The following is a 125435-nucleotide window of genomic DNA, read 5'->3' as shown; positions in this document are numbered from 1 at the left end:
AGACTGGAGGCGACAGTAACCTGCTTTCAGGACCAGGTGAAAACAGGTGGCGTAAAGTGGCAAGAGGTCCACTTCTGCCAGAACGGCCCACAGCGCAGGCCTCCGCCACTGGACAATGTGGTGCTGCTTTAGCCCTTCGAGGGTGAGCAGTGCAGCCACGGAGGTGCGAGGCAGCGGTGACTACGTGGCAGCAGAAACCTTCAAACCACCTCTCAGAGAGTGGAGGCCTGGGGGGCAAATTCACCGAGTGGGAGAGGCATTACGTGGTGTCCCGTGTGACCTCACGTGATGAATCCGCTAGGGATGACAAACATCATCTAGGGAAAACTCTGAATTAATAGGTGGAATAAGACCTTAAAATATGCATCATCACTCTTACTGTAATGGTTTTCAGAGGCCAGTGTTAAGCTGGAGAGATATGGCCAATAACTGCTGTTCACTGAGCACTTGAATTTCCACTTGCCTCATGGAAATCCCCCCAAAAACTTTACATAGTAAAGCTTATTAGTATCCTAACTTTAGTGGGGGAAGGCACGTGGGGCACTGAGCAGTTAAGTAACTTGCTCATGGCCATTCAGCCGGTAAGTGCCAGGGCTTGGATCTGCACCCAGGGCTTGTAGAGGCCAAAATTCTCGCTCTTAATCCTTAGGTTATGCTGCTTGCTTTTCAATTAATTCACTTGAGGTGAAAATCAAGTAGAAATTGACCAATCTTATCATCAATTAAAATTTTTTTATTAAAGTATAGTTGATTTATAATATTGTGTTAGTTTCTGGTGTACAGCATAGTGACTCAGTTATACATTTATATATATTCTTCTTCATTATAGATTATTACAAGCTATTGAATGCAGTGCCCTGTGCTGTACAGTAGGACTTTGTTGTTTATCTATTTTGTTTATAGTAGTTTGTATCTGCTGATCCCAAACTCCTATCTCTATCCCCCCCCTTTGGTAACCATAAGTTTGTTTTCTATGTCTGTGAGTCATCTTCTATTTTGTAAATAAGTTCATTTGTCTCATTTTTTTAGATTCCACTTGTAAGTGATATCATATGATATTTGTCTTTCTCTGTCTGACTTACTTCATTTAGTATGATAATCTCTAGATCCAAGCATGTTGCTGCAAATGGCGTTATTACATTCTTTTTATGGATGTGTAGTATTCCATTGTATACATATACTACATCTTCTTTATCCAGTCATCTGTCCATGGACATTTAGGTTGCTTCCATGTCTTGGCTATTATAAATAGTGCTACTATGAACATTGGGGTACATGTATCTTTTCAAATTAGAGTGTCCTCCAGATATATGCCAGGGATTGCTGGATGTATGGTAGCTCTATTTTTAGTTTTTTAAGTAATCTCCATACTGTTTTCCATAGTAGCTGCACCAAATTACATTCCCACCAACACTGTAGGAGGGTTCCCTTTTCTCCACACCCTTTCCAGCATTTATCATTTGTGGACTTTTTAATGATGGCCATTCTGACTGGTGTGAGGTGATACCTCATTGTAGTTTTGATTTACATTTCTCTGATAATTAGCAATATTGAGCATCTTTTTGTGTGCCATTTGTATGTCTTTATTGGAGAAACATCTGTTTAGGTCTTCTGCGCATTCTTTGGATTATTTTATCATCAATTCTTTGTTTTTATTTTGTCTCCGTTATTCATTGAGCTAAGGGGCTATGCTCCTCTCATTTATCCATCAGGTACCAATGCAGTCATTTGTCTTTTTCTTCTGGTGTTTAAGTATTTGATGGATCTTTTGACCTGATATTTTACTATATTTTTGGTTGAAAATCTCTTGAGAAATAGCTTTGGAGATAATTTCACCATCAGTTTTTGTGTCTAAGGGATATCCCTCAACCATGGTGGAAAAGTTATAAAATAACCACTTTCAAAAAGGAATTTGACTCAGACTGGTGGTACGGTAACAGGAGCAATTCAGTTTTGACGAACAGCCTCCAGGGTATTTGCCTCTTGTGATGACACTTCTTTTAGCTCTTCTTAATGGTGTCTGTTAACCAGCTTTACCTCCAATATCTTTACCACCAAAAACTGGTGGCAGTTCAGTAAACATCCCCTCTGACGTGCTGTCTTGTCTCTGAAGGAAGAAACACCGTGGGAACTTTACTACTTTTAGACGGAAAGTCTTTGGGAGTCATTTCTTGGGTCACTTCATCCTGACTGACCTCACTCCTGGATGCTGTGACTTTCATTTCTGTTTGCTGAGAGGTACCATCTTTGCTACTCTTAGTCTGGAGTTAGCTCTTGTGAATACTTCTGAAAAGATTCTTCTTGAAGCCCTAAAGGTAAGCAAATTAACCTTGAAGTGGAGAAAATCTTCATGCCTTCAAGGCTATTCAGAAATGGGTCATAGACTACAGAGGGAAGAGCTGCTGAAGCTGTAACGTGGGTGACCCTGACTGCCGGGTTTGCGCTACAAGATGACATCGGGGCACTACTGGCCTGGATTGGCTTCACCTTGGCCATCTCTTCTTCCTGAAAAGAAATTAGTGGAGAGAATGGAGTTCACCTCAGTAGAGGTAATTTCTGCAGGGGAGAATGGGCCGAGCTCGTCTTTCTGATGGGCTACAAGCACATGGCATTGCGAGCTCAGTTCTCAGCTCAGCCTTGCTCCAAACTGCTCCTGATTCCTAAGACATTTTGTCTTGGCTACTTTTTCTGAAGATTTTCTTCCTTCGGATAGTGTTTGCCAGGGAACTTGCCTGAGTTGGATCCTCTCCATAGATTTTCTGACAGCATTTGCTGGGGAGAATTCCCTGGCTCAAAGCATGTCTTTGTTCCTCTCCTGAAGGATTGCTCGCAAGGTTTTTATCCTGACTAACCGTATGCTTGAATATCTTTATCTCCAGATGGCATTATCTGACTAGACTTACATCCTATTATTTGTGATGACATTTGCTGAGAAATTTGTTCTTTATTTAAGGGTTTTTTTTTTTTTTTTTTTTGGTTTGGTAGCTTTACCCATGACAGTGACATTTCTTTGATGTTTTGTTTTGAAAGGATCTGGTGATAGGTACCAATGTGCCCAAACACATGATCTCAGGGCTATTACCCTGAAGCACCTCTTAGGTAAACCTGGCTACTTCTGAAGAGTAATCCGAACAACCCCTACCCTGGGGCTTGCCCTTATACAATGGTTTAATTTCTATGGATTTCAAGATTTTCTTAGTTTTATCATTTCTCATTGAGTCAACAAACCATTCTTCAGATTCTGCCTCTTTTGAGAGTTTTGTCTGAAACATCTTGATCTTTGGGCATTATTTATTTTTCTGTATGAACTTTCTGAACATCTGCTATTCTGGCCAATCCTATTGGTGGAAGCTTCTCTTTCTAAGGCCATCTTCTCGGTAACTATATTCTAAATGTATCCCTGGGAGTGCTTCTTTCAGACCAAAATTGTTGGGGAATTTCCCTCTGGATTTATGTCAGTTTGACTGAAATGCTCCTGAATAGACTTCTGAGGAATCATGTCTTGGTCAACCTCTTTTCTCCATGATAACTCCCATGAAGGAACTGCTTGGGAAATTGGGTCCCATTTACATTTGTTCACTGATGTGATATCAGTTGATGTCACTTGAGAAAGTGTGCCTTAGTTATCCTTAAAAAAATTATATATATAAATATATATATATTAACTTAATATGTATTTTATTTATATATATATATTTTTAAGCATTGCTTTTTGAAGAGCCATTTCTTAAATATCCTTATCCAAGGAGCTCAGGCCTCCTGGACTAATTATTTTGCAGCTAGTTTTATTCATAGAATCTTTTTATTCAGCAACTGATTTCTGAGGAGTCTCATAAACACTGGTGTTAAGCACTGACTGCGACAGTGATGAATACTGAGGAAGTTTTCTGGCTAACTTTGCTCATGAAATTGCGTGCTACTGGCCATTATTCATGAGGGTTTTCCTTGCCTGGGCTCATCTGCAGAATTTATCTCCCCTAGTGATAATTCTTGCACAGTCACCTCAGCTAGTTGCATCCATGTAGTTTGTTTTTCAGACAAATGAGCTGGAAGTAATTCATTCTGGCCCATTATGGTCTTGGAATATGTCGCCAGTGGTGACTTTTTTGGGGCAATGGGGAACAATTGCAGTCTGGCTGAAGATAAGACACGGATTTCATCATTAGGGGCAATGGTCCCTGATCAGTTTCTCCCTCTGGCATTGTATACGTGGGCTCTTCTTTTCTGGTGCCTCTTGTGGAGCAATTTTTGCCCCCAAAACCCCTATCTGTGAACTGTATTTCTCCTGATATTTTTGATTGTTCCATTTCACTTTGGCTAAACTTATCTACAAGTGGGATATTTTTAGACAATATCTTTGGATGCTGTCATTTTAGTCCTAGAGGCCATCCTTTTTGACAAAGGCAATAAATCTTTTTCTTCTTTTCTAAAAATTTCTTCTAGGAGGATAGACCCAAGAAATTCCATCTAGTGTCTGGATGACTTCTGACCATGGCTTCCAAAGGTCTGCTTTCCGGGAGCACTTCCTGGGACCTTCTTCCCTCTGGGATGTTTGGACTTGCCTTAGGTTGAAAGGCATCAGAATGGGTTTCTTCTTGACAAATAGAACTCGAATATGAAAACAGAAAGACCCAGAGAACCTTCCCTTTACTGAGACATGCAGCAAGACTCAGCTGTAAGTCATCCTGGTGGAAGTGTTGGCTCAAGCATTGAACTTTCTTCGTACAAATCATAAATTTTAATCCTGCCTGGAAAGTCACTTGCCAGTTTTTCTTTGCTGACAAGTATCTTCTTATAGCCACATTTTTAGTTGATTTAAGCCATTTCATTCTCATATTCTGCAAATATCTGTGATATCACAGCTTTTGCATTTGTCTTCCCCAAAGTCATTCTTCCTGTTCTTGTTCCAAAGACAGAAAAGGGGGATTTATCCCCCTCCACACAGGGTATTATTCAACCTCTTGAAAAATATTTACAGTCTACATAAAAATATAACAGTGGTATCACCAGGTACTAATTATTCAAAAGAGTATTTTCTTCTGTAGCTCAGGATTGGCTACATGATATGCAGGGCCCAGTGCAAAATGAAAATGCAGGCTGCCTTGTTCAAACTTTTGTACGTCAAGATGGTGACAGCAGTGCATCAAACCAAGGGTGCAGCCTTTCCAAATGTGGTTCCTGTGTGACTTTACAGGTTGCACATGCATGAAGCCAGCCCTGCTCCAGCCAGAGCTGCTGCCCTCACGGCCTTGTCTTCCCCAACCATAAGGCCAGGCCTTAGCGTGGGCAGATCAAGTCTATCAAAGGTCACACTACTACTCTCTCAAGAGTGGATAAGCACTTCCACTGGCCTTCCCCATCACTCACACACAGAAATCAATCCAATGCTGCCACATACAGGACCCCATATATGCCAGGATTAAGGAAAGTGCTCAGAACTTGGGAGCCCACTGCTACCGTAGTGGCCCCTCTTTGCTCACAGGTGTGGATGGCTAGCCCAGGTTTGAGCTGGAAATGGGCTCTCCACAGAGCCCCAGAGAGTGGGAGTCCTGACCACCATTCATAAACATTATGGTCTGAACAGGCTGCTATAGGCTAGCCCAGTAACCTAGTATCACTTAGAATGATATTTCTATGGAAAATTCTTTCTTGTTGTCAGATAAGAGAGGTGGAAATGTGTTACAGACAATAATTCAGTTTACTGTTGGGATCTGCCTTTCTAGTATTCTAGACTCTTGGTGTTTAACCACTACCCTGTACTGCCTCATGTGATACAAGAAAAAATTTTAAAGTAAACTTGAGAATTTGGTCACTGAATAGGATGAGGAGGGTGGAGGCAGGGGAAATCCACGATGGCTGCCAGGTTTCTAGCTTCAGTCGCATGACGATGGTGGTGGGTTTTCCTGCAATAAAGACACAGTGGTGGGGGAGGGTACAGCTCAGTGGTAGAGCACATGCCTAGCATGCATGAGGCCCTGGGTTCAATCCCCAGTTCCTCCATCAAAAATAAATATATAAACCTAATTACCACCCCCCCCCCCAAAAAAGCAAAAAAATAAAAAAACAAAAAGACACAGGGAAGAGCAGGTGTAGGTGTGCTAAGTGTATACTGCTTATGAAAGGGAAAGGCAGGGTGATGCCACAAGACAGGGCAGCCTTGAGCCACTGCCCCTTCCCCTCAGCCTGAAGGAAATCCAAAGATCCCAGCTCAGCCCTGGCTTTTCTGTGAGATGCTAGAGCAGAGGGTGAAACTTTCTGTATATCATCTGAGGGGCTTGAGAAGGTCTGAATTTTGGCTCTGAAAATGGCAAATCAGTACTTATTTCCAAGTTTATTTTAAAGATCTGACATCTTGTGGGAGACACTTTTAGACATTAGCAGACAATAATGTTTGGCTTAGAAGAGCAACTTTTTCTTTTTCTTCTGTCCCAGAAACAAACCTAGGTTTTTAGCTGTGTTTTAAAACCAATATTAAAATGAAGTGTACGCTGCCTGTGTGGTGGGACAAGGCCACCTTGGAGTTAGAAAGCTACTACAAATACTCCCTTAAAAGATTCCTTTCAAAGTGAAATCAGGTTTGTTGTGGGACTGGCAGTTACTGGCCAGGGGCTAGTGTCCACTCCCCTAGCCTACCAGGATACAGGGACACTCTCAGTCCACCCAGGACACAGAATAGGCCCAAGAACTTAGAATCACTTCTTACTTTCTAATGATGCTTCAGCTGAAATTGTGTAACATCATGTTTTCCTTTAAGATTACAAAATTGGGTATTAAATATAAAACGGACATGGAAACCCAACAGTGTCGTAATATCAGTGAAAATGCGGGCTGTTTCAAAATACAACTGAAAATCATTTTAATACTGTGCTGTTCTCTTCCATCTTTCCAGATGATCCTGGCACAGGGTTATTTGGCTGGTGCGTCATGTTATGAGTTCAGCTGTGTCAAGTAAACTCTTGTGGGATAAAGCCAGCTGACTCAGCGGGCATCTGAGGAAGACAGCGTCCAGGACGGCAAGGGAAACTTCATTATCAAAGAGCCATTGAGTGATAGCAAGAAATCAATGGAGGCCCACAAGGTAAATTCATCTTAATTTTGTGTTTTCATATGAGCAGAAATGAGAGAAAATGCCTAAATCATTTGCAGCAGTGAGTGACAACAGAGGTGAATAGAAACATGTGAATACTCCTTAAGACAACCCCTCCCATCCCTAGGGAAACTGCCATGATGACCCACTGCCACTGATACTCTTTTATTTAATTCCTTCTGGCATGCCAGGGTGGAGAATAGACTAAGCACCTGCTGTTCCACATTTTAACATAGAAGGCTTAACGTACTAATTTTCTATCACTGTGTAACAAACGACCACAGACTAGTAGCTTTAAACAACACCTATTTGTTATCTCACAGTAAAATCCAGGCATGAATCAACTGGGGTCTCTGTTCAAGGTCTCACAAGCTGAAATCAAGGTGTTGGCTGGGGCCACAATCTTATCTGAGGCTCAAGGTCATCCTTCAAGCTCATTGGTTGTTAGCAGAATTCACTCCCTGCCTCAGTAGAAATGGGGTGTTTCCCCAGGACCCTACCTTTCCAGCAGTGCTCCCTTCCAGAAGGCTCAAATTCTTCAGACCTCCAGTTCCTGCTCCCAAATCATTACTTCCCACCCTCATTTTAAAATGATTCCGTTGAAACACATGCCATCCATCAGAACAACTCTCTACTTCTGATGATTCTTAATATTAATGTGGTTGTGTCTCCTAACATATTTCATTGACTGTTTCAATTTGGATTTCTGCATTGCTGTACGTCTTCTGTAACTGTCCAAAGGTCTCTAAGAAAATAGAGTTCAAAACTAAAACTGTGAGTGATACATGGCACTAGTGCCCTTGAAAATGAAGGGTTAAAGAAGAGTGTCTGACTACAAAGCAAAAACTGTGTCTTTCTCAATTGTTCTTTTCATTTCTTTTATCCACTAATTGTACAGGATTCTGTTGGAGGACCTTGCACTCACACTTACTTGAGTGCCATTTTTTTTCTTTTGAGGGAAAGATTTATTTATTTAACCTCTTGTCTAGTGTCTCACTGCTCTCTCCAGAGTGCTCAGATGTACCAACCCATGGCCTGCTTTAGGTCTCTCAATATTGTTTTCCACTAACAAGATCTGAAACAGGTCTCTTCAAAAAGGAGAAGATTCCTTCCTGTGTGCAGGAGAGCAGAAGATGGATCTGAGATGTGTTGTTATCAGAGGTCAAGGATGCTTTCAGGAGCCCCTGGGTAGAGGAGTCAGCCTGGAAAGAGAGGCTCTTGGTGACCCCGTGATGACACTGGGTCTCAATGAGAAACCAGCTCTGTAATTAATCAGAGCTCTTGGAGCCCGTGGAAAACCATATGTTCATGCTGACAATCAGAATAAACAATGAGTGTATAGAGCAGCACTTCCCAAACTTCAATGTGCATCCAGATCACCTGGGGAGCATGCTAAATGTCACCAGTCCTGATTTGTCAGGTTCGGGTGGGATCCGAGATTCTGCATTTCCAACAGTTTTCTCCATCATGCCCAAGCTGCCAGTCCAAAGACCACACTTTGAGTAGTCAAATGCTAGAGCAGAGTTTCTCAGCCTTAGCATTATTGACATTTTTTGTTGTAGTGAGCTGTCTTGCATGTCGTAAGACGTTAGTAGCACTCGTGGCCACTACTCAATAGAATGGCAGCAGTACACACACATACCCCAGTTGGAAAACCAAAAATGTCTCCAGACGCTGCCAAATGTCCCCTACAAGTGGGGTGACCCACAGTCCTAGTATACCTGGGACTAGGGGGTTTCCCAGGACACAGACTTTCAGTGCTAAAATCAGGAAAGTCCTGGGCAAACTTGGACCACTCATTGGTCACCCCACCTGGGAGAAAACAGTGCCTCCATCTGAGGACCACTGTGCTAGAGGAAGGTTGACTCTTCTACCATGGGTTAGGTAGCCATGTTCTTTTATAAAAAATGATGGGGGTACACCAGAAATTGATACAATATTGTAAGCTGACTACACTTCAGTTAAAAAAAATAAAATTATAGAGTGAAAGAAAAAAAATGGTGGGGTGGGGCTGGGAAGAACAAACCATTTATTGGCAAAGAAATATGAAATACTGTGATTTGTATAATTTATTCCTCATTTATTTCAGATAGTTACTATGATAATGGAAAGGCAATTTGTTTTGTTTTCTACCTGAGATGCAAGAATATTTTATGCAAAAAAATTTTTTAAAAAGATTAGACTTACTGGTTCTTCTAAGTTAATAATTCATGACCACTATTAGAGCATCACAGAGAAGACATCTATGGCTTGATCCATAAATAAATGGCATATATTAAATAAAATCCTTACGTAAATAGCATATAATAAGATAATATACCTGAAGTATATACTGGTAACCATATTTGGTTTCAGAAAAATATTAATTTTTGAAAGGGGCTCAAAGGATCTTGTGTGGAAATATATTTGTTCCAACTGATGCATTAGATATTTTTAAAATCTGATTTTTTAAAACTAGTAACATCTAAGGTATTCCCTGCAATCTAAAATGGAATTGTCTTTAAGGATTTTCTTTTCTTCATTGACACGGACTGTCAGTAAGTATGATTTACATGTAAACATATGAATATGGAGGGACAAGTAGGCTGATGCGAGCCTCTGTGCCCATGGCCCTGTGGCTGAGCTGACCTGTGGATTTCCCAGTACCCACCCTGGGATGTGTGTGTGCCCAACGCGGAGCTCCTCCTCCCTACCTGGTGACACCTTTCATACTTCTGCTGAATCTCATACTCTTCCTGCTTCAGCATTTCTGCCATTTTGGTTTCTTTGAGGCTATTATCATATTCTTGCTGCAGCTGGATCTTCTCTTGCCTTTCCTGGGGTGATGTGACAGAGTGGAATCAGGGCAGCCCCCGGAAGCACGGACCCCTCCCTGGGATAGACCACAGGCCCCGGGCCCTTCAGGCCTCCTGGGTTTGCTCCTATAACTCACTAGCTTTAGCGGGCTGGTAGCTCCCAACCCACCACTCCACAACTCCTCTGAGTTCCATCTTTAGCCCCCAGGCTCCCTGCACTTCAGGACCTACGCCATCCTCACAAGTGGAGTAAACCAAGAGACTCCCCAGGCCAGCTCCAGAATCCTGCCTTGGACTTTAGATTATTTACTCTAGGAAAGCTGGAAAGCCCTCCCCAAGCCAACCCAGCACACACACCCACCTTTTCTTTCGCTTTCGCTGTTTTCCTGTAATGATAAAGCCAGTGAGCCAGGTACTCGATGGGGTCACTGGGCTGAATCTTTGCCACCTCTGCCAGCGCCTGGGCCAGGCAATTCCCAAAACACCTCTTCAGGTATTCAGTTTCCATCCTGGTGGGCTTGGGAAACATCAAAACAGGGTCACACTACTTTACAAATCTAATGGGACTTTAAACATAGACACATTCTGACCAGTGCAGATTCACTTTAGGATAAATATGAGATGTTTCCAGAGCCCACCCTCCCCCAAAGAACCAGTAAATACATGTGTACTTGCCAATAGCTCTTACATTCAAATGGACTTTTTTTCTAAAGCTCTCCAGCTGTCCTAGGTCAGAAACTAGGTCCTGGGGATTATCAGGCCTGAGAGGAGCTTGGTGGATTGGTGTTTAAGAGTGGCTGAGGCCTCCACTTACCCACACATTTCTATCCTTTAGTAGGGAGGAAGTGACTGAGCAGGCAGGAGGTCCTGAGAGGGGCTTTGAGCACCCAGCAAACTGTGCTATTGTGAGGCTGGAGGTTCAGTCATCTATGACATAGATAAAACAGGCTTATATATCTCACAGGGAACCACTGAGAAGCCCTGAGGAGGGAAAATGCCAGGCATTGTAGCTACTTACTGCTGGCCAGGGGCTCTGCCAGCACTTGACATGACATTCCACTCTTTACTGCTTAAGCAAGAAACTGCTTTAGGTTGAGTTGAGCCCCTGATTTACCCTTAATCAGATATTATGACCTGGAGGGAATGAAGCTTCAGTTAGACCATAAATTAGGAGTGGAGGTGTAGTGCAGCAGTAGGAACGCAGGCTCCTGGATCAGACAGACCAAGGTCCAGTCCTGTCTGCCATTTATTAGCTGTGTGGCCTTAAACAAGTTACCCAGTCTCTCTGAGCCTAGGTTTTCTGATCTGTGGAACAGAGCAACAAAAGTGTGTATCTCACAAATGTTAGGATTAAAAGAGATAATAAATACAGGTAAAGTACACATCCTGGCACGTACTAAGTGTTTAATAAATATTAGCTATTACAGGGGAAGATTGTGGCATGAAATGGCCTAGCCCCCCATCTGTTCTTGACCATCTCCATATTCCTGAAGTTTACATACCTTAACTCCAAAAGAGCTAATAATAAAGTGAATAATAAAGGCTTAGATCCAACATTAACATTTTCCGGAGGTATTTTTCAGTTTAAGGAGGGAAAGATAAATAGACAGATTAGATAGAAAGGGACCCAAAAAAATTCCTAGCTCTTTCCACTTCAAAGGTCTAGAAGCAAAAACACCTCAGAGCAATGAACACACAGAATTTGCTTTTAAATAGCCTTCACCACTTAAAAGGAATCAGGGTTCCTTGGAGAAATGACTAATTCCAAGGTCAGGGCAGGAAGAGGCCAATAAACCTGGAACATTTTATTGACCCAGAAAGTAAGAAAATGCTTAAAAAGTAAAATGGTTGGGGACACAGGAGCCAGCTTGAGGGGGCTGTTACTAGCCAAATCTGGGGCAATTTGGCCACCAAAATTAATAATGACTGTAAGGATTATAACCAATTGAACAAAATAAGAACCCATGAGTCCATATAAGAATAAATAAATGAAAGGGAAAGAAGGCAAGTTCTTTCTTAAAGTAAAATGCCAATTAATAAATGTGGAAAGAATAATGGACTTAAAAAATAACTTTGTAATCACATGATAGTATAAAACAGTTATAAATGAACCCTAAAACTTGGTGAATAGTTAACAGAGAATACGATATTCATGTATTCCCAAAGTTTCTCCCACAAATTATTAATTCCAAAAGGAAATACAGAAACTTTACACTGGTGAAACCCAACACAACCAAGTGATCAAAGTAAACATCGCCAATAAAGGGACAAAATAATGTCACATGTCTCCTGATGTGATGCACTTCTTAGTGGGTCATAATACATTTCTCTGGATTCCTGCCCCAGGTGAAAAACTGTAATCTGATTGAGGAAACATCAAAGTCAAATTGAGAGAGTCTGCAACTCTTAAAAATGACAAGATCATGAAAGATAAAAAAAGATAAGGCACCATTCCAGATCAGAGGAGCCTAAACAGTCCTAACTCCAGGCAAAATTGATCCTGGATTGGATCTAGATCAGAAAATAGAATTCTATAAAGGATGTTGTTGGGAAAACTGAATGTGAATTGTAGATTACATAGTAGAACTGCATCAAGGTGAAACTTCCTGGGTTTGGTGATTGAAATTTGACTAACAAAATGTCCTTGTCCTTAGGGGATACACAGTGTGGTAGGGCTGAATAATGGCTCCCACAGCTGTCCACGTCCTAATACATGGAACCCATGAAATATGTTACCTTCTATGGCAAAGGGGACTTTGCAGATGTGATTAAATTACAGTTTTGATTTGGGAAGATGATGCTGGATTATCCAGGTAGGCACAATGTAATCACAAGGGTCCTTATAAGAAGGAAACAGTAAGATCAGATAGGGTAGAAGGAGATGTGCTGATGGAAGCAGAGGGAGAAAAGGGGATGGGATTCAGGGTCATGAGCCAAGGAGCACAAGTGGCCTCTAGAAGCTGGAAAGACAAGGAAAAGGATTCTTCCTAAACCCTCCAGAAGGAATTAGTCCTGCTGACACTTTGGTTTTAGCCCTGAAAGACTCATTGGATTTCAGATTTCGAAAAGTGTCCGACAATAAATGTGTGTTTAAACTCACTAAGTTTGGGGTAGTGATGGAGGATGGGGATGGGGAGGTGTGGTGGTGACTTCTGCCAATCTGTGACCCATCTGAACCAATGCACCTGAATAAAGTATCTTCTACACCCCTTCTACTCAGCGAGTGGTCCACGATCAGCAGCAGTGCATCATCTGGAAATGCAGATTCTCTGGTCCCACCCCAGACCTACAGATTGAGCATAAGCATTGTAACAAAATCCCCAGGTGATACACAGTTACAGGTCTGCTTGTCTTTATCATCATAGAACTGCCCTTCCCAGAGGGCAGAATCACCAACTCTGTATTCCCAGGAAGCCTCTTCACTGCCTGGTGTTGGGTGGCCGCCACGCCACACTGCAGTAGGTGTGGCAGACCCTTTTTGGAGAAAGCATCTTCTCTAAACGGCTCGTTTTCAATAATGATCTCAACAAAATCTGTTGACCTGGCCGTTATTAAGACTTGGTGTGAAAACAGTAGAGCCAGAAAAACAGAGCCACCATGTGAGGTCTGGAGAGGGAGGAGCCAAAGGGATCAGTTTTACAGCCTACTCCCCACCATCTCAGGCCGCACTCACCAATGAGGAGGGGGCTGTTTTTCAGAGCTTCCCAGAGCTGCTCTGAGGGTCTGCTTATCCTGGTCCTCCTTGCTCATGGCCTTGTATTCAGGAGGTGGGGTGGTAAGTATAGAGATTGTCTTTATTCGTACTATATGTCTAGTGCTGGGCACATAGTAGATGCTCAGCAAATATTTCTTGATTTAATTAGGAAGAGCTCTGATGCTTGTGGGCTCATGCTCCCTTCCCTCCGGCAGTGCCCACGCTGGCACTAATTACCTTAACCAACGTTTAGTGAGCATCTCCTGCCCAGCACTGACCCACACATAAATTAACAGAGAAAACGGGAGATGCCAGCTGAATACCGTGCACAAATGACTAGGCCAGGGAAGACTGCAAATGGCTCGGGCTTGACAAGAGGGTGGGAGGCTTCTTGGAGGTGGGGGCACCTGTGCTCATTTTGAAAGAAATGCCAACTACAGAATGTCAGTGTTGCTGGCCATCTGGCTCTACGGGGATTGAGTTACTAGCCACTGCGGTTAATTGAGTCATTAACACACCCTGAAAGGAATTCAGGGTGGAGATCATGAATGAGGCTCTGGGAAAACTGACAGAAAAGGCCTTCAGATAGTTAGATATTTTCAGGAGAAATTTTTATAAACTCAATTTTTTCATCTTCCCATACTTAGAAAAGCTCTAAAATCATTAACTAGGATACCTGTGCCTAGTGACTAGCAGGAACCTTCTACCAAGATATGTATTTGATTGTGGGTAATCCTGCTCCAAAATCACATATATGCTGACCTCCCAGCTTACCTCTTCCAAAATAAAGCAGCTGTCTCCAGGGCTATAGTTCTCAGTTAAGTCCCCAAATAAAACTGAACGGAGAGCTCTCACACTGTGCACTCCCCCGCACCCCTCAGTGGGCAGGACCCAAGCAGAGGTCCCCAACAAGTGCAAAGATGCTAAGTCGGGAAAATACCAGGTCACCATGTAGGACAGTCTCCTCTGACTCAAGGCTGCGGAGGCTTCACCCACAGGCAGCCTTTGCAGTACCTCTCACCCCAGGCCAGCCCTCTGCCCTTTTTCTCTCCTAGTGTGCACACGCCTGCCAGCCCCGCTCCACTTATCTTTTGGGTTGCCCCTTCCTCACAGCCTCTAGGTTGCACGTCTCTATTCACCTACCCTGGTGGTCCCTGCTCCAGCGGGCACCCTGCACACTTCGCGCGCCCCCTCTTCTCTGCTGAATCTTTTCTGTCTTCCGACCTCTGCTCAGCGAAACTCGCGCGCCCCTTCTTTGCAGGGGGCAGGCTCCCATACCTGGGGCATGCGCGCTCGTTGCCTAGCGACCGGACGCGACTCGTGATAGGCGCATGCGTCCGGCGCGCGCACCTAGGGCGCAGGTGCGGTTTGGGAAGACCGGTTCCTGGTGCTGGGCTGCGTTCCGGCGGGGAGAGGCGGTTTTGGCCGTTGGACCTCGGAGTGGTGTAGGACTCAGGCGACGATGCCCAGGCTCCCCAAGCCGAGAGAAGGTTAGTTCAGCGCCTGGCTCCTCTTCCCCCTCGGTGAGCGGCGCCGCGTCTGGCGGAGAGGGCCGGGGAGGCGGACTCCGGGTAGAAAGCAAACGAAGGGCCCGGAATCCAGGGTTGCCAGATAAAATACGGGATACTCAGTTAAGTTTAAATTTGAGAGATACAAGGAATCACTTTTTAGTACAGGTATAGTATAATACAATCATTTGTGGTTTATCTGAAATTTAAATTTAACTGGGCATCCATATTTTTATTTAGAAAATTGTGGCAACCCTGCCTTTCGCACTCTGGCTGGCTAGCTTTCTCCCAAGCATGAGCGGGAACCTCTATTTCTTGATTTGTTTGTTTGTTTTTCTGCGAATGAAGAGCTATTTTATTTTTTCTCCCTCTCGCTCTTTTAATAGACTTTATTCTTTTAGGGCAATTTCAGGAACCTCTATTTCTTGTGATAGCTTCTCCAGGCCTGAGGCAGCTGTTTCTGTGGGTAGGGGTTTTCTTACGTTGAGCCAAGATGCCTGTCGGTGAAAAATAATATTCCTTACCAGTAGGCTTTTGAGATGGGTTTTGTCGCCAGTTCATGGGCAGGAAAAAAGCCAAGCGAGGTTAATGAGTTTCACCTGGGTTCCGCGTTTCACCTGGGTTCCTCTCATAATGCGATGCTATGCGCGTAGATCTGAGACCAGTCCTGAATCTGAAGTTTCTCCCTTACCGACCACGGACCTCTTGTAGTAGTCTTTCTGGGGCAGCAACAGCAGCAAGGAACCTGTTCTCTTTTTAAATGTTACTCTGCTTCAAATGACATTGAGCTATCAATGTAGTTATTTTTGAGTTTCGAATATTATCCCATGGAAGAAATACAACAAAGATACTGTGTTCCATACTCAGTTGTAATCATTCTGTTCTCTGTGTGGTTAAGACACCAGTGTCAGCTTGATAAGGGAAATTAGGTTCATTTGTGCCAGTTTTTAGAGTTTGCTTTTATGACTACATTTATATATACACACACACATTCCTTTCCCCACTGCTGTTGCTAATACAAAAGATGGCATAGTATATGCAATTTCTGCGTCTTGCTTTTTTTTTCCCCCCACTTCACATTATGTCCTAGAGCTCACTCTCTATTTTGGAGATCTTCCTCATTCTCTCTTATAGCCACACATTAATCCATTTTGTTGCTGTAGCTCATCAGTCCTTTAATGATAAACATTTGGATGGGACCCCAATTTAGCTCTTCTAAGTAATGGTGCAGAGTAACTGTGCATATATCACTTCAGATTTTTGCAAGATAGGATCCTAGAAGTGAGACTGATGGGTCAAATTGTAAATGCATATGTAACTTTCTAGATTTTTCCAAATTCTTCTCCATGGAGTTATACCATTTTGTACTCTACCACCATCGTATGAGAAAGAGCACTATTAGGGGTCTGAGGATGAAACTCAGGAGGTCATTGTTCATGAAGTTTTATGCAGAATGTTGGGTGCATTTGTCCAGGGACAGGTCTAGACACACTGGCATTCTTTCCACTATCATTGCTCATGCTGACATGTAATAAGTACTCAATCTATATTGGTTGAATAGTGAATACATTCAACAAACATTGTGTTAAAAAAACTGATCACAAGATGATTCATTTTGTCAAAGCACCTGAGATAGAGTGGCTGCTGCATCTCTTTCTCTCTCTCTCTTTTTTTCTTTTTCTTTCTCTCTCTCTCTCATCTAAGATTACTTCTGTCCATGTTCATAACTGAATAGACTAGGACATTACTGGGAGAATGGAAAGACTCATTCACTCACCACCATGGGGAGCCAGCTGTGTCAGCATTGTGATTGAAACACACTCCTTGAGGAGCTAGAGGAACTTACCTTCCAGTGGGAGAACGGACATGTGCATACACAGATAATGCTCTGTTAGTGTGACAGGTTCTGTGTGTGAGCTGCTTAGGGAACGGGGAACATCTTTGCGTTGCCTAGGAGACAGTTGTATTAGCCAGAGCAGTGGGGAATGAGAGATGCTTGATGTCTTGCAGGTGAGGAGATATTTTCCAGGCTGAAACTGAGGGGGTAATCATGTGCAAAAGTCATGGAGATGGAAATGTGCAAGGTGTGATCAGCAGAATGGCAGGATGCTGTGTGTAGTTAGAGCCCAGAGTACATAGGAGGCAGAAGGGATATCTGGAGGTGAGCCTGGGAAAAAAAGTGGGGCCAGAGCCTGAGGGGCTTCATGAGCAGTTCTTTTGAAGTTTTGTATTCTTTGGCCATGAGATTCATGGACTTGTTGTTGCTGTTCAGGTGGACTGTCATGGTGTTTTCTAAAAATGACTCATTGCTCAGGAGGGCATCTTAGTAAATCATTTAGGGTAATGACTCTGGAATTAGAAGTTGAGTATGAATTTCATTTCACCATGTGCCACTTGTGTGATCCTGGGCTGACCACTTAATCCTCTGTGCTTGGGCATCCTCATCTGAGGGACTGATGATACCATTTCAACTATGTTGTAAGGATTAAGTGAAACATGCATGGCTTGCCATATAGTCATCTCACAGTCGATCATGACAGTCTCCATTTTCTGATTCTTGGAACTGAGGGTCCTTCAAGATTTGGGAACTGCCTTAGTTGTAGCAACTTCTGTGGAGACTTTTTGGAAACTGCTAGAAGTTTCCTGGAGCCAGCTGTCTTATGCCATCCTTGATGGGAGGTGCCCATGACTAGTGACAGGAGGTAATGCTTTGCTGGCTTCATTGCACTCTACTTTGTGCCTTAATTGAAAATTTCCTGCACTAATACAAAACGTTCATCTTTTAGAAGTTTTTGTTTAGCAGTTAGAAATGGAGTCGGCGTATCTTCAAAAGAATCTTGGGACATGTCTAACTCTGGGTCTTGCAGAAGTGGCAAGGATGCGCCCAGTGGATCCAATAGAATACTTAGCATTGTGGATATACAAGTATAAGGAAAACTTGACCATGGAACAACTGGTATGTGTGGATCTTCTTTTATAAAATTAGAAGAGTAAAATAATTGGTCCAGCCTCTTTACTTTCTAAAAAAATTTCCGTATTATCATTTCTTTCTAGTATAAAAATAGTATGCTTATTATACAAAACTTGGACAACATGAAAAAGTAGAAAAAAGAGAACAATATCCAAAGAAGACCTCTGTTTAGATTTTTAGGTATTTTCTTCTAGGCTTTTTTTCTACACATTTGTCTGGAGATTTTTTTTTCTACATAATTGTGATCATATTCAATGTGTAATTTAATTTCATGCTTTTTGTTTAAATGAAATACACGTTTCTCCAGATTATTATTACAGTTTCCAAATGGAAAGACTATAATCTGTTTAATCCTTTCCCTTTCATTAGAGATGAAGATGCTTTCAAGATTGTTTTTACAAATGGTTTTAGCTCTAATTAGTCACTTAATGTTTTTTAAACAATGCTAGAGACAAGAGGAAATGGCCCAGTTGGAGCGTGAAAGAGAACTAGCTTTGATGGAGCAGGAAATTATGGAGAAGCTTAAAGCAGAGGAGCTCCTGTTTCAGCAGGTGAGACCAGAGAGCTCAGCAGTGGCTGAAATTGGTGGTGTCAGCCTCAGGGTGGTGCAACGTAAATGCTGAGAAACTCCTCATCTCTGATTGCTTAGATGTGGCTTTCTTATGTCTTGTATCTTCATCTTTATGTCTGTATGTGGCTTCTTTGCTGGAGGAGAAGCAGCAGTGAGTGGGGGATCTCAAAGAGTGTGCTGTCACAGAAGCCAATGGGACAGCATTTTCAGTGAGACCTGAGTGGTCAACCATGTCTATTACTGGTCAAGTGAGAACAGAACTGCCAAGTGCTCATTTAAGGCTGCTGGTGACCTTGGGAGCGGTGTGTGTGGGGTGGGTTAAAGCAGGGGAGATGGAGATGGTGAGTATAGGTAATGCTTTCAAGGAGATTTTCAGAGAAGGAGTTTGTTTTGTTTTGTTTTGTTTTTTAAGGAATAGAGTGGAGAGGGAGTGGCTGATGTAAAGAAATGGTGGGAATGATTCCTAGAGTCAACTTTCCATGGAGACAAGAGGAAACTGGATCTGGAACATAGGTTAGGCAAGTGGAAGGGCTCTTCTTTGATTAGGGAGAGAGGAGAGCAGGGAGTAGGTGGTGTGTTGGTTTTGTGGCACAAAGTTGAAAGCAGTTTTGGTGTGACTGTTTCTTTTTTAAGTAGGAACTGTGATTATCCACCAAGAATGAGGTGGTGAGGTAGGAGGTGCGGGGAGAGTGGTGAAAGTTTGAAAAGGTGCCTTTGGAGAAGCAGGGTTGACCAGCGAAACTTAGCATCATTTGGTAGCACTGAGTTCCCTGAGACCAGTCATTCATAATGGGGCCTTTTGGTGTGAGTATGTGATTTTCTCCACTTAGGCCTAGATATCTGAGTAAAGATACGGAGGAGGCAGACCTTTTGACTGAAGTAGGTTTGGGTTTGCAGGACTGGGGAGCTAAAGATGTCGGTATGAGAATGGTTGAAGAGATAGGTCCTGGAGTATAAACCATGTAGGGGAAAGTTCTGGAGTGGCTTCTGGACTAATTTAATTTATGGAGAGCTTCTAAACCAAGTTTAAGTCACCCCTAGGTACCGTGTGGTACCTAACTCTAGAGCCTCAATTCCAGTTTACTCATTGTAAAAAGGAAGGAAGCCTACTGTTTGGGAGTGTGGATAAAAAGGAAAATATAGACATGAAAAATAGCTTCTCCATCTCACCTCCCATCCTGCATACTGGGCTAGAATATTCTGGGCACTTTAGATGGATACGCTGTGGAAGCCTTTGCTGCTTCTGAGTCTTCATTTTGCAGTCATTTGGCTTATTTTTGTGGGGAAGTTGCAGGGTTTTGAGTTGGATGTCAAACGACCATCCAGGTGGGTGAGCATCTGCTGCAGGAGCCCCGACTATGAGTTAGGATCTGCCCTGCCTCATCCAGCTCCTGGAGCGAGCATCGGTCCCGTGTCTCTCAGAATAAGGGGAACTTTTCAGCAGTTCTCCTTCCCCAGGGATAATTAGATCACAGGTTTGGAGATACTTAGCTTTCTGTGACTCATCTTCTTTATCTTGCTTAAATAAAATTTGGTAATACTAGAAACCAAACATTTTTCTAGCTGTATCAATGTGAAACCATCCCTTGTGCATCAGACCCTAAGCATCGTATTGGGGGTGGAAGATAAGTGATATTCTGCAGAAGATGTGATAGCCAGTTAAAGAAGTAGATTGGTGGGCAGAAATAGATGAGAGGAGGAGAAGGGGCGTGTGGAGAGATGGACCAGCTGAGAAGAACCTAAAAGAGAGCGAGGCCGAGATGAAGCAAAACAGAGGGGCCTCTCCATGCCCCCTGAGTCAAGTAGCTGGAGGGTCAGGAGTCTGCTCACCTGCCTGTTGGTTGTGAGAGCAGGTGTCCTCATAGTACTGCTGACTTGGAAGTCCTTGAAATTTTAAGCACTCTCCAGCAAGCCTGGGTCCTTGTGAACTGGGAATCATCTTTATTGCTGTTTTCTACTGAAGAGCTTATTTTGGAAGTAAAAGCTTTTTTATTTGAATATTTTCTAATGGTTTTACTCATGTGTGAAGAAAGCAATTGGCTTTCAAACATTTCCTGAAAATGTTAAGAAACGTTCTGTTGACGAATGTGGATGGTGTTTAACAACTGCACTTTGCATTATTGTTGAGAGATTAGAATTATTTCCTCCACCACTGTCTGAAAGTTGATTGAATAATATGTTCTTGCATTTCTGCTACCTAACCCATCACTTTTATCTTCCCTGGGATAATATAGGAATATAAAGAAATTACCTTTAACAGCCCTTTGTGAATAATTAGTAATCATTGTTTATTATCTCTATTTGTAAAAACTATTATTTTTTAAAATGCATTTTAAAACTACATTTTAAAATGCTCTTAGTGGAATGAGCTTATATTAGCTTGTTTATAGGGGGTGGCACTGGACTGACGGTGAGAAATTATAGCTTAGCAAACTCTTTCTTAAAGATATTTTATGATTTGCCGGTCAAGAGGCAAAACTAAGGCTATTATATATTATGTAGATAGAGCAAGAGAGAAAACAAATTTCTACAGATGTTTTATTGATGAAGTAAAAATTTGAAAAAAATAATATGAATACTATTTTTTCTTTGTAATATAGGCTTTCTGCTGAGAAGAATTACATTCCTTTTTTAAAGATAACATTTCACTTAGTTGGAGTTCAAAGATAATGTTTCCTATCATCAAAACTGATAGAAAATGTTTATCTGTTAATGCTGATCTGTAGTGAGATTTTATGTATTTCATCTTTGAAAATATCTTTTCACACAGATAACTCCTACCAAATATTGGTATCAGTTCATGTGCATATAATTTTGAGCATATTTATCTCTTGGAAAGCATTTGTAGAATTCTGTTAGATTTTTCTCTTGATACTTGTCTTTCAGCATATCATTATCTTTTAGATTAATCACTTCCAGTTGAAGGTATGTAAAAGCTTCTCAGTTACACAGTTAAATGGATTTCGAAACGTGGAAGTTTCCTTTTCACTTACATCAAACCCTAAAAACACTCGGAGCTTGGAAAATTTATCTGCCACAAATTGGTGTGGGAATGGAGATCTAGTTTCTTGTTTTGGTTTTTGACAGCATGGGAAGTGTATAAAGCAGCTTGACATTGGGATTCAGACAGTGTTAGTTGTTGTTGAAATGACAGTTTTTTTTGTTTCCTACAGTGTAAGTTTTACGTATAAGTGCCATTTTGCCTTATACTTTTTGATTGACTTGATTAAAAATCATTAAGTCTGCAGCAGAAGCTAATATCCAAAGCTATTTAATGTTTGATAATTGTGGTTGAAAATGGTTCTTCTCATTCAGAAAAACATCAGTCTTGGCCCTCAGTTCAAAAATTCATAATAAAATATTACCTTTGTTAAGCCCTGGAAATATTGGGTGGTAGGGCAAGTCAAGATATATTCAGCTTCTATTTCTGACAAAAATTCACAGAATTGATGATGTTAAATTCATAAGGGTAAATGAAGGTCCCTGTTGACACTGTTACTGAACTGAACTCAGGTCTGCTTGCCCAACGTGCAGCAAAGCCAAATGTACTGACACTGGACTGTGGTGAAGGAAAGTACAGTGTTCATTGCAGGGTGTCTAGCAAGGGAGTGGGAGACAAGCCCCACTACAACTTGGTCTTTGAGTGAGGGGTTTTCTTTAGGGGGAAGAGCCAAGAGTCTAGGATTATTCATCATCTTGTGACCTTTCTTAATCGTGGTTCTGGGGTCAGGATGTCCCCGGTTTACAATTCTCTGGCTAGGCGGGCCTTGACTGAGGGGTCTGTTAGCTCATCTTGCCCTGGAGAAACAACCCGAGTGTCTATGTTAATGGTGCTATGTTTTAGTACATTAACGATGTTACTGACAACAGCAGTCTTAGTCTTCTGACTGGTTGATTAGTGTTCAGTTAGCACAGGATTGAGGTCCATGGGGACAAGAAATGGAATCAAGTTTTAGATAGATGAGTCGTAGGCTCAGTGAGGGAGCTTGGTGTTAGGGGGATCGGTTTCAGCACTCCTGGCTCAGTAGCACGATGCAGTCAAATGTTTTCTACAGAGTAGCTGCTGTTGAATCATACAATGAAAACTTCTAGGCTTTAAACTATATTTTCACCAGTTTTGTAAATTTGTCCAACTAAGCCTTTTTCTGTTCCATACATACATTCATTACCATTGGTCGTGACATGTCTTAGCAGATGTCACATGTGGTTGTACTGAATTAATGTTTCTCAGTGTCTTTGAAAATATTCTTGCCTGTAGTTGTCCCATGAAGACTGTTCATAGTGATTGATTTTTCAGTCAATTCAAACTCAGCATCGACTCCTTTGATAAACAACAACTGAGCAGTGTTGGGAACATTTGTTTACTCATCAAGAAAACCAGCCAATGGAAATCACTCAAAACCATTTGCCTTGTTTTTAATTGACTATTGATGTTGCTCCCGGTGTCATCAACTCTCTGAGCATCTGTTCTCACCAAAGGGCTAATAATCTTAAATATGTTTATTTTTCTTGGGACACTGAAATCAAACATGTTTTAATTAAAACACCATTGATAAATGTATTTCTTTGCTTGGTTAACAAATGAGCCACTTGGAAACTTAGTTTTGTTGCAACCTCAGTTTCATTTTTAATTTTTTTTTTAAAGAAATTCTGCTCTGATTAAATAATTCTGAAGATTTCTGACCTTTACTTTCATGTGAGTTAAGAATATTGTGATGAGTGCTTATTCTGATGATGTTGATATCTAATGTATTTTTTTAGTACAGTGTCATTACGTGAGAAACACCATCCTTCGCCATTTAATTTGATAATAAAATAATCCTGCACTCCACTGTGTCTTAAAAGGGTGGCATTCAAAATCTACTTTTACTTGTCTTGATGTGATGGGTAATGCACTGGGAAAAAAAAAGTCCCAGTGTACTGATACTGTGGCACTCGGAACATTGTTATAATGGTGTCACTGTGATTTGTAGCCTGCTGAGAAACAGTGCGAGGCAATGAGAGCACCACCTATAGTCTGCTGCAGCTACTCAGCTCTGCTGGGTGGGGCAGAAGCAGTCACAGACGGTAACTAAGTGAGCATGGCAGTGCTTCAATAAAGCTTTATTTGTAGACACTGAAATTTGAATTGCATATCATTTTCATGTGTCATGAAATACTATTTTTTGGATATATTTCAACCATTTAAAAATGTATAACAACCACTCCTTGCTTGTGGGCTGTACAAAGATAGGCGTTGGCTCAGGCTTGGCCTGTAGGATTTTGTCTGCTGACCTCTGTCCTGGCATGGCTAGGGTGTATGTTGAATTGGGACCAAATAGGTTGTTGATCATCTCTGGTGTCAGGTAATATTTTCTCATCTTCTATTCTACAGCCAAGATTTGGCTACTTGAAGATCCATCTACGCTTAAAGAGATTTTATATGAGAAAAATATCACTGCAGTCCCATTTGTAGCTTCAAGAAGAATAGAGAAACTGACTTGATTTTAGACAAATAGTGCTTTTCCAAAATTAGCGATTAAGGAAGCTTCCTTTTTTGTTTTATGCTTCAGGAAATATTTGTAAAAGCTAATGTGTTGGGTGGGTGTGGCCATTTATTTTTGTAAGTTTCTAAAATTTAGGTGGGCATAAACTTGATATCCTGGGAGATTTCAGACTAATAGAGTGAATTCCTTGTGAATGATCTGACTCTAATACAGATTATTTATTTTTGAATATTCAGCAACAGCTGGCATTCCAGCTGGAGTTGGAAACGCAAGAAAAAGAGAGACAGAAAATAGAAGAACTGCAGAGAGTGCAACAAGAGTTGGAGAAGGTGATTTGAGGCTTCATGAACGTCTGTTTTATTTAAGGCCTCTTAGACTCCTTGGACTGTTTCTTCCAGCTGTCACAGCTTGGGGTTCGTAGTCTAAAACCTGCCACACGTCATTTGTGTGCCTTATATAACCTTTTCCATTCTCAGTTTACCTTTTGAAAAATAGGAATAACAGTATATAATAACCAATGTCTCATTGGACTGTTGTATGGATCAAATAAGATTGTGTGTATGGAGCTGCTCTGTGAGCAGTAGAGCTCTCTAATACTGATATTGTCAACGTTTTAGTCAAGAGATAGTTGTTCCTAATTATGGTAGCTGATACTGAAGGTTTAGGTCTTTGTACAATTGGGGGTATTCTGATTTCTGAGACAATAGTATGTCTCTTTTCTTCATCTTAGATATTCTATCAGTAATAATTTACATTTAATATATGTGGGTTCTTCATGTCTTTCTTCAAATTAACTATTCAGTAACTTATGTCAAAAAAGTCCATCTCCATTGACTGTGTCTCTCTTATGTCAAGCCTCCAGTTTGGCCAGTGTTTCCTTGTATCCGAAAAGGATGTGTCTTACAGGCCAAACTTTTGCGTGACTGAATTATACTTTTCAACTGAATATTCTATATTGTATATGCTTACAGCTAATGTGTTACTCAAATGTTACTCCTTTATTTATTCCATAATTAAAAACAGAAGCAGATTTTATAGCATAGATTTATTAATGGCTTGGATGAGAGCATAATTATTTAAAGCAAATTTTAAAAGTTGGGGGAACCCTCCTACACTGTTAGTGGGAATGTAAATTGGTGCAGCCACTATGGAGAACAGTATGAAAGTTTCTAAAAAAGCTAAAAATAGAGTTACCATGTGATCTGACAATCCCACTTTTGGGCATATATCTGGAAGAGATGAAAACACTAACTTGAAAAAACACACGCACCCTAACTTTCATAGCAGCACTATTCACAATAGCCAAGTCACAAAAACAACCTAAATGTCCATTGACATATGACTGGATTAAAAGGTGTGGTATATGTGTATGTATATGTGTACACACACACACACACACACACACACACACACACACACACACACAGGAATATTACTCAGCCATAAAAAATGAAACGTTGCCATTTGCAACATGGATCCACCTAGAGGGTGGAGCCACAATAACTTTAATAATCCATATTCCTACTGGCTTATCATCCCACTCCTTTCTCCTGCAAAGTACTACTGCCTGACCCCGTGCTCAGAGACAAATTCAGTAATGTCTTTTAGTCCTGGCCTTCTTGTGGTTTCAAAGACAAGACTTAAACTATCATTTGAAAAAAAAAATTGAAAAGATCCTGGATTGAGGAAAAGGATTGTATACTTGAACTGTGAAGGGCTCTGGTAGAGTTGGATCTTTCAGACCTTTGGGAGCGAGAGCATCAATGCTACCAGGGCTCTCGCCCCTGGTGCTCTCTCTCACTGTGGCCTTGTTTGCTGCACGTGGGTGAGGATCATGGTCTTGTAATGTTGTGGCTCCTACCATCTGAGAGGAGTGGATTCCTTTTTGGGAGTTTCAGTTAAGAATCTTGGGGAAGGATTGTGGCTGGCTTAGTTTGTGTCAAGTATCCATCTGTTGGCTGAAGGGGGACAGAATCCTATGAGAACACGGACTTTCCCACCAGAGCCATGTGGTTGTGGGATGAAACATACCTAAGAGAGGGGAGTGATCTTGAGAAAATAGTACCACATACGTCCCAAATAATCAGGGTGACTGTCTGTGTGGTCATGAGATCGCTTATCTTTGGACAGCCTGAAATGAATCAGCCCAGGAACAGTTAGGTCAGCCTGCTGCCTTACAATGAAGAGATAGAGGCCCCAGCAAGGTTTGGCTTGGTTAGAAGAAGATTTTCACGTTCAGAAGGAGGTCTCCCATGAGCTCAGGATTATAGAGGGCATTGCCCAGGTACCACAGAGAGGATTCATGCATTGGATAGTGACTCGGCCAGATTAATTCCTTCTAAAATATCTACTTCTTTGCTGTGTATAAAGTTCTACTTAATTGCAAGTTCTTTTTAAAATCTCTTATTCTAAGGGTTCATTAAAATTTTTGCTTTTTCCCCACTTTTCACATTTGCTAGTAATTTGGCTACAGGTTTAATGTTTCAGCTCATTTCATTTTTTAAGAAATTCTATTTAACTATAGGCAAAGTGTGATAGTTCTCTATTAACAGAGTATTAAATGAGATTGCAGTTTTGTATGAAGTGTATTCAGATCACTGCTTTAAGAGTGACAATGTTTTTGCTGTTAAATTGATCATAACATAGAAGTAAAAATGCTTGAAAATTAAATATGGAATCAAAATGAAAAGTATATTCAGAGTATTTTTCTTCATTTTTATATGTTATAGATGAGAATGAGCTCGGAAAATACAGTGAGGGGCGAAGATACTTCAAATGGAGAGGTGAGGAGAAAAATTATTCTACTTTATGGAACATGAATAAGTGTCCTGAAACGTAAAGCTTGGTTTTGATGCATTTGTGGCTACATTTTCAGTCAGGAGATTTTCAAAACTGATAGTCCAGATGCGTGTTCTAGTAATAGCGAGTCACAGATATGATGTACCTTAGAGCAGAAACTCAAAGTGGGTCAAACCAGGGCGTTCAGTTTGTTGCTTTTATTTTTAAAAAACAGAATATTGTGAGATTAATGACCACATGATTACTGACAATGATATGTTTTAAATTTCTGAGTGTATTCTTTTTAACACATTTTGGCGTTTATTCCTGGAATTTTCTTGTCATTAGCAGGTATTGCTTCATCCCATTAATTGACAATGTTGAATTTTAATGCTGTAATTTAGAAATGTCTTATCAAAACTGAAAGAAACTTAATGCATTAATTTCAAAGTCATTTAAAGTGAATATGACTTCTATGACTGTAGGATGTAGCCGACTCAGGCAGAACGCTAGCTGAGATTAGTGATCGATATGGCGCACCTAACTTGAGCAGAGTGGAAGAACTCGATGAGCCGATGCTGTCTGATGTAAGTAGTCTGAGGAAGGTGTTTTGTGAAAAGCAGCTTTTTTTTTTTTTTAACTTTGGGAAAGCCTAGTACATCTGAGGCCAGGGTTGATTGGCAAGGGGGCCTTTTGCTTCACAGAAAGAAAGCCAGTTCCCTGGGTGCTGACATATTCCTGATTGGCCTTCTGCCCTTTTGTGCAGTGTGCTGTTGGCCCCAAGGGGGTGCGTGGGCACATGTCTGGCTCCGCACACGTGTGTGGGCACTGATGGGGACGTTGCTGGGAGTTAATGTTGAAGTAGTAATGTGTCCTCTTGCGCAGAGGGGGATATATATATTTTGCAGTGAAGTTTTGAAAATTTCAGTATCTCTTCAAAATATGTATTTAAAATCATGTGGTGAAGTAAACAATCAGTAACTTAAATTTTGGGGGCCAACATTTTGGTTCTCAGTAAGCAAACCCTGGAGCCAAATAAATATCCTTACGAGAGTGCATGCTTTTACAGCATATAAGCACATTTGCTTATTTAATAAACATACAATATTTTCTGTGTGCCAAACATTGTGCCCAGTGCTGTTATGAGTGAAGCAGGTAGTTTTTGACCTTGTCTAGGGGAGAAACAGACAACTGGACAAGCAAGTAATAGTCACTGTTAGAGTGATAAGGTAATTCATTGTCCAAACCAATATGCTTTGAGAGTGAAAGAGGGAGCTGTTGACAGTTGAGCCAGATCAGCAGGTGTAAGCTGGGACTGCCCTGGCAGAGGGTGCATTTGGTCACCTTAATCGTCAGTGTGCACTGACAAAGTGGGACAGCCGCCCAGCTGAGGAACCTTGGTCAGGGCAGGCTTCCCGAAGGAAATCAGCTTTGGCGCTCAGTGGTGGGGTGGAAGGCTGAGAGTGCAGAAAGTGTGAGGACGCAGCTTGGGGAGAATAGAGAGTGGGAGGCCAGGAGGGATGGAGACAGCCGGGGCCAGACTGCGAAAGGACTTGTCATTGTGCTCAGATGTTTATATTTCGTCCTAAATGCAGTGGAGGCCCGTATGATCAGAACTGCATTTTAGGAAGGCCATCTGGCTGTAGCATGTAGAAGAGAATGGAGTAATAGATTTGAGGAGGCCCGCTACTAGATTTCTCTCTAGATTTTTACTCTTTGTAGTAATCTAGAGAGAAATGACACTGGTGGCCTGAAGGAGTAAATGGTATTTTTAAGAGCTGTTCAGAAAGTGGAGCTGGAAGGACTTGGTGCTCATCAGTCAGTGGATACACTTTTATTAGATGTCTGCTGTGTTTTGGTACATGCAAGAAGCTAGAAAATACCAATGAACAAAACAGACTGGGTTCCTGCCCTTTGGGGGTCGATGGGCCAGTGGGGGAGGTGCTCTGAGAGGACAGAGCAGAGAAACCTGACCTGGCCTGGATGAGTCTTCTCCAGGAAGTGACGTATAAGGAATTAGCCTGACTATAGCTCAGTGGTAGAGCACATGCTTAGCATGCACAAGATCCTGGGTTCAATCCCCAGCACCTCCATTAAAATAAATAAGTAAATAAATAAAACCTAATTATCTCCCCCCAAAACAAAAACAAAAACAAAAACAAAAACAAACAAGGAGTTAACATGAGACAGGCCCAGCGGACGGAGAGAGCAAGATGCCTTCAAGGAACTGGAAGAGTCCAGTACCATGGCTGGGGCCCGCGGAGCTAGGAGAATGGTGTGATTTGAAGCTGGAGAGGTGGATAAAGACCAGATCACACTGGGTTCTGTATGTCTTGTTAGGGTTTTGGACTGAAGTGCAGTAAGAGTCATCGAAAAGGTTTATGTAAGGATTAAATATGTGTTTTTAGAAGGTGGAGAGAGGATTTGAATGGGCAGGAGTGGAACCGGGGTTATTACAGTCATCCAGATGCAAGTTGTCCAGGGAGCAGGCAGCAGAAATGGGGAGAGCTGAGTGGATCCGATGTTGGCTGGGAGGATAAGGGAGAGAAAGAAATCAAGGATGAAGCCCCTTGGGCAGCTGGACTCTTCACCATTTTTTGAGCTTTACCATTCGTTCAATTGAACATATGAAGAGGAAGTAGGTTTTGTGAAAATAATGGCTTTGGTTGTGGACATGCTGAGTTTCAGGTGACTTCTGAGGTTTGCAGGTGAAAATGGCCAAAGATCAGTTGATGTAAGATACAGGTCTGGAGGACAGGAGAGAGGTCCAGGCAGGAGATATGAATCCAGCAGTCACTGGCATATATGCTAAGTGGAGCTAAGGAGGGAGTAAGGTACCCAGGAGAGCAGGCAGAATGTGAAGTGGGGCGCTCAGGGCAAAACCATGGGAAATCTCAACATTTAAGGGGTGAGTACGGGACCCCAGCAACAAAGATAGGGATAACAATAAGAGAGACTAGCAAAAGAAGTAGAATGAAGGATGGGTTAATAAATACATTGAGAACACAATTAAATTATTATCTTGAATTTGGATTTTATTTGAAATAATCTGAAACTATCAAAAAAACTTCGCTTACATAGTCATGTAGAAATTACATAAACTAATTTTCTGTGGCTTGTACATTTTCACAATTTAATTTTATTAAAGCATATTCACTTTTTATTTTGTTTTTAGGTTGCATTAAACATTGATCAAGATTTGTAGGATCAACCAACCTAAGAACAATAAATTTTTCTTCTTGTTTCAAGTTTCAGAATATGAGGTCCCCAGTTGTATTTTTTTTCCTCCAAACCTGAACTCTATCGTTTTCCTTCCAAAGACAGCTTATAAATGGGCTTCCAAGGTGGCCTTAAGATACTGTTTTGGATTCCCCAATGCCACTGGTTATTTATATATTCCATTGGGAGAACAGGAGAGAGAGTATCCCAGAGCAACCAAAAGGGGCAAACGGGAGAGGAGCTGAAAAGAGTAAGTGCGTCTGTGTGAGAACAGGATTGCCTGAGCTGAAGGACTAGTCCGGGAGGCTGTCACTGTGCAGGGCTCAGGAATATCCAACATGCTTTAGATACAGTGTTTCCTCCTGGGAGTGAACAGCAAAGATTTCCCCAGTTTGCTGGGAAGTGGTGCTTTGTGGTATCACTTAATCCGTGCTTATTGATGGGGCTGGAATGGGGAGGGATGCCAAGTTCCCAGGTACAGAGAAGCATCATTTCTTCTGGAAAAAATCAGTGGGCAAAAGTACTGTGCTGCTGTTCAAGAAATCACTGGATATAGGCCATGCATAGTGCTTCCTTGAATGGGCGCTGGGTGGTCAGTGGACCCTGACTACACTCTCAGCCCCTTGGAGGTTTCAGGTCTAGCCTTGAGCTTTAGGAAGAACCTTGATTCCTTTATAAAATTCTTCCAAAGCTGAATTTATGCTATGAGTCCTTTCTGTTCTTCTGGAAGGGTATAGATGTGGAAACATAAATCCGGGGAGAGGCTTCTTTAAAAAAGAATTCTGTTTTTGATTGTAACGTACTTTTCCTGAGGCAGTGAGAGCAGAACAGCCTTGTTGCTTAAATGGGAAAAGAAAAAGGGGAAAAATAATGGGAAAAATATTGATTGCATTAAAAAGAAATGTTATCTTATATCAGTTCTGTACTTTTTTGAGAAAAAATGTCCCAGGTTCCCTGGAGCGATGACCTCTGTGTTAGTCAGGCTACCGGACCCTGGGTCCCCTTCACAGATGCCCTGCATTCACTCCACCCAGGCAGGAGTGTCTAAGGTAGCATAGAGTGTCCTTTGAGGCCTCAGCCTATGCAGGCACCATCGTGGAGGGCTCGGTGTGGAATGGAAGGACAGGCTCAGAGGGCATCTGGGGCTCAGCACAGCCCATGCCAGCCTCCAAAGGGTGCAGTCTGGTGCTGGGATTCGACGGCAACAATCTTGGTGTTAGCCAACACTCAAAAGTCTTAGTCAGAGTGAATCATTGTGGTTCTGTGGCAGGGGCTAGTTTTGTTTGAAGAGCTCCCAGCCAGAGCTGGGCGTTAAGAGGGAGGGAGAATGGGATAAGAAAGGGGATGAAACAGACTCAACCTCGGGGGAGAGGGCCCTAACGGAGATTCAGCTGGTGATCAGGGTGCCAGGCAAACGGGCCAGTGTAAGGGAAGAGGCTCCTGTCCCCATAGGGAGGTGACTCGCAGGTAGAGCAGATGCCTGTTGCCCGTGGGGCCTGGGGCCAGGCTGTCGTCTGTGGGCAGGCAACTATGCCAGTGACGGCAGGACTTATTTTAGACCCACCCGAAGGATGGGGTGGGGATGGTTCCTGTTCTTGCCAACTTTTCTGTTGCTAGGTGACATCTTAGGCTTGGTTGAGTATTCTAGACTTTCCTACTGATCTGGGCTCATGGAACGCAAGGATAACAAGAGGAGGAGGAAATGGATGAAAGAATGGAGAGATAAAGGATCTAAACAGAAGTAATTAAACTAGACTTTCTCATCGCAAAAGCTGAGGTAGAACAGGCCATCAAAAATACAGGTGCACTAAATAGACACTTTGGCTGAATCTTGAACGACCGAGTGTTGTCTTTTATTGCCGTACGTTCACTGTCTTGACAAGTGTTTTATGTATTTTGTCCTGGTTTCAGTTGTTTCACATGTGAGGGTAAGTCCTGTCCCTTTTAGACCATTTGGCTTGAAGCCAAAGATCAAATACTGTAGACTTTTTCTGATGAAAAAGTGTTCCTTTGCTATAGTCAACTTCCCCAATTAAGTTTAATGTGATTGTTTTCTGAGAAAAATTTTGGGGATACTGGAGGGACCTAATTAATGACTAGTCTCTCTTATGCTGTTGGAAGCCAGACAGAGGGGCCAAATACGAGTCAAAGAATCAGCTTTACAGGTGCTAAGACTTCATCAGAGAGTGCACTTTGAACAGACACCGGGCCAGAACCAGATGTTTTATTCCTACCGGCTGATCTGAGGAAAGCAGGGAAGTGCAGTTCCCTCCGGTGTCAGGTGGAGAGCCCAGCCGGCCTTGCTTCTCCAATGCGAGACTGAAGCACAGAGCGGCTGTGGTCAGTTCTCATCGCTGAGACATTCAGGAGCAAGGGCTGGAAGGCCTGGCTGAACATGGGGCCTTTACCCCAGACCAACTCATCCTTCTCCTAGGAGAAGCCAGAGAGGAGGGTGCAGAAATAGCCCGGCTTCCTCTTCTGCCATTCCATTCTTTCTGGAAAATGATGCCATATCAGTCTTGTTTTGGCTGAAATAATCGAAAACCCTGACTCAGCTGGCTTAATGGATCAAATGATTTATTGTCTCCCATGAGAAGTGCAGGGGATGGGCAGGCCACAGACACGGAAGATGAGGGTGCCAGCTCCACCCGCTCTTGGCTCTGTCTTTCTCTTCCCTTGGTTTCATCTTGAGGTTACTCCAGGTATGGCTGCAGTGAATAATTCCGGGTGTTATATTCAGACACAACAGCAGCTTGTGGAAAACACGGGGAGAGTCTTCCTGGGTGTTATTTCTGTTCCTAGAACCTCCTCAGCAGACGTCTTTTCTGTGACTATGATTGCATGATATGCCTGTTATGTCCAGTTTTATTTCCAACAAGGATTAAGTAGTCATCACCCAAAGTCCTTATACTAATCTCTTAATGATTCATTGGTTTATAGATTCATTCATTCTCAATCCATGTCAAAGACATCACTAGTTACAGGGCTGAGTCAGGGTGAGGCAAGTGAGGTGAAGTTTCAGTACTGGCCCTGCAGTTACACGACCCTGAGGATGAGTGCCTCTGAAAGTTTGCTCCTAGGCACCCTGCCCTGCCCTGCAGTGACTGTGGGAAGTAGGAATAAGACATGACTGTTGCCCTTACAGAGCTTCTTGTGTAGTTGCAAAGCATAAGTTGTGTGTACACATAATTTGAGGCGTTGTGTATGAAGAACTAATAACTGGCACAAATAGGAGGTAAGAATTTAGAGGGAGGTGTGACTTAAGCAAGAACCTTAAAGGAGAGGTAAGTCTTGAACACGTGAAACTCATTAGGGTGTGACGGCAACTAGCCTGGAGGGACTGTTAGGGACCAGATCCTGGAGAATCTGGATGCCAGCCTCGAGACACGGGAGGGCCCATGATGGCTTCTGAGGACTTTTTACAGTTTTCATTAAGGATGTTGAGGTGAAATTCAGATCTGGTGGCTAAGGGTGTGAGTTTTGGTAAAGAAGGGAAAAAGATGTAGAGCTATTCTTTGGAGAAATTTGGTGATGAAAAGGAGGTGGCTTGAGAAGTTTACAAGGTTGAGCAGGGATTCTTTCTGTGGCGGGGAAACAAGGTTTTGTTTGTGTTTTGGCAATAGGAATGTTGCTGAGTTGAGGGGTAGAGGCAGAAGGTGTGGTTCAGGAGGGTTAGAGCAGGGTTCCAGAAGAATTGAGCATGGGACAAAATGACAGAGGGAGGAAAGCACTTTTAGAATTACTTTCTTCTCTCCTCTAGGAGGAGGAAATACAGAGAGAGACATTTTGAGTGAAGGTGAACATTTGGGATAGTAGTGTTTGTAGAATGTGCAATGTGTGCCTCTGATCCTCTTGGTAGAGGAGGAGAGAAGGACCGAGGTTGGTCAGGTACTTGAGTGAGGATGAATTTTAAAATATCTGCTGGGAGAATGGATGAAAAAAATGATTGCTGGACAACTCTGTGGGCCCACTTGAAGTTGATTCATTTTAAGAACACTAGGAATGCCTACTCTGCCTGTTTCCTCATCTGTGTAATAAGTAAAATAATGGTGCCTACCTCTTACGGTTGTTATGAAGATTAAATAACTTAATTCACATAAAGCTTTTACAGCAGTGCCTAGCACTTAGTAAGCACTCAGTAAGTAGTGAAGTTTTTACTGCTACTATTACGTTATTGCGTGCTAAGTACTATGCTAAGTAAGTGGAGACCTCGTTAGAGTTCTTAAATCATATTCTCCAGTAGCCCGTAACAAGCTCAGAGATGGAAGAGCCAGTGGGTAATGGAGGTGCCCTAGAGCTGAGGGTTGGTAGACCGTCACGAGGCCACCGGGTCTGGAGGCCAGAGAGAGCAGCAGTGGAGTGTGTGGCTCCCAGGCTCACTCTCAGCTGGGTGGCAGCACTGTGGCTCTGGGGAAGGAGGTGAGTGGCATTTTCAGTGTGGATTCTCGGCCAGGAGCAGGGCAGGAGGGGTGGGGGTAGTCAAGGAAGGAGAGGAGACAGCAAAGGATGTAGCTCATGGCAGAGGGTTTTGCAAAGATTTGGCCCCACTAGGTAGTCAGTGTTTAGGAAGGACTCTGGCCCTGCCACATAGCTTGACTGGAAATTAGGAGAAAGATCAGTGCCCAGAGTCTGGGCTAAACACACACTGTAAGGACTGGGGCAAGACAGGCGGGGGCTTGTGCGTGGCTGGGAAGGGGTCGGGCATGAAGTTGCTGATGGAGGGAGAAGGGGCCTAACACTGAGCACTTCTTAATGCCAAAGGCTCTACTGGGGGTTTCCAGGAGTGTTGATAGGAGCCTGTGTTTGAATTTGTAGAGAAATGAAGTTTCAGAAGGCTGCTGTTCAGAGCTGTTCTCTCGTGTGTTGGAGCCGGCCTTCCTGCCCAGTTGTGTTCGACATATTTTAACTTCTGAGTGTATTTGGGTCTGCTGAGAGCATTAAAAAAACAGCATTAAAAAAATCTGAAGCAGAGGTTGACTTTGTTTTCCTAGAAGCTCTCTCCCCTCCTCACCTCTTCAGTGTCTAGGTGGCTGCATTACTTAAGTCTAGTGCCCAGTTTATAACGTGGGAGCCATCCTTGACCCTTTTGTGGTTATTACAGTCCTAGTCCCATCCAGTGGGCAGGATACTCACTCCTCTTTCTCTCATGTCCTGAAGCCACCGGTGATAGGTTTCTTAGGTTGTCACTTTCCTGGTGTCATGTCCCCAGTCCCTCATCAGTATAAAAAAGATTTGCTCGTTTAACACATTATTCAGAATCGTGTGCCAGCTACCTCCAGATTAAGGATTACAAAGGCTTATCCCAGTTATAATCAACGGCCTCTCACCCTTTACCTGATTTCCTTACTTCAGCAAAGTCTCCCTTAGTTCGCTCCCTTCTGAGGACGTAGCTAGTCTCCGACTGCACAGACTGGTGTGAGCGGTGCTCAGTGCCACTGAGGAGCAAGGGCATAGGCAGGTAGGTAAATAGTGATGCAAGCTCCAAATGACCTGCTGGGTAGCTGGTGCCGTGAACTTTTTACATGGAGAGAAGTCACTTAGAGCTTCATGGCAATGAGAGATCAAAACAAAACACGCAAAAACCAAAGAGCAAAGGTACAGAATTGATTGTGGGTGGGCAGGAGGAGAAGTGAAGGTGGGAATGCCCGCAGGATGCCTGAGGAACAGCAGAGCTGTGCAGGGATGCAGTAGGAGGAAAGTTCAGGAAAGTTGATCTGCACCAGATTGTGAAGCACATTGAAGTCCAGGCTAAGAAGTAGAGGCAGTATCTACTGGCGGTGGGCATGGAAATGAGAAGTGTGCATTGACAAACTCTGCTGGGAACGGGGGATAGGAAAGTGGTGTTATGTTGCAGAGAGATGCTTTAAGATGTTTAATGGGTGGTATTTAGGATGGTTTTGGCTGAGGACGCTATTGTCATAGTCTAGGCTTCAGGTAATGAAGGTGGGAGCCTGGGCTGTGGTAGTGGAAGTTCATTCAGTGGACATTGATTTTGTACCCACTCTGTGCCAGAAACTGTTCCAGGTTCTCATGGGGAACATATGTGCCGGGCATGGTTCCTTCTCTCAAGTCATTCACAGTTTAGTAGGGGATGCAAAGAAAACACGTGATGGGTGTGGAACATTTTATAAGTGAAATTGGAAGCTGACTGTATGGATGTGAAGGCCACAGCAAGAGCCTGGGACCTAGAGCAGTGGTGGGGCCGCTGAAGGCTTAGAGATACGCAGGTCCGGGGAGGGAGGGACCCCTGGCAGCTGGGTGTGTAGCAGAGTGTAAGGGAGAGGCTGAGCCTCTGCTGGCTGCTCTCACTGCCCCAGAGAGTGGGCTGGCGGGGATACCATTGTTTGGGGAGACGCTAGAATTGACATGATTGATACATTTTTCAGGATACCGGTGGCTGAGCCATGTAGTTAATGTATATAAGATAATAACTTCATTCCACAGTGTCATCTAAGTTTAAAATATGCACGTATAGGCCACTGAAAACACAAATAAAAACAAAAGCTCAAGCTTTAAAAATTTTGTGAAATTTAATTAAACCAAGAAATCAGATATTAATAATACGTTGGGTCAAGTTTGTTTCTAATTGTTTTAAATTGTAATTATTTCTGCTACCACTAGATGTCACAAAGATTCAGTTTTTGAAAGCCCTAGCTCTTGAAGCTATGGGATTGAAAGATTTTTTTTGTACAGAAATAAGGTTTTCTGGTATTCACAAATGTGATGAAATACTATTTAAAATTTTTTAATTATTATTGTGAAATACTCCAAATATGTACAAGAGTACACAGAATATTATAAGCGATATCTTTTACCCCAACCTAGATTTAACAGATACTAGCTTTTTAATCGTATATTTGACAGTTCAAAAAAGACGAAAATCTTACAGCTGACGTTCTCTTTGTCCTCCTTCATCTCATGCCTCTCGTTTCTTGCCCACAGATAACCATATCTGGAGATCAGTAGATACACTCCCCCGGTATACATCCCTCATGTTTTCATACACATGCTTGCTTACTTATTCAAAAATAGCATTGATTTTGGGGGGTGAGGTTTTAACTTAGTGTGAAATGGTATCCTACTGTAGTTGTCATTCTGCAATTTGCTGTTTTTCATTCAGCATTATATTTTGAAGATTTATCTCTGCTGATTCATGTATATCTACTTCATTTGTCTCCACTGTATAATGCACCACTGTACCCATTCTTCCATTGGCAGCTGTTTAGACTGCTTTAAATGCTTTATTTGTATACATACATCTCTGTGTGTATCTCTGTGCAGGTGTGTACCTTTGAGGAAATCTGATTGTCTATACACTGTCCCTTGATGCTCAGTGGTACTCTGTCCTGTAAACCAAGGTCTGTCCCTGGTATTCTGACAATGTCCTCTTGAAACAGGTGAGAACTAGTGTGTGAGAGCAGCTCTGGCACAGTGGTTCTGATCTTGAGCGTGCGTCAGAATCTGCTGGGAGCCGCTTAGAGTGAGTGCACCAGGTAAGGCAGTACGTCCTGGCTGGGGCTGGAAAATTTGCATCTTGTAACAAGCTCCCAGGTGGTGGCGCTGCAGCTGCTCAGGCATCACATGTTGGAAAAGGGGAGTTGAGGCCCCCTGTGTGCTTCCTGGTGCCCCTTCTCAAGCTTCTGGACGTTGCTAAATTCCTTTCCACAGTGGCCATGTGAGTTTACTAGACAGTCCTACCGGCAGGATGTGGACTTCCTGTTGTGCCGTTTCCTTTCCTGTAGTTGGCAATGTCACACCTCAACATTTTTGCCCATCACAGGAGTGTAATGGGGTAGCTCCTTTGTTGTTTAATATACATTTTCTCTGATTATTAGTCTGGTTACAGATCTTTTCATGTTTATTGGACTGTGGATTTGCTTTTCTGGGAACTGCCTGTTCGTAATATTTGCTTATATTTGTTACTGATTTGTTTGTCTTTTTCTTATTGACTTTCTTTGTTGATTGTATGTGTTGGGAAATCTCTCAGATGGTGGGTTGCCTTTTAACTTGGTTTATGGTTTTACTGTTTGGCAAAAATGTTTTATTTTAGTTACACGTGCCCTTTTTTCATTCATGTTTTGTGCTTTTTTTGTCTTTTGTTTAACAAATTAATGCTTTCTGAGAAGATATTCAGTCTGATTTAAGGATTATCTTTAAAAATTATTTTCATTTATTTTCGATTTTTCAAATTAATTTCCTTCAGGTATAGTCAGTAATCAAACCGACAATTTAAAAATCAGATTATAGACCTGCAGATCATCATACTAAGTGAAGAAAGCCAGAAAGAGAAAGAAAAATACCATATGATGTCATTTATATGTGGAAGCTAAAAAAAACGACACAAATGAACTTACTTGCAAAATAGGAACAGACTCACAGACATAGAAAGCAAACTTATGGTTACTAGGGGGGAAAGAGGGTGAAAAGGGATAAATTGGGAATTCAAGACTTGCAGATACTACTATGTATAAAATAGGTAAACAACAAGTTTCTACTGTATAACACAGGGAACTATATTCAATATCTTGTAATAACATATAATGAAAAAAATATGAAAAGGAATATATGTATGTATATGTATGACTGAAACATTATGCTGTACACCAGAAATTGACACAACGTTGTAAACTGACTCTACTTCAATAAAAAAAATTCAGGTTAAAGCATAATTTTATCAGTTGTATTGAATAACAAAAACAATTCTAGTTCATAATATGTTCACTGATGATATTGCTGAAATGATATTTTAAGTGCCAAAAATGAACCTGTTGCAGTTTAAACATCTCAGCCTGCTATAATTTTCTTTCTTCTTTTTTTTAATAGAGGTTCTGGGGATCAAACCCAGGATCTTGTGCATGCTAAGCATGCGCCCTATCCCTGAGATATACCCTCCCCCCTATGATTGTAACTTTCTTCCTCTACAATTTTTCTTTATTGAAGAAGATATTGAATATGATTCCCTGTGCTATGTAGAAGAAACTTACTGCTTATTTTATATATAGTAGTTAGTATCTGCAAATTTTGAACTCTCAATTTATCTCTTCTCACTCCCTTCCCCCTCCTAATAACTGTAAGTTTGTTTTCTATGTCTGTGAGCCTGTTTCTGTTTTGTAAATAAGTTTATTTGTGTCTTTTTTTTTCAGATTCCACATACAAGTGATATCATATGGTATTTGTCTTTGTCTGACTTACTTCACTTACTATGATGTTCTCTAGGTTCATCCATGTTGCTGCAAATTTCATTACTTCTTTCTTTTTTATGGCTGAGTAGTAGTCCAGTGTGTGTGTATGTGTGTATGTGTATACATGCACACATCTTCTTTATCCATTCATCTATTGATGAACACTTTGGTTGCTTCTGTGTCTTGGCTATTGTATATAGTGCTGCTATGAATGTTGAGGTGCATGTTTCTTTTCAAATTTTTCTCTGTAATTTTTGACTCTAAAATGTTGTAACTCCCTGTTTAGTTGTTTGGGATGGTGATTTATGTAGTGGAGAAACTGTATTCCGGGAAAAAGGCGACTTGACTTCTGTCTCTGCCATACCCTTTAGCTGTATTGTGAAACCATAGGTCGGCGATTTAACACCATTAAGTGAGTGCAGACTGAGGTCAGATGGTTCTCTGTCAATCCATACACATCCCAGACTACCTACCAGTGTTGTTGAGTTCATGATGAATTGACTAAGAGGGAAAGAAGTACATGATATTTTAAATTCCTATAAATTCAGTAGGGCCAGTTGAGACCACCTTCAGTTTTTAAAATAAAACTGATTTATAATAACTGGCTATGGCCATCATGATTTTATTACAAAATGGAAGTTATGTGCGTGCAAACCATCTTTAGGGGTATGCTGACAGAGGTCTAGATACATCCTGGCTGTCTTCTTAGTTTAGAGTTGAGAGATGATGGCTGATTTCTTGAAGCCATGTATAGTATATTTAACATTCATACTGATTGCTATGAATTGATTCACAGATTTGACTCAGTTTTTTTTTTTTTTTAACTTTAAAAGTACTAAGTCGTTCTACAGCAAACTTATTATTGGCTGAGTAGAGGATTCCATGAAAGCACTCGCAATTTGGAATAGATTCCCCGGCTGACAGTAATAACAATTGGACTTTTGTAATCCACCCCTTCCTTCCTTCCACCAAGGTTACGCTGGCCAGTCATACGCTGTGCTTCCATCCCACCCAACTTCCTGCTTTTTCCTCTGAAATGACTGGCTAATTTTAAGCACACCCACGTTGGCTCCATCTTCACTTCAGTTGGATATTTACCTTAGTGCGTTTGCTTTTGTAAAATGAGTAGTGTTTACTTAGTGATAACATCCTTCAGAATATTGCTTTTTTTAAATACAGAATCACATATTTATAGAAATCCTTGTAGAAATTGCTTTATCAGGTTACGGGATTATTTTCATATTTTCTATCTGCAAAGAATGTTTACTTTAAATTTTCTGGAGGCTCATTTAATGCATGCTGACCTGTTGAGTAAGACCTGAGGAATGCATATAAAAGGCAACACTAATATTTGCAGGATGCGAGACTGGACCAGGTCACTGAGAGTGCCCAGTCCTCCCCAGGGTACCAGCGCTCAGTCACCTCCTGGCAGTGTCTAACTCATCCTGGGAACACACAGTGTTTGTGTTTATTGTCATTGTTTCTCTACGTTGGCATCCCGTGTATTCACCCGGGTCAGTCACTTGGAAGTCATCCTTGAAGCTCCCACTCTTCTGCTTCCTACATCCAGTGAGGTATCAAATCCCACTTCTGCTTTCTGATTATGCCATGTAATCTCTCTACCTCTGGGGTAGTGTCCCTCTCTAGTCCAGTCCCCACAGTGGACAGTAGCAGCAGCTGGCAAAATGGTTTCTGTGAAAGTCTACATCTGGTCACATGCCCCACCATGCATATCTTTTGCTTAAAACCCTTCATTGACTTCCCTTTGTCATCAAGAAAGAGTCTAAACTCCCTGTAGGACCCACAGAGCCCTTCATAATCTGACCTCTGCCACCACCTCTAGTCTTCTCTCTGGCAGGTCCCCAGCCCACACTCCACACCTCAGCCTCACTGAACCACTGGAAATATTATGAAGGTTTCATTCAGTAAATGCTCTTCCCATGACCTTGAACATTTTCTCCTAGTGTCACCAGGAATATCTGTCTGTCCTTACAATGGAGGGCTGACCCTATTCCTGGCATACAGTAGGTGTTTAGTTCATATTCAGAGAATGAATGTGTGGCATGTGAGTGTGGGAGGGTGGTGGATACATGGATCCCTGTGCTGCTGTGGTGGAGCCTGTCCTGGTCATGCTGCCCCACGACCTTCCTGCTTGCACAGCCGCTGCTGAGACAGCTCCCGAGTAGGGCATGTTACCTCCTGTCCACGTCTTGCCCCCATCACCATCTGGCTTGCAAGAGAGCCAACAGCTCACCTGGCCCTCTGGGGTAAGCCCAGACTCAGGGTGATTGTTCCCGCTAAGGCCAGGGGCTGGGCTCCTTCTAGGGACCGGCCTTATTAGGCTCCCGAGCTGCCTTTTACTCCTCTGGAAATCTTGCTCCTTGGTTGTCAGTTACAGATTGTGTGGTCTTCAGCCTGGGACTTTAACTTCTCAAAGATTTTTCTTCTCTAATGAAGACTCAAATAGATAATTTTTAATGTTAAAGGTGGTGACTTTTTTTCTGTGGCTTAACAACCCCTGAGTGGTGGTGGTGGTGGTGGTTTCATTTTCTGCTGTGTTGTCAGCTTCTTGATGGCAAGAATCATGCTGAATTTGTTTGCTGTTTGTATCTCCAAATACTAATGCAGTGTCTGGGACATATTAGGTGCTCAGTAAATAATTCAATAAACAACATAAATGAAGACAGAAGTGAATGAGCCAAGATAAATATTTAGGTTTTAAAAAAAAATTTTAGAACACTTTTAGATTTATAGAATTATTACAGAGATAGCACAGAGTTTCTGCTTCCCCTGTTATTAACAACTTACATGGTTATTGGATCTCTTTCTTGAGCTCTTCCCTCTGTGATCTTTCTCTGGGCCTCCTCTTTTTGGTCCTTTGTCCAGAAAGCTGGGTTTCAGTTACTGCCTGCCCGCCACACGCTTTGTATGGCTATGCCTGCATCTGAGGCCAAGTGGCAGAAGGTATATGGAGGGAAAAACCAATAGGGATTCGTCCCACTTTCTTGGAATCACAGCTTCTCCAGTCAGAGAGAGAGTTTCCACTCCCTAAGAATTTTGGATGCCTGCAGACCCTCACTGCCAATTTCATCACCACAGAATTGTCTGGGGGCTGAGGCTGAAGAGAATGAGGGAAAGAAAAAGAAGTAAAAGGGATTTCCCTTCACACTCTCAAACTTAAGAGTTCCCTTTCCTGCTCTTGAGTCAAGAAGTGGGCCTCTCCTGGAGCTTTCTCTGTGTGTGTCCCCGTACCCACTTCTGAGTTTTGTGCTGCCTTGGGTCCGGAGCACAGGGGGCGGGGGTAACTTTACTCCCTTTGCAGTGGTACTTTGAATTTTGGTCTTCTTCCCCTATTTTCCGACTACTGTTTACTTCTCAGAGTCCCCAAATAGCTACTCCATGCATTCTGTCTAGATTTTGTAGCTGCATTCAGTGGGGGAGACAGTGTAGATTTTGCTTATGGTATTTATTCCATCTCATCTGGAACTAGAATTTCACATGTTTAACTCTTAAATTTTTATATAAGTAATACATGCAGGGGACTATAACTATATAGACATACAGATATATTTCCTTCAAGAGAAAATAAACCAACATATTAATTATACTCATCAATCTGTGAATGAGTTAATATAATATATTATTTTTCTTTTCTGTATTTTCTTTTTCTTTAAAATGGTGCCATTTTAATTTTCTTGTATCTATACTTCTTTTTTGGGGCAGAAAAGGTTTTATTTATTAATTTACTTAATTTTTTAATTGCAGTACCGTCAGTTACCATGTGTCAGTTTCTGGTGTACAGCACAATGTTCCAGTCATGCATATAAATACATATATTTGTTTTCATATTCTTTTTCATTAAAGGTTATTACAAGATATTGAATATAGTTCTCTGTGCTATATAGAAGAAATTTTTTAAATCTATTTTTATATACAGTGGCTAACATTTATAAATCACAAACTCCCAAATTTATTCCTTCCCACCCCCTTTTCCTGGTAAACGTAAGATTGTTTACTATGTCTGTGAGTCTGTTCCTGTTTTGTAGATGAATTCATAGTATCCTTTTTTCCCTGTTTTTTTTTTTTAGATTCCACATATGAGTGATATCATATGGTATTTTTCTTTCTCTTTGCTTACTTCACTTAGAATGACGATCTCCAGATCCATTCGTGTTGCTGCAAATGGCATTATTTTATTATTTTTAATGGCTGAATAGTATTCCATTGTATAAATACAACTTCTTTATACAGTCATCTGTCAGTGGACATTTAGGTTGTTTCCATCATTTTAATTAGTGGATTGAAAAAAAAGTGGATTGAACCCAGGACCTTGTGCATGCTAAGCATACACTCTACCACTGAGCTATAACCTCTCCTTCTTTTCTGTATTTTTAACATTTTCCCCACAGTTACTATAAATTACCCCAGAATAAAACCGAATGTTTTCCTTTTTTTTTTTTTTTAAAGAAGCCCAATATAATTGAACATTGTAGTTAGGAGCTCCCACTGCCATTTAATATGAAACATTTTACTTTTATTTCTATATGAGAAACCAGCCTAAGAAAGCCCAGAAATTTGGGAGAGTTAGCATTGCTTTCCAGTTTTAAGAACATCTTGCTCATGCCAGTATCATACACTATTTTGATCACTGTAGCTTTGTAGTGAGTTTTGAAATTGTGAAGCATATCCTCCAACTTCATTTTTCTTTTCTAAGATTGTTTTGGCTATTTGAGATCCTTTTCAATTCCATATTAATTTTAAGATAAGCTTTTATATTTCTGCAAAAGAGGCCTCTGGGATTTAGACAGAGATTGCACTGAATCTGTAGATTAGTTTGAGTAGTATTGCCATCCTAACAATATTGTCTTCCAGTCCATGAATATGGGATGTCTTTCCATTTACTTAGGATTTCTTTATTTCACCAATTTTTGGTAGTTTCCAGTGTATAAATCTTGAACAGCCTCAATTTTTTTCTAAGTATTTTATTCTTTCTGATGCTATTGTAAATGGAACTATTCTCTTAATCTTCTTTTCACATTGTTCATTGGTAGTATAGAGAAATACAACTGATTTTTATGTGTTGATTATGTACTGCCAAACTTTGCTGAATTAATTTATAAACTCTATTAGTGTACTGTTGTGTGAATTCCTTAGGATTTTCTGTATACAAAATTATATTATCTGCAAAATAGAGATGGTTTTACTTCTTCTGCTCCAATTTTGGTGCCTTTTATTTCTTTTTCTTGCCCATTTGCTCTGGCTAGAAATTCCAGTACAGTGTTGAATAGCAGTCGTGAAAATGGGTATCCTTGTCTTGTTCCTGAACTTAGGGGGAAAGCTTTCAGTTATTCACCACTGAGTATAATGTGAGCTGCAGCTTTTCCATAAATGCCCTTTATTTTGTTGAGGAAGTTCTCTTCCAGTCTAAGTTTGTTTAGTATTTTTATCATGCAAGAGATTTGGATATCTCAAATGCTTTTTCTACATCAGATGAGATGATTGTGGTGTTTTTTTCTCCTCTGTTCTGTCACTGTAGTGTGTTACATTGACTTCCTATTTTTAACCACCTTTTGCATTGCTGGGATAAATCCCCTTTGGTCATGATGTATAATTCTCTTAATATATTGCTGGAATTTGTTTGCTAGTATTTTGTTGCGTGCTCTTTCATCTATATTCATAAGGGATATTGGTCTGTAGTTTTCTCCTCTGATGGCTTTGTCTAGCTTTGGTGTCAGTGTATTGATAACCAGATAGAATGAGTTAGAAAGTGTTGTCTCCTCTTTTATTTTTTGGAAGAGTTTGAGAAGAATTGGTGTTAATTATTTTTTAATTAAGTATTTTGAGGGAATTCACCAGTGAAATCATCTGGTTCTGGGCTTTTCTTTGTTGGAAGGTTTTTGATTGGTGATTCAATCTCTTGATTTGTTGTTTTCAGATTTTTCATTTCTTTTTTGAGTCAGTTTTTGTAGTTCGTATGTTTCTAGAAATTTGTTCATTTTATCTAGGTTTTCCAGTTGGCTTACACTTGTTCATGGTATACTCTTATAATCATTATTTCTGTAGGTCTGCACTAATGTCACTAACTTTATTTCTGCTTTGAATAATTTAAGTCTTCTCTCTTTGGTATCTTTTAGTCCATTGAGCTAAATGTTGATCAATTTTGTTGATTTTTCAAAGAATCAACTTTTCCTTTTGTTGATTCTGTTTTGTTTACCTGTTGTTTCCTTTATCTCTGTTCTAATCTCTATTATGTTTTTCCTCTGCTAGCTTTAGGTTTAATATGTTCTTTTTTCCCTAGGTTTTTGAGATGTATAATTACATTATTGGTTTAGGATATTTAAAAAAATATAAACATTTTTGGCTATAAATTATACTCTGAGCACTGGTTTTGTTGCAGAACATAAATTTTGTAATGTTAATTTTCCTTCATATTGATGTATTTTCTAATTTCACTTGTAATTTCTTTTTGATTCATCTTTATCCAAGATTATGCAGGTTAATTTTCATGGTTTTGTGAATTTTCTAGTTTTCCTTCTGTTACTGATTTCTGTCTTCATTCCATTGTGGTCAAAGAAGGTACTTTGTATGATTTAAATCTTTTCAAATTTAATTGAGAGTTTTGTCGCCTAATATATGGTCTATCTGAGAGAATGTTCCCTGTGCACTTGAGAATAATCTACATTCTGTTTTGGGGTGGAATTTTCCATATACATCAGTTAGGTCTAGTTGGTCCATAGTGTTGTTCAAGTCCTCTGTTTCCTTATTGAGCTTCTGTATAGTTATTTTATTCATTGTTGAAAATAGAATATGGAAATCTCCACTATTTCTGCCATCAGTTCTATCAGTTTTTGCTTTATGTGTTATGGTGGTCTGTTGTTAGGTGTGTATATGTTTACACTGGTAATGTCTTCTCAGTGGATTTATCTTTTTATCAGCATATAAAGTCCTTGGTATTTTATAACAATTTTTGACTTAAATTCTATTGTCTCATACTAGGTTAGCCATCCTAGCTCTCTTCTGGTTATTATTTGTATAGAATATCTTTTTCCATCCTTTCACTTTCAATCTATTTGTATATTTGAATCTAAAATAAGTCTCTTGTAATCAGTATATAGTTGAATCATGTTTTATTTTTAATACATTCTGCCTTTTTTAATTGGAGAGTTTAACTCATTTACATTAAAAATAATTACAAATGAGAAAGTACTTCTTCCATTTTGCTATTTGTTTTCTATATATCTTTTTGTTCCTCTGCTTCTTCATTTTTGCCCTTTTTGTGATTGATTCTTTTTTCTTGTTGTACCATTTTGATTCTTGTTTCTTTTTCTGTCTATGTTTTATGGGTTTTTTCCCTTAATGCTTACCTTAGTGGATTACAGTTAACATCTTAAGTTCATAGCAATCAAGTTTGAATTAAAACCAACATAGTTTCAATAGTATATATACAAAGACAGTGTTCCTTTATAACTCTGTCTTCCCTATCATGTAATTATTGTCACCAATTGCAACTTTATTCATACTTTTTCCATTAACAAAGATTTATATAATTATTTTATACATTTATCTTTTAGATAAAAAAGAGGAGTTATGAAATAAAAAAATAATACTGCCTTTTATATTTACCTATGTACTCATGTGTGTACCATTGTTTCTTTCTTCATGCAGCTTTGAGTTACTGTCTAGTGTGCTTTCATTTCAGCCTGAAGGCTTCCCTTTAGCATTCCTTAGAGGGCATGTCTACTGGGATAAAATCCTCCAGTTTTTATTTATCTGTAAATGTCTTTATTTTCCCTTCACTTTTCAAGGGTAATTTTGCTGGATATAGAATTCTTGGTTGGGAGGGGTTTTTTTCTTTCAATACTTTAAATATGTTACCTCATTGCTTTCTGGTTTCCACAGTTTCTGAAAAGAAATTGGCTGTTAATATCATAGTCAATTTCTTATGTGTCAAGAGGTGCTTCTCTCGCTGCTTTCAAGAACATCTCTCTGTTTTTCAGAAGTTTGACTATATGTGTCAGGATGGATCTCTTTAGTTTTAGCTTGCTTGGAGTTTGTTGAGCATCTTGAATTTGTAAATTTATGTCTTTCATCAAATTTGTGAAGTTTTTAGGCATTAATTCTTCAAGTGTTTTTTTTTGCCCTTTTCTCTCTCTCCTATGCCTGTGAGATTCCCTTATGCACATATTGTTAAACTTCATGGTATCCCACATGCTTCTTTGGCTCTGTTCATTTTTCTCTTATTCTTTCCTATTTCTGTTCCTCAAACTGAATAATCTCAGTTGGCCCCTCTTCATATTTACTGATTCTTTTGTCTGCCTGAATCTGCTATTGAACCCCCCCTAATGAAATTTTCATTTCTGTTGTTACACTTTTCAGCTCCAGAATTCCTAGTTGGTTCACTTTTATAATGTTGATCACTTTATTGATATTCTCTATTTGGTGAGACACCATTCTGGCTTCCTTTAATTTTTTGTCCATGGTATCGTTTGTATCTTCAAGAATATATTAAAAAGTTGATTTTAAGTCTTTGTCTAGTAAGTGCAATGCATGGGGTTCCTCAGGGACAGTTTCTATTAGTTTCTTTTTTCCCCTTTGCATATGGGTTGTGTATTTTTTGTTTGTTTGTTTCTTTGCATGCCTGGTAACTTTTTGTATAAAAATGGACATTTTGAATATTATAATGTGGCAACTCTGGAAATAAGATATTCCCCTCTCCCTGACATTTGCTGTTGCCATTTGTTGTGGGCCATTGTTTGTTTGTTTAATACTTTTCTGAACTATTTTTGTGTTCTGTACTTTTGTGGTGTATGCCGGTGAAGTCTGTGTTCTGTTAGCTTAGTGGTTATCTAGTGTTTTGACAAAGTTTCCTTAAATACCTGGAGCCAAGAAAAGAAAAAAAATACTCTCCCAGTCTTTGCAGATTGCATCTGTGTTTGGGCAGTCTTCAGTGCTTAGCTAGGCCTTCTGCAACTCTGCCTTACCTTTGACTTCCTGTTTTCAGGAGCCTGAAGTTCAGCCACAGATGAGAACTCAGGGTCTCCTCAGGCCTGTTCTGAGGATCTGTCTGGCTCTGGTCATGTGCTTGACCTTGTTGATTTCCTGGTATACATGGTAGCTTTAAAAATCCCTTATTCTCCCAATGTCTCTTTCCCCAACCTCTCCCTTTCCAGGCTTTTGGTCTATTCTTGCTTGTCCCAAGTGTCACCCTTTGCTTCAGTTTGCTGTGGCCAACATTTTGCCTTGAAATACTTTCTGCAAATGCCATCTGTGAAGCTGCCTTTTCTTGTCAGGTGGAACCTCCCATTTTATTGCCTCTCTGCAGGGCTACTTACTGCTCTGAATCCCAGCTCCTGACTTGCCTAGCTTCCCAGCCCTCTACTTCCCTACGCAGGTTTCCCCACCCCTCAGGCAGAGTCTGGGCAGTGTACCAACTCTAACAAATGCTGTGGCTTCTTGGGTGCTGAAATCCTCCCACCCCCACCCCAGAGCCTCCCTATTTCCCTGCTGCCTTTTAAAATCTTGTAATTCCTTTGGGGTCTAGCTCAGGTTCTGCTTTTTCCATGAATTCTTTCCACATTTCTTTCTTCCTTTGCAGAATAGCTGTTGTTTATGGGGTGCTTATTTGGACGTTTTACTGAATGAAGCTCACATAATGCTGAAATTACCTAAAAGTCAAAAAATGTACAATCTGAATCAATTTTTTAAATTGAAGTATAGCTTATTGGCAGTGTTATATTGGTTTCAGGAGTACAACATAATGATTTAGTATTTTTATAGATTATATTCCATTTAAAATTATTATAAAATATTGGCTATATTCTCTGTGCTGTACGTTACATCCTTATGTCTTATTTATTTTATTCCTAGTAGTTGGTGCCTCTTAATCCCCTTCTCCTTTCTTGCCTCTCCTCCCATTCCTTCCTCTTCCCAGTGGTAACCACTAGTTTGTTCTTTGTATCTATGACTCTGTTTCTGTTTTGTTATATTTATTCATTTGTTTTATTTTTTAGATTCCACGTATAAATGAAAACATAGAGTCTTTGTCTTTCTTTCTCTGACTTCCTTCACTAAGCATGACACCCTCCAGGTCCAACTATGTTGTTGCAAATGGCAAAATTTTATTCTTTTTTATAGCTGAGTAATATTCCAATATATATATATATGCACTACATCTTCTTTATCCCTTTACCTGTTGATGAACAGTTAGATTGGGTCCATATCTTGCTATTGTAAATAATGCTGCTGTGATCATTGCGGGTGCATGTATCTTTTCAAATTAGTGTTTTCATATTCTTGGATATATACCCAGGAGTGGAATTGCTGGATCATATGGTAGTTCTATTTTTAGTTTTTTGAGGAACTTCCATACTGTTATTCATAGTGGCTGTACCAATTTATATTCCCATTGGCAGTGTACTAGAGTTCCCTTTTCTCCACATCCTTGCCAACATTTATTATTTGTTGTCTTTTTGAGGATAGCCATTCTGACACATGTGAAGTGATATTGTGGTTTTGATTTGCATTTCCCTGATGGTTAATAATTTTGAGCATCTTTTCATATCCCTGTTGGCCATCTATATGTCTTCTTTAGAGAAATGTCTGTTTAGGTCTTCTGCTCAATTTTTAATCAGGTTGTTTGTTGTAAGAGCTCTTTATATATTTTGGGTATTAATCTTTTATTGGACATACCATTTGCAGATGTTTTCTCCCATTCAATATGTCTTTTCATTTTGTAAATGGTTTCCTTTACTGTGCCAAAGCTTTTAAGTTTAGTTAGGTCTTATTTGTTCATTTTTGGTTTTGTTTCCCTTCCCTGAGGAGACAGATCCAAAACACATTGCTGAGACGTATGTCAAAGAGTGTACTGCCTGTGGTTTCTTCTAGGAGTTTTATAGTTTCTAGTCTTACATTCAGGTCTTTAATGCGTTTTGAGTTAATTTTTGTATATGGTGTGAGAAACTGTTCTAATTTCATTCTTTTACATGTAGCTGTGTTAATACAATCCCTTTCAGAATACCTATGACATTCTTCACAGAACTAGAAGAAACAATCCTAAAATTTGTATGGGACCACAAAAGACCCCGAAAGCCAATGCAGTCTTGAGAAAAAAGTACAGAGCTAGAAGTATCATGCAACCTGATTTCAGACTATACTACAAAGCTATAGTAATCAAAACAGTATGCTACTGGCACAAAAAACCAGACATAGATCAGTGGAACAGAAGGGAGAGCCCAGAAGTAAACCCACACACATATGATCGATTAATCTATGACGAAGGAGGCAAAACTATAGAATGAAGAAGACACAGCCTCTTCAGTACGTGGTGTTAAATTAATTTTGTCTTTCTTTCATGTATAAGTTGTTTGTATTCCAGGATGACATATGTAGGAAAGTTTATGCTTAATTTCAATTAATGAGGGCAGAAGAAGCAAATCTTCCATATGGTTATTATTATGCCATTTAAGTTAGAGGTGTTTTTCGCTGAAGTTTAGAAATGTTTGCACTTAAACAGCGTTTAAGAGGTAGATGCACACTCTACTTCTGCATCCAGAGTTTTAGGTCATCAAACTGCCCTCTCCTGCCTGTGGCATAGCCCACAGACATGGCAGTGCAGGGGTGGGCAAAGGGTCCCCTCGACCAGCTGCTCTCCACCAGTTCTGCTGCCTTCAGATGTGTGTTATGTGAGATAAGGTGCCCCCACGCTCCTTCCTGAAACTGATCAGTGTGGCTGACATATGCTGTTCACTGGAGGCATGGTCTTCCCCTGGGTAGTTTACGTGAGAGATTCATCAGGGGGGAGTCTAACTGAAAGTGGTATTTTCAAAGCCCCATTTCTTCAGAGGCTTGTCAGCAGAGCTTCAGAGTTAAAGGCTGCATGGAAGCGAGACCAACTGTAGGCCTTTGATGCGTTGGATTGGACTTAGGTAATCAGTGGGGCTGGGTGGAGGGACATTAGGACAATTCATGCGTAAGGGAAAATGGGACAGCCTGTGTGTAGGGGAGTTTATGCTGGCAAATTAGGGCCGCGTAGTCCTTGTAGGTTCAGCTCTCCAAATAGTTGCATTTGTTGCCAAGATCGGCTGTTTCTCTCTGAAGCAGGCAGATTGATGCCCCTATTTTAACTCTTGGCTGAAGTGCTATGTTTTTATCTACCCTGGGTAAAATTTATTACAAAAGGAAAATCTTTGGTCTGGTTCAGCATTACCAGGACCTTGCATTTGTCTTCTTACAAAAGCATACCTGTGATTAGTATCTTCTCTGCAGCACGGTGGTGATATGAAATAATGAAAGAAGTTGAAAGTATCCAGCCATTGGGGAGTGAATGATTAAATAATTGATAGTAGATCCTTATTGTGGAGGTACTATGCAAGTTCTAAATATGAGGTCTGCCTATATGTTGAGGTGTAAAAAGAGGACATAGTATATTGTGGGGGGAAAAGCAAAATGCAAATAACATATACGGTGATCTGTTTGTTTCAGAAGCAAATCATGTATATGTACATAGAAGGTGCTTAGGTGATAGTGTATTAAACTCTTACTGTGATCTGACTTAGTCCTCACAACCATGCTGTGAGGTAGCCGATTATTTAACCCACTTTAAAGGTGAGGAAACAACGAGGTTAAGAGGATGCATAGTAGGTTAGAGGGAAAACAGGACTGCAGCCCTGAAACCTGCGCTGCCATCCACCATGTTCTGTGCGCTTCTTGTTAACATTTATCTGCTGAAAGATTATATGGTGACCTGGTATTTAGCAGAGATGTCATATGTGACTCATATAAGATGGGTAATCAACTAGATGCCTTCCAGACCCTTCCCTCACTCTGAATCTGTGTTCAGGCTGCAGAAGCCCCTTGCACATCTTTCTGAAAGTGTCTCTTCTCTGTCCAAGACTCCCACCCCCACCCCCACCCTCTCCTCCTGCCTCTTCACCCCGTGATGCTGTTACTCATTTTGAAATTCAGAGGGCAGTTAGGCTGCTTTGTTTTCTGACTTCTTGCTCACTCTCGGAGCCTTGATGAGTACTTGCTACTTCATCTTGCTCTTAAAGCCAAGTTAAAACAGAATGGCTTAGTTGTAACTGAACTGCTAGGGTAACCAAGGTCTACAGTTCACATTAAACATTAGCTCACATTGCCTCCAGGTTTGAAACTGTTGTATCCAGAAGAAATTGACAAAGGCACTGTGATGTTGAAATATTTTAAATGTAAACAGGAGGATTCCTGTGTGTTGACAGGGACAGGGCTATGTTGTCTAAAATCCCTATTTGATTCCTCATCTTGCCATCCCTTCCCAGTGGCCTTTTCCTCTTTGAATTTTCAGCACTCTTGTGCCTGAGCATTCCAGTTCACTCTGTGAAATGCCTCTGGTTTAATATGTATATGTGTAATCTCTTACTTGATCCCAGAAGAGGTCACTTTAATACAGTTTTAAGTCCTTGGAGGAATAGTGCTGCCACTCTTAACTGGTTGGAAAACTCAAGATTTTGAGCACCAGAAAAAAAAATTTAAGTGTTCATCTTATTAGTACAGAAGGCATTTGGTTGCCAGAATTGTTACTTGGAGTTACTGCATCCTCCCTTTTGCTTCCCTCAGTCCAACTTTTGATGCGTGAGGTTTTAGTTGAGTACTTTTTACCGTGTTCTAATGGAAACCAGTTTCTCCACCCATTCTCATTCTCTGTGATCTCAATTCCCTATTGTTCCTTGGACCTGAGGATGCAGCTAGATTTTAGAGTGGGAGAGGGTGAAGTGAGCAATGCTGTAGTTTAGTGCCAGAATTGGTTCAAGATACAATCCTGTCTGCTTCTTTTCTCAGTCAAAGCAAAAATAATGCTGGAGTCACATGAGCAGGGTGTTTATCAAGTGTATAGGGCTGAATGTGTAGGTGTTTGACTTATCGTATGGAAGCTTTGGGAAACTGGACTCTGAGCATCTCCCCATCATGAATCTGCCTCTCAAGAGTCCTTTTCCAAAAATCATTGTTCTCTGTAACCCATCCAGATACTTTTTTAACATCTTGCTTGTTAACATGACTGCCAGCGTCTTAGAGAAGTTGACAGTTTACATGATTTCTATGAGCAAAAAAATGTGGGCTCAAAAGCTTTTCCTCTAAATGAATCTGTTGTGTAACATCCAAGCTGACTCAGAGTACAGGTGCATGCTCTTGCTCTGAGGAGGCAGAAGGAGGGAAGAGCCCAATTGAGACGAGGTGTAGGGGAGGAGGCAGGGCAGCCACGAGCAAAGGCCACCCTGTGTTGCAAGCTTAGCCTAAACCATATCTCCGGGAAGGAGTTTCCTGCTTCCTCTTTGGTTCCCTGAGCAAGCATGGACCCTCACCCTCCAGCGTGGGGTGTTGGCCTTGGAGCGCTGTGGTGATGAGCTGCAGAGCTAAAGCAGAGTCCCAGGGGGGCTTCAGTCCTGCGGACTCCACACAGCCTTCTGTACCACACACTGGCCACACACTCAGGGCCTGGGGATCGGAGCTAAGGACTGAAGTTCCTCAAGGTAAGAAGACCCCCCCCCCCACTCCCAGGAAATGGACTCCTCCAATTTTCTCACATGATTATCCAGGCACTTTCACTTTTCCATATATAGGACTCACTCAAGAGCAAGCTCCGACCAGTCGGAGGGAGTGACCAATCCGTCTCCAGTCCCTCCCTTCCCACCCATCCTCACCTTCCTCTCACGTGCTCGCGGGCTCTTGGGCAGAAGTGAGCCCTGTGATTCTGCCAAAGACCAGCCCGTTGGGTTTAAAGGAGAAGGGAAAAAAAACCAAACTCAGGCAAAGTCCCAGCATTAAAGTTGTTACCTCGAAGAGGCCGAGTGGAGCTGTGTGAAGAGATGAACGGACCGGTGGATGGCCTGTACGGCCATTCTCTCGCTGAAGAAGGAGCCTTCATGTTCACATCGGAATCTGTAGGAGAGGGACACCCGGGTGAGTAGGTTGTCCTGGGCCCATGGCGACCTGTACCAGGGGTGTCCCCACTCCTCATGGCCTGAAAAACAGTTTTGTGTCAGTTACTGTTACAAGGGATCTTGGGAGGAACAATATGAAGTATTTTTAAAATTCTATTAATTTGTAATTTTGTAAAACAGTCACCCATTAAGCAAATAATAAGTTGTATGTTAATGAAGCCAGGGGTCTTTGCGGCAGCCCATGCCCCACTTTGCGGCGGGGCTGCGACAAGGAACACACGGTTCGTCGGACAGACATACTGTGCATAGAAAATGGCTCATCAGATATAAACTTTATATAGAAAGTTTTTTTTTTTTTTGAGTAAAACTCTAATCTATTATCAATGAGCAGCTTAAGTCAACAATGTTCCCTCAAACAAGACTACGAGTCACTAAGTTTTGCAGGAAAAGCATGTGCAGTTTAGAAGTGAACGGCAGTGCATTCTAACAGGTGATGAGAGAGAGAGCTCTCTAGGTCCTGGAAGAAAATCCAGCCATTTCTTTGGTCCCTGAAAGGTAGGTGGACTGCTGTGTGGGGAAACGAGAGGCAGCTGTGAAGACCACAGTTGGAGCCTCCAGTTTCTAGGAGAGTGGTTCTCAGACGTCAGGGTGCATCAGCGTCACCAGCGGGCTTGTTAAAACAGAGTGCCGGGCCCCACCCCCAGAGACTCTGACCTAGTGGGTCTTGGGTAAGGCTCAAGAACTTGCGTCTTAGTAAGTTCCCAGGAGATGCAGATACCGCCAGTGTGGGAGCCACACTTTGAGAACTGCTAGTCTAGGAGAACCCTAGCGGCCAGGCACACGGATTTATGTGTGTAAGCAGTTATATAAAATTCTTTGGATCATGTGAAGTTTCTGGTAACTCATCACCAAGGCTAACCTTTTTTCGATCTTCCTTATCCTTGTTCCTTCCCAAGGAGATTTAACTTCCATGCCATGTAACACAGCTTTAGACATCTCAAAACACTGCTCCTTCCACATGCCTCAGCCCCTGGTTCTCAGCTGAGGGAAGGTTTTGCCCCTTTCCCCACCAAGGGCATTTTATACTGTCTGGAAACACTTTTGGTTGTCACGGCTATACAAGGGGTGGGGGGAGTAGGGTGATACTGGCATTTAGTGGGTAGAAGCCAGGCGTGCTTCTAAAACATCCTGAATGCACAAGACCATCCCCCACAACAAAGAATTTTCTGGCCCCAAGTGTCAATATTGCTGTTGAGAAACCTTGGCTTAAATTGAGCTTTGTATGTGACTTAGCTCAATTCAATGTAAGTAGCATCTTTCACCGTGCGTAACTTGTGATGTTTCTAGGTTTACTGTACTCATCATCTCAGACCCATTGCTACATCTGACATGTTCTGGACAGCTTTATGGCTTGTGAAGGCCACACATAGATTAGGAGACAGCCTTATATAGGATCTCTGCCTGGAGGAAGTGGGTGCTTTGTCACTCAGTGTCCCGCGGCCCAGTCATACACACAGCAGTGTGCTTGGTGGACAGAGAACCAAAGTTCCAGTCAATCAGTTGGCTGTTTTGTCTACTTAATGACAGCCCTCCAATTTGTCTGATTCTCCTTTCAGTTGCCACTGTAAATTAACTGTCTATGTAAGACCATTTCCTTGGTGACTTTCTGCTTCTCATTTTCCAGGGCTGAATTCTTCTCCATCAGAAAGATAAAATTAATACTTCTTTTTCAACTTCCAAGAAAAAAGCTCTTGGCTATCTTAAGGCTACTAAGTGATACTGATAGAAATTTTAAAAGCCTGGAGAAACAGTTCAGGAAGGACCCTCTGAGGCATTGTCTTAGTCTGTGGAACTATCTTGATACCCTTGCTCAGCTCTGGCTTTATTCCTAATATCCCTTATCTAGTTTCCCTGTGTGCCTTGGGAACATGTGGCCTGTGTCCTTTAAACAAGCAGAGTCATCCATGGTCAGCATTTGGGTGGCTTCCAGGAGTCCTGGTGGCCAGGGATAAAGTGGGTGTTTGAGCAGCAGGAGGCCTTCGTTGGTAGAGGGTGCAGAGGCATGGATGGGCTCAGACAAATCTCGGTTTATAACCAGGATCTGCCACTGGCAGGAGACAGAAGTCATCGTTAGATTAACTAATATTGTAATTACAGAACTTAGTATGCACTTTCAAGCACACAAGCACTTGATTATGGATCTGCATTCTTAATTTAAAAACTTAAAAAAAAAATCTAGAGGGACACAGGGAAACTTTTGGAGGTGATGGATGTTTATTACCTTGGTGGTGGTAATGGTAACACAAGTATGTACAGATATCCAAACGCACCAAATTGTGTGTATTAATTATATGCAGATTTTTATGTATCTATACCTCAGTAAAACTGGAAAAAACTTATTAATCTATTAAAAGCAGAGTCTGTTGGTATTTTGAACATTAAATGAGATGTATTATGTGTAAATAAATGTCACTTTTATTCTGGATTTGTGAACATTGGCAGTTCACACAACCCCAAAGCAGGAGTGCGTTTTTCCAGTGTCTATGTGCTCGTCCAGCCTATGAGGAGTCTTTCAGGTTAAGAGTAGAAGAATGAGATCAGATGCCACCTTGATTGAGGAGGTCAAACCCAGCTGTTAGAACGTCTGGCCTTCAGGAGGCTGAGTGACCGCGGGGAGGATGTGAGAGCTGCTTGTGAAAGTGTTCTGCGCAGCAGCAGCGACGCACAGAGGCACTCTCACGGAATTCTTAGGGGTGGCGCCACGGAACTGGGTGTGGTGTTTTCTGCATGGTGTCTTGTGGAACCTGCAGTACCGTGCACCTGTCTGTCCCATCGTATTTTACCTCTTGGCATCTAATCTTACCGACATCATTAGTAGTTTAACTTTGGTTTCTCGGTCATTTCTCCATGTTAGAATTAAAGGGAATATGCTGAGGGATGATACACGTTTTTTAAAAAAACTTTTAAAAAACATTTTTGGGGGGGTGTTTTTTGTTTTTTGTGGGGGTAATTAGGTTTGTTTTAATGGAGGTACTGAGGATTGAACCTAGGACCTTGTGCATGTTAAGCACATACTCTACCACTGAGCTATACCCTCCCCCTGAAATGCTGTTTTAGTTAGAAGGATTTGTGCAGGTGTGCACATGCGTGCTTGCCTGTGAGTTGCTTCAGACTCTTATAACTGGTTTTGGAATATATTTCTTTTTTTAGGGAATTCTATGACTATAATATATATCGTCCAAGATTAAGGCAGAAGTGGGAAGAAATAAAAATGTCAATTATTTTATGATTTCTTATATTTAAAAAGTGTCCTTGTAGATAGATTAGATACATAAACTGACAAAATATCTCATGATTTTAACATTTCAGTTTGTTAGGCTTAATATTCCCGTGACTCTTCCACTCTTACATTCTTGTCTAGATAAGATCTGTGACCAGATCAGTGACGCGGTGCTGGATGCCCACCTCAAGCAGGACCCCAATGCCAAGGTGGCCTGCGGTAAGACACGCCTGATCCCCCCCGCTGGAGACCTCAATGGGCTGAGCTTGAAACCTCTGCCTGTGTTGAATACCTCGGCACAGCAGAGAGTCGGGGACTCCAGAGCCAGGAGGGCCCCACAGGTGATAGGTCTAGCCCCTCACTTGGCTGAGGGACTGTCTTGAGTGACACCGAATCAGAGCCTTGGCCAAGATCATGGGTTAAGGGACCCAGCATGGAGACCAGAGCCTCGCTCTCCTCACTGTCAGCCCCCTGTCCTCCCCGCTGCACAGACCCACCTTTCCCTCACCAGTGCCAGCCTAGCTCCTGTACTGAGCAGTGTAGGGATGCGTGTCCCTGAGGGTGGGCTTTGCCCTCACCTCTTTGTAAGTAGCCTCCCTTGATTCTTTGTTTGGGACCTCATTCCCTAGAGCCTGCAGTGGAGGTTTAGCAACGAGGGGGCGGGCGAGGTCTTGCGTGTGTAGGCTGCGTTCTCTATGATAACTCTACAACTGCTGCCTCACTTTAATCCGCACTGCTGCCCTAGGATTATCTCCCTCTAACCGCTGAGGCTGAATAAGTAGTTCACCATCACACACGTAGTAAGCCCCCAGATGAAAACGCGGGCGTGACCAGTTCTTTCCAAGGCACAGCTCTCCAGGCAGCATTTGAAGATAGCAGTTGTGCTGAGATGTACTCTTTTTATTAGCATCATTCTCTTCTCTCTGGAGTCCTTTCCTTGCATGGCTCCTCACGAGCCTCCCTGTTGGTGCCTTGAGAGGTCGAGGCGTGGCGCTTCCCTCTGCCGGCCCGCGGCCCTTTGCTGACTGGTCCCCTTCCCCCGCAGAGACGGTGTGCAAGACGGGCATGGTGCTGCTGTGCGGGGAGATCGCGTCCGCGGCCGTGGTGGACTACCAGCGGGTGGTGAGAGACACTGTCAGGCACATCGGCTACGACGACTCTGCCAAGGGTGAGGGCAGGCCCGCTGGTCCCTGCTGAGAGCGCCGGGGCTGAGTCCCACCTGAGGCTCTCCGTCCTTGGGAGGAGCAGATACCACCAGGCGGGAAACCACTCCCAGGCCCGCCTGCCAGGGTCCAGGGCTCGCAGCCTCTGCCAGCTCTCTGGCAGCCCCTGTCCATCTGTTGCTGACTCTGGTCTCGTTCAAGGTCCTGCCTTCTCGGAGCTTTGGAAGAGGAAGAAGCTCCGAGTGAAAGGAGCTGCCCCCTGGCAGGGCTGGGGGGGGACATGTCGTCTGCCAGGTGCTGGGGCTGGTCTCTGTGTGTGTCTTCCTACCTGACTGTCAGAGAAACTCTGCTCTACTTCTCACGCAGTTGAGGCAGTTGAGGCTCAGAGATGTGCATGATTTGTAGAAGGTGACACCGTCAGTGTGTGGCTGTCCGGGTTGGGACTCCTGTGCTTTATACCAAACTATACTGCTTCGCATTCTAGACAGAGAAGAAGATGACTCAATCCAGGACTGGTACTGATAGCAGGTGGAGGGTACAGCCTGGCCCAGGATAGCTCCAGTGCCAGGCAGTGTGGGGGCCTAAAACCCAGGGAAGGGGCACAGGCAGGATTTGAGGAGGAGCCCTGAGATCAGGTCGGGGTGACAGCTGGAGAGAACAGGGGGCCCTGGAGCAGAGTCCTATATCTAAGACCAGGCAGGCAAGAAGGGGCCGAGCATGGAGGGGCATCAGAGGGTGCGGTACAAGGGCCAGATGCTGGGGCCGGTGTACGCTGACAGTCCAGTCGCTGGTTGGTTAGGGTGACATGTGGCATCTCTGTGGATCAGGGCGGGCTGGGAGAGGGCCCCTCTCTGCATGAGGGCAGGGACACACTGAAGCTTGGTGCAGCCACCTTCTGGCTTGCCCAGAGGACTCACTGGAGCACAGGACAGTTTTGAAGGTTTATCAGGAATCACTGGGAGGAGAACCAATGAGGACAGGCTGATTCTCCCGGTCAGCACACGGGGGTATTCACAGAGGAAGCACATTGACCCGGAGCAGCAACTTCCTGACATGTTACCGTGTGGAGCCTTCACCTTGTTCTACTGGGAAAAGCCAACTTGTTTAGACCTTATTCAGGAGCCAACCTTGTTCTGTGTTAATTAGCAGGGAAATTTCCCTGGAGGTATAATGTGCCCTAGAAGGGGAGAAGCGAGAGTGAGCCCAGCTCTGCCGTTGGCTGCGTCTCGTGGGCTGAGTGCATCGGTGTGGACGCACCGAGTGGACCAGCAGGTGGACTGGGTAACAGGGCCCCGAGCTAACCACTCCCCGCTGCTCTCTGCCGGAGGGGTTGCACTCACCGCCCTTTCCCAGTCCTGTTCGTCTCCCCTTAGTCCCCTGAACTCTGTTTTCCCAAGTCACTTGGAGCCTTTAATTAATTTTCAGCACTGAGAAGATTTATTTTTAGATGGGGTGATTAGGTAAAACGAGAGTTTGGTGAGTCCTTGCAGCTAGCTCCCTAGAGAAACCTCCCTGGGAACAGGAGGCTGCAAAGGACACTGCCTAGCAGGGGTGCTGCCTAGTAGGGGCACGGCCTGGCGCTAATAACTGATGCAGTTCCATGGGGTGCCCTGGGGCAAGTCTGTGGCAGAGTGTGTGGTGAGGATCTAGGGGTGGGGGGTCCCAGGACATTTACTGAGAGCTGATCAGATTTGTGGAGGAGGAATGCGAGTCAGACTGGGAGCATTCTGGGCAGAGACCTGTGGAGGTGGGCAAAGAGGCTGTGTTTGAGGCTCACTGAAGGCTGAGGTGCTCGGCTGGGATGGCCCCGCTGGGGCCAAGCGATTTCCAGTTTACTTCATTTGGCAGTAAGTCCCCACTTGAAGCATGTACATAAACGATAGATTGGATCTGGGATTTTTTTGTGGTTTTGTTTGTTTGTTTTAGTAAGCCCATTCAGGCAGTGTGGGTAGGAAAACAAGACTGGAGAGAGGGTAACAGCTTGTTGCTGATACTTGACCTTGTGGTGGGGCCCCTGTGCTGTTTAGCAATTCCTTCACACCCGTCCTGTAGCTGAGCCCAGCAAGGACAAGTGGAGCTCCCTCCCGGGGCTCCTTGGCCTGAGCTGCTGCTGGCCAGGACTGCCGCGTCCCAGTCCCAGTCCCAGTCCCCAGCTCGCTGCCCCCCGCCTGGGGGGCCGGCCTCCATCTCTGTGTCTGAGCTTGGGGGATGGGCCAGCAGGGCCTTGGCCTCAAAGGGTGTGGCATTTCCATTCTGCTCCAGGCCCCCGTGTACATCTCAGGGTCGGGGACTCCAGCTGTGAGCGTGTCTCTGGATAGTTCACGTGCACCGTATTGTTGGGTATATTTAATGCTCGGATTCAGCAAACACCAGGGCTTCCGATTGGCAGTGTTGGAAGGGCCCTGGTGTTTACTCAGTGCAGCGATTTTCAACCTGGGTCCTGGGAGGTGCCTCTGGGACAGGCTAAGGGGGTATGACCCGAGTCACCCGCCTGCTCTTCAGCCAGAGCAGCTGGAGCTGTTACCTGGTTTTAATATTGCAGTTCTGCATCAGGTATAATTTAATAGAGTGAAACGCGCAGTGAAGGGCTTTTTTGACTAAAGAGTTCCCTGTGATGGAGCAGGAAGGGTACTGGCCTTCCCCATCCTGGGCCTCAATTCTGGGCCCTGACAGATGGCAGCTGATTGGAGACCACCCATTGTGACACTAAATGCCCTGTCAGGAGCCACGCAGTCTCCCTGGAAGTTCGCAGCCTCCCCCCGCCTGCTGGGGCGAGACCCCACTCAGGCCCGCTCTCCTTCTTCCCAGGCTTTGACTTCAAGACCTGCAATGTGCTGGTGGCTCTGGAGCAGCAGTCCCCGGATATCGCCCAGTGTGTCCATCTGGACAGAAACGAGGAGAATGTTGGTGCCGGAGATCAGGTCACTAACCACTGAGCATGGGCTCTGCGTCAGGAGGGCTGTGCGGTGTGCTCTGTGTTGAGGGGCTGGTTGGGGAGGTTCACGTGTAATGGATTATCTGCACTGCAGGGTAGACACCCCCCCCCCCACGTGCCTGGATGAGTCAGACACCCCTGCTTCAGGGCAGTGACTTAAGGGCATGGCAGGTGAGGGACACCCGACGTGGCCTTGCCTCCCCTCCTGGGGTGTTGGGGTCAGGGACCACATGTTCCCCTCCACGAGTGCCCAGGACACAGGTTGTGTGGGCCAGTGGAGTTTTAGGTTTGAGGCAGATTGTCGCCTGTTGTCTGAGGCGGGTCGTTGCTGCAGGGGCTGATGTTCGGTTACGCCACAGATGAGACAGAGGAGTGCATGCCGCTCACCATCATCCTGGCGCACAGACTCAACGCCCGCATGGCTGAGCTGCGGCGCTCAGGGGTGCTGCCCTGGCTGCGGCCCGACTCCAAGACACAGGTGAGCCCCTCCCTGCCGCACCCCCGCCACGTGGCTCCAGATGCACACTTTAAACACCCCCTTCCTCTTGGTTCTGCTTGTTGAGATCACACTATTCAGCCTGAGCACTCAAAAAAAAAAATGGTTGATTCTGAAAAGAACTTTTTATTTGAAAACCCTTTGGCTGCAGATATTTTCTTCCCTGCTCCCCAACAGCTTATTATGAAAAACTTCAAAAATACAAAAAAATGTGAAGAACAACTCTAGATTTTTTTTTAACCTTCTTAGCATATGTTGACTCTGGTAATAGGATTCCCCAGTTCCTGCCACAGGCCTCCTCCTTAACTGGTGTCAGACTCTCAGCCACCGCCCCCACGTCTTTGAGCAAAGCCTGAGCGCCCCATAAGTGAGGACTGTCTGCAGCTCACGCTGGTCCTTTAGCTTTGTTTCTCATAAAAAGGCTCTGCCTCTGCTGATTCTGTCTCTCTGTCCCCAGAGGCCCTGACCTCTGTGCCCCCTGCAGTGTTGAAATCCTCACTGAAGTCAGTATTTGAAAGCCAGTGGTGATGCAAGTGTTAGCACATGTGGAGGCCCCCCGTCCGGCTTCACTCTCCACATCCTGTTTAACTCCGATGGCCCCTTTCTTCGGGGCTTCCTCCCCTGGCTGCTTGTCTACACCCAGCAGGTCCTTGGCACTTGCTCTTCTGCACCCTCTGTCCTTCTCTCTCTGCACGCTCAGCTCCCAAATCTAACACCTGCAGATCTGGCTGAATCAGCAGCCCCATTCCTCATTCACCTTGTGAATACGTGGCCCTGAGAGCTCTACCCGACTGAAGGCACTGCGATGGGGCCACCAGTCCCCGGCCTGCTCAGCACCCTGTCTCCGCTCTGCCTGAGCCTTGTATTTTCCATCCAGAGCATCCCTTCTGCTCCAGCCTGTTTCCCAGGCCAGGGCCAGGACCAGTGCTATGTCCTCCCACAGGTTCTCCGTGCCCGAAAACTTCTGTTAATTCCCTTTGGGCTTCACTTTTAATGTCATAATATCTGCTCAGCATCTTCTGCACCTTTCTGCTTCCTCCTGAGTTGTTATTCTGGTATTTAAAGCCTTTTACGGTCTTCCAGCTTTACCTCCTTCTGCTCCCACCCCCAGCCTTTGCTTGATCAATATCCTTTCACCCATGTTCCCCTCGTTTCTCAGAGCTTTGCCCCTGTGCTCCCACCCTTTGCCTTCCTCAGAACATTTCTCTGGTCCCTACGTGTCCATCAGTGGCCAGGGTAGTTCCCACCTCCTCGTGGTCTTCCCTGACCACCCCCAGATGGGGCCTCCTCTTGCCCCTGCACTTAGAACTTGGCACATGTGGTTTCACGCTCAGCGCAGTGCATGGGACTCTGTCCCATTTCTCCAGCTGCACAGAGGTGCGTCCTTCTCACCCCACGTGTAGGCCACACAAGGCAGAGTTTGCATATTGACTATACCTGGGGTACAGCAGTGCCTTTACGGCCCATAGGAAACCCTTCCTTGGGACTTCGGGTGTTATCCACGTGACCCCCGAGCTGGGAAGTGTGATCATGGGCATCCCTCAGGTGTTCTCTGAGGTTGTGGGCAGGAGAGCTAAAATGTGCAGTTCGTGATGCCCCCAAAAGAGGAGCCTGCCCTCCCGGCCCTGTCCCAGAGCTGTGTTCTGATGAGAAGCGGGGTGGAGAGCCACAGAAAATAAGACCCTTGATCAGGGACAGAAGCTAGTAAATGGGGTGATTCAACTTTTTTTTCCCTGCCTGAGACTAGGACGGGAGGCTCCACCTATCCACCTGTCGGACCAGCTGAAATAGAAAAGGCCTCCTGTGTTTGCTTAGTAACAGAAGGTTTCTGAGGGCAGCAAAGGGAGTGAAGAGGGGGTGGGCTCTTCCAGTCTTTCCCTTCCTGCAAGGAGATGCTGAATTCTCTTACCAATGCTGCTTTGAACACCAAAGAGTCTGCCTGACTCCTCTGCCACAGGCAGGCCCTGAGCCAGCAGCATCGGAGAAGGTGTGGGTGCGGGTCTGGGTCTGCTGATGGAGTCTCCCAGGGCCCCTCGGCCAGCCTTCAGGCAGCCAGCCCACTCCACAAGGCTGCCGCGCTGGGAGGGGCGCCCGGCCAGGAGCAACTGCTGGACCTCCTCCTCTGTACCTTATTGGTAAAGGGTTTCCGTCATCTAACCAGAGTGTTGATTGTGAACAGGATGAGTCTCTCCACCTGAACAAATTTTTGCTGCTGATACTGAGAGCTGAGTGGCAGTACGGGTGGCTATTTTTGTATGTGGTCAGAGTTGTGTTCTCCACGGTGTACTTTTCCCCACATCTTGCTGATGTGATGAGATAAGAGCCATGCTTGGAGCCCTTTGCTCTGCCGCAGTTCTGCCTGGGGCCTACGGCAGAGCAGGGGAGCCGGGAGCCCTGGAGCAGTGGAGAGATGGGCCCCAGCAGCTCCTTGGGATGTGAGCCTTCTCCTGGGGCCAGAGGCAGCAGGCCTGGTTCTAGAGCCGGCCAGAGGGCTTCCCCACCGGGACCCCCCACCCCCCCAGCTCCAGCTCCGTCTCTTCAGGCCCACTGTGTGCGCCGCCCGGCATTTGAGGGCTGCTCTCAGCGCACAAATGTCGGTGTGCGTCTGCCCATCCTGCTAGGGTCAGGCATCATGTGGTCAGGGCTGTCTCTCTTCCTTCTTCCAGATCCCATCCTGTTGCTCTTTGGACCAGGCAGGGCGTAGAGAACGAGTTTGATACAAGTCCAGTGTTTGACGGATATCTGAGGTGCCTTCGGGCAGGCAGAGACCTTGCTGCAAGCATAGCCCCAGGGAGGCACTGTTTGCTGCCCTGTGGTCCCATCAAGGCCCTTGAGAGTAGGGAGCAGTCTTGTGCCTGCCAACCAGTGTGCCCCCCAGGGCCATCTGGCATAGCTGTATTCCTGCAGGCCCCACACACCCATAGCCCCTCTGGGCACTGCTCTTGTGGGTTCACGCTGCTTTGGCAGCAAGGGGCCTGGGGCTCCAGCACTGAGGGTCTTGAGTAACAGCTTTCTGCTGGACAGGGCACCAGCTACCAGGCCACGCAGCTCCAGGTCAGAGCCTGCTGGGTGATCTTGACCAAAGTATTTATGTTCTGGAACCTCAGCTTTCTTGTCTTTAAAATGGAGCTAGTAACAGTTTCTCAAGCTTTTGGCGTGGCTTCTAGCCTGCAGTGCAAGCTCAGGCAATGCTAGCTTCCTTTTCTCTTTTCCCAATCTCATCAGCCATCCTCACCATCTCCTTCCCTCACTCTGTGAGCCCCGGGTGCCCAGGCTGCTCTCCTCAGTTAACAACCAGATCAGGCGCTCCCTGCTGTGTCAGTGAAGGACAGGGTGCAGAAGTGTTTTGTCTGTGCTGCTCAGGGAGTGACACCAGCTTTTGGAGCAGACGGAAGCAGTGTTTGGTTCTCAGGCTTTTCACTGACTCATCTATGACTTCGGATAAGTTGTTGCACTTCTCAGAGCCTGGTTTTTCTCAGTTGTAAAGTGGAGACAAGAATGCCCATCTTGCTGGGATGGCTAAAATCTTCATTGGTAATGCCTAGAATAGGCACGGAACTGACCCGTGCTGGTGGGAGTGAGTCTCGGCTCTGTCCCTGTGGCCTGCCTTGCGAGGCTGCTGCAGGAAGGCAGGATCCTTCCCTCCATGTGCTCTCTGCTTTTCCTTTCTCTTGCCCAAACTCCCAGAGGCTGGCACCCCAGAACTTGCTGCTTCCTCTAGCTCAGTCATCCAGGCTGAGTCCCTCTCACCCCATCCCTGTAGCTGGCTGACAAGTCCCCTGCTTCCTGAGCTCCTCCACTGAGGGGCCTGGGTGGCGGGCGTGTGGCCTGTGGACACCTGTGTTCCTTAGCAGGAACTGGGATGTCGCGACCCTGGGCCATGGGGCTTCAGAGCAGGGCTATGGCCACGGGGACATTTGCTGGCACATAGCCCTCTGAGACAGAAGAAGTGGAGTCTAGTAGGTCACAAACAGAGAGGAAGCTCTGTCACATCTGAGTCTCCAGGCAGCACAGATCATGGTCACAGTTGGGAATAGCTTACGCCTCGTGCCCGGTCATCTCACAGCACCAGGCAGTTACTCAAATATAAGAATGTGTCAAATTAAGTTTCCTGAAGGCCCTTTCAGGACAAGAGCCCCGCTTTGGCTCCTGGGAGCCCCGCCTGCCTCCTGGGTATCTGTGCCAGCAGCGATGTGTCCTCAGCTCAGGGCAGGGCCTCACGATGTCTCCTCCTGCCCTTCCAACCGCCAGGTGACAGTGCAGTACACTCAGGACCACGGTGCGGTCATTCCCCTGCGCATCCACACCATCGTCATCTCTGTGCAGCACGACGAAGATATAACGCTGCAGGACATGCGCAGGGCCCTGAAGGAGCAGGTGATCAAGGCCGTGGTGCCGGCCCAGTACCTGGACGAGGACACCATCTACCACCTGCAGCCCAGTGGGCGGTTTGTCATCGGCGGCCCCCAGGTGTGTCCTTGTCTCTGAATGAGGCTCTGACTCATCTCCCCTCGACCCCCACCCAGGGTTACTTAGCTCCCTGAGCACAAAGGCCACAGGAGGTGATAGCTTTATGTGGCTCAGCCAGGTCTGGCCCTGGATAAAATGTGAAGTCAGCTCACCCTTCCACAGGCTTTGAAATTGTTGTTTTCTTATTTCTGGTGTCTGCCCCCTGCTGGACGAGGCTGGACTAGAGGCTTGTGCAGGTTTCCTGGCAGGAAGAGTCAGTGCCTGCCCGCTGCTGGGGGGAGCTTGGTCCTGGCCCTCTGTGCAGCCTGCTGTGCATCCTTCAGGAGGAACGGGGCCCATGTCCTCAGAAGGCTCCCACTTGGTGCTGCCTAGCCCTTGCACGCCAGATGTCTCAGACTTGCCGCCCGACATGTCCAGGCTGCCAGCGCCCTGCTGAGTGCTCACCACCACCACAGGCACCACCTTGCCTGGGTGGCCCTGCCAGGTCTTTGCCACCCGTTACCTCCAGCTCTTGTGGGCACCAGGGTGGGGCTGTGTTTTAGATGGGGACATGGGCTGCCCCTTCCTCCTGTGCTGCAGGAGTGAGCAAACGGAGAGTGCCATAGCCCTTCCGAGAGGCTGCTGACCGCTGCCAGGGGGCCTCTGCTCCAGACGTGTTGTCACAGAGCAGAGCCCCTGTAATGGGTCCTGTGACCAAAGGTAGCGCAGAAACAGGGTGAAAAGAAGGTAAAGCCTGTGGTATTTCCTTGCAGGACTTCTCAGAGCCTAGGCACGCTGGGGTGAACTGTGGGTATCTAAGTGGGGGCGGGGTATAGTACGCAGACTTTCCTCACATCATTTAACATAGACACCCCCCCCAACACACACACACTTTGTTGACTGGTGTTGCACAGAGCAGACCCTCGAGGAAACGGTCAACTTGAAGTTTGCCGGGTGTCACCAGCCGGCACCACAGCCCAGGTGTGTTTGTCACAGTGCAGTTTCCTCCTGCACTTGGATTTTTCCATTATGATTGACTTCTAAAAACCGAGGAGTGGGATGTGACCCTAGGGGCCCATCTTTTGCACTCTCTGCTGAGGCTCTGACAGGAGGCTGACTTCTGTGACTGGTCAGCCACTGAAGTGGGATTAGAGCCCAGGGCTTCTGGCTGAGTTCAGGCCAAGGGGTCTTTGGAGAATGCCCTCTGGCAGCTTCAGGGACCCTTTCTAAGTTGCGGTGCGGCGGCTACCGCAGTGCTTCAGCCACCCCTCCCATCTCCTCCCTCCACGTCTTCCCTGCCCTCTGCAGGGGGATGCGGGCGTCACTGGTCGCAAGATCATCGTGGACACCTACGGCGGCTGGGGGGCGCACGGCGGGGGCGCCTTCTCTGGGAAGGACTACACCAAGGTGGACCGCTCGGCGGCGTATGCTGCCCGATGGGTGGCCAAGTCCCTGGTGAAAGCGGGGCTCTGCCGGAGGGTGCTTGTGCAGGTGGGTCACACCCCACCCCATTGGAACCCCCACCTCTGCCCTGAGTACTGACACACTGGACTGAGGGTAAGGCCACACACTTTGCCAGAGGACATGCCTCTGTGTGTGTGTCATGTTGGGCGCTGTGGCCAGTACCCTGCAAACCTGGGAGAGGGAAAAACATAAAACAGTTACCTTCAGGGAGAGGGGCACGTGCTGAAACTGCCCACCGTGAAGATGGTGGGGTTTCTAGGTGGACAGGGTGGAGGGAGCGTGTTGGGCAGGACATGCATGGTCTCAGCAGCCCCTCCCTGAGGACGAGAGGGTCTCTGCAAGGGGCCCGTCCCTGACCCTGGGCTCTTCTGGAAGGTTTCCTATGCCATTGGTGTAGCCGAGCCACTGTCCATCTCCATCTTCACCTACGGAACCTCTCAGAAGACAGAGCGAGAGCTGCTGGACGTGGTGAACAAGAACTTTGACCTTCGGCCTGGCGTCATCGTCAGGTAACCCCCACCCCCCACCACTGTTAGGACCCTCCTCCCTCACCCAGTGCTCAGCTCAGTGGAGAGAGAAACAGAAAGGAGGGTGTTCAGCCTCCCCAAAGCAGGAGGGGCCTCAAGCCCTTGGCCCAGTACAGCGCACACCCCAGATGCAGGATGTCTGGTTTTCAGGACAAAGGAGGCTGCATCAGGTCCCTGCTGGCTCGGCAGACACTGACTCCAGGGGGGCCATCTGTGAGCAGGTCGGGGATCTTAGGAAAATAATGACAAGGCCGGATGGCTGGGAACTGAATCAGCAAGTCTAGTTCCAACTGCTCTTGTTTCTAATGTCACCCCTGCTACCTGGATCTTGGCAGAGCTGATACTGATCTGGGCCAGGTCAGCGGGGTGGAGAGTAGCCCAGAGTTCAGATACTGGTTCCCAGGTGCGTCTGCTTGGCCAGGCTGCCACTGAACCTCTGAGCCTGTTTCCTTAGGGCCAGTGGCAGTCACCTCATATTATGTAGTGTAGCGTAGACAGGACCTTACAGGGATTGCTCTATGAGTGGTTAACACTCCACACACAGACTGTCACAATCTGTTAGTTACTCCTGTGCTCAAAATTTGGAGAAACCCTGCTCCCTTTCCACTTAAAATGACCCTTTCTTCTGCTGAACATGCAGGGATTTGGATTTGAAGAAGCCCATCTACCAGAAGACCGCATGCTATGGCCATTTCGGGAGAAGCGAGTTCCCGTGGGAAGTTCCCAAAAAGCTTGTGTTTTAGTGCTGGTGGGAGCCGGGCCTGGCCTCACCCTGGAGACACCTGGGGGAAGACAGAGCCACATTTCTCTACCCCAGGTGCTGACCACCCTCCCAGGGGTTACCTTCCCCACCCCCTGCTCCCTCCAGGACAAAGCCAGACCCTTCTGACAGCAGGAGGAGGGGACCTCCTGGTGCTGGGGCTCAGATCTCATGAGGACAGTCACGATATCCCCTACTTTTCCCTAAGACCAAGGCGACGTGAATTTAGTGAAAAACCACCCCTGTCAGGAGGAAATCTCCTCACTCACCTCCCCCACAGCCTGGACTCTGACAGGCTCCTCCCTCCGTGGCGTGTTCCGAGGGCAGCAATCTCACTGGCCCCAGGGCTCCACGTGCACCTGGGCGTGCAGCCCAGCAGTCAGTGTCCTAATCCCAGGCCTTCCCAGCGGGCCTCTCAAACCAGCCTTCTGGCAGGGATGAGAGCAGAGGCTGACACTGAGCATCGACAGTGTGCAAGGGACTGAACTAATCAGTGTTCTCATTTCTTCTTCACTGCAACACGATGAGATGACACCTTGTGTCCTCCACGTTTATAGATGGGGAAACCGAGGCACAGACCATCTTGGTCACTTTCCCAGGGTCCCAGAGCTGCGTGGGTCAGGGCCTCAATGTAAACCTGGAGCTTCGGCTCTGGAGCCTGTCTGCCATGTCCCCCATCCCCATCCTTCCCAACCTCATGCCAGAAGCAGGTCTGAACAAGAACACAGCAGGTGGAGATCAGGCTGTGACCTCTGTCCTGAAGACCTGAGGGTGCTGGGAGCTAGGGGATTAGCCCTTCGACTCTTGGTGAGCCCTGGGCAGTGATCTGCAGAGTCAGGGCAGAGCCAAAGGGGTGTTTCGTTTGCCTCATTTGTTTTCAGAAGACAGTTCAGGCTGAGCTAGGGTTTGGAATTGAGAGGCAAGCATGTAATCCCAGCCCCTGACTGCTAGGGGACATGCGGGGCTGGGCTTGTGGACCCCTGCGGTGAGGGTCCAAGTCCAGTCCTGTGCCGTCAGGCTTCCTAGAGCCGGAGAAGCAGCTTGTCCCTTAAACAGGGGGTGGAACCCTGTGTCCTTCATGTCTTTCCCTCTCTCTGGCCCGTTTGAAATCCCTGCTGTCTGAGTGCTGTTGGAATAAGTGAGTGAGCCCCTCCGATCCCCTTTCCAGAGAGGACAGTCCTACACGCGAATATGGAATGTGAAATGGTGGCTTAAGTGGCAGGGCTTGACTCTCGGTGATGGACGAATGAGCTGAGATGTCATGAGGAGATTTCTGCCTTTGCCAGGCGGCTTCTGGAGGGCAGGTCTACCCCTGCGGTCCTGGGTGGTCCTCGGCACACCAGGATCTTGGAAGCTGCACAGTCCCCTGCCTTTCCATCCGTGGCCGGAACCACTTACCCGCTCCCCCACGATGGGCCCCATCCTCCGCCTGGGCTCTGATAGCTGCGTCGGTACCTTCTCCCCAGCTCCCTGGACGCAGGCTCAGGTAGGAGCCTCTGTGGGCCCCAGCAGAACGCTGCGGGGACAGGGCTTCTTTCCAGGACACACGGTGCTGGATCTGCCAGGACACACAGCCCGGGAAGCCTCGTCTGGGCAACAGCCTACAGGGGGACTCTAGGCTTTCTCTTCCCATCCAGGGAAATGCATCTGTTCATGGCAGAAAAAGAGGCCCCAGTTACCATAAAAACCTAGAGTTGGTGTGTGATATGGAAGCTCTGATCTCTCTGGATGGGCTCAGAATGCTAGGCTTGGACAGGACCTGTGAGACAATTTCCTAGAAGCCTCGCGGCGCTCCCGGTGCCCAGGAAGTCTCAAGTTCCCCCTGGGAGAGGGAGACTCAAGTTTGCGGGTGGCTGAGCTCCTCTTACTTGGGCCATGTTCAAAGTGAAAATTCAGAACTTTATACTTTCCCCACCCCCTAGAAAAACAAGCTTTTGTGGGGACAACACCGTTTTTGTGAAACTAGAGTATTTGTTACTAATTCCTGCTAAACCAGTGAATAAAACTCCAGGAGCAAATACTCTATGCTTAGTTTTTGTCCGCAGTGCTCTAGAAACCGCCCCTCCAAATCACATTACCCGATCCCCCGCCCCCAGCGAGTGGGTGTCCTGCCCTCGGGGTTTCCCAGCCTGGGGCCCTCCTTTGCTGTCCCCGTGGGGCTTGGCCAGCACTGCTGAAGGTCTCATTAGCCAGCTCCTGTGTCGTCCTTGTATAGCTGTATTCATTCTGCGCCACACCGCACAGGGTAGGGAAACCCACGTTACACATGGCGAGCGGCTCCTGGGCCTTCAGGGGTGCCCCCTCGATTGCCAGGCATTTATGCCCCCCATCCTCACCTGCTCTGCGTTGGGGTGAAAGGCTTGAAATGGGAAACTTAGAAGAAATTTTTGCCTGGGACAAATTCCCCAGAGTAGATGTGACCTGGGCACAGTGTAAGAAGCAGTGACACAGCAGCCAGGATAAGGAAACAACCTAAGTGCCCACCAGTAAGTAGATAAAGAAGATGAGTTGTGTATACACAGCGGAACATCATTCACGAGCAAGAAGGGCGTCCTGCCGTTTGCGTGGATGAGGGCGTTATGCTAAGTGAGGTAAGTCAGAGACAGACACTGTGATGTCACCTACATGTGGAATCTACAGAAGCCTACCTGATAAGAGTAGAGTGGTAGTTTTCAGGGGGTTAGTGGGGGTGGGGTGGGGAAGGTGAGTGGATCGGGGAACGTGGAGATGTTAAAGGATACAACAGAGAAAAATCAGTTCTGAGGATCTGTTGTACAGCATGGTGATCGTAGTGATTATAGGTACTGCATTATGTACTTGAAGGTTGCTAGGAGAGCAGATCTTTTTTTTATTGACTTAACAGTTGATTTACAATGTTGTGTTTCTGGTGTACGGCATAGTGATTCAGTTATATATATTCTTTTTCATATTTTTCATTATAGATTATTACAAAATATTGTATATAATTCCCTGTGCTATACCGTAGGAACTTGTTTATTTCATGTGTAGTAGTTTGTATCTGCTATTCCCAAACTCCTAATTTATCCCTCTCCCCACCTTTCCCCTTTGGTAACTGTAAGTTTGTTTTCTATGTCTGGGAGTCTGTTTCTGTTTTGTAAGTAAGTTCATTTGTATCATTTTTTTTAGATTCCCTGTATAACTGATATATGATATTTGTCTTTCCTTGTCTGACTTTATGTAGAAAGACTATCTTCAGGTCCATCCACATTGCTGCAAATGGCACTATTTTATTCCTTTTTTATGGCTGAGTATATTCCATTGTGTATGTATACCACATCTTCTTTACCCAGTCATCTGTTAGTGGACATTTATGTTGTTTCCATGTCTTGGCTATTGTATATAGTGCTGCTATGAACATTGGGGTGCATATATCTTTTCGAATAAGAGTTTTCTCTGGATATATGCCTCAGAGTGGGACTGCTGGATCATATGGTAACTCTACTTTTTTTTTTTTTTCCATTGAATTAAGACAGCAGATCTTAAATGTTCTCAACACAAAGAAGAAATGGCAAGTACGTGATGCGATGGTGGTAATCATTTTGCTGTGTATTAGGTGTGTCAAATCAACACTTTATACACCTTAAACTTATACAATGTGTCAGTTATATCTCAGTAAAGCTGTGGGAGGAAAAGCAGTGAGTCAGACACCTGGTTCCTGGGCTTTGAGGTCTGCTGCCTTCTTACCGTGACATCTTCACGAAAGAGGTTTTGGAGAAATAAGGAAGAGGTGCTGTGTTCTGAGTTTGGTTTGTATCAGCCCTCCATGCAGAAAAATGTGGGTAGGAAAGTAATTCAGCGGAAGACGAAACCAACCAGAGGGAAGAGGAGAGTTTACAACCTCAGAAATCTGCATCAGAGGTGGCACTGGATGTCCCCTACCATATGGGTGGTCGTCACAGACCCATTTGATGTGACTGTCATAGGACAGTGTGCAACTCAATAGGCAGAAGGGAAATAACCCACCAAACCTGATTCATAAAAAAAAAATTATTATGCATTACAGGAAAAAACACAAAGGTGAAAGATAAATGACAGAATGGAAAATATTTGCATTGTCAAATTTAATGAACTACAGATCAGTAAAAAAGCAGCCAAAGCCCCAGGGGTAAAGGGACAGAGTTACAAGGACAGGAATAAACAGAGGTAATTAAACACATGGAAGAAACCACGAGAAATGAAAGTTGCTCACCTGCACACATTTCAAGAAATCAAACCTTTAAAAAATGCAAAATTGTAATTTGGCAAACAGATGGCTGGGGGGAAGGAGGAGAGAATGTTCTTAAAATCCAGGGCTGGCAAAGACGTAAGGAAGCGGGGATTCCCAAATACGGCTGGTGTGACTTGGTACAAGCTTTCTGGGGGGAACGTTGGTTATTTTTTCTTGAAATTTAAATGTCATGTTTGTCTGGTCTGACCCTTGGGTCAGAAGTGCCATCAGATAGGGAGGGGGTGCTTGGCTCCCAGACCTTTGAGTCAGGTGGCCACGCCCTGGCCTGAGGAGGGCAGGACAAGGTCCGTGTGGGCGGGACGGATCTGGGTTGGAGGTGGGGGGCGGGTCTCCGGAAGCCCATGTCAGTTCTTGGCCACCTAAGAGTAGGGCTCCCCTCCTGTTGCCCAGGTGGAGGGGCCACTTCTGGGGTGCTTGGGGAGCTCACACAGGATAATCCTGGGACACGGGCTGGCAGGAGCCGCATCCCCCACAAGTCAGGGCTGCAACTGCTGAGGCAATCCTGGGTGCCTGGGAGGACTACTCAGATCCCCAGGTTACAGAGGAGGAAACTGAGGAGCCCCAGGCAGTGAAGGGCAGATCCTGCCCCGGACAGGATGGGAACCACGTGTGCACTGGCACGATTCCCCTTCACTTCACTGGGGGAAATGGCTGGGGCATACACCCACCCAGCACTGGGCCTGGTCCTGCTGCTCCAGGTGTAGTGTGAGGGAGGCTGGAGGGGTGCGAGGACCAGGGTCCGGTCTGTGCTTTGCTCTGACTGCTGTGTGTTCTCCAGCAGGAGGGGCGGCCCTGGGCCCGATTAGGAGGAGTAGGGGACCCCCCACCACAACCACTGTGCCCACCTCCCTCCTCTTGACAGGAGGTTGGATCAGGTGAGGTAAAGGCCTCTTGGTATTTGTAGGTGACCCAAGGCTGGATGAGCTGCTTTATTCTCATCCTTGGGCTGAGGGGTCGCCTAAGACAGTCTCAGGGGGCGGACCCAGGCCAGGTCGACCCCTTCCCTTCCCCTCCAGGGCTGCTCCATCCTCCCGAGAGGCACTGCGGGCCCCTCCACCTCCCTGCGGGAAACTTGGGAAACTCGGAAAGGCTGCTCTGGACATTCTCCCAAGGAAAGGAGGGGAGGGGAGGAGAGGAAGGGAAAAAGGGAAGGGAAAAAGGAAAGACAGGACGCAAGGGAGGAAAGAAAGGAATATCACCTTGTAATTAGCTCTCGGATTTTGGCATCAAAACATTCCAAGTGTCTGAGCCTTAAGATATTTTCATTTGTTTCAATCTCATTTCTGTTTCTCTGTTCTCATGTTTCATTTTTCCATTTCTAACTTTCTGAGCTGCGTGTAGGTTCCAGGGCCTTCTAGATCCAGAATTTCCTCCTGAAAGAGTTCTAAGATTTCAACATGGTTGTTTTTGCTTCGTTTTTTTCACCTGTTTCTAGTTTCACTGACAGGCAAATACAGCAAATAATCTCTGTTGTTTGTACTTTTCAAAAATTGCTGAGGTTTTTACAGTAGTTCAAAATGGTGAATTTTAATGTTATGTGGTCACCTGATGTTATCAGCATGTAGGTTTGCATTTGTTTCAATTTGTTGAATATTTTATATTATATAACATACATTTATGTTTTAAATTCTATAGTTGTTATTACTATGGACAGTAATTTTAAGCTTTCCTTAGGGAAGCTGCAGACAAGAGAGGATAATAATGTGTGGATGCTAAAGAATAGCAAACGGTGGCTTCCTCTCTCCCTCCCTCCCATCCTTCTTCCCTGCCTTCTTAATAAAGAACCAGAAAATATGAAAAAGAACTAGTCAGAGAAGAACACAGTAACTGAAATGAAACACACTAGAAGGGCTTAATAACAGACTAGGTGATACAGAAGAACACACACGCAATCTGGAAGATAGAATAATGGAAGTCACCCAGTCAGAACAGGAAAAAGAAAGATTTTAAGAAACGAGGGTAGTTTAAGGGGCCTCCTGAACAACATCGAGTGCACCAGCATTTGCAATATAGGAGTCCCGGAAGGAGAAGATTGAAAGGGGTGGAAGATGTATTTGATGGAATTATGTCTGAAAATTTCCCGAAGCTGAAAAGGGAATAGATTTCCAGGAACAGAAAGCACAGAGGGTCCCAAACCAGATAAACCAAAACAGACCCACACTGAAATATATCAAGGTAATTAAAAAGTTAGAGAATTTTAAAGTCAGCAAGAGAAAAACAAAGAGTCACATACAAAGGAACCCCCATAAGGCTATCAGCTGATTTTTCAGTGGAAACTTTGTGGGCCAAAAGGGAACTCTTACAATTCAGTATCAAAAAGCCACAAACAACCTGATTAAAAAATAGGCAAAAGACCTAAACAGACATTTTCCTAAAGACAGGAAGATGGCCAACAGTCACATGAAAAGCTGCTCAAACTCGCTAAGCATTAGGGGAAATGCAAATCAAAACTAGAGTGGGATGTCACCTTGCACCTGTCATAATGGCTGTGATCAAAAAGAGAATAAATGTTGGCAAGGATGTGGAGAAAAGGGAACCCTAGCACACTGCTGGTGGGAATGTAAATTGGTGCAGTCACTGTGGAAACAGTATGGAGGTTCCTCAAAAAATTAAAAACAGAACCACCGTATGATCCAGCAATTCCATTCCTGCATGTTTATCTGAAGAAAGCAAAACCACTACTTGAAAAGATACATCCACCCTAATGTTCTTAGCTGCATTATTTATAGTAGCCAAGATATGGAAGCAACTTAAGTGTCCATCAACAGATGGATGGATAAAGATCTGGTATATATATTCAGTGGAATACTACTCAGCCATAAAAAAGAATGGAATTTTGCCATTTGCAACAACATGAAATGGACCTGGAGAGTATTATGCTAAGTGAAGTCAGAGAAAGACAAATACTGTGTGTTACCACTTATATTTGGAATCTTAAAAAGAAACGAACAGAACAAAAAGGAAAGAGTCTTACAGATATAGAGAACAAACTAGTGGTTACCATAGGAGAGAGAGAAGGGGGAGGGCCAAGATGTGAGTAGGGGACTAAGAGGTAAAAACTATTATGTTTAAAATAAACAGGTGACAAGGGAATATTGTACAGCAGAGGGAATATTTTCCCAATATTTTGTAATAACTTTAAGTGAAGTACAGTCTATAAAAATACTGAATCGCTATGTTGTACACCCAAAACTAATACAATATTGTAAATCAACTATAATTTTCAAGAAACAGCTTCTAGTTATGGGTCACACATCTGACGATCCAGACGGGAGCCTTTGTCAAGGACCACCTGCTCCCTGAGCCCTGGGCACCTGTTTTTCTCCCCCAGTTCTCACCTCCTTGACTGCCAGTCTTTCCCCACCCCTCCCTTTCCTCCACACCACCCTGAATCCACACAGGGAGTCCATGGTGGGAGGATGTTCTCTCCCGCCCCTACCTCCAGGAAGCCCACGTGGGTCCTGGGCTGACTTCTCACGAAGGGGTCGTCCTCCCTCTCCTCCCTGCACCCTCTTCCAGAAAAGGGAAATTGCCACCTCCTGGCTTCATGACCCTCCACGTGACACTGCTAGCGCAAATCCTGAGTCACCTAAGTCAGCCAGTGTAAGAACTCACCTTTGTTCAGATGTATTTTTGAATTATCTGTATTTTTTAGTCTAAAGAACCTTTTTACATGAGTACTTTTTTCTCAGATTGCATTTCAGTAGTATTATGAACAAATGTCTGGATAGTATTTAGTAAATAGTGGTTTTAAAAATTAGCCCCATATTTTAATTTCTAGAAAATATAACGAGTTAAATTTAAGTTGGTGACACAATTCAGTATTTCTTAACTATTCTCTGGGAGGAGTTCAAGCACCAGAGACATTAGAAGTACCAGAACACTTTCTGCCGATGCTTCTGCGTTACTCAGCAGGCAGAGAGCAGTGGAAGTGATGTCATGGTCTCCATAAATGGTAGTTGATTCAAGAATGGCTGGGCCATGCTGCTTGTATGGAGGACAGGTGTGTGGAATGCGGGGGCCAGGGGGGCTTCTGCCCTGTGGCCGTCAGGGCCCTGGCCAGAGCTGGACTGATCTCAGTTACTCAGGGCCACAGAAGGCAGGCCCAGGCTGGGATCCTCAGCTGTTCTACCTCCCCAGGCATCTGGGGGCCCGTGGGCACCTTCAGTCTTTTCATCTAGAATGAAGAGCCTGCCCCAGTGGCACCACCCGCTGTACGCTGCACCTGCTGGGGTCTTGGGCAGCCTGTGCCACCTCTCAAGAGGCTGCAGCCTTAGGACTGGAGGTTGGGGTGTGAGTTACTGTGCCCAGCCCTCCTGGCTGAGCCAGGATTGAGCATGTCCAGAGCTGGATGTGGATTATGGTCAAAGAGCAGGGCTGGAGCTTCTGGGTGATATGGTGAACAGTCCTGGGACCTGAGGCTTGGATAGGGTCCACCTTGCAGAGTGACAGTTGAGGAGGAGCCTGTCCAGGGCCTAAGCCATGGCCGTGGGCATTGTGGCCAAAGAATGCGCTGGATCTTTGGGGAAACCGTGCCTAAGATGCCCTGGGATCAGATGGGAAAAGGCTTGAACCAGGGTCTAGAACCTGCAGGCTGTGCCACCTCTGGTAAGTTATGGAGCCTCACTGAGCCTCAGTTTCCTTGTCTGTTATCAGGGAGTAAATATGGACTCCGTCTTTCAGGGAGCCTGGGAGGGATGTGATATGGTTGTAAAGGTACCCAACAGGTGCTCAGGAAGTCACAGTGGTTCATGTCAGCCTTCTCTGGGGCACTGTGCCAGCCTCTGTGAACAAATACGGATGGGACAATTAGCAGGGAGAGCCCTGACAAAGGAAGGGGCACACAGGTGAAGACTGTATCAGACTAGATCGGGGGAAGCAGGGGACAGTCGTAATGGATACAGCCAGGGGAGTCAGAGGATTAAGTCTGTCCTATCATGGCACCTCATACAAAGTACTCCATGAAGGTGGAATGAATCAACAGAGAGGGTGATACGTGACATCCTCTGCTCATCACCTCATTTGACTGCAGTTCTTCATGCAGCCACCAGAGGGCAGAGCTGACCCATACATTCTCTGTGAGGCAGCGCGAGTTCCACTGGGGATAGCGAGTGTCAGGGTCCAGGGATGGCCATCCCTCTCCACAGGCACAGAAGCCGCTCACAGTCCATGAGGGGTCAGAACCCCTTTCTCAACATTCCATCTCTCTGCAACAGGACAGTCTGACTGAGGCAAATGTTTCTGCATCAGTCTGAGCAGATTTCTCACGGCTTTGGTGTGCCTGTGCGCCGCCTCATCCCAGGGAGTGCCCCCCTCTCTCCTTAACACAGTACTGTTCTCCGAGGGGAAGGATTATGCACGTGAATGCTGTCTCACTCAGTGCTTGTAACCTGTGTCAGCTAGGAGCTGTCTTTATGCCCATTTTACAGGTGTAAAAGCTGAGCCCTACTGAAGGGCCACGATTATCAGTGAGGAGCAGAGGGCCCCACCGAGCGTGGAGTGGAATTCTGTTTGTTGGTGCAGCCTCTGTGCACCTGGGGTGATAATGGCTGGTGCCTTGATGAGAGAGGGGGAGGCAGGCCGGGCACCTCTAGGGCAGGGAGAAGTCTAGCTGGTATCAGGCTCGCTGGGCTGGGAACAGTTGTCTTTGACGCTAAAATACTCCTCTTGTTGGGGGAGGGTTGCAGGCTTGGAAACTAGTCATTGGGTGGGAACTCGCAGGAGCCTTCTGCTTGCAGACACCAACCCAAGGCCCTGCCCTGGCACAGCCTCTCACTTCCTGGGGCTCTGTAATCCCTTGTTCGGAACTGACCTGCCCACCTTGACCACAGTGGGCTTGTAGGTGAGCCTGGGCCCCGTGACACCTGCACCTAGGCCCCCAGCGCACTCTGTGGCTCCTGGGCATGGGGGAGCTCAGAGGTAGCCTCAGGGGCCACAGCCTGGCCAGGTGGCAACCCCCCTTGCAGCACTGGTGACCCCTCCCTAGGGAACTGACCACTACACACACAAACACACACACACACGACATACTTCATACATTCAGACAGTCCCGTATTAACACAGAGACACACTGGATGGAGACACACCTGGACAAGCACAGCCCAGGACGGTACTGCTGAGCTGCCTGGACGAGGCTCTCTGGTGGAAGCAGACATGGCTAGTGGCCAGTGTCCCTGCAGTGATCACCTGCCATAGTTGCACTCTTGAAGGCCCTGCCCTCTCTGAAAGTCCCTGCAGGCCTGGCTCCTGGCCTTGGGCAGTAGGGGTTCCATGGCCCAGTGTGTGCCCTCTGGTCCTGGGTTGCCGTGTGGCCATGTCACTTAGAAGAGTCCCAGCTCTAGCAGAGGTGAGGCTGTGTGGGGTTTGCAGAGGGCTGAGTTCCTCCGGCTCAGGCCATATACAAAGCACCAATTCAGTTTTTAATATTTGTACTCATAGTCCTAATTTTTGTATTAACACCATCTCCCAGAAAACCAAGATGCGTTTGGCCAAAGTTGTTTTAGATCTGTGTTGATTTGAGGCTGGAGTCTTTATTTGTTCACAGTCCATTTCTCCTATATCAGTGAATAACTCCAGCACCCATCCCATCAATCCTCTGTGTGAGGGGACTGAAGGCAGAAATAACACCAGGGGGTAGTTTCAAAAGAAGATCCTAGAGTTAGGAATGATACAGATGCCAGGGGAGCCCTCCTGGCCCCCCCGCAGACGGCGTGCATTGGGCTGGCGTGTGGGGAGCTGGTGCCTGCCACCCTGTAGATGTGGGACACTCTCAGCAAGGATCAAAGTCACCCTACCAAGAGCTCCACCTGAATTGTCATCTTTCATCCTCTCTTTGATCCAGTGAGGGGGAAGAGCCCATAGCCCACCACCCATCCCTGGGAGGGAGCAGAGTGGACGCTGCCCAGACCTCCTCCTCTGCTCCATTCTGAAAACGTTAAGCTGAAAACTCCAGAGAACATCTTCTTTTCTTGGACAGTCAGATCTCTTAGAAAATGAAACCCAAACCACAGCCAATTCTTAGGCCTGCATCCTGGCTTGAGGGAACATTGTTCCAACATCCCAGGACGCTGGGGACCAGCATCACAAGCCTTTAGTGGGAGAGGCTTTGAGCCCTTCCAAAGTGCTTTCAAGAGTCTAGGAAGAATGTATTGTACTCCTGCTATAATCTGAGGTTAATTAAATACAGGAGGACTTCCAGAAGGGCATTGCTCACAAGGGAACAGCACGCATCCAGGCCATAGGACCCGGAAGATCAAGCCTCTTTAGAGAGCTCTGTGGAAACCCAAGAAGCTGACTCACAGTGTTCCGGAACCAGGCTCCCTGGTGAGGTGGGAGGAAGCCGAGGCTGACCAGGTGGTTCACGAGTGTGCCAGGCTGTAGGCTTGGATGTTTCCGAGGATGGTGGGGGCCCCAGAAGAATGTAGTGGGGGGCGGTGTGGGGAGATTCATGATGGGAAATTCCAGTATGGACACGAGGCTGGATTCAGCCAGATCAGAGGCGGCTGGTGGTTCCATGAAGCGGGGAGAAAAGAGAGTCCCATGCCATCCTGAGCCTGGAATTCCTCCAGGGGCACAGCTATGACTGTTAAGGGCATGTGCTAATGTGCGTGTCTGATTCTGAAGGCCAAGGCCTCCTTGGTCCTGGGATGCTTGGGGTGAAGCTAAGGGGCTGTCCACAAAGAAGCTGCCAGCTCATTGAAAGTTCCCTTCGGTCACAGTGGAGGTGGCAGACAGTTTCTCTCACAGGATCCCTCAGGCTGGGATCCCGGTGCAGCCCTGCCTGCTTCTCTGCCGGGGGTGAATAGAGGCAGAACCCCTGCCTGCTTGCTGTTAACCCCTCCCTGCCCCTGCCGTTGCCTGTCCTGCCCCGTGGACTGAGCTCGGCTCTGCCTCCGCTAGAGCCCGAGCCCTGGCTGGTGCCTCCTCTCTGGGCTTTGCACGTGTGGTTTCCACAGTGTCTGGAGCCCACTGTCCCAGAGAAAGGGGCAGTTAGACTCTGTGAGAACCTCTGCCCGTGGTCCACGTCCCTGCTTTGATGGACTCTCATCCCCACTCCGGCCACACTTGGTCACTTCCTTTGCTCTGTCCTGCTGTGTCTTACCTGGCTGCCCCCTCCACCACTTCCCTGGCTCCTGGATGTTCCCTGTTGGCTTTGGGGAGAGCTGGGGTTTGTTTTCAATACCAGCCTCATTTATGCCCATACACCCCATGCTTCACCCCTGCTCAGCGGCCATACAGATGCCAAGAAGGCTTTCCGTCTGTATCTGAGCCCCAGATCATCAAGGCTGACAGTGTGGTCCCAAACTAAACCCATAAGTTGACAGCAAGCCAAAGAAGGTCTCTCCTGCCTCACCCAAAGCCTCTGCCTGACCAGGTCCCCACAGGGAGGATTGCCAGATAAAGTATGAGATGCCCACTTATATCTGAACTTCAGATAAACAGTAATTTTTTAGTATAAATTATGTCCCAAATACTGCATACTTACATGATAAAATTATTTGTTTCCTTGTGCACTGTTGGTGGGATTGTAAAGTGGTAAACTGGTCTAGCCACTGTGGGAAACAGTATGGAGTTTCCTCAGACATTTAAATCTAGAACTACCATACAACTCAGCCATCCCATACAGCCAAAGGAAACGAAAACAGGTTATCAAAGAGATATCTGCACTCCCATGTTTGTTACAGCTTTATTCACAATAGTCAAGTATGGAAATAACCTAGGTGTCCATGGATACGTGAATGGTTAAAGAAGATGCAGTGTACACACACTATGAGAAGAAAGATCCTGACATTTGCTACCACATGGGTGGACCTTGGGGACATTATGCTAAGTGAGATAAGTCAGAAAGAGAAAGCCAAATATTGTATAATATCCACCCCCCTTTTTTTTGTGTGGCAGAAAAGGCAATCAGAACACTCCAGACAGGAGAAAAATGATCAAAGACAGACACAGAAAGCACCCCTCAGTTCTGTGAACTCGGAGCATCCTCTTGGAAGTTGCAGAAGGGCGTGGGGGAACACGGGATGAAGGAGGAGGTAAGGCCGGGTAACTAGTCATTTCATTAGGATTTTTATGACACACTTTTATATATTGGCATTAAGCTCTTGTGAATGACTTAAATAAGTTAAACGGGTGGCTTAAATGATGAAATAAAATATCCCATGATAGTCTTTTACTTTTTAATAAAAATAATATCTGAACCAGTGCTAAATTTTTTATTGCTTGCGACTTTCATTTTTTTAATTTTTTAATGTATTTTTATTGAAGTATAGTCAGTTTACAATGTTGTGTCCATTTCTGGTGTACAGCATAATCCTTCAGTCATATAGAAACATACAGATATTCGTTTTCATATTCTTTTCTTTTTTTTAACATTTTTAAAACATTTTTTATTGATTTATAATCATTTTACAATGTTGTGTCAAATTCCAGTGTAGAGCACAATTTTTCAGTTATACACATACTACAAGATACTGAATATAGTCCCCTGTGCTTACGTGGTTATATTGAGGTTACACTGGAAATCACCTTTGTAGGAAATATAAATTAAGAGTATTAGGGTGATGGAGTATCATGTTGGCAACCTACTCTCACAGGTTCAGGAAAAAATTTGTACTGCTCATGCATGTTTCCTGTAGGTTTGATATTGCTTCAAAATAATAATGTTTAAAAAGGAAACCATGGCTCAGAAAGTTGTATAACCTGACCAAGGCCACGTGGAGAGTGAGTGGCAGCAGCAGATTGCAAGTCAGATGTGTCTGACTCCGAGGTCCACGCCCTCCCCCACCAACCACGTCCCTGGACATCCAGACTGCCTCCCCTCAGACCCTTCAAAATCTGCTGAAGACCTCTGTTCCTGTTCCTCTGCCCACAGAACGGTGCTCCCTCCAAGCCGAGTTGAGGTCCTAATGCTGGACGGGCTCCCCACTTGCCCCAGCCCCGTGCTGGCCCTGGCTCCCCTCTCCTGTGCCTGGCAGAGTTGCAGGGCATGTGACAGTGGGCATCAGGGCAGCTGAAAGCACTCAGGGCTCCAGACAGGCTCTGACGGGCGCCCAGCTCCTGGGAGAGGGCTTCCGCTAGCTGAGCCCCACTCTCCCTGAGCATCTCAGGATGTTTCAAATCACTCAAAAGTAAGCATGGCGATTTTTCTCCTGTCTCGGTTCCCCACTGTTAGCATCCCTCTGTTAGAGATTCCGACCTCAGCAACTGGCTTGGGTAGATCTCATCAATTAAGACTTCACACATTATCCCGCTACTTAAGAAATCATACCTGCAGGTTATCAGACGTTGCCATGGCCAAAGACGGAAACTGCTGGCCTCCTGTGATCTTCCAGCCCTGCCCTGATCTCCCCACCACTAAGCCCGCCACGGCAGAGGAATGGGGAACCTGCAAAGGGTTAACTCATGTCTGTGAACCATGTGCCCATCAACTCAGCTGCAGTCTCCAGAAGCAGGAGCTGGGAGGCTCAGTGGTGAGCCACTCCTCATGACAGATAGTTTGTTCAACTCATCATGACCACCCCTTGGCTTGAGACAAGACCTCTGCACCATCTGGAGCCACAGGGACCCTTCCAGGAGCCAGAGAGGCTCTGGAGCTGGAATGGCCCCAGGAGACACCCCTGTATGTCACTGATCTGCCTCTTTGCTCCCCTAAGGAAAGAGTCCAGCCCTAGTGTATTCTCTCCTGCTGGTGGGAATTTGTGGGATGGTGATTCTGGGGCTGGGAACGTGTCAGCAGCCGGGACCAAGGCGGGCCGGGGCCCAGGAGGGAGGGGGCTCCCTTTGCCTCGTGCCTTCATCGGTTCCTGATTAAGGGCTCTCATCCTTCACTGTTGGGGGAACTGGATCCTCAGCTCCACCAAGGAAATGTCCCTTCTTACCAACCTGGGGTTTCTCTCTAGTGGGTTTCCTAAGTGCCCCTCTAGCCTGAGTGCCCCGTAAGGACATGTGCTGGGTAAACAAGACGGCAGCTTCCTGCCTGGCCCTCCCGGAGTAGAGGCCCTTGTGACAGGAGCCTCTCTGGGCAGAGAGAAATCTGGGGAGCCTGCATCAGTATAAATGCTGTCTCTCTCCACCCGGATCTGGAGGCAGAGATCCACATAGGCTCTGTTTGTCTGGGTGAGTTGAGCCCCGTCCCCTGGGTCTTCCCCAGGGCTTCAGGCTGTGTGAACCAGCCCAGCAGTCACAGGCTTAACTAAGGGTCAGGCTGGAAAAGAGGGGGCCTCCCAATGGACCAGGGAGTTCCACAGAATCTGAACTACAGGTGCAGAAGAGATGCGCTTGCAAATGTCCTCGTACTTTACTGTGCTCCTGGGCCAGGTCCGTTACCCCCAGGGACTCGGCAGGGCCTGCCTGCAGGGTGGGGGGCAAGGGGAGACAGGGATGCCCCAGCAGGGAGGAGGGCACTCCCCATCACTGACCAATGTGGGATGGCCAAGCCGTGGGCCCTGGTCATCTCTGCTCAGCCTCGGGATCATCGTTCTCCAGAACTCAAAAGGAGGGTCGCTGAGAGTATGAGGGAGGGAGGGACCACATGCTTCCTCCCAACAGACCGGGAGGGACAGGGCAGGATTGCCTCCAGGGCAGAAGTTTCAGCTGAGGCCAAGAGAGGTGAAGTGAGTTCCCTGTGGTCACACAGCGAGGAACAGAGACTCCCTTAGAACCCAGGTTCTCTGACTCTGCAGAGCTCTTTTCAACTCCCCACCTGCCCGGGTACCACAGCACCTCCAGCCCAAGGGATGGGGCAGGAGACCATGTGAGGTACCAGATGATGCTGACAGTTTCCAAGGATAGTTTGGGTCTTTCCAGAGCTCCTGTCTGTCCCTGCCCTGGCCCGCAGGCTCTGTCATATGCCTGAATCATGACAAAGCACAGCGAGGGAAGACCTTCGCAAACGCTTCAGATGGTTGACGGCCCTTCCTTCCCGCAGGACGAGCACCTGGAGCAGGAGCCATGCTGCTGTGCTCTTTGGCCTTCGCCCTCATCTCGGTGGTGGCTTCTGGCCTCGAGTGCGAGGTGAAGGAGGTCTGTAGCGGGAGCCCGGGCATCCCCGGCACCCCTGGATCCCACGGCCTGCCAGGAAGGGACGGGAGAGACGGTATCAAAGGAGACCCCGGACCTCCAGGTGCTGAGTGGGCGCTGAGAGGCTGTGACCTGTTGTCAGGAGGACCTTCTGTCCGGGGTGCTGGGCTGGGTCCGAGGGTCAGCTGGATGGCGGGTGTTCCCTGGGGAGTTTCCTTAGACTGAGCAGCCCTGGAGGGTCTATCCTCAAGGTGCCCAGGGAGTGACAGGTGAGTCAGCCTGGCTGTTAATGGAGATCCAGTCACATCAGCCCTAACCCAGTTGTGGGCGACAGATACCGTACATCCACATCCCCTTCACTCTGCAGGCCCTGCGGGCCCCCCTGGGGGAACACCAGGCCTCCCCGGGCGTGATGGGATGATTGGAGCCCCTGGCCCTGCTGGAGAGCGTGGAGAGAAGGGAGCGCCTGGTGAGAGGGGCCCCCCAGGTGAGCGGGATGAAGCAAATGGACAGAGGCGACATGGACACCGTGTTCAGGTGGTCAGCCACATGAGGGGTGATGGGGATCAGACAGAACTGTGCAGGTCCCCCAAAGGGCATGTTGCTTGACCAAAATAAGAGAAGATGAAGTTGAGAAGAGAAATCAGAGGTGCCTGGGTAGTGGACCACACACAGCACAGGGACTGACTGGTGGGTATCAGAAGCGCTGACGGCTGACAGGGACACGCAGGGTGTCGGGTGGGGGACACGGGGCAGCACTTCCTAGGGCTGCACCACTAGGGGAGTTCTGAAGGCTAGAAGGGGCTTCTGTGGACGGAGGATCCAAACAGATGATGTAATTGGGAACCCCACATACAGAGGGGGGCTCTGAAGCTCTGAGTAGTAATTAAGGTGAATCAGGAGAGTGCAGAGGGAACCACATTTGCCCTTGGTGGAGGGTGGGGTAGGGAGCCTTGTCCAGAAACCAGAAAACCCCGCAGAAGCTGGCAGCCAGAGCCATGAAGCGACGTGGGTGGAAAGAAGAATAGGGAGGGGGCTGAGCAAGTCCAAGGCTGTGTCCAAGGACAAGTGTGTAGGGAGCATGGAAACATACTCCAGCCATCTGGACTCTGATGCCATGGAGCCTGGGTGGGTGTGGACAATGGGGGCAGAAAGCCATGCCTGCACCTGGCCTCACACCTGCTGGGCAGCAGGCGGGGGTGTTGCTGGCCTGGCCCTCATCTCGGGTGGGCATCTCTCTACAGGGTTTCCAGCTTATCTAGATGAGGAACTCCAAAGCACTCTCCATGACCTCAGACATCAAATCCTGCAGGCAATGGGCGGTAAGGGGGCCCCCTGGGGCCTTATGGGGTTGGGGGGGTCTCCCATAAATTCCCTCATCCTCGGCACCAGGCCTCCAAATCTAGACACTTGACAAACAAGTGGGGGCATGGAGGTCCTTCCTCAGATGTTCTTGAATAGTCCAGAGGAGGCAGGAGACACGGGTCAGCTCCCTGTGTCCTGGGGAAGCAAGTCCCTGCTGTCGCCACCTATCCTGCTTCCTATTGAATCCCAGGAAATTGCACAGATTCTGGCACATGATAGACATTCAATAAGTAATTGTTAAATGGATGAGTGAACTATGAGAGCACAGAGGGGAATCCAGAAGGGCTAGGATTGGAAGAGGGAGAGAAGACAGAGAAAGGCAGAGGATGGAGAGGTTGGAGAGAGCCCGAGGGCAGAGAGCATAACGGGAAGGAAAAGTACCTGGAGAAAGAGGTCTGTGAGCTGACCTGGATTCCCCTGCTCTCAGTCCTCAGTTTGCAGGGGTCCGTGCTGGCAGTGGGAGAGAAAGTCTTTTCCACCAATGGGCAGTCGGTCAACTTTGATGCCATTAGAGAGCTGTGTGCCAGAGTAGGTGGGCACATTGCTGTCCCGAGGAGTCCAGAGGAGAATGAGGCCATCGCAAGCATCGTGAAGAAGCACAACACTTACGCTTACCTGGGCCTGGCTGAGGGCCCCACCCCAGGAGACTTCCACTACCTGGACGGAGACCCCGTGAATTACACTGAGTGGTACCCAGGGGAGCCCAGGGGGCGGGGCAAAGAGAAGTGTGTGGAGATGTACACAGATGGACAGTGGAATGACAAGAACTGCCAGCAGTACCGACTGGCCATCTGCGAGTTTTGAGCAGGCGACAAGGCCATAGGGTAGAGGGTCCTGCCTGGCCTGTCAGCCTTCCTCCTGAGGATCCATCTGATTTTTGAGATGCTGTAACTTCTTTGTGGCTCTCCGAGTTGGAGGCATCCTTGGCCACTCCACTTCCCTGTGGGCTCTGGGTCCTCCCCTACGATCATTAATTCAGCCCAACGCTCTGACTCTCCCCCAAGCCCCTTCTTGGCACTGCACTCGAGTCAGCTGCTCTAACTCAGCCTTTTGGCAAGAGGTGGAGGCTTCTTTCTCTTTTTGTCCAATTCCTTCATTTCTAGATGGCAGCAGTGAGGTCCTGGGATGGATGTGTCTTCCTAAATCACACAGAGGGTTCCTGCTTGCAGGCCCCCTCCACTCTTTCTCTGCAGCCCACTGCCTGCCCAGCCTGATCAAGAGTTCACAGTTCTGATCAAGCATGTTGAGAGATGGGTGGACTTCTGGGAAATTCCACATGTGTGGCGCTAAGGACACATTTGGAATTATCTGGCAGCTTGGGGGCACATCTGGTCAGGCTCTCCATGAGGTCTGAGGGCCAGATGGTGCCCCAGCCTGGTGGAGGCCAGCCCACCCCTAGTGATTGGCATGCATTTTCCACTTCCTTGAGTGTTGCAGTGCCAGCTCAACTCCCCAGACATAAAGCAGCCAGCCTACACATCTAGGGAAGATCGCATCCCCCACCTCAGATGTTACCCATGAGCATCTCCCCGCCACTTCAGACCCCAGTGAGGTGTTCACACCACTCACCACTCCACTATTTATTGAACATACTATATAACCAAACACCTTGATAAGCAATTCTAATATATCTTATAAAATATTACTTAATCTTCACACAGTACCGTGGGATGAGCATTATTTCCCCCAATTTTTATACGAGGACACTGAACTCAGAGAATTTAAATGTTCTGAGTTTTATGATGTGGAGCAAGGGGCAGAGGCTGGTTTCACGCACCCATCTACCTGGACCTGAAGCTTGTGCTCATAACCACCCCACCCTCTCACTGCACAGAGATGATTTAAGTGTAATAAATCATGAGTGTGTTAACATGAGTTTCCGTTGCTTTGTTTCCAAGAAACAGCACATTTCTGTGTTTTTTTTTATAAATCAACTTAACTCTGGCCCTAAGCCTCCATTTACCTGAAAAATGGAAAGTTCAATCTCAAGTTAAGCTTGCTTTGTTGAGTGGAAGGGGCAGCCTGCTCCCACCTCAGGTGGTACTTTATCAGATGATTTTTTGGCAGTTTCCTTTAGGCTGTTAACATCAAAAAGGTGTCAAGTGGGGGGTGAGTCATTTCCTATTCCTCAGTATTGGCATCTATTTAAAGCCCACAAGTGAGAATAAGAGACTCCAAGTGCCTCATCTTTTAATGATTCCAGGGACCTCATCATGGAACTTCTAAGGACAGAGCTGTTCAACGTGAGTGGTTTAGTAATTCCCATTCTGTTGGTCAGTATAAGGAAGACTAAAGAGTGGAAAGCGAGCTCACCTACCTTGGGTGACATCTGTACTTTCACAGTGGAGTTTATCCCTTCCTCTCCTCTCCCTGTGGGATGGGGGAGGGGACTGTCCTACCCCCCTCCTAATCTTTGCAAGTAGGGATGCCCAGATTACTTTGCCTTCCCCGATCAAGTGACCTAAGGCATGAGTGGGGGGGGTCTCCTGTTCTAAAATTGCCGAAGTACTGAACCAGCAGAGGGCCTGATCCTGCTGAGGTGTGGGGAGTTGAAGAGGGGGAGAATAGACCTGTGAGCAGGGTGTTCTGGGGCAATGTGGATTTCCACCACTTGGATGGAGTTCCCAGGGGCTGTCAATGTCAATGTCAATGTTATGGAAGTTAGTCAGGGTTTAAACCCTACTCATGAGCAGTTTGCTCCTTGGAGCATAGGGGCTTAAAGAGCCAGAGACTATGAATTGAAATGTTCATTGATATCATATTGAGGGCAGAGAACATGCAGCTTGAGGTTCATATAGAGTCACTTGTCTGAAGGACAAGCTCATGAGAGGAGCTGTCATCTGTAATCAGTCATACAGAGGGGTCCAACAACCAGTTAGGATGGGTTCAGAAGCAGCAGTGTCTCAACTGACATATGGAGCCTTCTGTGAACAGATATTGCCACCCTGGGCACCATCATTCTTCTACCTCCCACACATGCAAAGAAATAAGAGAGAAGGCTACTGCCCACACTTCACTTCAAGAAACCACCACCCTTTGGCCATGGTGGTGATGAATAAGAGGTGAAACAGATTTTAACAACAAAATGGGGACAATAATCATTTGTTCAGACTATATTTTAAGTCAATCCTAGAAAGTTTGCATTTCAAGGGTCTAGGAAGAGTTTGTAAGAAGAATTTTGAGACCACATATTAGTTTTGAGGAAAAGATGAGCTTCAAGCTTCAAGATTGTACATATCTGCATTAAGAGTCTTAAACTGTTATATATTTAGTGAGTTACATGGATTCAGTTTTTGATGTTGAACCATCCTTGCATTCCTGCGATATACCCCACTTGGTCTAATGGCTGATACTCTCATCACACTTACTATGTGTCGGGTACGATTCTTGGATTAAGTATTGTAATCCTCATTAACCTTGTTATGTAGATGCCATTATTATGCCAAATTTACAAATAAGAATATCGAGGCACAGAGGTTAAAGTGATTTTCCAAATTTCATACAGCCAGTTCATGGCAGAAGTGGGCTATGAATAGGAAGTCAGATTCCAGGGACTGTGCTATTAACTATTGATGCATGGCTGGACCTTAGTAGCTATTTTTTACTTCAAGCTTCCCAGAGAGTTCACATTTGCTCCATATCATTTAATTATTCAAATATTAGCAGCTACCAGGGACATAGCCTTCCCACATTTAAAGCTGCTCCTCCCTTAGTGTCTACTCATGGTCACACAGCCAAGTCAAATATTGAAGGGATAGTGTGAGGTGCTGCAAAGTACCATGGCATAAGGTGTGGATAGATATATCCTATGATAATGAGAGGTAAAAAATTGGGCACAATAATTCAAAATACCATGGTCATATTTGCCAATTTTTTTTTTTTTGCAAAAAAACAGGTTTTTTTTTAACTTTACTAATAGCTCTAGAGTTATTTCCTTATTCTGGTTCATTAATTTCACTGTTTAATTTTTAATTTTTTATTCTTAATTATAATGTTTTTTAAAAAAAAATCTGTGGTTGTAGAGTCAACAGTCTTTATAGGCTGGTTTTTAAGACTTCTGTCATTCAGCTTTCACTCTGTGTATTTCTTCCTGTGTTTGATGGTTTTTACAAGGTGAACTCAAATTTACCTGGTCTCCCTCTGAGAAGTCCTGAGGTGCCTGGGTTAAGGGTAAGGCCCTCCACTGATTTTATGTCCCTATGGAACACTAGGTTGTGATGAGCTGGGACACTTGAAAGACAATATTCCATCTTGGCATCAATGGCAAAATTCAGGAATAATAGTCATAACAAAATAATACTAAGAAGCATAAACTCAAACCCCAGACCTGTGAGGGGACAGACTTGTGGATATGCATCCTCACGGGAGGATTTTTTTCCCACCAGAGTCAAGTATCTCTTATTGTCCCTTTGCTGACAGTGCACATCCCTCCCTCCTCCTGCCCTCCCCTCCCCCTTCCTTCCAAAGCTACCCTTCCTCTAAGTCTGTAGTAAATATAGGGTCCTGGTTTTATGTAAATCTCTCAATGTCAAATTTCCACCTTTCTGGGAAGTCTGCTCGTTTGCTCTGTGGTTTGAGTGTTCTTTGTCCTGTGAGACTATGGGCCCTTCAAGGTTGTGACAACACTATCAGGAAACACAGCCTCGAGAGGGGTCTTCTTCACAACGGGCCCCTCTCAGTGCCTGGCAGTCTCCTTTAAAACAGGAATCTGGGAGGGTTGCTGAACAGGGCATGGTGACTTGAGTGCACAAGGGCCGATGACCCTTGAGGAACCGAAGGACTGATCACAAGGCAGAGTCAAAGGGAAGTGGCCCAGTCCGCGCTCCCCACCAGGGAAAAAGCAAACCTCTAGAGTTTGTTTGGTGAGACTAAGTGTTTCACAGAGTAGGGGGAAGTCTGGGGGAAGGCAGGAATCAAATGTTACGTCAGGGACCCGAAAAAGCCACTTGATCAGGCTCTGGAGATAAGAAGTGGACACTCCTGGAAACCCCGGTGGGGAGGAGCCGTGGACTGATCCGGCATCTGCCCCGCTCGGGGTCTCTGCTTCCCTCCTCGTTCTCTCAATGGATCCTCCCCGTGTGCCAGCCCTGGGTTGCACCCTGGAGACGAGGAGGTGAATCAAATGTAGCTCCTGCCCTGGAAAAGTAAAAGCATGGGAGAGTGGGCACAGATGTGAGCTCCAGCTGGAGGGGAGTCAGGAGGGCCGCTCTGAGGATGTGATGCTGGAGGCGTCCTTTGTTCCATAAATGTTTATTGAACATTGAGTCCCTTCCAGGCCCTCTTCTAGGTGGGGACACTACAGCTGGGGAATAAGACCTCTGTTCTGATGAAGTTCCTCTTCTAAAGGAGTGGCATGGTCAACAAATATGCAACCAGAGAAATAAAACAACTTTACCCAGAGATGCGTTATAGGCATAATTAAATTATATAGATATTTAAAACAGCGAACTACAACTCTGATACAGTGGTCAGGGAAAGCCCTTTCTCCAGAGATCATATTTAGGCTGAAATGTGAATGACAACAATTCTGCAAAGATGGAGGGAAGTGTCACAGGCTGGAACAGCTAGTGCAAATGCCCACATTCAACTTTGAATTTAAATTATCTACAAATCCTTCTTCCCCATGTGCCTAGCCCTGTAACACGCCCAGAGGGGACATTTGACAAATGTTCTGAGTGAGAAGGGAGGAATGAGGCAACTCAGGTCTTTAACCCCTACCTCCCCCCTCCAATAAACTAAATACAAATGGAGGGGTGAACTAGATAGAGCAACTAATACAGAGGTGTGTGCCGGTGGCGGGGGAGGGGGGCATGAACATGAGCATGTGTTTGATTGAATGTCTATTCATGTCTCTTCTAAAAGTAAGTATATAGAGGGAACTAGCCTCTGAGATTCTGATCTGTGATCTGAGGCTCTGATTCTGGAAGGTCAGAGTTGCTAAGCTGTTGAGACGGATGCCGGGGGATCAGTAGGAGGAAGAGTTTGGAGTGTTGCAGGAGAAAACGGCCCAGCGCTCCGCTGGAGACCCCACCAGCAGCCCTGGAGAACTGCCCAGGATATGGCAGTTCTAAGGATGGTTGTTGATTAAGCTAGGGTTGAAGGCCAGTCCAGCACTGTCCCTGGTCACCAGACTAATTGGGGCAAATGACACTGGGGCACCTGCCGGAGGCCTAGGCTGGAGCACCAGCTTCCCTGTGGCAGCCTCCGTGCTCTGAGGAAGTCACTTTTGGAGGGCGGAGGTGGAGGCCTGTGCTGAGCGTCTGGCCCCTTGACCTGATCCCGGTGAGTTGCAGGCAGGGGCTTTGGTGGGGTGGTCAAGCCTGCTGAGGGCCTCTGTCTCTCTCGGACCTGGGGCCTTGGGCCCTTCCTGGATTGCCTTGAGCACCTGCAAGCTGAAGGGTGGTCTTTTCAGCCAAAGGGAAGAAAGAAAGTGAAGTGTGAATGCCAGCAGCATGCTTAGCCCTGGCTTTGGCCTCAGGCATAATCAGGGGAGGTGAAAAAAGTTAGAAAGATAGAAAGAGGAAAGGTGGAGAAGACTATGATGGAGAAAATCGCCTTCCAATTACTACGTCTCACAGAGTCCTGGAGGAAGGGAAGGGCCAAGAGGGCTGACAGGCCAGGGTAGGCAAGGGAAGATGCAGTAGTTATACTGCAAAGGCCGGAGACGTTGGGATTAGAGGCCAGAGAGAAGCAGAGGGAGACGTCCATGGGGACTTCTGGAAGGGGCCTGCCTGAATGAAGGCTGGATGGGAATCTGATGGCTGGACGGTGGTGCAGAGCTGGAGAGGCATCTGGGAAGCAGGCAGAGCATCCTGCCAGGAGAAGAAGCCTGAGTGGACCCCCCTGGGCCCAGGGTGAACAGAAACTTTAGGAGCCTGGGTTGTGGCTGGAAAAATGGCCTCTCCATGGAAAACCTCAAACCAAGGGAAAGAGGCAAATCTCAGTCTCAGCTGGCTGGGATCAGTAACCAAAGAAGGTTCCATTCTCAGGGTCAGAACCATACATCAGGGCACTCTGGGTCCTGAATCCCAGCAAGTGCCTGTCACAAAGTAAAGTGTTTATTATACAGGGTGATTGACAGGCTGTTGGGGAAACAGCTGTGGTTCTGAGGGCAGCTGGGACCCTGGAGTGCAAAACAGAGATGTTTATGTGAAATGAGACAATGGATGTAGTAAAACAGGGCCCACAGGAGAAATGGACCTTGTGGGACCTTTAGTCACCGGTTATAGTTTGAGTCTAGCTTTAGGGACCATAGGAAGGGGAAGAAGAGGGAAACTGAGGCTCCCTTGACCCTCAAGAAAGAAAGTTGGGAAAAAGAGCAGCCAAAGCTCACACAAGCACTCTGCTCTCTTTGCCTTTGTGCCAGACCTTCAGGAACAGGGCTTGTGCGTCACCTCCAGACCCTGTGGCCCCTCGTGCATGGGCCTGCCTCGCCCACTAAGCCTTCCATCCATAGGGCATGAGAGCCCCAGGGAGAACGGGCCCCTATTATTATTACACTTGCGTCTACCTTCGCTTTAGCACTAACGGTCACGCTTTTTACTTGTCTGTTTCCCTAGTAGCCTGGCGGCAGTCAGAGCCAGGGGTCGCGGTATTCCCCCCTGTGTCTGTGGCCCCACGCACCGGGTCCAGCACATCAGAGGTGGTAGCAAATGCTGACTACATGAAATGAGATGGATTTATTTTCCTTGACTTTCTCCACTCTAGAGTAAGGATCATGTTCCTGTTTTCGTCACTTCCTGTACTTCTGTGTGTGGTGACAGCATCCAGCTCAGAAACAAAAACCTGTGAGGATGCCCAGAAGACCTGTTCAGTGGTTGCTTGTGGCATCCCGGTCACCAACGGCACGCCTGGCAGAGATGGGCGAGACGGACCCAAGGGAGAAAAGGGAGAGCCAGGTACAGGACAGGCTGCTCTGACCTCCTAACTCTCTTACCCTAACAGGAGACTGCTCTGTCTACGGGAACTAGCAGAGACATGAGAAGGCTCACCTTTCATTATGGTGGTTGATGCTTCACTCAGAATAGTCCCCGTGACAGGTCATCCCCTCCAAGACAAAGGCACTTCTCTGGCTCCCCAGCATCCCTTATTTCCACACAGGAATGAGTGACATGTGATTGTCCCTAGAAAAGGGGTGTCTTGCATGCTCAGGGAGCTGGCCCTCAGGGCAGGGCATCCCCTGGGCATGCAAGAGGCCCTTTCTGCTTTGGACCACTGCTAGTTCACGAGCGGTTTCTTGGGGTCAGTGTGCATCGAGTATGAGCTGCTGGAGAAAGAGAATGAGAGACAGTCAGTGGGTCACATTTCCTTCCTCTTCCAACAGGGCAAGGGCTCAGAGGCTTGCAGGGTCCTCCAGGGAAAATGGGGCCTCCAGGAAAGGTAGGGAGTCCTGGGCCTCTGGGACCAAAGGGCTCCAAAGGAGATCGTGGAGACAGTTCAGGTAAGGAGCTGACCCCAGTGTGTGGTGTGGGCTGAGGAGACCCAGGGCCCTGGGAACTCCAGGGCCAGGAGGGAGGGGCCTCTTCTCTGCTGTCACACTGAAAGATGCTTGGCTCTGCTTCCTGACCCATCACCTTCATTCCTCTCAGTTCCCTGGGGCCTGGGGGGATTCCCACCGGTGCTTGGGTATGAACATCCAAACCCTGCCTGCCACCCCCTCAGCAGGCCCCTGTAGGAGATGCGCCCTGGCCCTTCTTCAGCTGAAACAGTCCAGCGTGTGGTTCCAGGCTGCAAGGGAGGAAGCAGATCCTCTCTGCTGTTGGTTTATGTCTGTTGTCACAAGCATAGCATGAAAAGGATTGGCCACATAGGGCCCCTGGGTAACCCGGGACATCAAAGCAACTTAGTTCAGAGTGAAATAAATTCAATACCAACAAACCAAAAATGAGGACTTCTTACTAATATCTGTCCATTGGCCCATCAAAATAATAGAAGTATTGAAGAGTTTGCCTGGAATAAGAAAGTATGATATGTAACTGAATCGCTATGCTATATACCAAAGACTGACATAACGTTGTAAATCAACTACAATTCAAAAAAAGAAATTTTTCTAAAAGGAGAATAATTTGTTGGGCCTTTTCTTATAAGCAATTATAGTATTGCAATATTTAAGCAGCATGTGAATAACACAGAGCTATGGTTTACAAGTTGTTATTATTATTAATTATTATTATTATTTCCAGAGTTATAGCTTACAATAGTTACTAAGTATATCTGGGAAGGCAGGAATACAGTTTTTTTTTTCTTTTGCTTCTTTTTGTTTTCATATTTTTCTGGAATAAGCATGCTTTTTAGTAAGCAAATCTTTTTTTTTTTTTTTTCAAAATACTCTGCTCTCCAATTTAGGGTCTTCTTCTCAATAAATACCTGTCTCCCTTTTGCTTTGTAGTTGCTGAGGCTAAGCTGGCTAACTTAGAGGGACAGCTAAGGAGCCTGAGATCAGAACTGGATCACATCAAAAAGTGTAAGCCTTTCTTCTGCTCCAGCCCAACGTATTCTGGGCTCTTACCTTTTTCTCCAGAGTGCTCTAGGTTTTGGGGAGGGTGGCATGAACTAACATTTATGACCATTTATTATATCCCAGGGCTAGGTTGGCATTTTCTCATAATAGGGTTTCATTCCATCCTCTTGCCTATTTGGGGGTATCACACCTATTTTATTTACAGTTAAGAAAAAAAAATAGGTCTGGGAATCTAGATAATTCATTCAATAGCATACAGCTAGGAAGGGGCTGAGGGAGGGTTGCGTGGAGGTCTGCTGCCTCTGGAACCTTTGTGCCTTCCTCAGCACCCTCTGTTCTCAGAGGGCCGTCCGTGCCTCTTTCTTACCCTGGTGCCCAAGCCTGGCAGCAGGGCCCAAGCACGTTTCCCTGCGTCCTCTGTATTGGGACAGTTTTTAACAGGTATTTGTCATAAGGATGGGCTATCCCGGGATAGCCCCGGCTTGCGGCCAGGGACTTGTTCTACACTGGAGGAAGGCTTTCTTCATAGGATCTGGCCAGAGGTGGTGGAGCACAGGGCCCCACCTCGGACTCATGAGTTCCCAGAGAAGGGCATCTTCATCTACTATCCTGGGCTGGTCTCCAAGCCAAGTCAACCTCCCCTACCCTTTGTGATTTCAGTGCAAGTCTTTTCCTTGGGCCAGAATCCTGGGAAGAAGCTCTATGTGACCAACGGCAAAAAGATGCCTTTTTCCCAAGTGAAGGCTCTATGCGCCGGGTTTCAGGCCACCGTGGCCACCCCCAGGAATGCTGAGGAGAACAAAGCCATCCAGGACGTGGCCCAAGACAGTGCCTTTCTGGGCATCACAGATGAGGTGACAGAAGGCCAGTTTGCATACGTAACAGGAGGGCGGATAACCTACAGCAACTGGAAGAGTAATGAGCCGAATGACCATGGCTCGGGGGAGGACTGCGTGGTTCTCCTCAGTGACGGGCTCTGGAATGACATCTCCTGCTCTGCCTCCTTCTTGGCTGTCTGTGAACTCCCAGCCTGAAGAGGCAGGTTCCTCCGCCCCCTGCTTGGTTCCCTGCTGAGCTCTCTGCTGCTCTGAAAGAGAATTCAGTGCCTGTTTTCCCTTGCCCGGTGTTGACTCATTCCTTCATGGGGATTGGAAAAAAAATGAAGGGGATGTATTTGATTGTGGGATGAGGAAGTGAAAAGAGGCTGACTGTGGGACATGAGGGTTTCTGGTCCAGTCCGTGGGAAAGGACACCCTCTGTCCTGTCCGAGGGCACAGCACTGGATCAGAGTCAACCATAGAAAGAGCAGATTTTAGTGAGGACACCGCAGCCCACCAGATGGACCCACGGAGGACCACATCTGTGTCAGCAGACAGTAGACCTCAGCCTCCAAGAGATCCAGTTCCTATTTCTCTGAGTTGCCACTACTTGATGCCGAAGTCTCCTTCCCATAGCTAGCCCAGCCCTGTCTACGAGATGAGTGTTGTTTTCAGTTGTCCATGAGCTACACCAGAAAACCTTTCACCACCAGACTGTGACACCGGGCAATATCCTACGTGGGTACTAGTTAATAGTCCTAGGAAACCCTCCCCAGCCTGCCCAAGTGGCTGTGGCCTGCCTGTGGCCAGTAGAGCAATCTTGAGGACAAAGGGCAGGCTTCCTGCATCCTTTTAGGAGACTGATTTGATATTGCGGCACATGCCAGCATCACGGGAGGAGGCAAATGGTCAGGCAGGTTGTGTCCTTCTCCACAGGGCAACTTCGGTCTTAGACCCTCCATGTTCAGCATCCACCTCCTTCTGTGACATCCTCATCCCACTACAGGCCAGTGGGTCCATTATTAGTAGACACAAGAGGGAAAACCTCCCTAAGGTGAGTTTCACTCTCTGTGGGTCAAATTCTGCAGCACCATCCAGTCAGCAAATAAAACCTCCCTTCTGAGCAGAGTTCTGATGCTGTCTTGGCCCACGATCAAGCTCATGACCATGGAGGCTCTTCCACAACCTCAGGGTGGGTGGATTTGAGATTATGTACAGCCTGTGCAGCAAACTGGGGGCAGGGAATGAGTTCCAGCTCCAACTGTATGCCAATCACAGAAGGAGACGAAAATATTTCATGAATGGGCTAAGGGCCACATTAACTTAATGAAATATTTTTGTTAAATTCATTTTCCATTTTATTTTTCTTTGCATCTGAACTACCAGAGAGAGCACCTCATACTCGGTAAGTGCTTGATGCGTATTTGGTGAACGGGCACACCGTAGCGTCACCAAATGGATGAGTGGGTCAGATACCGAGAGGTGACTACAGGGTAGCGTTCCCTCTGAGGGGCACTTCTTCAGCAAGACCATCAGGGGAGGGGTGAGTGTTGGGCTGGATGTCCTGAAGACATTGGGGCTGGCAGGATGAGGGGTCAGTACCCAGGTCCGTGGCCTCCAGCCCACCCGGACTGTCACATCACTCCGTTTTCAATCTCTTCAATCTGAAGTTCTTCAGGCACTACCCTGGGGGTGACGTAGAGCAGAACACTTCACTATTTTCACTCCAAATCCAGACTGCTGGCCAAAGGAGTGGGAAACTGCCTAAGATTTAGAGGCACAGAAGAAACCTAGGTAATGGAGGTTATGGCAAATAGAAAAAAGGAAAGAGCAGAAAGTTTTAGAAGGAAAGAAGATACACACAAGACAACCCAGAACAAGAGAATCATCGTCATCAGGCGTGAAAGTTACGCCTGAGTTTTTCCATTGGCAAGACAACAATGAGCAAGTGGACAGGTCATTCTTTCTCAGTCGACGTAAGGGGGCGGTGGGGACCATGTCTACCCTGAGATGAATGTCTCTTTTGCTTATACTGTGTGTAAGGGATAGTGTCTTTAGCTATTAGACTGTAGATGATTCGGTCACGTACTTCACATGGATTATCTCCCAGTGAGTGCTGGCTGCCCTCTCAGTCAGGGAAGTGTAGTAAACATCTGCGGACGAGCTCACATTCTTCCATTTCCCTTTCAGACTTCTTCTTCGAGTTCCTTTCATGGTGCTCCCTCCCTACATCCCTCAGTCCCCAGAGCCTCACATTCCTGCTCTGAGAACTTTCTGTGCCACCCCAGACCCTGTGAGCCATCCCCGCTGAAGATCCTTGCTGATCCTGCCTCCTCCTTGCCCACCTCCCCTGATGCGCAGATTTCCCCACAGGCTCTTGGGCGGGCGGGGCTGGTTCTCCCCCCTCAGTCTAGCACCCGATCATCTTTTCAGAGCTCCTCTCTCTGCGTGTGTCCCCCAGCTGGCCAGCATTCTTCCCTCAACTACAATGGAGACAACCACCTACCTGTGTTCCCTTCCCAGTTCTCATCAGCAAGCAGCGGGGCCCCATGTGAGTTAGCTCAAGAGAAGGCGGGGTTCATCTAAAGATGCTGGAATCTCAGGAGAGTCCAAAGATAGAAACTGTCGTTCCTCCAGGTGCCCCAGGACCTGGAACAGGAGGGAAATTCTGGATTCAAGATGACTGTTCAGATCATCCCTCTCGCTCTCTCAAGGGCTGAAGGCAGGCAGTTTCCTTTACTAAGGGACGTATGATGATTGACATCTCTTGCATAGGGGATCGAATGAAGCCAGGTGCCCCAAGGACAGACCATAGGGACCTCAGGCAGCACACTCCCGTTGTTCAGGACTCTGAGCGACCTGTTGAGCCCCATTGTTCTGATGGAATAGAAGTCTGTGTCATATTTCCTGGGCTGCTTTTTGGCCCAGGGAGCTGGCAGACGGAACTGAGCTGCCGTCTTCCTTTGCTGCCTCTTGCAAAGGGTAAGAACCTGATGGTTCTGCCTCAGAGCATTCCTGGGGAAGGAAGCTGGTGTTCAGACCTCTCTGGAGGCTGGGCCCTGACTCTGGAGTCATGCCTGGGGGAGAACAAGGCCTGGGTCTCTGTGTGCCATGTAAACGCTAAAGGAGAGGTGGCTTGGTGGGTGGGAAGTTCAGGATTTGAGCTGCGGTGTGAGGTCAGCTCCCTGCCTGCTGCGCTGAGTGGTGTGCTGGCTCCTTCGACCTGTCTCCCTCTCTGTAAATTGGTCTGGGACGGCTTCTCCCTTTTAAAACTAGATGATCAGCGATCACACACAGACTCACAGCTGCAGGGCCTACTTCCGGAGCAAAGCTGCAGGGTCTGGGAATTGTCTTCCATTTTGGTTACCTGTCAATTTTGTCCAAACTCATTGTGGTCTGAACACTTGTCACCAGTTCCTCAGGTCCATACAAAGCCAGTCTGAGTGAGTTGGAATCTGCTCTGGAGATGGGGACTTGGAGTTTAAATTATGTCTGTAAGTCATCTACCTCCTGTGAGAGGCTAGATACCGCCCATGGGATTGCAATACGCTTCCTGTGCTGGAGCGGGTCCAGAAATCAACTACCAAAGCTTGCGACACGCAAGGCCCCGGCTCCGGCCTGGGTTCTGGATTCTGGAATGGCGGGGCCTTGTTCCCGCAGGATAGTCTTCCTTCAGAATCTTACAGCTCTGCTGTTCTCACTTTTAGCTGCGCCCGAGCCAGAGGACAGGGCCTTGGGGACCAGCCGAAGGTCTAGCATTCACACTCCTCACATCCCCCTCCTGCACCAGCACCAGGGTCACCGTCTGCTCATTATCGTCAAGGTTGTTTGCTCATTATTGTGTAATGGAACTGTGCTTTAGAACCTGCCAGGAATCAGGGATTTTTTTTTTTTCTCATAAACCAGGAAAGGATCAAATATTATCAGGCCTGGGCTGGTGATGTCAGGAAGCGGACTTTGAAAAGCAGTGTTGTCCTAGTAACCCTGCGTGGTCGTTGGGGTGCTGGGAAGAGAGGAGGAGCTCAGGGCAGCACCTGGGAAGGGGTGCTCCCAACCTGGTGGCAGCCTGTATGGGGAGGAGACATTGTCTCCAACTCTGGACTCGTGGTTTGTCCAGGCAAATACAAGTGTCATGCTCAAAAGAGCTGAAATGCAGGTAAGCACTGGTTAGCGAAACAAACGCCTCGGGCTAGGCTAGCCACCAGCAGCCCCCCGCCTAGCCTGCCCTGTGCTGCATTTCGCAGCAGTGACCAGCACAGTGGCCTGGAATGGCCGGCAGAGTCAGAGGCGCTAAGCTCCTCTCTGGACCCAGTGAACCAAGATCTCAGAAATCTGTTACCTTCGTGAGGCCCTGAGGGAACACAGGTGTTTGGCCAGTTTTGGAAACCACTTCCCCCCAAAATACAGTCACCATAGCTGCTTTCTGCCTGCCTCTCACGTTTGCAGGAGGGCCTCAAACCAGGAAGCCTGGCTTCTTCATTCCCTGTGGGTCCTACTTAAGTCTATATTGTCAGACCCTAAATAATCTCCTTCAGCTCATCAGTGCCCCAGGGGTAAAAAGCGACTGCTGCCCGAAATCTTTTCCTACCCATTTCCAGGGTCTTCCTGTGACTCCAGGGGTGGGTCTGGGCCTGAACAGCTGTAGGGGCTGTCAGAGATGGTGAGACCCTGGGCAGGTGAGACTGAGTGGGGCATCACGTGTAAATGGACTTGGGGAGATCTGCACACATTTTTGTGTACACGCGAGCGTGTGGGTGTCTGTACAAAAACCCAACAGATCCAGTGCTTGAAATTCCCAGCATCCTGTTGTTAGAGGCTCAGCCTCCCCGCTCCCCCCAGCCTGTGTCCAGCCCCTCTCTGCACACCCCTCACTGAGAAGCATTGGTTCCGGGTGGTTCCAGGGGCTCTGAGAGAGGTGGGTGGGTGCTTGGTTATGGACAAAAGTGTCCACAAGTGGCTGTGAGCTGTGTCCTGGGACCCAAGGCCTCAACAGAGATTTTCTGGGTGCTGATATGATCCTCCACCCCTGCCAGTTCTTGGATTGTAAGTCACCCTTATCCTCCCACCCCAAAGTCTTTATCTGACCACTGCACCAAGGTTGGCCCAACCCCAGTCACCATTACAAGGTCCTATGTTACTTTCTCATTAGCAGTTATCGTCACCAGTTGTAGTCATCTTGACCATTTACCTCTTTGCGTTATGTCAGTGTAGAAAGGCAATTAAGGAGCAGACGGCCTGGATTCAAACCCTGGCTCTACCGCTTTGCAGTTGTGTGACCCTGGGCAAGTCACATACACTCCCTGTGCTTTAGTTCCCTTCTTGGTAAAATTGGGGTAATAGTGGCCACCTCAGGGTTGTCAGGAGGGATAAATGAACTGATACAAATGAGGCACTAGGGCTAAGCCCTGGCCTCCTGGAAATGCCGTGCAAGCATGAGTTCCCATTGCTGTTGTGATCATTACAAAACGCTGTCATTCACCTCCGAAGTCCCAGGGCCTAGAAAAGGACTGGGAATATACACTCACTCAATAATGCACATTCAATAATCGTTGAAGAAATAGATGAATGAATGGATGAATGACTGAATCTAAGTCCTCCCCCGAAATGTGTGACCCGACTCCCTTCTCTGGAGCTTGACTCAGCTCCAAGCCAGATCCAAGACCAAAGCAGCCAAACCTATCTTGGAACACGGCTCTGGGCACCTCCTCCTTTCGTGGGTAACTGGGTTTAGGAGCTTTGTTCCCCAGGAGCTGCGGCCTCATGCTGCCCTCTGCTGGTTGTCTCTGAGACAGGGCCCGCAAACTCAGAGATCACCTGGGGAGCCAGGTGAGAGATGGGGCCCCATGAACCCCTTGTCTGTGACTGCAGATGATCCTCTTTCCTCCCCTCCTTCTTTTCCCTGGTTGACCCACTCACTTGGAATGCCTGTGCCTAAAAGCTTCTACTCTACAGGGCCAGATCCAGGTACCCTCTCCCAGTGGGTGACCACACCCAGGATCCAGCACCCAGGATCCAGCACCCGTGATCCAGGCGGCCCTCACTGTCCAGCAAGGCTGCAGTATTGGTGGAATTCTCTGCTCCCTGTCTGTGTGTCTGTCTCATTTCCAAGCCTAGACTGTGATCTCTTCAGGGCAGGACCTGGGTGCCCCCACCCCCTCCGTTGTACCGCTCCCCCTTCAGATCTCTGTGTCAAGGGCAGTTTCAGAATCCTCCTGGGGACAGAACTACACCGCTGTCCCTGCCTGGGCTCCAGTGGCGGCTGGAAATGTGGCCTTCTCCCTGGGTTCCCTCTGTGGACTTTCTGGGTGTCTCTCTGAAGTCCAATCAAGATGAAGCCCCAGGCTTTTTTTTTGTTCCTCTCTCAGCATCATGAGGAAGAGATTCTGGACTTTTCTGTGAATTGAGCTCCTTTGGAGAACACCGTGTAAGTGTTTACTTGTGATTCTTGTGATGGCCCCACATCTTCTCAAAAGCACGGAGGAGTTCAGACTGTAACTTAGGAGACCTGCTCTGGGACCCACTAGGGCACCAGCAGGGCACCAGCACACGGGGATGTTGGGGATCTCCTGCAGGTCTCAAGTGGAGATGGCATAGCTGTCCCACCAGCTGGCGGTCTATGCTGCAACTCTGTCCTTGAGCTTCCTGGAGGCCTCGCCGGTGGAAGCACCAGGATTCTTGCAAAGGACCCAGAAGGTGCCTTCACCTGGTTCACCGATGAAGCTCAGGGCCTCCCCCTTGTTGGGGTCCCTCAGGTCCTACAGAGCTGTGTCCTCTTAAGCCAAGAATGGCAAACACTAGCACATAAGCTGCCCTTCTTCTGCCCCAGTTCGGTGGTGTGTCTATAGCTAATTAACTGCCTCCTAATCTGGAAGCCTTTTAACCCTGCAGTTATTACCAAGGGATCTGAGCTAGTGTGTTGGAAAGAACTCGTTGAGCAACGCTGCCTGGTGCTCCCGAGAAGTCCAGCTTCCTGCTCACTTAAGAACCTGTGGCCTGGGTGATCCCAGAAGTAGAGTCAGATGCCCTGTGCACCTGTGACCCTCTTCCCCGGAGGGCTCGCCCTGCCTGGATGCGCTGGCCCTTCCCCGTGCTCTGGGAGCAGCTCCCAGGGGATCACCTCCCCTTGCAGTGATGAGGTCTGGCTCCCAAGCACACCAACAGCAGGAATCAGAAAAGGAGGTGTGCATTTTGGATTCACTACATGACAGGGGTTTGGGGAGTCCAGAGGTGGAAGCACCCACTGGGCCTGAGGGAGGCCGGATGGATGAGCCAGAGATGGCTTAACACCACGCTCACTGTTATGTGGTCATTCGCGACTAAAGCACTGAGGTTATGGATTAAATTCCAGATCAGAGAAAAAGCAGTACCACTGTACTCCTCGCTGGCCAGGGAGCCATAAACCACCGGAGCCCCCAGGCAAGAGGTGTCAGATCTGACCCCAGGCCGGGAAGTGACAGTGAGGGAGGGCTGAGGAGAGATGCCAAGTTCCCTTCATCCTCACCTTGTTTCATTATGACCAGTGCCTAAAAGGAGATGAATGTGTCGCCTTAAAGTTCTTTCCGTCTTTTCCACGTCTGTGGCTACAGCTCCTTTCTTATCGCTACTGCTCTGTTGGTGTTTTGTCTTTCTCTTTTTCTTTTTCTTATATATTCTTATCAGGATACATGTTTCTAATTTGCCCTTTAGAAAGTCTGCTTTCTGAGTTAATTTATCATTTCTCTGATTTTGTTTTTTATATTTCATTAATTTCATGTTTCTATTTGTTTTGCCCTTTATTTTTTGTTGTTTTAAAAAGAGGAACACTCAGTTCAATCATTTTAAGTTCATGCTTTTATGTTTTTTTTTAATAACGAAAGGAAAGTATAGGGTTGGGTGGTAGCTCAGTGGTAGAGTGTGTTTGTGCTTAACATGCACAAGGTCCTGGGTTCAATCCCCAGTATCTCCATTAAAATATATAAACATAATTACGTCCCCCCACCTCCCACAAAATAAATAAAAATAGTAATAAAAATAGTTTTTTTTAAAAAAGGAAAGTATATTTTCATCTGAGTAGAGTTTTACCTCCGGTCTGTAGAGTTTTGGATACTTATCACTGTTTAAGTTTCTTTAATTACTACTAAGATTGTGCTTTTTTTTTTTTTCCTGTTTCAATACTTTTATGAAATTTTCCTTTTATGAATTTTCTCTTCTCATTCTTACTTATTCCATTTTTTCTACTTAGATATTAATTTTCTTATTGATTTATCTGTTACATACTCTGTAAGTAAATCAGACGTTTTAATTTTATATTGTCTTTTACTTTTTGGCAGAGATGATTTATATATTTTTATGTAGACACATCTATATTACTGTTTGGGTTTTCTTCTCTGATACCATTCTTAGCTCTTTTCCCTTCTAAGACTATATAAATCATTACCGACATTTTCTTCTAATTTTGATTTTTATATATAACTAAAAGAATCTGATTTTTTCTTTTACATGCTTAACCGTTTAGTTATTAATTGAACAATTCATTATTTTCCTACAGTTTTGGCATTCTGTCTTTATCTTTTACCATGCATATACATTTTTTGTATATTTTATACGTGAACACTTGGCCCGTTTTTGGACTTAGTGGCTTTTTTTACATTGTTTTTTCTATTCTTGTGTCTGTAATACACTATTGTAATTAAGTTAGCCTTCTAAAATCCTTTAAAGTAAAATGACCAAGTCCGTTTGCTTTATGTTTTTAAATTAATTTTTATGTGTGTTCTGGGATGTTTATTCTTTCATAAGAGCTTTGGAATCATTTGATGAAGTTCTTACAGCCTCAATCACTCTTTTGGGGGATTGGGTCTTTGGAGAATTCACATCTCTCTCATCCTCTTTCTACTCTTGGATTCTCTGTAGCCAGGGGACCAGGCGTCCCAGGCTTGGTTTTCCTCCCATTCCTGCCCTGGTCCATCCCTCTGGTCACAGAGAACATTTGCTCACCCTGAAGTTGTCATCTGACCTTTCAGCCCTGGTCTGGCCCCAGCCAGTTACACCTGAAACAAAGTTTTCAGGGAATTAATAAATGTGCAGAAAGGCTGGCAGTGGGTCACAGTGCTATTTCCTCAGATCAAGGAGCCTGGAAACATCTTGAAACCACTTCATTCAGGCCTACAAACAGACTTACAAGTAGGAATTAAGGATTTTATTCACTCAATTCTGACACTTACGTCATTAAATATGTCTCCTTACTAAGTAAATATGAAAAGTACCATTTTGCTCAGGCCGGGCCCTCTTGAGTCCCCACGTACCTCAAACTTGTTTCTGCCGGGCAGTCTCAGAGAGACTGCACTGCTTATGTAAATGAAGGTCAAATATGTTAATGTTCAAAATGCATCCAGTAAGGATGGGCTACATTTGCTGCGGTAACCCTCAAATCTTACTCAAAATCCAAGTGGATCCAGGTGATCCCCAAGGGCAGCTCTTTTCTAGGCATTTGCTCAGGTTTCCGGAACCCTGGACTGTGCAACCTTCTAACCACCAATGCTCCTGTGCTCACCAGGGCAGCAGAGAAGAAGGCATTCCAGAAATGTCCACTGGCCCTTACCCGCTTCCACCCAGAAGCAACGTGTCACAGGGTAATGCCCGCCTTCATGAGGCCTCTCTTATTGAAATATTAGTGGAAAACAATACAATCCACCAAAAGACACCGGCTATTAGCTAGACAGAGGCCTAACAGTCAGAGACAATTAGGTTGAACAAAAATGAGTGTCCTGGTCTCTGAGCATCTTGGTACTTGCACAAGAAGATGGCACTCCTCTAGTCTCCTGGTTCAAAGGTTTTATAATCCATCCACTCTTTCCAAATCTTCCCATCGAGCCCACTGCTGGGACACAGTTCTACAGCTTATCTCTAATGGGAGGAAATGTGGGGCTGTAGCATGTGGGCGGGCATGACCAGCTGTTTCCATCTGTGTGTCCAATGCCTGAATGACTATTTGGCATATAAATTAATGTTTTATTTTTCCTGATAGATACCTGGTTTCTTTGCTCTACTATATAAAACATAAGTAATCCCAAAAGATCCAGCACAGCATTAAACTTCAGTTAAGGACATCTGAATGGTAAGTATGATTGAGAATCCTCTGAACTGAAGCGACTCAGATGTCAGTGTTTTATATCAGGGGAATTCAGAACAAAGACAGGATCCTAGAAAAGTAAACATCAGAGGGCTTCCCACAGGCTGCTCAGTGTTTGGTGACAGAAGGGTTGAGAACCAGGAGGCAACTTGAGAATACACTATAAAGCAGGGGCTTCCCTCTGAAACTGCTGTGGTTGTTCCCCCTCTGGACATAGAAGGATCCCAGCGTGTTCCCATGTTACCTGGGACTGTGACAGTCATAACATCTCTTAAGAATGTACAGTCACACAGATCTGGCTTCATTGGGCACCTTGGCTACTAAACGAGGGACCATGGCTACTATGGTTGGGGTGGGGTTAATGTTGCTTAAGATCTGTGTGGACTTTTGCCCATGAGTGATGGTGTAGGAGAGATCTCTGTGCTCAAGAATGGGGAAGGATCTGCATTTTCTAAAACACTTGCCTCAATTCTTGCTTTACTTGGGCTCTGTCTGCAGATTCCAAATGATCCTCCTTGCTTGTTCCCTGTGCTGGAAAGCAAACCAGACCCCCATGGCTAATGGTGCAGGTTGTTATGAAGCTTCTTCCTAGGCTCTGGGGACTCTGCATTCCTGGCCTTGAACATCACAAGAGATTTTTTTTTCCTTCTTACAGAGTCACATGGTTCTGCCACTCTGTCCTCCCTTCTCATCAAGAAATAGGCTTGGCTTACATATTGGGATGAGTAGTGATCACTTTTAGAGCATCTGCCCAGACCACCATGACCACCATGACCTCGCATGGATCCCAGCAGCCATATTGTACTGCATGGTCCCACCTGCCCCCAGGTTTAGTTGATTGGACCAGGGGTGGGCATCCGAGGCAGGGAGATGCATCTCCACATAGTTTTGCATTGGTATTAAGCAAGTGTTTCTGATCTCTGTGACACATGATTCCCTATGCTTGTCGAGAGACCTGGCAGCAGAGGAAGTTGGTGAGCAAAGGAGGAAGAGAGGGGAGGATGGGCAGAGAGGGGCAGAAGTTAGGGAGGTGGCACAACGTTGCCTGTGGGCTCCCCCACCCCCAGCCCAGTCCTTCTTGTGTCAATTCAGATTCTCTGTCCTTAGGAAATGCTTTCCCTTTGGCTTAACTAAATCCAGTTGTTTTTCTTACTTGCAATGAAAACATGCCTTTCTAAGCTCCCTTGATAAGGGTGCCCACGCATGGCCATTGTACCGGGAAACTGTTTGCTCATTATTGTGTAACTGCTTATATTTCAGGAGCTGTCAGGAACTGGGTTTTTTTCCAGTAACAGGAGAAAGGTCTTAGCCGGGGGCTGAGCTGCTGCTGTTGAGAGGTGTGGCTTTTGTTTTCAGATGTGCTGTTGTATATATGAAATGTCCTGCAAGAGTGCTGGGAGGAGAGGTAGGGCCTTGGGGGCCCCGTTCGGAAAGGGCCAGAGAGGTCAGTCCTCCTGGTCCCTGGGGACAGAGGAAAGCGTGGTTGGTTTCCTGCCTAGGGGAGGGGTATTCGTTGCCCCCTCCCATGAGCCTGTGGTTCATCCAGGCATCACTTGCAATTTCTTTTCTTTTTTTTTTTTTTTTTTTTGTATTTTGAAGTTGGGTTTTCACCATTTTATTTTCTGTGAGCCAGCTGGCCTCCAGTAGTTGTAATAAGGAAACAAATCCACAGCTCTGGATATTTGAGGGGCCGATCCCTGAGTCAGCACCTCGGGGACTGGAGCCCCGGTGCCGTGGCCTCAAGGTTGCCCCTCTGTGAAGCCTTTCTCCCGGCTCCTCCCAACTTTTGGAGCCTGAGCCCCCCTCGAACGCCTCCCGCGACCCCCTAGCAGGAAACCCGGCCTCCAGCCGCCGCCCGCAAACCCATTCCAACTTCTTAAGGCACAAGTGCCATTTAAAGCATTTTTGCAGTAGTGTGTCGGTAGAATCAACTATATAGAGGCCTTTGGCCTGAAAATTTATGGGCCAAAATATCAGCGTTGGAGTCAGATGACCTTTTTTCATGAGTAAGCAGTAACACCGACACTACCTTTGCAAGTTCCCCTCCTCTCTGCATCTTGGTTTCCATGTCTGTAAAATGAGGAGGATTCGACTAGATTATCTCTGAGGCAGAGTAAGGGGAGAATATCCCTGGAACTGCCAAGCAGGAGGAGGTTTGGGGCTGAATCTGGACACGGCTGGACACTGCTGTGCCTGAGATTTCAGAAGGGATTAGAATTACGCAGATGGCACTCCCTCCCACGAGCCAAGGGCAGTCACACCGACATGGACAGAGAGCGATGCTGGGCAGTCAAAGGTGAGGGGGACTCTCCTGGGTGTCAGGCCACTCAATCTGGCCAGAGGGGCAGCTGTCTTCCTGCCAGGTTGTCCCTCTCTACTGTGCAGCTTCCTAGGCTCAGGGCTGGAAGCCAGAGGCAGCCACTGAGACCTCCGAGCCCCGGGGCTACAGTTTGCACTGGCCAGAGGAGTCTGGGGTTCAGGGAGAGGTACTGAATGGGGATCTACACAGGGGACCAGCAGTAGAAGGAATGTGAAGCCGTAGGACAGAATGAACTCACGCGTGGAGTGAGTGTAAGGAGAGAAGGGATAGGAGAGTTGAGTCTGCAGTGCTCCACTGTACAGTAGTCCAGAAAAGGAAGGATGCACAAAAGAGACTGACACCGGGCAGCCAGAAGGATCAGAAAATAGCAAGGGAGAGTGGTTGTCCTGGAAACCAAGGAGAGGAAAAGTGAAAGAGGAGACGATGATCAGCTGGATCGAATGGTGCTGATAGTTGGAGGAGGATGGGGCGGAGAAGGCGACCCTGAATTTTGTGACGGGGAGACCCAGTTTTATCCCTCGCACCTAGGAAAGCGTGCTGGCCCCTCCTTCCTCTGCTAGATCTTCCTGGTGTGAAGCCAGTTTCGTATTTTATTCTGAGGGATGTGCTCCCTAGAAGCGCTACCTTCTGGCCTCCTCCCATGGCTGAGTGGAGAAGCCCTGGCCAGCAGAGGGTCACCTTTTTATTGGGACGTCGGCAGCACACAGCGCTGGGCCCTGCCCGGCCCTCCCCGGGCTCAGAACTCGCAGACCACCAGGCGCCGCTCCCCGCACGCCTTGTCGTTCCACTTGCCGTTGGGAAAGATCTCCACGCAGTTCTCGGCGCCGCCGTTGTTGTTGGGCTCCCCTGGGGCCCAGTTGGAATAGACCAGGGGCTCCCCCGTTGGGTAGGTGAACTTGCCCTCTGTCTTGCTGTCGGTCATGCTCAGGAAAGCGGCCTTGTTCTGAGCGGTGACCAGCTGGCTTAAGGCCTCGTTCTCGGCCGCAGAGCGTGGGGATGCCATCTGTCCCCCGGCCTGTGTGCACACCTGCTGTGCATCCTGAAACGTTTTTTCAAAGCCTCCCGTCTTGAAGATCTTCTCCCCGACACTTTGGCCATTGGGGAAGAGCTCCGCTAGAAGAGGAGATTCAGGTTAGGGTTGCGGCAGCAGCTAGACCTCCGAGCTCTGACGGGAGCCCCTCGTCCTGTGATGCCCCGCCCCCGCCAGCCTCCCACCCAGGTATTGGGGCACCAGACAGGACGAAAGCGAGGCACTTGGTTGAGGAGCAGCCCCAGCTCCATGTTACACCTTGTGAGCTGTGCTGTGGTCTCGAGATACAGATGAGGACACCGGAACTCAGGGAGGTTATGTAAGAGGCCCAAAGTCCCGCAACTGTCGAAAGTCGAGTTAAGATCAAACCTTGTTTGATGTGACACCAGTGCTTAGACGGGAACTTTCTAGTTCACCCCATGTTGTATGCCAGAATCAGTTTTTCAGTGACTGTGTAGAACTGGAATGACTCTGAGCAGGGAAATGACACCGTGCAGCTGGGGCAGTGCCAGAGAGTATGGAAAACACCATGCAGGGGGCTCGCTCCCACCCCTGCATGATGGCTGGGCACCTGGGGTTGTCAGAGAGGGCTCTGTGCTGCGTGAAGGGGTGAGGGAAGAGGAGAGGAGCGGGTGGGACATCTGAGCACAGCGGTGTGCTGGTCTCCACACCAGGAGCAGCTCAGTGTTGGCCTCTTGATGTGCTTGTGGGTGACGTCCCGGCCAGCCAGCCTCCTGGACTGCGGGGCAGGGGATGAAGGCATCTGAGAGGTGTGAGTGGGAGTAGGGGCAGGGGTGGAATCGGCGCTGGAGAGAGCCCTGTATGGGAGTCAGAAGGCCACGTGCTCAGCCCCACCCTGGCAAAGACAGTCCCAGTGGGCAGGGGAAAGTCACTTCCCTTTTCAGGGTTTCCCATTCCTCATTTCTAAAGTGGGGATACACTTTATAGAAGCATCACCTGTATGGCATGTCAAGCATCTCTTTTTATTCCATCCCATCCCCATCCCTCTGCCTCCAGGCTCATGCCCAGGGCTCCCAAAAGGACTCAGTGGACTGATTAGGAGCCCAGGCTGCACCCTGACCCACTGCCCTTCTCCTCTGGACTTGGAGGCCAGATTCTCATGGGGTCAGGATGGCACCCAGAGCAGCCCTGGACAAGGTCAGTGCAAGTTCACATGCCACGGTTGGGTTTATGTCCCGTGCAGCTGGGTGGGTATGCATGTGCATGTATGAATATGTCCGTGTACCCATCTGAAGGTACACGGGTGGACTTACGGTCCGTCTGGATGGGTGTGTGTATTTGTGTGTACGTACATGTGCGTGTGCTCATGTATGCAGATGGTGTGGAGTGAGCGATGGTATTTAAGTACACACACGTGTGGCAGGTGCATATGCCCAGGTTCTCCTTTGTTTGCATCAGTGTGTATATGAGCAAGTGCCTATGTATGCAACTATGTTTATGGAAGGAGGAGTACGTAGCAGACGCTTGAGACTCTCGTCCTTCCTACTTAGGTACTCAGTCGGCTTGAGCACTTAGGAGCCAACGCTACGTCTCACCCCATCAGGCCCCTTTGTTCTCTGTTCCTTCAGAAAACTCCTTTTTTTGGGTCAGTGAGGTTTGATGAATGATGTGGACTCAAAGCTGGTGTCAGGGAGAGCAGAGAAGGAGGAGGGACAGTTGAGGACCGAGGTGGAGTCCCAGAGGCCCAGGGCACTCAGACATGTGCTCCTGGAAACCTCTGACTCCTTAGGATTCCAGGTCTAGGGAAGAATCTCTGCGTTAAACACACAGTGGAGTGCAGGAAGAGCCCAGGGCTGGCTGGAAATCGGAGGCAGCCTGCCCTGCCAGACCCAGGGGCATCTTTAGGGGGAGATACTTGGTGTCTACACCAAGATCCGGCCCCCACTAGTCTTGAACCCCAAGAGTGGAATGCCAGTCCCTGCTCTCAGGACAGTGTCAGGATTCTCCGCTGCCTTGGGCTATACACCTGGACCCACAGAGGGAAGAAACGCATCCTGGTTTGGGTGTCCCTTTGTCTATCAAAGGGACCTGCCCAGGGTAGGAGGATGAAGGTCTGCTGAGCTGGTGACCTGGATCGCATCCTCCTCCTTCTCCCTCGCATCTGCTTGCAGCCCCTGGAGCATGTGGCTGCCCTGCTCTTTCCCAGCCCTGTCCTAGCCCCACTCCCTGCCCCAGTTCCAGGTCCAGTCCTAAACATGTTCCCAGCTAAGTCCAGTTCTATACCCAAGCCCAGCCAGCTCCAAGCCAAGGCCCAGATCCAGTGTGAGGCCTACCCTTGGTGCCTGGCTCAGGTTCGGCTCTAGGAACTCACCTTTCTTATACTGAGAGAAGGCGTTCTGGAGGTATGTGACCTGTCCCTGTAAGGTCTCCACCTGCTGCCTCAGAGCAGTGATGCCTGCAGGAGAGAGAGGCCGAGTGAAGACTGGTCCAGCACAGCCTGGGATCGGCTCAGAGCCCGGGCCCCAAGGGAAGGATTCTCAGGTGCAGGCAAGTATTGGGGGTGGGGGTCAGGAGCTGAGATGGACCTCTAGGAAGCCCACATCTGCTGACACAGCTGGCCCCTGCTGCCCACGGGCTTTCCTATGGTTCCACTGTGAACAGACTGTCTGCTGAGCAGGTCCCTACACCTCACTGACCCTGAACCAGAGGACATTTTAACGCCTTATTCAAGGGCTCTGACAACACTTCCTTCTTGAGGGGAGAGGAATACACGTCAAGTGCTTCCCATCCACTGGGTTATTTGAAGCTCAAGGTTATCCAGTGAACTGGGAAGAGTGGCGCGCTTGTCCCACAGATCAGGTGGAAAAATTGCTCAGGTTGCCTACCAGCGAGTAACAGAGGCTCAGATTAGAGCCCACTTCGCCTTCCGGTTTGTCAGCCTATTTTCCTGTCCACCCCTCACCTGGAATGAATGGGGACATCCGAGAGGAGGGGCTGTCCCAAGTTGAAGAGGGCCTCCTCCCCCCCAACTGCACCCTAAGTGGGGCTCCCAGAGCGAGGGGAGGCATTCTCACCTGGGAGCCCACTCTCTCCCTTTGCACCAGGAGCACCTCTGTCCCCCTTCAGTCCTGGGGGGCCTCTGGCACCTGCAGGTCCCTGTGGACCCATGGCTCCAGCAGGCCCTGGGATCAGAGAAAAAGAGTTGGGTGAGTTCTATGCACACTTTCCAGCATTTTCACCCTCCCAGTTCAAGGACTGTCTTATCGCCCAGTAATACACCCTCCCCATACACATATGTCCCTCTGTTCCCACAACCCAGCCAGGCATCCTCTCTAGACATTGTCCCCATCCCCCAACAACCCACCTTCCCTGCGTGGAGACTATCCCTGCTGCTCACACCACCCTCTCCCTAGATACGGACAGTTCCTGGTGCCTAGCACTGGACATCACCCAGTAACACTAGCTCTGACTTGGTGGTGGTGGTGGTGGACACAGAAGAACTGATACCCAGCCCCACTTCCATCACTCACCTGCTGCCCCAGCATTTCCAGGGGCTCCATGCTCTCCAGGGGCACCTCTCTCCCCTTTAAGACCTGCAGGGCCTCTTGTCCCCGTGAAGCCCTGCATGCCTGGGGCACCCACGTCTCCTGAGGAAGGAACAAATTGGGATGAACATGCCTGAGAGTGCGTTCAGCTTGTATCATTTCCTCAGTAGTGGAGCTTTTCACCCACCAGCTCCAGGTCAGAGAGCAAATGGAGAGACAGTCCTTACTGCCTGGCTTCTTCCCAGGAGGGTGACGGGAAATACGGTCAGTGTGGAAATGTGGGCTGAGGGGCCCTGGCCAGGCCTGCCCAGTGCCGACAGTCTGGCCTTTTCCTCTGCACTCATTTTAGGCCCCTCCACAGATGTCACTGTCATCACCACCTTCTCCCTCCCAGACCCGCCACATACCAACCACCTACCTTTGGGACCAGTCTCTCCTTTGGGGCCTGGTATGCCTGGAGGTCCGGTGTTCCCCTGCCTCCCTGAGGGACCCTCTCTTCCAGCTGGACCAGGCAGGCCTGGAGGTCCTGGAGGCCCTGGGGAAAAGGACCAGTCCAATCAGTGACACTAAATCTCCTTGAAGGTGGGAGTGCATAAAAGATGAGGACAAGAACAGAAGTCAGACAGGCAGCAACATCCTAAAGATGTTGAAACAACCTGAAACAACCCCGTGCTGCCTCCAGATTGGCCTTCTTTCTTCTTCCTGCAGTGGAATCTGCACATGCCTACTGGCATGTCCTGGCGGCGGCAGCACCACCGCCTGCAGACATCTGCATTCCACGCCCAGTGGCTCACCACATAGTCCAGTGTCTCCCTTTGGTCCAGGTTCTCCAGCAGAGCCATTGTCCCCTTTGGGCCCAACTGGGCCAGCTGGTCCGGGCATCCCCACTCGCCCTACAGCTCCTGGTAAACCTGTAGCAGCAGGAGAAATGAGCGTAAACCCGGCCCCAGGCCCAGGAGAAGCCAGCTGCCTGCAGGGTCAGGCCCCTGGCATTCATTCCTTCAAGGGTACGTAGGGTGTAGACATGCCACCTCCAGAGTGCTGGTCCAGGTTTGGGCATCTGCATCCTCACTTTAAAGGTGAAGAAACAGGCTTGCTAGAGATGGAGGCAGATCCAAACCATGTCTGTCTTTTCATGTTGTGCGCCTTCCCCTGCCCCAAGACCACAGTATCTACAAGGGCCGTCTGTCAACATTTACCCTTGATCGTGGACTCCTTGCCTTACCCTTTCCAGAATGAAAGTTTATATCAGAAATGATGCCTGCGCATGTAATACAGACTGGAAAAACCACAAGAATGGCATACACAGAAATGTTGACTGTTCTTTCTAAGTGGCACAGTTAAGGTAATTTTAATTTTCTTTTTGTCTTTAGTGATCACCTATTATTTTTGTATTGGAAAAATGATCAAACATTTTTAAAAAGATATGTTACCTCAAGACAGGCTGCCTAAGCCTGAACTTATCCAAGATTTGCTCCCAAAAGACTAAAAGGAGACATGGCTATCAATTTAAGAAATTTACCCTCAATTCTGTAGCTTAGTTATTCTTTTTTTTTAATTGAGATAAAATTCATAAAATACAAAATTAACCTTTTAAAAGTATACAATTCAGTGGCATTTAGCACAATCACAACATTGTGCAACTACCACCTCTATTTAGTTCAAAAATATTCCATAGAAAACCCCATATGCCTGTGAATCACTCGCTCCCTGCCTCCTCCCAGGCCCTGGCTAAGGCGATGCTGCCTTCTGTCTCTATTACCTATTCTGGATAGTTTCTATTAATACATACAATATATGACCTTCCGTGTCTGACTTTTTCTAACTTGGAGTGATGTTCTTGAGGTTCATCCAGTTTGCAACGTGTCCCAGTGCTTTATTCCTTTGTCTGGCTGAGTAACGTTCTACTGTATGAACACAGCACGTTTCATTTAGCTGTGCATCAGTGGATGGACCCTTGGGTTGTTTCCATCTTTTGGCTGTTGTGAATAAAGCATTCATGTGCAAAAAGGAAAGAAATGCCACCCGTCAGGTGCTGCGAACTTGTTCATTCACTTATTTGTTCATTTCCTCATTATTTCATTTACATGTTCCCTGAGAAGCTATCTGTGGGACATCACTGTATGCTGAGCACTGGGCAGGATGTAAATGCTTGCACCAGGTCTTGGTCTGCAAGGGATTTGTAACGGTTTAAATTATGAGGCCTGGGTAACAAGTGGGGAAGACAATTCATGAGATATCTCTCATCCTATCACAGTACCCTCACCACTGGTACACATACACTGCATGCGCGCGTGCACAAACACACACACACACACACACACACACACACACACACACACTGAGGAAATGGGATTTCAAGGCTGAAGAGAATTTAGAGAGGATTGGAGAGGAGGGGTGACATTTCACCTTTGGAAACCGTTCTCCCAGGCAAGAGGGGTCAGGGATAAGAATTTGCTAGTGGCGGGAGACTGGTGCATTTGATGGGTAACTGACAGGCTCTGTGCTGGGCACTGTGTCCTGCTTTTAGTTACAAGCCTCACTGTGAATGAAATGGGAACACAGTGGATGGGCCCTGCATCCCAGATCCACAGTGCACTGTACTCAGGCAGAGACGCCCTGACCCCAGGCTGAGCCTCTCTTGGGCTCCACCCCGGCAGATGGGCCAAGGGGAAAAAGCCACTCCTTAGAAGGGAGCATTAGAGGTTGCCCATCCTTGGTGCACAAACCACGGGGGCCATGAGAGCACTGGGGTTGGGGAAGGGACACCCCTTTTTGCAGCAAGCACTGTGCCTCCCAAAGCCCTCATTTTGCATCCTAGCACCCCCCAAAGAACTAGTTCTTCACTGCCATCTGAAACAAAGCTTTATGGCCCAGCAACTTGGCTGGTCTTAAATGGACTAAAATCCCTCCTCTCCTGGCATCAGTCATTCATTCTGCAAGTCTTCCCTGAGCTCCTACTGGGCATCAGGCCCCGTCCTAAATGCTGGGATGTGGTCATGAAAGAAACAGACAGAAAGTCAAACACCTTCCTCATGGAGCTTAAACTCAACTTCATAAAACAGATAAGTATTAAAATGCGTGACATTTATTTACTAGACTATAACTTCAGAATAAGTGCTGCCGAGGGAAAATAAAGCATAAAGAGTATTGGCGGGGGGAGGGTGTCTTCTAAATAGGATGATCGGAAAAGGACTCACTGAGAAGGCGGGCTGTGAGGAGGGCACAGAGGACTGAATACCTGGGGGAAAGCCATCCCCCTGGGAAGGAGACGACCATCCCCAAGTGTTCCACAGCAGAACAGCAAGCATTTCTGGGTTGGTTACAATTCCAATGCCCACCCCTTCCCACCAGGATGAGCCCACGGTCCCAGCTCTACCTGGATCCCCCTTCTCGCCCCGGGGGCCCTCTCTCCCATCCCGTCCATCACGACCAGGCAGGCCATTCTCCATGGGGCTACACATGACCAGGGTGCAGGCGTTGGTCGCTGCTCTCTGGGAATAGGTCTTCATTTCTGCTCCCAGTGACCCTGGGGGCCGTGTGAGCAGGATCAGCGCGGAGAGAGGGAGGAGAAGCATGTCCTAGGCAGGTGAACAGAAAGAAAGAGGACATGCTCTTGGTCCTAGGATGGGGATTGGGGCTTGGCCCAGCTCCTGGAAGTCAGGAGATGCACTGCCCCTTCCTCCTCTCCCCTCCTCTGGGGCCAACAGCAGCAGGGCTCTTAAAGCAGTTTAGGGACAAAGGTGGGCATAGCTCTGGCCTAGGAGTGTATGTGTTAACCAGTGGGAACACTGACATGGGTTGACAGCAGCATCCAGCTATTCTCAGATGCTCGGTGACATCCCTTCTCGTCCCTTCCCTTGGGCACTGCCATGGGCACTGTGGCTAGAATGTAGAATTCCTCACTGAGGCCATCTGCCACATCAGGAAGGATTCACTGAGTGCCCTTGGGCAGGGCACCTTCTCTGGACCTCTTTCTCTCTATATGTACCATTCAGGTGGTTGGCTTAGGTCTGACAAGGCAAACTTGTTTCTTCTCACTGCCTTGGATGGACAAATACCGGTGGCCTGCAGTGCTGGTCTGAAAAGGAGCCAGAATCCTGACTGCTTGATGACGTCTGTCCTGAGCACCAGATGGGTGCACGGCTGCATGTTGGCCAGGTGACTTGCCATTCCTGGGCTAGACACCGTCTCCAGGAGGAAAGTCCCGGAGAGAACACAGGTGAAAATTCTCAGAGATACTAAGTTGGCGGCTGGAGCGACCCTGGGATGCCTAGAGTCCTGCCCAGACCTCCTGAAAGGACTGGGAACAGGGGCCTCATGGGGGAAGGGGGACGTGTGAGACGGGAGCCGGCAGGGGAAGGCTGGTTTGGGGGGTGGGACAGAGCAGATGTCCAATGGAGCATCCAGTGCCCATCTGAAAGGAACTTAGGAACCAAGTGAGATCAGGGTGGGTCAGGGGCTGGGTCACCCCCAGTGCTGGGCTTCTTTTCTGTCTCAGAGAGAAACTGTAAAGCTTTGAGCATGGAAAGAGCTCGTGGGAGTGGCAGAGGCTGAGAAGAGAGCCTGGGGGACCTGTGCAAAGGAGAGGGGGTCACCAGGCAGGCCGAGGGACTGGTAGGGGAGGGGCTTGCCGGCCAGAGAAGTGCCTCCTTCTCCAGCTGCCGGCGATTCCGGGCTGTGGCCCACCCCTGTTTTGCACTAGCTGCTTTCCCTTTTGGATCCCCCGCTTCCTCGGGCATCCTGGGGTCTCTAGAAACACCCAGGCGAGCTGGCCGGCCAGCAGCGGCTGTGCTTGTTGGAGCAGAAGCTCAGCCATGAGTGCTGATGGACCCGGGCCAGGCCGGGACATTGTCCCCGGGTCTGCAGCTGCCTCAGTGCTGCGGCCCTGAGCCCAAATCTGGGGAAGAGTGAAAAGCAACAGGCATTCTGCCCAACAGCCCAAGATGGTGCGGAAGGCGCCACCACCCATGGGAGCAGGAAGGGGACTTGGAGAGCGCTAGCTCACATGTTTTCAGACCAAGGAGTCAGACAAGGCATCTCAACTGGGGCGGCAGAGGGAGTGGGCAGAGCCCCAGTCCCCTCACGCAATGTTCGGTTTATAACAAGCTTTCAGCCTAAGATTTTACTGGGAAAGAAAGAAAATCAGTGGTTGGAAAATCAGTGACCTAGTCCAGAAGGTATTTTCTTTTAAGTAACGATTTAAGGCTAAGAAAGAAGCATGTTTATCCATGTCCCACAGGCAGTTGGTACCAGGATGGGCTTAGAACCCAGACCTGTGAGTGAACACCTGGTCTGTTTCTCCTCTACTTCCCTTCTTTCTGAAGAAATCAGGGATGGAGAGGAACCAAGAGGAAGATGAACTGCATTTTCCACTGGGGCTTCCAGACAGCGGCATTCGAGGTCTGGTTGGGTGTTGTATCCAACTCACCCACCCTCTTACAGCCCAGAAAACAAATCTCCCACTGAGCAGAAGGAGCAGAAGAGTGCTCCTTATGACCCCACGATGCCCCTCACCTCCCACCCCAGCAGCTCCTAGACCAGAACAGCTACATGGATCCCACCTTCCCCAACACCAACAGGCTAAATCAGCCAGTGTAGGCAGGGAGATAGTCACCAGACACTGGGAAAACAAAATGAGAGGCAAGGACAGAGACACTCACGGTTGCTTCCTCTGGGGCTCCAGAAACTCCAGGCAAATTACAGTTTCCCGGGCAGGGACTGCTGGCTATTTATGCCTGCCCTGCAACCCGAGCCTCTCCCAGAAAGAGAGTTCTGATTTCCTGAGAACGCTCTTCAAGAAGTAGGGCAGTTTCTTCCTTGTTGACTCACGCAGTCCCACCCCTACCTGGGTTCTGGACACCTGCCACCGACGTTCGTAACATTGTCCACACATCACCTTAGAGTCTGTCGGGCACCCTATGTACATGATCTCATCTGCACCTCCCTGCAGCCCTGTGAATTAAGTAGTAAGATCAGTGTCTGTATTTTACAGATGTCCAGGAATCCAAGGTCCAGAGAAGACCAGCAAGTTGCACAAGGACTTTCAGTTATTGCAAAAGCAACCTGCATCTGCAGATTCCACGAGCCGGCACCTGCTTTGCCCACTTCTCGTCCCGCTTCACCTCAACATCACTGCCCAGATATGAAGAAAGAGCTCCTTGGCACATCTGAGCAGGGGCAGGGCAGCTGAGAGAGCTGCCACCTGGCAGGGTCACTCTTTTGCTTTCTGCTCTAAATCTAGGAGCACCCCCCACCTGCCTTTGTAGGATGGCCTTCCCTAACTTCCTTGCCCAAATCTCTCCACCTTTTTAGCTGGTGTTTGCCCGTTACATGGCTCTTGTGGCCAGTTTGGACCCCTGATACACTGTTGTCACCGTCCCCGAGGAAACGCTAACTTCCAGTGACTGTGAAGTAGTGGCCCACCCTACTCCTGTTGCTGTCACCTCTGCTTGCTTCTGGATCCCTGTGACTTTATCTCTTCCATCAACGCTTACCCTAGGTCTCTACACCCACAGCCCCATGTCTCCAGTCCTCTCCTTTGGCCACCCCAGTGGAGGTCCTGGCTTGCTCCTGGCTTTTGATTCTCCTTGTGGCACCTCCTTGTATGTTGTAGAATCTCTAATGCCAGGTTTCCTCATTTGGTAGGGAAAGACCTTTCTTTTCACATATTACAATTTTTTGAAGTAGGATCCCACAGTAGAGCACCTGGGCTCCTAATACTTGAGCTCTTTCAAGGTTAACCCACAGCCCTCTCTGTTCTAGGCTGTTCATGTGCCCCCTGGACATCCGGGCCAGCATGGAGGCTGAACTGAACCCTTGCTCTCCTCTCCCCACAAAGCCTGATTGTCAAGGCTTAGCCTGCTGCCTAAACAAACTTTCCTTATTTATGGAGACTTTTATTAAAGGAGCCCTATGTTTCATCTCTTCCTGCAAGCTGGCTTCTATTAACTGCCACCTCCTAGACTGTCAAATGCATCCCTCACAAGGCCCTTGGACCCCATTATAACCCAGAGTAAGGTGTTTCCTTTGTCTGACTCCACATTCCAACAGAGTCTAGGTCTATTTATGATCCAGCCCAGACATTCATGTTACAGTGATAACCTTTGCTTTGCTGTTACACCAACACAGGTGAGAAGAATCAGATTTTAAAAATGGTGATCACAATGGCTTTCACGCAGACCATCCCTGGACCACTGTCTCTTCCCAAGACAGGGTGTAGGATGACTACACAGTTTCTTTGGGAGCCAGTCACTGGCGCTGTACTGTAGGCTCGGCACACCCTGCAGCCCCCGGTGGACTTCATTAGCTGCACGTTTGTCGGAGCTGAGCTGTAGCCTCTGCGATGTTACCAGCTCACGAGGCTGCTGAATTTGCTGAGATTGTGCGCACGTTACTGCTGACACTCCCAGCTCAGTGAGCCCACGTATGGTCAGGCCATTCCGGATGGCTGTTCTCTTGCTCCCTGCACATCCCCTGCTCAGCCAGTCCCTGCTTCACTCACAGGACTATCCAATCCCCTTAATTATACGGCTTAATTAGTAACTGACTAGCCCCTGCCCCAGCCACTGGTTTCCCTGGTAACTGATGAGCCAACCTGATGTCAATCCCCCCCCCCCCCCACCTATAAATGGTAGCCTCCTTCTCCCTCAAGTAGTGAGGATTGCGGCCATGTTCTGCCTGCTGCCCCAGGACCTCTTGCTTTGAATGTGTCGGATTCCTTGTTCAACAGACCACTGATTGCTGTGGTTGCTGCCTTCAGGCTCTTTCTTCAGGCTTGAGGCTGGGCAACTGCAAGGCTTGCAGGCCTGCGGGGTGCAGCCCAACAACTGGTGAGCCAGCCAAGAGGCCGAGGAGACCCTGGTGAGTGCCGAGGTGTGGGGAAATAGCCATGGGGTGCGGGAGGTCATGGGGGTCACCCCGGGGTGGCTGTCCACTAGCAGGTGGGGCCCTGTCAACCACGAGAGATGTCTTTCTCTTCCCTTATGTTAATGATACCCTGTAAATCTCAGCATCTCTTTCCAGTTTAAAAGTAGTGGCCCCGTGCTCATGGCTCATCTGGCCGCATGGGGATGGCTGGGGAACACAGACAAAACGCGAGGATGTGGATTACCTACAAAGTACAAGCACGTCCCCGGCCCACCCTCCCTAAACTACTGTAGACCTAGACTTTAGGGGTTTTAACTCAGGGACAGGCTGGTGAAGTGGACGTGGCCAGTTACCCAGAAGGGTTTGGATGGGGCTTGTGGCAATGGCAGAATAATTAGAGTGCCCTTGGGCTTCAGGTCCCAGTTATGGAAGGGGGCAGAGCAACGATACAGTGTGATGTGTGACAACAGGTGGAAGACAACACAAAAGGCCTACACGAGTGATTGAACGACGCAAAAAAATCCACTTTACCGGCTGTGAAGTTTAAGAACGAGCTGATAAAAATGCTATCCACCAGCACTTCCACCTGCCTTAACGACCCCACTGCTGTCAGGCTAATTGAATGGATGAATGGACTATTTAAACAATTGAGACAGGAAACCCACTCTCTCAACAGGTGGACCAGGAGGCTCACTCAAGCCCTGCGAACTATAGTGAAGCCTCCCAGAAGCAATTGTCCCAGTGCCTACGCCATGTTAACCCAGAGGCAATTAGTCAGCACCATCCAGCTTCAACTGTTGACCATCAAAGGACCGTTGCCAATGACAAGTCAGGACAGTAGCTCACTTTGGCCCTTGCCACAGGCTCTCCCTTCAAGGGAACATATTATAAATAGCCCTGGGACTGGCAAGTAAGTACCGGATGGTTTGGGTTTGCTGCCCCCCCTGGGAGTTAGAAATGGACTTATAAATTTCACCTGTCTTCTACCCAGCCCCACCTAAGACGATATAGGTAATTAAGCCGGACCCCTTACTGGAGAAAGGCACCATTATACTAATCCTGGGGTCTGCTGTTACCGTCCCTGGCCGGTACTGGACACTGGCTGTGGGGATTAAAGGTGGACAGGTGGGATGGGGCTGCAGGCTAGGACAAACCCCAGGCAGGGGTGGTGTTACCTCAGAACGCTATCACTGCTTATATTTTGCTTCACGGTCATGATCTCCTCTGTCTAGTGCCTGTTGTTAAACATCTTGCACTTCATCGCTAGTCTGAGCAGCGGGAATCTGTTCATGGACTGGGTGACAATGGTGGCCCCACTGTGAAACGAGTTTGACTGCTGGGTCTGCGGCGTGCTGCCCTGGTCATCCTCCTCTTCCGGACTTCCATGAAACATTGACATGATAAGCACCTGGCTTCAAAGTTTGCCCACCTCTTGGACTCTTGATACTCTTCAGCGGCTGCTGTTCGCATGACCTTTGTGGTATTTGGTTGCAAGGCACCTCTACACACCAGACCCTAGGGATATCTCAGAAGAGGGGTGGACCAAGGTTGTATGGGTCGTTCAGGGTATGTAGGGGTGGAGTGTATGGTCCGGCCCTTCAAGATGGCTCTTACATCCCCTGCTCAACCAGTCTTTGCTTCACTCACATGATTCTCCAACCCTTCTAATTATAGGGCTTAATTAGTTAACTGCCTGCATGTTTGCCCCCTGCCCCAGCCGCTGGTTTCCCTGGTAACTGAGGCGCCAACCTGACTTCAATCCCGCCTATAAAGGTAGCCTCCGTCTCCCTTGAGTAGCAAAGACTGCTGCCCTGTCCTGCCTGCCGTACATGGTGGGGTGTCCCTCCAGGACCTTTCTGCTTTGGACGTGCAAGACCCCTTATCCAATAAACCTCTGATGTCTCTGTCACTGTCTCCGGGCTCTGTGGTCTCAAGGCTGGGCAACTCCACGCCTTGTAGTCCCAGGGGTGTAGCCCAACAGCCCAGTACATGTCGGATCACTGCCAGACCATGAGGGGTGCTTCAGACAACAGGGGGTTCTCCTGACACTCGTTCTAGACGCCCCACTTCAGCCTGATTGACTTGTTTGCTCTTGTTTCCTGGCCCCAAGCCCTTGGCCCGTGACCCTGACTTCAATTCTTGCCACAGTTTTGTTGTTCTCACTTACTCTCTCTGGTATTTGGACCTTGATTCTTCTATATTTCTGGCTTGATACTTTCCTATAACTTCTAAGCTTTACTGGAGAATTTCTGGTCTCTAGTCGTGGCCTAGACAATAAAATTACAACCCACTCCAGACTCTGGCCTGAGTTTTGACTGAGCCAGCACACCGTAGCTGTGTGTTGAATGACTGGGAAGAGAAGTGGGAATGGGTGGACAGCATGATGGGATCCTGACCAGCCTGACTCCTCGAGGAATCTGTCTGCTAATTCTAAAACCAACAACTGCTTTGACATTGATCCATTCCCTCTTTCTTTGAAGTAAATTTCACTGAATTGCATACTTTATGTATCCATTCCTTATCCCATTCTGTGAGAGTCCCCAGCAATTCTAGCCCAGGGTGGCCATGCGCCCACATTTTCAGTCACTCTGTTCTGTTTTCTTTTGTGCTTTTGTGACTTGTGTTCTCATGTTCTTTCCCATTCTCCTCAGTGAGACTAAGAGATCTTTTTCTTAAAGCTTTTTTTTTTTTTATCAAAGTATGACTAACATACCAAAAGCTGTATATATTTAATGTAAACAACTGAGCTTGGAGATAAGTATACACTTGTGAAACCATCACCACGGTCAAGGCCATAAACTTAACCATTCATCTCCAAAGTTTCCTTCTGCTTTATCTTTTTATGACATTTTTACAATAAAAGTATGTAACGTAAGATCTACCTTCTTAACAATATTCTATTGTATTAAAATTTGCTAACTATAGGTCATGTGCTATACAGTAGATCTCCAGAACTTACTGACTTGTGCAACTGAGACTCCGTACCCTTCGACGGACACCTCCGTTTTCCCTCCTCTGTTCAGCCCCTGGTAACCACCATTGTACTCTCTGGTTCCAGGAGTTTGTTACAGATGCCTTATAAAAAATGAGATTATGAAGTATTAAGTATGTGTCTGGTTTATTTCACTTAGCTTAATGTCCTACAGTTTCATCCATATTGTTGTAAATGGAAGGGTTACCTTTTTTTAAAGCTGAATAATCTTACATTGTATGTATATACCACATTTTCTTTTTTTAATCCAGCTTTATTGAGGTGTAATTGACAAATACAGTTGGAATATATTTAAAATGCACAATGTGATGGTTTGCTATACATATGCATTGCGAGAGGATTCTCACAATCAGGTTAATTTACAGCCACCCCCTCACATAGTTACCTGTTTTTGTTTTGGTTTTGGTGATAATGCTT

The 125435-nt window shown here is 46.8% G+C and overlaps 6 protein-coding genes and 1 long non-coding RNA gene across 9 annotated transcripts; 4 read left to right on the top strand and 3 right to left on the bottom strand.

Moving 5' to 3' along the window:
* Positions 1 to 5873: 5873 nt before the first annotated feature.
* Positions 5874 to 14957, bottom strand: DYDC2 (DPY30 domain containing 2). The gene is made up of 4 exons (XM_032490533.1): positions 14720 to 14957; positions 10244 to 10391; positions 9781 to 9903; positions 5874 to 5903 (listed from the first exon to the last, which is right to left on the bottom strand). Exons 2-4 carry the CDS (start codon positions 10388 to 10390, stop codon positions 5874 to 5876), a joined length of 300 nt encoding a protein of 99 aa, XP_032346424.1. The 5' UTR covers position 10391; positions 14720 to 14957.
* Positions 14939 to 54037, top strand: DYDC1 (DPY30 domain containing 1). Of its 3 annotated transcripts, none has more exons than XM_032491587.1 (7): positions 14939 to 15066; positions 17871 to 18040; positions 18505 to 18606; positions 24349 to 24441; positions 26842 to 26895; positions 27376 to 27477; positions 53886 to 54037. In XM_032491587.1, the coding sequence occupies exons 2-7, from the start codon at positions 17894 to 17896 to the stop codon at positions 54003 to 54005; spliced, it is 618 nt and encodes a 205-aa protein (XP_032347478.1). In that variant the 5' UTR covers positions 14939 to 15066; positions 17871 to 17893; the 3' UTR covers positions 54006 to 54037. The 3 variants fall into 3 exon arrangements, with proteins under 3 accessions (XP_032347478.1, XP_032347479.1, XP_014410822.1); XM_032491588.1 differs by lacking the exon at positions 53886 to 54037 and adding an exon at positions 34925 to 35171; XM_014555336.2 differs by lacking the exon at positions 53886 to 54037 and adding an exon at positions 30066 to 30368.
* Positions 53589 to 71300, top strand: MAT1A (methionine adenosyltransferase 1A). Its single transcript, XM_006180034.3, has 10 exons — positions 53589 to 53795; positions 53886 to 54225; positions 57628 to 57705; positions 58532 to 58654; positions 61458 to 61570; positions 61919 to 62062; positions 66332 to 66550; positions 67838 to 68020; positions 68369 to 68502; positions 69161 to 71300. The coding sequence occupies exons 2-10, from the start codon at positions 54132 to 54134 to the stop codon at positions 69261 to 69263; spliced, it is 1191 nt and encodes a 396-aa protein (XP_006180096.1). The 5' UTR covers positions 53589 to 53795; positions 53886 to 54131; the 3' UTR covers positions 69264 to 71300.
* An 8868-nt stretch (positions 71301 to 80168) lies between these two features.
* On the top strand, positions 80169 to 88712 carry LOC102507319 (pulmonary surfactant-associated protein A). Its single transcript, XM_032491586.1, has 6 exons — positions 80169 to 80852; positions 82428 to 82564; positions 85459 to 85653; positions 85918 to 86037; positions 86795 to 86872; positions 87343 to 88712. The coding sequence occupies exons 3-6, from the start codon at positions 85482 to 85484 to the stop codon at positions 87717 to 87719; spliced, it is 747 nt and encodes a 248-aa protein (XP_032347477.1). The 5' UTR covers positions 80169 to 80852; positions 82428 to 82564; positions 85459 to 85481; the 3' UTR covers positions 87720 to 88712.
* Positions 88713 to 93033: 4321 nt separating this feature from the next.
* On the top strand, positions 93034 to 97493 carry LOC102507062 (mannose-binding protein A). Its single transcript, XM_006180035.3, has 5 exons — positions 93034 to 93197; positions 94623 to 94813; positions 95239 to 95355; positions 96304 to 96378; positions 97036 to 97493. Exons 2-5 carry the CDS (start codon positions 94633 to 94635, stop codon positions 97407 to 97409), a joined length of 747 nt encoding a protein of 248 aa, XP_006180097.1. The 5' UTR covers positions 93034 to 93197; positions 94623 to 94632; the 3' UTR covers positions 97410 to 97493.
* A 991-nt stretch (positions 97494 to 98484) lies between these two features.
* LOC116667215 lies at positions 98485 to 100641 on the bottom strand. Its single transcript, XR_004324029.1, has 3 exons — positions 100561 to 100641; positions 99700 to 99842; positions 98485 to 98957 (listed from the first exon to the last, which is right to left on the bottom strand). It is a non-coding gene; the product is annotated as an uncharacterized LOC116667215 (long non-coding RNA).
* Positions 100642 to 110191: 9550 nt separating this feature from the next.
* Positions 110192 to 120024, bottom strand: SFTPD (surfactant protein D). Its single transcript, XM_006180038.3, has 8 exons — positions 119821 to 120024; positions 117537 to 117738; positions 114952 to 115068; positions 114576 to 114692; positions 114143 to 114259; positions 113687 to 113794; positions 112984 to 113067; positions 110192 to 110734 (listed from the first exon to the last, which is right to left on the bottom strand). The coding sequence occupies exons 2-8, from the start codon at positions 117733 to 117735 to the stop codon at positions 110358 to 110360; spliced, it is 1119 nt and encodes a 372-aa protein (XP_006180100.1). The 5' UTR covers positions 117736 to 117738; positions 119821 to 120024; the 3' UTR covers positions 110192 to 110357.
* Between the last annotated feature and the right edge of the window lie 5411 nt (positions 120025 to 125435).

This window comes from Camelus ferus, chromosome 11, assembly GCF_009834535.1.
Source record: "Camelus ferus isolate YT-003-E chromosome 11, BCGSAC_Cfer_1.0, whole genome shotgun sequence".
NCBI lineage: Eukaryota > Metazoa > Chordata > Mammalia > Artiodactyla > Camelidae > Camelus > Camelus ferus.
Note: the sequence above shows the minus strand (reverse complement) of the source record. Positions and strands in the feature narration are given on the sequence as shown.

Coding starts and splice junctions, on each gene's coding strand:
- MAT1A (XM_006180034.3), top strand. CDS start 54,132: ATGAACGGACCGGTGGATGGCCTGTACGGCCATTCTCTCGCTGAAGAA. Junction 57,706..58,531: donor CAATGCCAAGGTGGCCTGCG/GTAAGACACGCC, acceptor CTTCCCCCGCAG/AGACGGTGTGCAAGACGGGC. Junction 61,571..61,918: donor ATGTTGGTGCCGGAGATCAG/GTCACTAACCAC, acceptor TCGTTGCTGCAG/GGGCTGATGTTCGGTTACGC.
- LOC102507319 (XM_032491586.1), top strand. CDS start 85,482: ATGCTGCTGTGCTCTTTGGCCTTCGCCCTCATCTCGGTGGTGGCTTCT. Junction 85,654..85,917: donor AGGAGACCCCGGACCTCCAG/GTGCTGAGTGGG, acceptor TTCACTCTGCAG/GCCCTGCGGGCCCCCCTGGG. Junction 86,038..86,794: donor TGGTGAGAGGGGCCCCCCAG/GTGAGCGGGATG, acceptor ATCTCTCTACAG/GGTTTCCAGCTTATCTAGAT.
- LOC102507062 (XM_006180035.3), top strand. CDS start 94,633: ATGTTCCTGTTTTCGTCACTTCCTGTACTTCTGTGTGTGGTGACAGCA. Junction 95,356..96,303: donor AGATCGTGGAGACAGTTCAG/GTAAGGAGCTGA, acceptor TTTGCTTTGTAG/TTGCTGAGGCTAAGCTGGCT. Junction 96,379..97,035: donor ACTGGATCACATCAAAAAGT/GTAAGCCTTTCT, acceptor TTGTGATTTCAG/TGCAAGTCTTTTCCTTGGGC.
- DYDC1 (XM_032491587.1), top strand. CDS start 17,894: ATGGAGTCGGCGTATCTTCAAAAGAATCTTGGGACATGTCTAACTCTG. Junction 26,896..27,375: donor AAGATACTTCAAATGGAGAG/GTGAGGAGAAAA, acceptor CTATGACTGTAG/GATGTAGCCGACTCAGGCAG. Junction 27,478..53,885: donor ATGAGCCGATGCTGTCTGAT/GTAAGTAGTCTG, acceptor TTCCATATATAG/GACTCACTCAAGAGCAAGCT.
- SFTPD (XM_006180038.3), bottom strand. CDS start 117,735: ATGCTTCTCCTCCCTCTCTCCGCGCTGATCCTGCTCACACGGCCCCCA. Junction 114,693..114,951: donor GGGAGACACTGGACTATGTG/GTGAGCCACTGG, acceptor CCTTTTCCCCAG/GGCCTCCAGGACCTCCAGGC. Junction 114,260..114,575: donor AGGAGAGACTGGTCCCAAAG/GTAGGTGGTTGG, acceptor TTCCTTCCTCAG/GAGACGTGGGTGCCCCAGGC.
- DYDC2 (XM_032490533.1), bottom strand. CDS start 10,390: ATGGAAACTGAATACCTGAAGAGGTGTTTTGGGAATTGCCTGGCCCAG. Junction 9,904..10,243: donor CAGCGAAAGCGAAAGAAAAG/GTGGGTGTGTGT, acceptor ACATCACCCCAG/GAAAGGCAAGAGAAGATCCA. Junction 5,904..9,780: donor AGTATGAAAGGTGTCACCAG/GTAGGGAGGAGG, acceptor TCTTTATTGCAG/GAAAACCCACCACCATCGTC.